We start from the raw sequence: 129,321 nt of genomic DNA on the forward strand, positions 1-129,321 counted from the left end.
GTAGCGACGCAAGCAATTTGAGACAAACTCAAGGGAGGTGGATGGCAGCGGCTGCCGCGCGTTTCTTTCCGGGAAAAGGTGTCGCCGCCCGCGTTGATGCGCGGGCTCCGCGCTCGCCCCGCGCCGGCCGAGCAGCGCTGGGGACCGCGCGGAGCCGCCGGCCCCGTCGCGGCCGCGCACACAAACCCGGAGCGCTCTGAATCCCCGGAATTCTCTTCTAATACCTTAAGATAATAATAATAATAATACAAACCCGGCCGATTCCTCCACAAGCGAATTTTCATAGACTTCTGTACGGTGATTGCCTTGCGTGAAATCGTGTTTGGGTAATAATATTGAAAATCAGTGCGGTGTTTACTTTATTCCATACCTAACAGCTTGTTCTGCCCGGTGCCGTACTCCTCTTTAGATCCCTCTCTCAACCCATGCTGTGAGTACCCTCCAGTAACAAACAATCGCTTAGCAACACTATGCAGCACAATTTGCTTGTGTTTCGTTTGTTATTGCAATTTTATCCCGGCCTCGTGTGACGGCTGATGGTTTGTTTAGCGCAATATAACGGGTGCAAAGTTAGCGAGGAGCGGATGCCAAATAGGAAACTCCTAGAGCAGGCTTCACAAAGTGAGTATCAAGACAGGCGCTTCCACGGGAAGACTTCTAAGATTAAAGAAAAAAAAAAAAAAAAAGAAATGAATAAAAATGAAAGGAATAAAAAAGAAAGGAATAAAAAAAAGTTATTTTTTAAAGGTAAGAAGTTATTTGAAAATGATGTCTATGCAGTAATTAGGAATAAGTGGGGAGCATTGCAGCGTGCTTGAGCGTACGCTTTTTCTCACAGCCTTCCAGACCGAAAGCCGCACGGCGAAGGCGAACGAGGGCCCAGTAAAGGCGGGATGGATCTCACCGGGTAGGACATTGAGCCGGGTGACGGCGCGGAGCCCCCGCGGTGCCTAATTTCGTCCCGCGGTCCCTGCTCCCACCTGCAGGACTCCCCTCGGAGCCGAGACGAAGCCGCGGGCGAGCGGTGAGAAGCGCGGAGAAGCCGCGGGACCCGCGTGCGGGGCGGCCGCGCTGCGCCCCAGACAAACAACCTCACCAGCAAACCCGGCCAAAACGCGGCTCTCTGGCGAATAGTTTCACTACGCATCAAATTAACAAAATCCGCACGAAGATTGAATCCAAAAGCCGGGGGCGGGGGAGCGTATGACATTGATCGCCAAATAAACTGAAGCAAAGGAAGCGATGAGAATAATTAGTGACATTGCCGATGCACGTAAAAAGTGAAACTAACCCAAGTTTTCCTGCTTATTTCATTAAAGCTCATACGAATCTTTTACTAGAAATTGGTTTTAGCTTTCGATCGCTTTCGGATGCAGTTATAAATCCCCGAATAGCCAGCGAGAGAAAGACTCTGACAAACTGAGAGTACGCGCTAACGAGGATATTCTTTGTTGAGGAAAAAAAAATAGTGTGTTCCTCGTGAACGGACCTTAATGGCTTGTTTTCATTTCATGCGTACAATTTCCTACCTTCTTTGATGGAGAGTTGATGGGGTAAATAGTCTAATCTTATTCAGTTCACCTCCTGCGGATTCCCAGTGACAGTCGTGACAGACGAAGTATTCTGCAAATCACAAGAGCCAGCTACCAAGAGAGCCAAACGTGTTAATAGAAAGAGTTTTAAGGACTTGAAACCACTCCACTGTAAATGCAAGGAACATGCAGAATATAAAGTTGCCCGTATCATCACAACTCTATAGTCTTTGTTGCCTAAGCTAGAAAATGATGAACACAAGAAAAGAAAAGAAAAGAAAAGAAAAGAAAAGAAAAGAAAAGAAAAGAAAAGAAAAGAAAAGAATAGAAAAGAAAAGAAAAGAATAGAAAAGAAAAGAAAAGAAAAGAAAAGGGCATCAAAATCAAGTCAGAACACCTACCAGTCTCGGGAATTTGAGATGGCACTTGTCATTAACCTCACGGCTTGTTTAAAAACAAAAAGTGAGACCTGTCCGGATCTGAACGTTTGAAAAAAAAAAAAAAAAAAAAAAAAAAAAAAGGCATCCTAGTTCCACCAGGTGATCTGGGAAAAGACAAAGAGGAATAAAAATGTTCATTTTCTCACTCAGTAAGAGCAGACATTGTCACTTCACCATTTAAAATTTTAATCGGAAAAAAAAAAAAGTATAAGCGTATTCTTAAATGCTGCTTCACGTATCCGAGCCCGAGGATGCAAGATTCAAACCGTACCACAAACACATTTTTTTCTTTTCTTCTTTTTGGGGGGGCGGGAGGGGAATTCACACTTGTATTGAGTTTATTTTTTAAAAAGTGCTTCCTAACCACTTCGAAGCAGTAATAATGAATCTGAGCCGCAGACAGAGGAAATCGCACCCACTAATGTGAACTAACAGCAGCAAAGTAGGTGCATAATAGACAAGGCTAGGAGCTGCTAACCACTTCTGCACAATGGCATTAATAAGATTAACCTGGGCAATTAGCCGGTGCAGCGGAGATCAAGCCTAAAACTGGGGCCTTTCAAAAAAAGCCCACTAATGTAAAGGATTAGGTTAATTTCATTAATTCTCAATACACAGACCCAAGCTCCTTTCACTCCTTTGTGTAACCCTCACCAAAAGGGGGGGGGGGGGAGAATCAAATCTGGTTTTGTTTGTCATCTGCATATTACCAGGAACTAAATCCAGGATGACGTCGCCTGGGTATAAAAAAGGGAAGAGGTTCGCATGGATTATACTCCATGCAGCCCTCCGGCTTGAGATCAGTAAACAGGCGAGAGTTGAGGGGGGAAAGTTGCAGGGGAGGGTCCTGCGCACACGCACACACCCGCACTCGCGCTCGCACACTCTGCCCGCAAGCCACCCTCGGAATAAGCTCCGCTCCTCGCGCTCCGCTCCCCTTTTAATTTTTTTCTCCGAAAAGTTTCGATTTCGCCGCTCGGCAGCCTTCTTCCCCCCCCGCCCGCCCCCCCTCGCTGCTCCACGGCTCCACCACCGCCACCTCCCCCGCGTGCCCTCCCTCGGCCGGTGCCCGCTGCCCTGCCCGGCCCGGCTCGCTTGGGGCATGCCCGTGAGCATGTTCAGCATCGACAACATCCTGGCGGCCAGACCTCGCTGCAAGGACTCGCTCCTGCTGCCCCCGAGCGCCGCCGCGCCCGTCGTCTTCCCCGGCCTCCACGGGGACTCGCTCTACGGCAGCGCCTCCGACTACGGCGGATTTTACTCGCGGGCCGTGGCCCCCGCCTCCAGCCTGCCGGCCGTCGGCGGATCTAGGCTCGGCTACAACAACTACTACTACGGGCAGCTGCATGTGCAGGCGGCCCCCGTGGGCCCGTCGTGCTGCGGCGCCGTGCCGCCCCTCGGCGCACAGCAGTGCTCCTGCGTGCCCGCCGCAGGTAAGGCGGCCCCGCCGACCGCACCGGGCCGGGTCGGGCCGGGTTGGATACGGCGGGAGACTCCGCGGAGCGCGGCGGTGCCCGGGGGCCTCTGCGGGACGGGACAACGGGGGCGACCGCGCTTTCTTTGTCCCGGAGCTGCGGGGTCCGCGGAGTGCGCAGCCCTCGGGGAGCTCCGTGGGTCTGTTCGGAGAGCCCTCCCTGCCGCAGCCTTATGCAAAGCGTGTCCTCCTCTTGTCTGTCCGCCTGCAGGTTACGAGGGCACCGGCTCGGTCCTGATGTCCCCTGTCCCCCACCAGATGCTGCCCTACATGAACGTGGGCACTTTGTCCCGCACGGAGCTGCAGTTGCTCAACCAGCTGCACTGCCGGCGGAAAAGACGGCACCGGACCATCTTCACGGACGAGCAGCTGGAGGCTTTGGAAAACCTCTTCCAGGAAACGAAATACCCAGACGTAGGCACCAGGGAGCAGCTGGCCAGGAGAGTGCACCTAAGAGAGGAGAAAGTGGAGGTATTTCTGCTTCCCTTCGCCGCCTCCGACCCTCTCCCCTTCGCGTTTGAACGCGAGCGGAGCCGCGGCTGCAGGCTCGGCTCGGCCCGGCCGCGGCGGGGGCAGCCGGTTTTGGGGAGGGGGACAAATCTCCGCGGTTCCGTTCCGGGCCGGGACACCGTCCTGAGCGTGCTCCTGCTGACGCGGCTCCGTTTCTCACAGGTTTGGTTCAAAAACCGCCGGGCGAAATGGAGACGGCAGAAGCGATCGTCCTCGGAGGAGTCGGAAAACGCCCAGAAATGGAGTAAAGCGTCCAAAACGTCCCCGGAGAAGCGGCAGGAGGACGGGAAAAGTGACTTGGACTCGGACAGCTGATGGCCGCGCCGGGGAGGACGTCTCCCGTGGACTGTAGGACTTGCTCCCGAGGATGCTACTGTCTTGCACAAACTCTGCCTTGTCGGAGAGGGGGAAACAGCAACAACAACAAAAAATCTATCTTATCTATCTATCTGTATATAGCGTACGTGGGCCGCGCCGATCTCGTGTAAATAAACGTGTTGCCGAGGTGTTGCACATGCGGGCGGCGGCGCCCTGCTCTGTCCGGCCTTCCGCGCCTCGCGGGGGCGAACACGCGCCCAGCGGAGCGGGACCGGGCGGACACGCGGCGGCTCCTTCCCCACCGCGGGCGCGGGGGGCGGCGGGGGGCAGCAGGGAGCCCCGGGGCCGGCCCGCCCGGCTCTTTCGCCCCCGAGGGGGCGGCAGGTGCCAAATTGCAGCGGCCGTGGGCCGGGCTGGGGCTGGCCGAACCTCTGCCCCCTTCCGAGCCTCTCACCCGAGCCGCCTGCAATAATGTTGATCGTTTAATTTATTTTCTTTCCTTTCTCCTAACGGAATGCCTGTGGAGAGTCCCCCCTCCCCACCCCCGTCGCTCTTTGGTCAGCGCTTCTGCGCTCCTGCCGCGCAAGCCTGAGTAGAGCGGGAAGGGACACGCTTAGGAAATACCTGCTTGTGATTTTGTTTGGTTTCTTTGTGCTTTTCTTGCTCGTTGTCTGGAGTTATGCACCCCGTCGAGTTTCCAAAGAGTTTGTCTTTGACCCCTGCTTAGAAAGGCTGTCTTGATACATCAGTGTATTACAATTGCTGCTAATAATTTTCAGTGATTATCAGGTGAGCTGCGCATAAGAGGAGGTACAAGCCCGTGCATACTGCTCATGGGGATGCTTACTAGGAAGCTGCTAACGGGTATTTTCTGCCCTTGGAGACAGCGCCTTGGTGTTTTGGAAAGTAGGGATAGCCTCATGTCATCTTTCTCTCTACAAGGACCTCCTAATAAAGATATCTATTCTCCCTACAAAATTCACATGAATTTCGCTCTTTTTTTTTTTTTTTTTTTTTTTTTTTTTTTTTTTTCTCTCTGATGCCCATACTCTTCACACTTGTCATCCTTCCAGAGCTGAACTACATGTGAACCACCACTCCACGGTAATTGTTCACTTGTATCGTGATTTCCTTGCTCTCTAGAACGGCTCTCTAGAAAGTCAAAGCAATTGCTTGAAGGTGTGAAGTCGGTGCAGATAACCTGGTGCTGAAAATCTTCATATTGTGGCCTGCTTTCAGAAATGCAATGCAGAAATGCAACTGAGCTGATTCATTTTCACTATAGCCAATGCCTGAACTGATCCATATCAGTTCAGCTCTCCTAGGTTAGACAAAACATTGGTTTATACAGATGCTCACACCGTTGCTTCAAGCGATATCAACAGCAGTCAACTTCTGTGTTGAGTGTGCTCGGACTTTTTCTTCTCTTTCTGATATATCCAGTTTTATATAGGCATTGTAGCATGGTGTGTATTCCGGGTGTTAGTACAGTAGACAGGATCTCAGCAGTTGTCGGTAGAGATGACATTTCCTAATGTCACTGTGTTTCCTTAAAGATGTGGTCACTTTCTCAGAGCAATTGCTCCCTGGTAGGAATAGCTGCAGGGGAGCAAGTTAGGTGTAGGTTTTGTACGAGTCAATCCTTTAGGGGCTTACAGTTTCATAGCTACTGCTCTCTAGAAGAGAAGAAATTTAGCCTCTTTTTTTCCTTAGCACAGCAAAGAAGGAAGGAGGGAAGTAACTTCTCACAGGATTCTTCTTCGAGATAGAGCATAATTCGTCTCTGCAGATCTATTGCGTTTTGGAGACACTGCTCTATTGCTGCAGATGCGTATCTGATCTCTGTAAATGGTATTGAATTACAGTTCAGCAGCACTGAAAACTGGTTTTCAAGTGTAAGAAGTGTTTTGTTATGTTACATGCAGGAAGTCTTCCTGAGTGGATTTTTAATCTGTCATCTCCTATGTATTTAGTCATTGTTAAATTTTAAAGTGAATACTCAATTTGCAAATAAAAGTCAGGTCTAAGGATAGCATTGCCCAGGATTTTGCACATGCTGATATATATTCTTTACTTTGCATACATAAATAGCCTTATGACCACTTTGGGAAATAAGTGGTATTTTTTTCCTTTGTGTGTGTGTGCATGAATGCAGTGGGGCAGTAATTTTAGAAGTCACTATAAGGATTTTAGCCTCCGTAGCTTAATGTGTCCGTTAAGCTGGAGTGGGCTTTACCTATGTTCTTGCTAAACAATAGCAGTTACATAGGATTGTAATTCACAGCTTTGGAGATGTTTAGACTTTTCTAGTGTGAGTAAAGTGCTCAAGGACTATGGAAGTTCAAGGTCCCAGAACTTTTCTCTGTAAGAATGCATTGTTACATAAAAATTAAAATTTTGTGTTACAAAACAAGTTTCCATGCATAGTATTGTGATAAAGTCATCACTGATTGCTTTAACTTCATGTTGCATCTTAATTAGAGTTAATTTTAAAGTTTTTGCTAAATTCTTGATAACCATGAACTTGATCTTGCGATCATTGGTGTCTCTTTTATTAAAAAATACCTATACTAAACTACATATACCATGTATATGTACTAACTACATATAGATATATGTCTCCTGGAGTTAATAGCATTTTAAAATCTATTTGAAAACATTTTTAATGTTCACTTAAAAGATTTACATTATTTACTAAACATTATTTGTGCCATTAGAGAGTAGGATTATCTATCTGACTTATTCTCAATTTTGTGTGGAGAAAACATAAAAGGCTTCTTTTTTTTGCACTACAAATCAGATTCTATCATGTCTGAAAGGCCCTAATAACTAAAGAGAAGGAAGAATGTGGCAGCAAAAGAATCAAGAAAGTAGAAAACTAAGTGATTGAAAGTGAGCAGAAGTTGATAGTAAGATCACTCTCTCGTTCTTGTTTGGTTGTCTTGGCTGTAGGCCTTTTTTAAATTTATTTATTTTTTATTTTAGGATAATCCCTACAGACTGAAATGCAAGTGGCATAAAGCTACTTTCATCATTTTCTTTTGGTGTAGTAGGAGAAAGACAAGGCAAGAATCCACGCATTTTCTAAGATTCAACAGGTTCAGTTCTAACAAGGGAGCTCTGAAAGTGTTATTTGTGGTGGTCGATGTTAGTACTTGCATAAGAAGGAGAGAAAAAAAAATTTTTTTGGCCATGTCTCTGACCATGTAATTAGCAGATTTGCATCTTACTAGAAACCGAACTTCAGAGACTTAATGTGACAGAAAACTTTGAAATACTCCATTGTTCAAATATTTAAGGGGATTCTGCAATAAACTGGTGTTTTTGAGAGCATGTTAAAAAAAAATCTAGTATTGAAAAGACGCTGCTGGGCTGAATCCTAGATTTTCCAGCATTTTTTTTTTAATAGATATTTTTATGATTGTTAGTAAAATGAACCCAATCTCAGATCATCTCCATTATTTTATGGGCCATAGTGGCAAGACCATTTTTCCTTTCTGACCTGTAGAGAATGAAGTACTTTTATTCTAAAACAGCACTAATAAGAACATAGTTAATTTTTGATTTATTATTTAAAAATAGAGATGTAATACTGCTTTCTTTGTCTTTCTTCTGCTACTAACCTGGTTGAAAAGGGCTGAAGTTGAATAGTTGCAGCTCGAGAGAGTGAAGAGTTACTACAGATGATAGTTACAGGGGTAATAATCAAATATTTAAGGGTTAATAATCAAATAATTATATTAAAGGAACATATACCAAGTTAAGATAGTAAGTTGTTTTAGGATACAAAATTCTTGGCAAGGCAAGTGGTAGAAAGTCATAACCTGAGACACTGAAAGTTAGAGCAAATTCTTGCAGAGAAGGTTTCTGCCTCATAGAGAGTAATTGAAAAATCTGAGGTGTATCTTCATCTGTACCTTGTGTATTTAGACGGCACAAATATATGTTTGTTTTTAGTGTCTTATTTATCATATTCCTTCTTGTAGTCTTGTAATAAGTAACATCGGAAAACACAGATTTTGGCTGACACGAAGTGATTTAATACCAGTTGAAAATCTTAACCCTATTTTTTTCCAGTTTTACTAGTACTTGAGTGAACTGAGCTTGAGCTTTTATCGTAATGGGATCCTGGGAATATAAACCATGCAAACTGTCTTGCACATGACTTGTGAAACAAACATTTGGATTAGTGGAAATTATAAAAAGAATTGCAACATTAAGGTGAGTTCATAGTTTTTGTGGTCCATCTGCATTTATTGGTTCTCTGAGGTTATACACCATGGTGCATAAATGAACAAAAAGAAAACCCAAAGACTTTTTGTTTTGTATTCTCACCCTTAGGGTTTCATTCTATTTATACTTTATGTTTTCCTACTTTGGAGACCTGGTGAGTCTTGACTACATCTAGACAGAGAAGTTTAGTCAAATTACTCTGTTTCTCTGGGGTTACCACTTGCCCTGATTTGATATACAGAGTCTATTATACAAAACTAAGAGGTGTAGCTGCAATATGTTAGATTGTGTGCAATTAATACAAAGTTTAAGTGACTTATATCTGTAAAATGTGACAACTATAAATGTAGGAACCAATGTTATTAAAGTATTCTGGTTTGTACCAAACCTACCTAAATCTGTAGAGTGCAGATGGAAAAATAGAAAAAGAAATCAGACTTCTTTCACTTTTTTTTTTTTTTTTCAGGCTAGACCAGGTGTTTACAGAAAAACAGAAACTATATTTCATAGGATAAATGGCAAAACTTAAAATACAACTTGATGGAATAATATAGAAGTGCAGGAGAATAAAGGACAGGAAAGCATGCTACATTTTAAATATAAAATTGAATGCTGAAAGTTACTTTACACTTGTCTTTCTAATTTTTTTCTGATACTGATGTCAGTGTATGTTTGCATGTGTGTATTTATGTAAGTACAAGGAGTGTAATGCATCTTTATATTTCTCTTTCTTTACGGGGATGTTTTTCAGTGTTTGCTGTCCACTGCCTGCAGATTGCTTTGCTAACATCATGCATTGTGTCTTCACCTTGACTGTGGTCTAGCTAAAGAGATAAGGGAGACATAAGGACCCCCCCACACTTTTTACTCCCTTGAGCAGAACAGGTCTTTAAGGGAGCAGCTTCCAGCAGGGCTTCTTATTCCCTTCCTGAGCATGTGGGAGGCTATGTCAGACTTACTGCATCCTTTTCCCAGAAGAAATGAGAGAACTGGAAGCCGGATTGTTACTCTGAGAGTATTATTTCAGTGCTCTGGTTTGCAGCATACTGCCACAAACCCTTGAATTTACATGACTGATGGGTGGCCAGCTCCAGCTGCTGAGAGAAAGGATGGGAAATTCTGAAGCTGACTTTGCTCTTAAATACCAAGTATTACAAATGTACAACCTACATATAAGTTTATTTGTTTATTTGTTTTTACACCTAAGAATTTAGGTGTAAAGTTTCAGAGTGATCCTGAGAGGGGAAGTTACTGCTACTCCGTCTTATAGCTGTAGAAGCTGAAGTACCTCTTCTTCAAGGGGACACCCGTGAACTTTCCGTCACAAAGCGGAAAAGTGGAAGCAAGACCACATTTTCCATGCTGGATTTTAATCCAAACATCACGATAGCCTGTTATTCTGGTGGAATTTTGGCTTTTATTGTGTAAAGACAGCCTTCAGGATTATGATTTATGTGATTTTTTTTTTCTTTTTTTTTCAAGTTACGTATTTTTTGCCAGCTCATTGAGCTCAAGCTGAAGATTAAATTAACAAAAGATAAATGAATATAAAGGCAATATGTTTGGGTGTTTAAAAAATGCAATTTTTAGAAGACACAAAATGAAAGCCCTCACTTGCTTTGCTTGAACACCCAAAAATTCAGCAAGTGTTTGATGTGCAAGGAATACAGAACCAATAGAGTGTAACTTTCTATTAAGAGCAGAAAATGGAAAAGTATTCTTTTAATGCCAAAGTTTACCCCATAGTGGATAATTATAGCCACATTCTAAACCCCTTAAAGGTTGTAAGGCACCAGTATAATGAAACACATAACTGAAATTTACTGTATGCGTGTAGATTGCAAGCTCACTCTTGAATATTTAGTCTTCAACTTCTTAAATTTGTAGTTTCCACGGAGGACTTATAAGTGCTAGAATTTTGATTAACTGTCTCAAATAAACTGCTGGTATTGTTATCACTATAAATCTCCCTAACCTAAAAGCTTTATGGAGGTTGATACTTTCTGTGGAAACTGTAATGACTTAGAAGGGCATGAACCCAGTACCTTTATTAGGAGCTTCCTGTCATTATATAGAAATTCTCAAACTATATTTATGTCAGTTATTAGGTTATATTTGTTTAATATCACTTTTTTTTTTAATGCTGCTTATCATTCACATTTTTAGAACATACTGTATTTTCCCGTTTGTTGGGGCTAATGCTCTGCAGGCTGCTCTTCACAATGAAGCTCATTCACTGTTGTCTCCGGGAGCCAGGTTGAAATGCCCGATCCAAAGTCTTTCCGAATTAATGACAAACTTCCTTCTGTAGCTGGTAACATTTCCCACTTACATTAATAGATGGGATTATTTTGCAATGTATTCAGTGGAGATAGATAGAACATTAATCCTTGATCAAAAGGCATAATGATTATGGGAAAAAGCCAAACAATAAGAGATTGTTAGTAGTTTTATGAGGGCTTTTTTTTCCATAGAATTCTCTAGGTGGGCCACTTGGATTTGTGCAGCTAAAGAGGTCCAGCCTTCTGTGGGTGTAGTTTTATTGCTAGAAATTGATTTGTATAGCTACATTCTCTGCATTTAGTATTATTGTTAATGGTATAAGCTTTAAGGATGTAATTATGCTCATATTAATAGTTATAGTGGTATGCATTTTGAGATAAAAGTTGCACATAAACTTGCAAAAACACTTGCAAAAAACAGTGTTTGAATGAGTAAATTGTTGCTGCTTTTCAGATGCAGCACTGCTGCTTGTGCTGCTTGCACTGCAGCACTGCTGCTTGCAGGTGGTATTCTTGATGCAGAAGCAGACATTTCCAAGCAATGCGGCTTCAATAGGGACAGCTTTGGACCCTCAAAACTTGTGAGAAGCTTACCTCTACCTGTGTAAAGGCAAGATAAAATTTTATTGATAGCCATCATGTTTGGCCTTAAAGGAACATCTGATTTACCAGATGTTTAAGAAAGTCCAGAGTTGGACTTTCATGAATTGCAAAGCAGCTGTGTTTTACTCTGCTCACATAGCCATTGGCACAGCTGCTTCGGATATCCAGGCATCTAAATTATTCTGGCATCAGAAAAAAACATTGAAACAGGGACTGATTATGGCCATATTGCTTATGATAGTTTAATGGTTTAGCTGACAGATCACTGGGAAAAGTGTTATCAGACACATTGCAGTTAAAGAGTAAGTAAAAATAATACTTAGGTAGGACATTAGGTGCCCTACAATTATTCTTTCTAATTTCAGACTCTTTGAAATAGGTGTTGTAGGAATAGAAACAGTCCCCATTTAAGCTTTGTCATCTTTTACACAATAGAAATTTTGGTCTTAGCTAGATAAATTTCAGATGATTACAAAATTAAAAAGGAAAAAAATCTATAATAGATTGTATATAAAAATAGCCTTTATTCATTTTTCTTGCAAATTTCTGAAAGGTTTTGCTGTTCTTTTTTCAGTCTCATGTCCAAACCCATTAAAGACCATTGGACATTCAAATAAAGACTAGTTATGAGTTTAGAATCAGTTTCTTCTGGTCAGAATCACCTGCTGGTCAGCACAAAGGAAAAAAGAGTGGTCCAAGGAAAATATCTCAAGACATTTTTGGAAGAAGGAGGTTTGGGGATTATAGAATCTGATTTTCTTTATCTCTGGAGAAGAGTATGTGAACTGCAAGCAGATGTGAGTGGTCTTGACTTGTGCCCACAGATAGAGCCAATACAGTTGTCAAGGGCTCAGAGGGAAGATTAGAATAATTTAGGATTTAACAGAGACTATGTTTGTACAACTGATGCTTTAAGAATTTTTAAAGTGTATGAGATACATTTCATGCTCATTTTTGGAAAATTGAAGTATTAAAGCAAATGCAGTTTTGTTTGTATGATATCATGTGTTTTAGTTTTGTTTTATTTATTTTTACTTTGCCTCACTGGAAAACCTTCTGTTGTTGTTGTGGCATAAGTTATGAAAATAGGAATTTACATTTGCATATGACTGAATCCTTGTAACTTATCTTAGAAATTCTAATTCTTTCTGACAACTCACAGTCACTTAAATCTATGTGAAAATCAGCGGATGGTGTTCTGCACAGATCAGGCATTTGTCAGGTTGCTCATAAAGCACAGAAGATATGGGATGATACTTAGATAAAATTAAAACTTCAGAAATCTTTCTATATATATGAGTTGAAGGGTCTTTTCTGCAGAAAAAAATCACTATTTTCCTATATTCGTTGCAGGTAGTTGCATAGAATAAGAGTGGCATAGAAGAGAATTCCTCTATTCATTGCATATTTAGAACCATGTTTTAGCTTGGAAATTAAAATATATATGGATGAATTTGTAATATAACTCAAGAGAGATTCTCCAAAATCAAAAGATTACAAAACCTGACTCACCTCAGTAGAATCACCAGCAATAGGCTAATAAGTTTGTAAACTAAAGCTTTCCTTCTGAAGTCTTATTTAAAATTAAACCTGAACCAGGGATAAAAAGATTTTAGAATTCATCCAGGTGTTAGGACAAGTGTGATATGCCTAGGAAAGAGTATTGTATCAGTTGGCCCTCTGCCACGTTCTGTAGAAGTGCAGTGCATTGGGTGTGAAAGAGGTTGAAAGAGTAAGGAGAAAATATAAGCATATAAATCCATGGGATTGTCAGACTGAGAGCTTGCTTTCCTTTTCTGAACTGTTTCAAATCCACCGTTAAAGAGAAAGATGTGACCGAGAGGTTAATCATTTGGAATGAGGGCACAAAATTGGGAAGTAACTGCATTCATCTTCCTTAGTCAGCCAATGCAGAAAAAATGGTTAAGGAACTTGTAACATTCTTGATCTGGATGTAGGAGCGATTATTTTTACTGATTCTTGCCTTGTGTATCTCTATATTCGCATATGTAGCCAGGATATAGCATTTCTTTCACCTTGTCAACATCCCTTTGAGAGGTCTTACAGTACACAATTGTCAAATGTGCTTGTAATCACTAATGGTGAGATAAATATGATTGCTGATCAGGAGTAGTCACCACGTATTCACCAAGGGGAAGTCATGTTTGATGAACCTGATAGCCTTCTGCAATGGGATGACCGGCCGGCTGGACGAGGGGAGAGCCGTGAATGTTGTCTACCTTGACTTCATCAAGGCTTTCAACACCATCTCCCATAATATCCTCATAGGAAAGCTCCGGGAGTGTGGTCTGGACACACAGTGAGGTGGATCGAGAACTGGCTGGATGGCAGAGCTCAGAGGGCAGGGGTAAATGGGGCCAAGTCCGGTTGGAAGCCTGTGGTCAGTGGTGTCCCCGAGCAGTCAGTACTGGTCCCGGTGCTGTTCAACTTGTTCATCAATGACCTGGACGAGGGCACGGAGTGCACCCTGACCAAGTTTGTGGATGATACCAAGCTGGGTGGAGTGGCCAACACTCCAGAGGGCTGTGCTGCCATTCAGACCTGGACAGGCTGGAGAGTTGGGCAGAGAGGAACCTCATGAAGTTCAACAAGGACAAGTGCAGGGTCCTGCACCTGGGGAGGAATAACCCCAGTCATCAGTACAGATTAGGGGTTGGAGAGTAGCTCCACGGAGAGGGACCTGGGAGTCTTAGTTGACACCAAGCTAACCATGAGTCAGCAGTGCCTTGTGGCCAAGAAGGCCAATGGGATCCTGGCTGCATCAGGAGGAGTGTTGCCAGCAGGTCAAGGGAGGGGATCCTGCCCCTCTACTCAGCTCTGGTGAGGCTGCACCTGGTGCATTTCTGGGCTCCCCAGTATATGAGGGACGTGGAGCTTCTAGGGAGGGTCCAGCAGAGAGCAACAGATGATTAAGGGACTGGTGCATCTCTTGTTGAGTGAGTTGGGCCTGTTTAGCCTGGAGAAGAGAAGGTTGAGAGGGGATCTGATCAATATGTATAAATACCTAACAGGTGAATGTAGGGAGGATGAGGGGGCCAACCTCTTCTTGGTGCTGGCCAGTGATAGACAAGGGGCAATGGGTACAAGCTGAAATACACGCAGTTCCATCTCCAGGTGAGGAAGAACTTCTTCACTGTGAGGGTGACAGAGCCCTGGAACAGGCTGCCCAGGGAGGTTGTGGAGTCTCTTTCCCTGGAGATCTTCACAACCCACCTGGATACCACCCTGTGCCCCATGCTCTGGGGGTCCCTGCCGGAGCAGGGGAGTTGGACTAAGTGATCTCTAGAGGTGCCTTCCAACCTTAACCATTCTGTGATTCTGTGTGATTCTGTTCTACTCATGGCAATTTCATTAATGTGATGGAATCTTTTCTGACTTGCCACTTGCTTCCTGTGAAAATAAACTACAAGGCTATCATACTGCACTGTGGTAAAGTCCATAACCACTGCATGGTATGTTTGAGATGAGCTGAAAATTTTACAGCCTCAAAGCAACCATTTGAAACATCTACTTTGCCCCCAAGTCAGTAGTGTATTTTATCCAAGTAAGGTGTTACTGTATCCTTTGCAGTAACAGCAGGAGATCAACTTCATTCCATATGGGAATTTACACAAGCCAGATAAATCCCCAAGGAAGTAACTAAACTACAGTAGGCTTAATAGTTATATTTTAGTTTGAAATCTATATTTATAGGACGCAATTTAAAAATAAGTAGAATTTCCTCCATTTGCTATTGAGATTTTTCCTAGGTGCAAAGAAGATAATAATTATATAAATATTGTTTTTGTAAATATATGCAAATATATGCAAATATTTCAGCTACTGAAAATAGTTGTTTTTGTTATATAAGTTTATGAGGTTTATGAATTTATGAGTTATGATTTTCTATATTTATATAGAAATTATATATATTTAATAATATATAATTAGAAATTATATTATATATACATTATATTATATAGAAATTAGAAAATAGAAATATATATTTTTATACATAATTTATATATAAATTATTTATATATATTTATATGAATTTCTATATTTATAAATTATGAATTTATGAGTTTATGAATTTCTTTATAGACTGAACACAATGAAGAATTTTCATCCAGAAGTGTTACTCTTCCTGTTCCTTAGGAACTATATGGCCTGCAGAACTGTGTGTGTTACCACTGGATACTCAGGTGTATCACGTAAAATTGCAGGATTGCTTAAATATGACTTTTTTTTCCCAGAGCATCATGTATAAATGATTACATGAGTAGGAAGAACTTATTCTGTGCATGTGCATGTCTGATGATGACCAAAAGGATTTTTTCAAATGACAAAATATATGTTTATACATTTATAGAATATAGATGGTAGGTGAATTTGATCTAAATGTATCTCCTGCCTATAGAAGATTTTTTTTTCAGTTCTGCTTCCAGCAGTTATATACAATAGGAAAGTGTTTTTCTTTCCCACCAGTGGGAGTGGTTGGAGGATGTATATGACAAACATTCTTAGTATTTCCATGGTAGGTGATATTTCCTGGTGGGAAATAGTCCGTCTATATAATCTGTCCTCAAGTGAGGGAAAACGGGAATGCCCAGAGTGCTTTGAGCTTTCATTATCAGTACTGTGTAAGGGCAGTTGAATGTTAGGGTGGCATCTTGCTTCAGTTCACTTCTGATTCGCAACGTTTTACTCTTTTTACATTTCCAATATCATCACAGGCTTGTTGAGTGTCCTAATTTTTTGCTGCCTAGAGAGCTTTATTGTGCTTTGTTTGTTTGTTTTGCAGCTGTACCTGTTTAAATTAGCTTGTAAACTTCTGTTGTTTGTGTGAGCCCCAGAAGAGAGGAGAACATTCACGTAGTTAGTTACATATTAGTACATAGCATGTATACGTCTGATAAGATCAACTACTGCTTAAGCTTTCTTATATCCAGGCCCTGGATTTTTGATTTTACCTTCTTTGAATATGTGCTCAGATGGTTGTCTCTGTATAATTTATATGCATGGCTTTCTACAACTTCAGTTTATTGTTCCATGTACATGTGTTGCAAATCTAGTATTGGCTCTAGATGAGTATGAATTCTCTTAATGGGACATTCTAGTTACATCTCCAATAGCTACTCCTGAAAAGAAGCTTAAAGGATGTTGGTTGTGGTCACAGAATCCAACTTACGTTCTGAGGGATTCTTGCAAATTCTGGTATTCTCCAAATCCACATCTTTCTAATCTCAGTGCTAGAGATTCAGAAATGGGTACGATTTGGCCTGCAAGGGCATATTTGTTGCCATTGTTGGTTCATTTAATTTCTTCTATCCCAAACCACTTCAATGAGTGGTTCAGTTTACCCATGTGAGATATTCTATCCCTGTGGTGGATAAATTCATTCATTTCTGATGTGGAACAGATAGAGAAATCCAACTGCCAACATGTGTTTGTATAAATAGGGTAGTGATCCCTTTGTAAACATCTGTATTCAGAACTTCCATGAATTTTGATAGATCCCTGGAGCGCCATGGGAAGGTTCTTTAATAGGATATCTCTAGCATGTGAGACAAATGGCCCAATCACAGGTATTTTGCAAGGGAAATTACACTGTTTATCTGAACCTAGTATTTTGTGTGAGAAAATCAATTCAATAATGTCATCTCAATAATAATCAAACAGCAGTATACATATTATTGAAGCTAGTCTTTTGTACAAAACATTTTTTTAAAAAAATTTTTGCTATATTTTAAAATTCTGTTATCTTACGATTAACATCTTCCCCCTCAGGGTGAAGACTATCTAATGGTGAATATAATGTCCATATATGACAATATGAAAATGTGCTCATGAAGTGGGCTACTTGAGCTTTCTGAGAGTGTATTCCAACACCTAAGAGCACATGTTTTAAAGGAGTTGTGATGGGAATATATATACATATATGTATATACATACATGTATATACATATACACACACAGATAGATAGTATATATAGTATGAACAAGAATATTTCCACTTGTAGATTACAGGCACAGGGCATAAATTGCAAACTATTTCCAGTACTCACAGTTTTGTGCTCATGTATTGGTAAGGGCCCATGTTAGTCCTTGCTGGTTTGTAATTTGGGGTTCTCTGGTGTCTGCGATAAGAACCTGAAAGGCAAAAATCTAACAAAAGAAATTACAGCATATTATTTCAGCAGGAGGAAAACTGAAATAATGAATTTCTAAAAGAAAACTGTATGTACTTGTAGAAGCTTACATACTCAGAGTTTCATACTAAAAAAAGTATGAAAGTCCTCTTGAAAATTCCCTAGTATCTCCAGTGTTAATGTGCTTGTTTTACAGATGGAAAAACAAAGTCAAGGGTACCTTTTCTTGTTAATTATATTCTCAAATATAATACCAGTCTAAATGTTGGTGTAATTATCTGAGAGAAAATAGGAAAGAAAACAAAAGGAGTGTGTGTGTGTGTGTGTGTGTGTGTGTGTGTGTGTGTGAGAGAGATACTCATTTGGATGTGAGAAAAACATCCTAGCAGCACAGACTGCAGACTTTATACAGGTAATTTTCTGAGATTCCTCCTCCCAGCTCCAATACAGAGCTTGGGAGAGAGTTGTCAGAGCCTTGTTCAGCAAATGATGCCAAGAGGGAGTTGGGGTCATGAAGTTGCTTGGAAGGGCTCCTACATCTACTTGTATTACTTCTGTTTCTGAAGAATGGTTAGAATAGCCCAGGAAGAAGAGGAGAAAATGGCATCTGTCTTCTTGTAGGCTCTGGGATTTATGTTACGCTCTTCTGGGTTTAGCACAGTTCTAAACACTGCTGTGTTGGGGTTGTTTTTCTGTATACTTGGTTTTAGACACAAACTTCATTCATAATCCTCTGTAGATAAAGCCAGTCACTTGCTCTATTTGCACCCACAGTTTGTAATGGATGACATAAGCCCCTTATAAAATGTGCAGAAATCTCCATCTGTCCGTACCACGAGGCAGGACAGAAAACTGGTTTTTGTCTCCTGTGTGATGCTTAAAACATAGATTCTAAGTACATATTTTTGAGGGACCTGATCCAAAGCCTATTATAAATGAATGAAAGACCTGCATCATCTTCAGTAGGGTTTGGATCAAGCCTTATGTGTCTGTTCTGCTCTTAGTGCAGTCTCTGGGAGTTTTGCCAGAGATTCACTGGGAATCATTCGACTTCACTGTGACCAGGACTGAGTCCAAGATGAGCAGACACAAGGGGAATGAACTGATTACTTGACCTTTTCTAATTTTCTCTTCAGGCTTCACAATAATGTGAAATCATGTAAAGCAGCATAAATAAGTATATGTCCTAGGAACAGTGCTGAGAATTCTAAACACATGCAGTTTTATTGAATATTATTGAGATTTCCTAGTAGTTCTAGGGGCACTATTAATGCTTTTTCTTTAAATGTGATTTACAAAGTGCTTTCATATGAAGACTTTCCAAAGACTATTGGATGTCAAAGCAGAGCTATTAATCTTTAAATTATCATTTTGAAAAACAGTGTGAGTTTTCTGATTAGCTGGTATATGTTTCCATTCTTTTCTCAGATGATTGTCACTTTGACCATTTTAGTATACTGTGGCTCCTTTACATAGGAATAGAATCTTTTCATGCTTGTATGCTGAAGTTAATTTAACTTTTCACTGGTGTAAGTAGGAGTTGAAGTCCACAAAGACTATTAAGAAACTTCAAATATGAATTTTAATAATCTTTATCTCATGAAACACATTATTTATCTAGCTAACACACCATAAGTATGACCATAAGTGTGACAAGGCACAGTGAGGCCACCTTTACCCCATTCTTGTCCATACTGATTGTCTCACTGATTAGATACGATGGATCATGTGAATTGAAGGCTTTCTGTATGCTGCCTTTGCTAGCAAGAAATTCTTATTAGTTCAGAGAGTAAAACATACAGGATTGGCTGTTAGTGCAGATGTCAGGGTTTGCTTTGCAATGGAGAAGATACACTTCACGGTTTTTAAGAATTTTGAACTCTATCTAAAAGAAAAAGAAGTGATAGAAACTTGTTATTTTATATCCTTTGTGCTACTGAAGCTCCTTCTCTATCACAGTGTTTCTAGTATAGCTTGGGAGTGTATTCATTATTAATATTTTCTGTTTTTTTGTGTGTGTTCGTGATTAGAAAATCCTATAAACTTGCACTGCTGCAAACTGATGATGCTTCCAGTTGTTTGGAACAGGTAGTGCAGCTGGAAACTGTGAACAATAGATGCACTGTGTGCTACAAAGCAGAAGTGAAAAGGAGTCAAATAAAGATTCGTAAAGAAAATAAAAAAAAGGGAAGATTTGATGATACTTTAGCAGTTGTCACAAATATTTAGCAAAGTCACAAATATTACCAGTGAGGTTGGAGTCCAGAGTTTCAGCATATTCATTTGTTGTAAAACATACAGGCATAACCAGCCTGAACAAAGTTAGAATTGTTGGTTTTCTGCTGTGCAATGCTATTGTTGGTGTTATTTATTTGGCCCTAAATTGCCAGGCGAGAATACCTGTTACCCTTTGCTGTAGATTGCCTCATAATATATGTAAATATTTCTGCTAGGGAAAAAAAGGAAAATAAGAAAAGGAAAAGAGAACCACCTAAAGTTAGACCTCAGGAATCTGCTGTCCATTATAATTCTGACACTGGGTGAAGGAAGATCATTCACAGATACTGACCATTATTATGGTCATTTATTTATTAATTGTTTGTTAATATTGTAGATTTTAGAGATTTCAAACATGAATGTTGCCTCAGTATATAGGTTTTATGTTTGTTTGCAGTTGAGCACCACATCCATTGCTGCCCATAGAAGACTATCTCAAGATCATCAGAGCTACAGCTGATGACAATGAGAATCTTTGCAGCAGAGATAGGAGAGTGGGACCAGGTGAGGCCTTGGCAAAGAGCTACACAATGAATGAGATACCTGCTTTTAGAGTAAGTGAAAATCTGCTTTGTTTTTTTTTTTTTTTACAAAGATACTTTGCCTACCCCCTTCCCTTTTCTATGATGATGTTGCTGGATTGTACTTCAGATTTTCATCTATGTAAGTCTTCAGCACTTGTGGTTATCACCATGTGATTATTTGATTATGGTACTGTTTACTCAAATGCTTATTCCTCTGCTTGTCTGCTCTTACAAATTTCTGCTTTCTTGACATTGCAGCCTTGTCCACTATTTTAACTTTGTATTTTGTATGTCTAATCCATAATAGTTTTAGGGTGAGGGTTAGGGTTGAGAGAAAGGCAAGAGGTGCCACTGTAGTGGCTGTGGTAAGGAGCTGCCAAGGGAAAGTGTTTACTGTTAAGAGAGCTGTACTCTGAGGACTTTGTGGTTTGGGACTGGAATATGAGTCTTAGTGCTAGCCTTAGCTTAAAAATACTCCTAGAGTTAGGGTTGAGAGAAAAGGAAGAGCCATTGTAGTGAGGAAGCAAAGGGTTTGCCAAGAGAAGATTTCTGCTTCCAAGAGAGCTGTCCTGTGAGGAGTTTATAGTGTGAGACAGAAATTTGGGCCTTAGTGCCAGCCGTGGTTTGAAAATCCTCTTACAGTTAGGGTTGAGAGAAAAAAGAAAGATGAGAAGTGCTGTTGTGGTTGATATGGTAATGGCTTGCCAAGGGAAGGTGCTTGCTGCCAGGAGAGCTGTCCTTTGAGGACTTTGCAGTCTGATCCAAGAAGGGGAATACCAGTGCCATCCCCGTCCTGAAAAATCCCCCTAGGGTTATGGTTAGGGTTGAGGGGAAGAGCAAGGCGAGAGGTACCATTTTAGTGGCTGGGGTTGTCAAGTGGAGATGTTTGCTTCCAAGAGGGTTGTGCTATGAGGACACTGAGGTCTCAAACTGGAATAGAGGTCTTAGTGCCAGCCTTGGCTTGAAAATCCTCCTAGGGCTAGGGTTGGAAGAAAGAAATAGGAAAGAGGTGTTGTTCTAGTGGGTGAGGAAAGGGGTTGCCAAAGGATGGTGTTGGCTTCCAGGAGAGCTGTGCTGTGAGGACATTGTGGTCTGGACTGTGTGGCTAGGCAGCTAGTACCAGCCTCAGCCTGAAAAATACTGCTAGTTTTATGGTTACGGTTAGGGTTGAAAGAGAAAGGCAAGAGGTGCCATTGTAGTGGCTGTGGGATGGGCCTGGCAAGGGAAGGTGTTTGCTGCCAGGAGAGCTCTCCTGTGAGGACTTTGTGAGGCCCTAACCACACCCACCACAACAGCACTTCACAGCTTTCTATTTCTCTCAGCCCTAAGTCTAAAAGGCTTTTCAAGCCATGGTTGGCACTAAGACCCAAATTTCTGTCTCACACTATAAACCCCTCACAGGGCCACTTTCCTGGCAGCACACACCTTCTCTTGGCAGATTCTGCCCTCAGCCACTTCAAAGGCACCTCTCACCTTTCTCTCAACCCTTACCCTTCCCATAGCTGGACTTTTCATACCAGTTGTGGCACTAAGCCCATATTTTCCATTGCAGACCACAATCTCAAACACCTATCTTGAGATATTCATGGGCCAACTTGTGTAGGTAACCCTGTTTGGACTTGTGATTTTTGCTAGATGGTCTCCGTAGGTTTCTTAAAATCTCCACCTCTCTGATTTCTGATTTTGAGAAATTAAACCCACTTTTTGATCAGCCTTTTTTAAATTTACATTTTCTTCTGCATCATCTCCTTCAACTGTGTATTATAATCAAGAAATGTTATTTTCTTCACTCTTTATAAATTCTTATCAAATTTTGTCAAACCTTTTCTGTCTTGTCAGGGAGATTTCTCTTCTCCTCTCTTCTTCCATACAGCTAAGGAAAGAACTGATCACAAAGAAATTAAATTTTACTTCCTGTTCCTGTTTCAGTTTTCAAAGATAATACAGAATTAGTGTATTTTTTGCACTGAATGTTGAGTACGCAGGCAACTGCTCTTCCTTTATACTGTTGGAAATAGTCAAGTATATAATTAGTAACATTCAAACCACACTCTAAAATGCCAGAGGTTGCCTGGGTCTCAGATTGTCAAGGTTTACTGCAGGCAGTCCAAGACCAGAGAGTTCAATTAGAAAATTAACTTCTATGTTATTTTACCGTATTAGAGACTTGATTTCCTTCCAATTTGAAACAGATGATACATTGTTATAAAGGGTTGGGGTTGCATTTAATATTCTCATATAAAAGAGGTAAAGACATACAAGACTTTTCTGCTACATTGGGTTAAGGCTTTTAAAATAATATGCTTTTTACAAGCCTAGCTGCAGTTTTTATTCCTCTGAGTCACGTGTGTTTGGTGGAAACCATGTACTTTCAGTGTTTCTCAAAGCATAAAATATGCAATAAAAAAATTTTTTTTAAGACTTTATACTATGCTTTGTTTTGCAAAGAAGAAATCCGGTAAGTTTAGCCTAATGTCATTAAATGTTGTGGTTTTCAGCTAATTTGTAATCCAGAAACATTTAGCATTGGGGGCTAAATGACAACAGAAAATTAAAGCAATAAGGAACACTGAAAAATTACTAGGATTATATTTCCTGAAGCAAAATACTGAGTATTAAAATGTTTGCACTTTCAATGAAGTGGTGTGACTGTTGGCTCACCAAAAGATCTAAACTGGACCCGTACTTTTATAAATGTTTGAATAATAAATTAAATGGACCTCCCAAATAGGTGACCTTGTTCCTAAAGATGGCACCGTGAAGGCAGACAGAGCGCAAAAGGAAGGGAAAGAACTTTTGGGCAGAAACTACTGCAAATGAAAATGCAGTATGAGCTGCTTAAGATGTGACACTATCCAGAAACCGTTCTGTAGAGCAGCACCAGTACAGCCTAGCAGTCCTAAATAGCTTCTAGATTGCAATGTGTTTGCCCATATGGCTCCACTTTTCAGAAGCAAGTCACTATTTTTATTTGGGCTTATGCAGCAGACATGCATGGATATAATATAAGCCTTATTTTTATTTTTCTTATTATTTTTTGCACTGGCTTTTTCTGAGTGGCACTTCAGCCGGTGCAAGCAATTTGAGGATTCACAAGATGTAAATTCACTGATTGTTGAGAGTTTATTGCAGGAGGCAGTTGCACCAGTAGGGAAGCAGGTGGATGCCTAGAGGATATGATGAGAAAAGACAGAATACCCTCTTTCTCCAGGCACCAATATATATAAGGCTAGTTGTTCATATAAAATAGCTGAGTGGATGAGCTATTTGATGGACTCTGTCAGTAGTGTTAGCTTTTGTAGATGGAATAAGAAAATATTACAAATAAGAGACAGGTGAACAGACTACTGAATCTCTGTGGAACTAGCTCAGAATAGCTCCTTTGAGTCTTCAGAATTTTTCGTCTTTACTTCTGAAGGCTGAATTCAGTAACAGAGCACACCATGCAACAAAACATACAGCACCTGGTAGTGTATTATGAAAACTGATATAATATACCTAAACCACTCTCCTGACTATCTTGCATGACAACAATATGTCTGCATTTTTTATTTCACTTGAGTTCAGATTACCAACTTCCTAGAACTTTTTACCAGTACTATCTTAAAACAATCCTGCTTTTTTATGAAATTATAAAAAGGATATACTATATTTCATAAGGGACTCTGAGAGGACACACACACACACACACACACACACACACGAACAAACACAAAAATCAAAGGGGGAAAAGGAGAACAGGAAAAAATATCCGGGTGTTGAATGCATTCCCAGTAAAGAAATGAATCTTAATGTCTGGAATTTGCCTTTTGGACAAGCAGTCACAATCCTGTAGAGGGATTATTCACATTCAGTTTGGTGCTTTCTGCTTCTGATACATGTCAGAAGCAGACAGTTTTAAATAACTTGAAACACACATACTAACAGTTACACTGCACATCAAAACAAAGAAAAATAGATCAGTTACCACAGCTTTCCATCCACGGGGGAAAAATGAAATATTTTTATAGGATGTTAGAATGGCATAACTGAAAGGGGGAGGGGAAAAAAAAATAAAGGAAAATATGTATGGGACTTAAATAGGGAATGGGGCTTTTCTTAGTGCTCATACAGCTGTTCTGTTGTGTGTGTTTTCTTTTCTTTTTTTTCTTTGCTCTCTCATGTAGCTTGCAATTTGAATTAAGAAAGCAACAATGTATAGTGATAAGTCATATAATCAGAGTATGTATATTACACATTGACAACAGAAACATCTCACTGGATAGTCTGATAGTCCTCAATATACCAATTCAGAAAAGATAAATCTTAATCTGTTTTTAAAATCTGATTAATAAAAATCTTGATTTTTTTTAAGACCCCTGTTTGTAGCCTGAGAACAGAAGTTGCTGCCCTCTAAACTAGGAAAAGTGACTGAGGAGACTTGGACTTGGCTTTATTTGACAGTGAGATGAGTAGAAATGTCATCTGAGAACTTTAGTGCCTCTTGCAGCTAGCTGGCAGTTTCCATATAGAGACAGTGCTGTTCCTGCAATGTAAGGAGCTAATGTCTTAATCTTTTTGAAGGTATAGAAGCATTACAGAGAAAACCTTTTTGTGTTTTTTGTTGATCAACAGATATTATTGTCCTGGCTAGTATGCAAAGCATGGGTTTTGGTTTTTGTACACTGCATCATTTTATATCAACTTGTGGAAAGTTTGGTACTCTGGCCAGACTCTGAACTCTGCTATACCATCATGCTTCTAGAGAAGCAGCTCCACCTAAACTTTTCCTGGTGTCACCTGGAGTAGATCACTGGTTCCAAAATGACTTATGCTATGAAATAGACCATAAAGCGGTTATCGCTTCTTTGCATTCCTATTCATCCAAAATAATGTTTCCACTAGTATTTAACACATCCCCTCTGCTATGTTCTTAACACAACAAAATGATACAAATTGGTTTAGCTCTGTTCTTGCATCACTATTTGAAAGAGATTTCCTCCTGGTCATCATTATTTTTTTAGATAGAGAAGTGATCAGGGTAAAACACCTTCCTCACAGTACAGAGTTCATTTATCTCTACAGGTATGTGAAGGATTAAACATTACACTGTTTAAGCAAGAGATAGCTAATGAGAGAGCAAAATTTCCATTCAAATCTTAATGTAGTGTGCCTCGCCAGTAAGAGAGATTAAAAACATTATAATAGTCTTTTATTGCTTTCTGTGTTTCTAGGAGGTGGAAACTGGGATTTCTGTTTTAATAAATGTTTTAGATGGAGAACTATACGCACATCAAGTAAATTAGGGGTATGTTTTTAGTAAGTGTGGGAGTTAGCTGGTTAAGTGTAAGCTACTGAAAAGAAAAAACTTTAGTACGGACTTGTTGCATTTTCTTTGTAGGCCAACAAGTAAAGTGAATATTTCTTTGGAGAATACTTCCTAGTATTTCATGAACTAAATGTTGAACAGATGTACTCAAAGTGTGGAAAAAATAAATGAAAGGCACATTTAGGATTTGCAAAGCTGAAAACCAAGAAACCAATGGAAATTAGAACTTTGATGAGCAGAAACTATGCTGTTAATGCAGAAAATTTTACTGTGACTTAAAAAAAAGATTGGCTTCCAAATTACCACATTGTAATATAGAATCATAGAAGTTATGGTTAAGAAATGATGCAAAATTTGTTCTGAAAAAAAGAATATATGTAGAAAATGTGTAGATATTCAATTTAAATTAACAGCGACTAGCAGAGCTCTATAAAATTGTGCTTCTTCCCAGAATCATGGAAATCCACAGAAGCCTGGGAGCTAAAAATAATATAGTTTTTTCCAATTCTGAAATCATGTAATCAAGACAAGAGATGACATAAGAATGCCAAAGATTCTTAATCCACTAAGAATCCCATGTCACAATTCCTTAGTGCTGGAGAAAGCACAGTGGGGGAAGCTTCACTGCTGAAGTGTAGTTGCTTCTCACAGCGATGGAAGCATTGGCTCTAACAGTGTGTCATTTATATCAGTAAGACAGGCACGTACTTTTAAAATGAGCTATGGCTTTCATTCAGGAAAAAAAAAACACCCTCTGTTCGGGAAAGCAATCTCTTTAGACAGTCACAGCTACAACAACTCTATGGCAGAAGGCATTTGAGCTGAGACTCTGGGAATTAAATACATGCTTAAGTACTTTTCCTTAATAGGTAGACATTTAGACATGTGAACTGAGTCTTGCATGGACCAGCAAACATAAGAATTTTCAAATAATTATCAGCCATCTGTATTAGTTAATTCACATAATGAATGGAGTTTTGGTGATTTATATCAAATGATGCTGTGTCCTGTACTGGAAAAGAGCTTAGGAAATGAAGTTCTTTGTTGTATTTCAAGATTGTTTTAATAATGTCCAATATGCTGTGGCGAAACACTACTAATATAACTAAAATTTTGTTTTTCTAACCCATGCCGTTCAGACAATTGTATTAAGAGGGCATGCGGTTTCAGTGGTGGGAGCTGGAACACACTTTGGTAAAGACTTTGGCTGTGGATTATTCTTTTATCTTTAGGACATTAAACAAGTGATTTTTGAGAAATTCAAATTTAGACACTCAAGAGATATTCTCTTTTTTTTTTTTTTTTTGTTTTCAAAGTGCTGAGGAACTTTGTACAGCTGCTATTGTTTTGATGGGTTCACTTATGATTACGAATCACTCAGGATTACACTCATAATTAGTTCAAGTTGTTAATAAGAATTTACAGATTTAAGCCTTTTTTTTTTTTTCCCCTCTGTAATTTAGGTTTGGTTAGGTCCCTAACAGATAGGATAGAAGTTGAATTTTCTTCCGCATTCAGGGTCTGTTACTTTGGAGCCCTTAACATACAAGAGGCTTGAATTTATATCTCTAACTGTCGAAAGACTTTCTTGCTTAAGCAGGTAGGACAATATCAGAAATATGGGCTCTGGGAAAGTGAGCTTGAGAGAAGATATCGTTTGTGTAGTGACATTATGCTCATCACAGTTTTGATGCTGCTGGCAAAAATAGCATAACTCCATAGATCAGACCACTGCAGAAGCAGGAAAGATGGATTTAGCTCTGTTTATTCCTTAGTTCCTGGCATTCTTCTTCAGTAATCGCAACTATATTCTTGTATGTCACCAATTCTGTTCTTTTTTTTTTTTTCTAGCTTTCATCTCTTTCCTGGTCTCTGTTTTCCATTTGCCTTATAGAGGGCCTTGGCTTTCCCCATGTGCCAACAGTGCAACTAGCCAATATATGTGTAAATCAGAGATTATGGATTATACCTCTTTAAATCCTTTTGTAACTGAAACTGCCCACTGTTAACACAATAAACAAACAAGCTAATAAGATGCTATTTAAGTACATAAGTCAGACCATCTAATAAAATCAAAAGTAGATCATCACATCAGGAGTCCTTGTTAAAACTGAATGAATATATTTTGTTAGAAGCCTGATTAGAGGCAGGCCATGGTCAAATTTCAAGATCAGATTTTTTGGAACTGAAGTCCCATGAGCATTTTTTTTTTTTTTTTTTTAAGATTTGCCAAGATTTTGAATAATAGAGTTTTATAAATTTAGCAGTTCTTCAGAGATTAGTTTTCAATTAGCCAAAAGAAAGAATTGTCGTGATAGGCCTTTTCTGCTTGGTTGATGATCTTTCTCTAATTACAATCATAAAAGTAGATTTGCACTTGGAGACTAGTCTATTTTTAAAGTACTCAAAGGTTCAGTATGAGTTCAACAGGTTATTCCTCTCACAAAAAATGGAGAACAAGAAAATAGCAATTATAGCAGATGACTGAATAAATCTACAGAAATGGATGACTTGCATTAGTCATTAGTTCAGCATTAAAAGTGGTTGTAGCTATTTCTAGTTTCCATAATAATGATATTGGTCTGCAGACAATATTACAGGCATTGATCTTAGCTGATCATGTTTCTAAGTTGTGTTAATTCACTCAAAAAATCTTACATGCATAAGTCAATAACTAAAGCCTTCTAGCAAAAAAAAAATTGAGAAATCAGTATAGTTTCAGTAAAAAGTATAATGGAAAATTAGGATTTACTACTTTGTAAGTCCAGTCCTTCAACAAAACAAAAAGGTTCAGAGTATAAGACACTCCCCTGCTGCCATCACAGCAATAAGATTTTACATTAAATTTGCATAATTTAGAACTTTTCTTAAGTAGTGTTAAAATGATTCTAAATTTGGATTTGTATGTTCCATTTATTTTTTTAAAGCATAAATACTTAATAACCAATCCTTATTTAAAGAAGCTATTACTGTATCCAGTTGAAAAGCAATAGACTAGCATGGGACATAAGATGATAATTTGTAATATTTTATACTGAAATGTTGTCCTACCAGTGGCACATTCTGTAGCCTTGGACAAGTTACTGCCATATATAAGACATTTTCCCTATAAAATAGGATGAGAAATTCAGAGACTGACTGTGAGTTTCAGTAACTAATTCACAGTGGTTTTGGATGAAATGTGCTCTGTGAGGAGAAGAATAAATTCATAGGAAATGCAGCAGAACTGGGAAGAAGCTGATGCACTGGAATCATATTCCTCTTCAACTTTCTCCATCTGTAGTTTTCTTTCATCTATTTCATTCCTAAGTCATTTATTTGGCGTAGGGATCATTGTCTTGTGAAAGAAATAGACATTAAAACATTCCAGTACTGGAAGTCACAGTATAAGTCCTCAGTCTTTTGCTGCCTTTTCGCAGGAAGAACTGGCAGTCCTCTTCAAAGAGCCACCATACCAGGCAATTTCTAGTGCCATTGGGGCAGTAAAAATGGAATATGGATTTAGATGTTGCATGGAAAAAATTAATCAGGGCAATAAATGAAAAATCACGTGTTGAAAATCAATTAGCTAGTCTATGCCATTTTGAAAAGTGTGCTAAAATCTTTTCTGAACCTGCAGAGTGAGTCTTACCTCATTGTAAGTATCTCATATTCCTTTTCTTCTGTTCTGTGTTAGCTGAGCATTGCCATCAGTACTGTCTGCTGGATGGATATCACCACTACTCTTTTATTGCCTTTCTGTATATGACAGCACTGCCAGGCACTAGAGTAGAGAATAATCACAAGGAGATCTGCCAAACAAATCAGAGAGATGCAATTATTTCTTAAATTTTGATTTAATTCCTTTTTGTACCTAGGTTGGTTAGCTTAGTCTGCGTGTGTCTTCAGTGCATACTTCCTATTATTTCATGTGCCAAATGTTGAACAGATGTACTTCTAGTCTGGATAAAATAAATAAGACACAGATTTAGGATACAGAGCTGAAAATTCAGAAAACAACAGATAATTGAGCTTTGACGTACTGGAGCCTTAAACCGACAACAGTTTTCTGCTGTAATAGAATGTGCATTAAAATTGTGATATCAGTGTATTGTAAATATTGAGAGTACAGATTTCCTGCAATTTAAAAACAATTCTGCTGGCTCATGCATTTGTCCAGACTGAAAGTGCAAGTTCTGCATTCAGAGAATATAAAGTATCACCAATATCCTTTAAGGCTCATTTGGCCAAGAATCAGAAGGGTACAACACTTGGAACAAAAACTCACATTGGGTATTTTCAATCTTATTCTCCATTGACACTCCTGGAATGTCTTCCACTCTCAAGTTATGTGCCTCTAGAATCTTACAGCTCTAGCAGAAAAGTTTCTCATGGAGGAGGAAATAGAGTTGAATGGTTCTAGTTTTCCATACCAGGAAAGGCCCAATAAAGGCTCCATCTCCAAGATTTTTTGATCTCTCCAAGATTTTTTCATTATAGGACTTTGAATTCTACTGTAATCAGTATGACTTTCCAAAGATTAGGTTTCGAAATCTCCAGAATCCACTGCTACATAACATCTTTGTTGGAAGAAGCACTGAAACTGTAATAGTGTTGTACAAAAGATTTGAATAACATTGAGAAGGGGAGAGTACATGACTTCCTGAACCCATCCATGTCATCTCTCTCTCTCAGAGTTAAATTTATTAAGGGAGCAGACCTCCTGCATTTCCTGTGCCTTAATGGATGCATCTCTGAGGGTCATATGATGGGAGGAACACACATAATTGAGACATGAACAGCAGGACAGACCATGGTGCTAATGTGTTGCAGGGTTTTTTTCCAGTAGCACGCCCAGCATAAGCAGCTCAGGTTGTCTGAAACTTTCACTGAATTTAATTCAAGTTGAATGAATCTGAGTATTTCAGATTGGAAGGGAAATCAGGAGGCCATCTAGGTAAAAGGCAGTGTCATAAAGTATACAGGTGTCAACTTGAAATGCAGAAGTGCAAATTCAGAGTATAGTTAAAGCATGATTTGGAGCTGGGAGGCGTGTTCAGCTGACAGTGTTCTGTTAAGAGAATGGTTTGAGGTAGGACTCCTTTCCCTGTGAGACTTGCGACCTGGTACGTAATGCTGTGCGCCAAATGCAGTTTGTCATATGTGATACCAGACCTACTAGCAATATTCTGCTGCATGGTGTGTCATTCTGGAGGTGGAAAGCTATGGGGCAGATGTGTAAGGGATCAGTAACTCGGCAGGTTTTGAAGATAAAGCACAGTATCTTAGAAAATGATAGCATTGATAAAATAATACTTCAGGCACTTGAATGTTATTTTACTACAATAAATGGAATTGCTTCCTGATACTAAACAAATAATACAATGTTTTGATGGACTATCTGACTGTTTAATGTGCACAGAAATGTGATTTTTGTATGATTAGTGAAAGAAAAAAAACATTTGAGAAAGCCATTTAATCCTGCTTCCTCCTTTTAACTCTGGAGACGCAGAGAAACAGTAGCATTTGAAACTGTGATTTCCTCTGACGTCTAATTATTATGGGAGCAGAAATGATTAACAAAACAGAAAAGAAGCCCTTAACAGACACATAAAAGCTGTTAAATAGACACAAGAAAACACTTACGCTCTGTATCTGTTCTACTGTTGGTGGTTCAGTTTCAGAGAGACTACCTCAGTGTTATTATTTAACACATGAGTTTTAAAGATTCGAACAAGAGCAGGCATGTTTCATTAACATAGGTGGTCCCTGAAGAAATAAATATTTAATAAACTTTCAGTAATGTAAAAAAAGTGGGTTTTTTTTTCTTTCATTTTTTTAACCACTCTTCAAGTGTTGGTGCGCTGCCTGCCAAATGCGTACCTTGTGAGCAACTTAGGGACCTCCTGCTCTACATGCTAATTAACAGTCTATGAATTTTAACTTATATCAGAGTCACGTAGCTGAAATGCATTTGAGAAGAGGCCTGCATTTGCCATTCAAAGGCATTGCCAAGGTTTGAAAGCCTCCCTAGGAAGTAAATTTCACATCTTGAAGAACTTGTTCACTGATAACAATTGGGTCAAAATCAGAAGGAACCCTGGTGCATCAAGTAACCCAAGGTGCATTAGACTGACTACATTTGAACTTAGTTCCATACTGGAATATTTAATATAAACCCATCTGAATCCTTATGTTAATTGTGATCTTGGATTCATACCGTTACCTCAGAACTAGTTTAGCTTTAATTTGGAATGAGATTAGTTGTGTAAGTAGCAGCACACTTGGGTAGAAACGCTCATCTTCAGTCACTGGATCTGGGTAGATTTATTGGGGAAAGGGACCTAAGAGGGCTGTGGACTATTCCCTCATCAGTGCAACATGGACAGCGTCATAAACAGAATAGGAGTACAGCAGCAAAGGCCCTTTTTTTTTTTTTTTCTATCAGTGCTGCATCTTGCAAATGATAGCTTCTTGATATGCTACTTTCTCCATTAGCTTGACAGGATAAAATATTTTAACTGCTAGTTATCTAGTAACATCTGATTTCTAAGCATTTGTTTCTTTATTTTCTTCTGCTCAGATAGAATTAGCTCTGGAATAATTCTTTATTGTATTGTAGCTATCTAACAATTTAACATTTTAGTGTTCAAATTCTTTGCCTACATATATGTATTTTAGTGTCTATGACAACAATATCATAATCATTTAATGAAGATATTACTTCATGCTTTTATTTGGAAAATGAAATGTGATTTGGAAAATGAGATAACTTTACTGAAGATTTTTGTCCTTTTTTTTTTTTTTTTTTTATAATTTTCCTATTTTTTTTAGCTACAATCTTGGTTGCTTTCTGTCATAGGTGCCGTAAAGCAGGATGCTTAACTTTGAGAAACTGCTTGCTTAGATGTCTAGGAACAAGGCCAGTGAGACACATGTAGATGATAGGGCTTTTATCTTGGTAGTCCAGATGCCTGTTGGCTGAATGTTAAATCTGCTAAGTCAAATGACTTAGAATCAGAAATAGAAGCAAAATGAGTAATGATACCTCAGAGATTCAAGGTTAGGTGAAGCTTGGGGTAACTCCAGTCGAAGCAAAGAGAGAAGGCGGTGAAGGAAGTCAATTTGGGATACAGAGCACTATTGGGAATGTTGAGATTTGCTTTCCTTGCAACCCTAGGCAAGTAGAAGCAGGGAGGAGAAGAAAGGTGGAAAAGGATAAGGGAGGTGTGGCAATGGTAGCTGCTGGGAGCTGCTAGCCTTTGTTCCAAAAGTTCTTGCACCTCACATCTATGACTACTTTCTTGGAAGGAGTACCCATAACAATAATAATTTTTTCAAGGCCTTCTTGCTATAAAATTGGCAAGGCTGTTGTCTGTTTGCCTCTCTGCCTGTTGCCTATGGAAACTACTTATTTCACTTTGATATAGAGAAGTTCTTGACAAGAAAGTCTCTTTAAGGTTTAGAGTGAAGCGTTTGGTACTGGGGATCACTTCTGTAACATGATGTGAAATTCTGGTATCCACAAATCACAGAAACATCAGAAATTGGACAGGATTCAAAGAGAATGATCATAAGGCTTGGAAAATATTTTCTTCTTAGAAGCTGAGCTCAGTCTACTTTGGTCATTAAATAAGAAATTAGATCTTTAGAGTTAAACTGACTCCATACACAAGAAAATCTAAATGGCAGTATGAACTAGTTCTTCTGTGTAGCAATCTAAGGAGATTTAAATATTTAGAACCAGTTAAACATTGGAAAAGCCTACCAAGTTCCTATCTATTGAAAATGTTAAAATCAAATTTTAATTCTTTTGTTAAAGTCGTGTTGGAGACCAGTCATAGAATTGGAGTTTGATGAATGAGTCAATTCAGGAAAGCTCATTTCTCTGTTTTATATGAGAGATTATATTGACTGATCATTGTAGCCTTTTCTGGTCTTCAGATCAATTAATTGCATACCCCAGGGCTTTATATCCCATAAAATACCGTTGGTTTCTAATATGCATTAACTCTCTTCCTTCCAAATTCTGCACATGGAGAATGTGTTGCATTAACAATGATTATTATGTTAGCTGAATTTGTGTGGTCATCAGATGTTTAGATTCTCTGGCATTTAATAGGATGCTTCCATTCATTCTGCATCCATTTCCCTCAGTAGAGGAATGAACAAGATGCCTCTATCCTGACATTAGTCATCACAAAACTTTCAGGAATTTCTGAGTTTTCTATCCTACCACCAAATTTGGATTGTGTTGGCTCTTAGGTTCAGAAGTTATGGAAGCCCGGATTGAAGGCTAGAAAGAGTGCAATCACACAAGCAATGCTTGGTTAGGAAAACAGGTTGAAAAAATAAGTAGTTCACCCGTCCATTAGGGTTCGTCATACAGCATGACTAGCTGTTTTTTCAAGATTTAGTGTGCAATTAGTGAGCCGATTTTTTTTTTTTTTTTCTGAATTTTCAGTGACTATGCTAAAATATGCTACTTAAACACTAGTGTAACATCTGGATTTGCAAGGGTTCAGCCAAGAAGTCACAGAATCACAGAATGGATGAGGTTGGAAGGGACCCCTAGAGATCATCTAGTCCAACCCCCCTGCTCCAGCAGGGACACCAAATCTTTTAGAAGTCTTCACTTTCAAACAGTTAGGCTGTCGCTAAAGAGCAAATTACAGTTTGGAATTCAAACTACATAAATGGGTAAAATCTAAAAAGTGCAAGGAGCCTATAAAAAGCTGATAAAAGGAAATTTTCTTTAAGTAGCAGGGCAAGCAGAATGTGTAATTGTGAGTTTTGGGAAGTAAAAACTTCAGCTTTTAATTTAGGCCTCAAAATATGAAGGAAAAAAAAAAGTTCAAATGACTGTATTGAGGTCAATGTTTGAGTGCTTTCCTAAGCCCTTGACTGGGTGTCTGGGTTTTCACCCATGCTGGCTCAGGAATCTGATACAGGGATATGGACCAGTGCATCGTATCACTATCGGTGTATACAAATGATAGCATGTCACTATCATTTGCAATCATTAATTGACAGGATTTGTATGCAGTACAAATGCTGTTTTGTTTAACACAACCACATTTAAGGACAGTTTTCTTCGGTCACACAAGGAATCTGTTTAGGCCACGACCGTATCTTTGATACTTACAGAAATAATTAAAAGTGAGACATGTTTAGAGTAATCCTTCTGTAGTATGTTCTCTGCATCTGGTAATTAGTGATTTTTAAACTTCATGAGATGGAGGTTGCATCTGTGCCAAAAAGTCATGACTGAACTGGTCTTCCATTAAGTTGTCTAATCCTTTTTTAAATCCTTTTGTACTTTCTGTCTCCACAACAATTTATGGCCAAGAATTCTACACTGTAGCTGCATATTGTGTGAAAAAGTATTTCCTTTTGTTCATTTTAAACCTGAAACTCAACAATTACACCGATGTCTGCTAATTCTAAGACAGTAGAAATGGAGAATAATCAATATCTGTTCATATTCTCCATATCATTCATTATTTTAAAGATGTTTATCACGTCTTATCTCGGTTATCTCCTTTCCAAACCTTAGAGTCATAGTCTACTTAATCTCGCCTCAGACAAGAAAACTTTCACATATTAGGTCTTCTTTGTTTAATTTGTACACTTCCTTATTTTGCTGCATCTTTGAGATGAGGACTAATGCTTCGCTAGACTGAAGTTCCACTATGGATTGGTTATGAAGGTATTTTTGTATTTTTTGTATTCTTTTCCCCTTCTTATTCTGCTCCTGTTTGTGTTTTGACTCTTGTTGAGTGAGGCTTTAATGTTTCTAGAGAATATTTTGCAATAGCTTTGCGTCCATCCTTATGAGTGTATAAATAGTTTTCTATCCCCTCTCTAACTTATGTGGCACATACTAACAACTACACTTGTTGCTCAGACATCCACTTTGATAAGACTTTTCTGCGGTCAGTTCCTGCTCTGTGACCCTCTACAACACCAAGTCAACAATCTTGAAGAGATGTCAGCAGAATTTCTTTTGTTGATCTGAATGCCAGTCAAAAATGTGTGTGTGGGCTAGGGGTGTGCATGCGTGTGTACGTATTTACTTGTGGGTGCCCGTGCTGTCTACAGAGGATGAGGCTGAAGTTTCAGGGTTGATATCAAAAGAATTATCTTAGATCAGTGCCAGTACTAATCATGGCTTGCTCTTAATTGTCAATTTTGTAAATACTCACTAGCTTCTTTCCATTCTCTTAGTATTATCCTGTGTATTGAACAACTTCCTCTGGTAAAGGTAGAATGGATAAAACTCTAGATATCTTGTGGTGCTTGGAGCAGATGTTATACGGAGGACAAACAGTCTATAAAAAAGAATGATGTGCCCCGTGTAGACTTCAGAACTTCGTAGCTGGACACAGTGTGGCTATGTTGTTTGGTGAAGAGACAGGCTATAAACTATTTTCTTAGAAGTAGGGAAAAGATCCTTTTTTCCTTCATTTTGTATTTTTACATCATTCATTTTCTCTTTTTAATATGATTTAAGAATATTATTTTGATTTTAAAATGACTATTTTCCAACAACTAAATTGGTGGAAGAAATAGTATTTGCTGTGCTGCCATCTAGTGTTTAAATGTGCTTCTTCAATTTTGAGTTCATTAAGATTTTTTTTCTTTCTATTTTATTTTTATTTATCTTGAAAGGACATTGGATATGCTCAACAGCCTTCCTCCTTTCAGAGCAATTTATTTTGAGTCTTTCTTCACTATCTCTTTCTTTTCTTTCTTTATTGAGCAAAACTTGACTTGTTCATGTACTTAAACAAGGGCTTGATACAGCAAGATAAGTAAGTTACTGCTGCAAGACAGGTTGGAATGTAGCAGAGAGCCTCTGTGTTAGTGCTGTCACCATTGCTCCCTAGAAGTGGGTGTTTCTGGTAAATCCTTAGAAAGACATGACTACAGTCACGGCCATGGTTCCAGTGGCATGGAATGGATGTTCTGACTTGCTGAATTTGATGATGGTGTTATTTTGTGCAAATATTTTCATAACCCTGTGTTCTATTTTAAAAGTAGTTGCATTTTTTTATCTCTATTCTTCAAGTGTTATTTTTCCTGGATAGTCACTTCTGTGTGATGCTCTGAAGCTTCTTCTAGAATCTGACCAACTTTAACTTATAATAAGATTTCATCTGTTTCTTCCTTTGTTAACATTGTTCATTAGCAAAAATAGTTCTTCTGAATTTCTGATATTTTCAAAAAACTATTACAAATATCTCTTATTATTACAACTTCTCTCAGGCTTTTATAGCCCCCCTCTTCAGTTCACTTCAGCCTCTGTTTCGGTTTCATCCAGGTCTTCAGAAATTCTGCTGCAACTTTACTGAATTATAGTACATCACTTACTCCTAGTCTGCTTAATTCACTTTTCAAAATTGGAAATTTCAAAATTGAAACTTTCTTTCATTAGTAAGTTTCTCCTAGGTAAGTTGTAAGTACCCCAATTTTGGTTTGCTGTGCATAACAATAAAACGCACCTATGTCTTGTAATTTTTCTGATAGATGTTGCTGTGCAATGACTTATACTGTGACTGCTGCCTGAGTTAGTGCAAAATTTCTTCAGTAAGAAGAAATAGCTGATCTTTCAGTGGGTTGAGCATCTCCCTGCCACCTAGAGTTGGACTACACAGTAATCTAAAGATAGTCTGGCTCGGCCTGAGTATTCTGGAGGACCTCTGGAGGAGAAGCTTTGCTTGCATGTACTTAGAGGTTCTGTCACACCATCAGGAGGTGGTCCACAGGTAGGAAGAAGCTCAAAGACACTCTTCACAACTGAGAGTGTAGGTAGGTAGCTGGTAGGTAGCGGTAGGTAGCACTCTTTGCAGTCCTAACGGGTTGCTATTTGGAAGAGGCAGTTTTGGTCTGCCATATACTTTTCCCTGTTGTGTGTTTAGGTGTCTACTGACATCCTTTAGTGGGCAAGGAGAGATTCTAAATACGAAAAGAAGTAAGCACAGACATGCCTGATGACATTTTAGAGTATAGCATGTATCATACAATCCACAGTTCAAAATATACACAGTTTCTGAGGTTAAATGGAGTTGCACAGAAGAAATTACAAGACAGATGTATGGCACGTATCATACAGCAGAGTGCAGTGTTAATACAGTTTCCGTTGTGATCTGTTCTGTTTCCAGGCTTTAAATTGTTAGGGTTAAGGATAGGCAAATAGAGTAAGAAAAAAACGAAAAGCAGCCTGATCTGTTTCTTCTCTGTTGAGCCAAACCTCTTGTGATGCCTGTAAATGTGGTACGTAGGCATTTGTGAGCCCCAGCAAATCCTGCTGATCTTTCTCTTTAAAATAGATAATATGTAAGGGTTTAACTGCAGGTTACACCCCTTTGGTCCCCTTTAGAATTGTAAAATCTCAGACTGTGTAGGATTTTTTTTTTCTGTCTCCTTTCTGAGAGGTTGGCAATTTTTGCAGGAAGGAAAGGCAGGATCCTTATGTGTTGCAGGGTTTTATAGTCCCATTGCATTTTTGGGGTTGGCACAGGTTTGGGCATTGCTTTGGAGTGCTGCTGAACTTTCATTGAAGGGCTGTGGAACTAATGAATGAACTGGCGGCTACTAATGGACATCTGTACGTTTTGCTGAAATGAGAAATTGGGCTCGCCGAACACTGTAACATCTTTGGAGGGAGTCAGATTTGACTGCTTTCTTACTCGGAGGTCGTAAAAAGCAGGGGAAAATGCTTCATTTCTAGTGAAAGCTTCAGTCACTTTCTTGCCTTGTCCACTGGTTCGTTCTGATTTGTCTGCTGTACAAGCAGCACACTCCTCCAGGCTTTACTTTGGTGTATGTGCTCCTTATTCATGTAATTATTTGCCCCTAGTAGATGGGATTTCACATTCTTTTTACATGGAAATCTCAAGTGTTCTACGTGGAAATAAAGACTAATTGACAAGATTTGCATCTCTACAATATCTTAAATTTCTCTGCTTACAGGAAAAAATACATTCAGAGGAAGAAGTATCTTTGATATTTTAAAGTAGGAAAAATGAGAAGAGGGAAGTAAAGCACAGAACCATGATCAAACTCTCATCAGTTTCTCTGAGCAGTTGTGCCTTCTGCTTAAGGGATGGACATGGAAAAGTATGACTTAAGTAGAGAATGAATTATATGACTTTAACAGTTTAATAAATGTCATTATTTGCGCATTTAAATTTAAACGGTTAAGCCCTACCTGTACCCTCAGGCTATGACTTTTACTTCAAGTGAAGTTTTCAAATCTAAAGGAAAGGAAACATCTGGGGTATCATCTGGCCAAAAGGTCATATGAGTTGCAATGTAGTAAGTCATGACAATACATCCGATTGTTTTATTACATGTATGAATAATATATATTGCTTTGTCTATGTATTTGCCATTATATTTTTCAAGGTATAATTAAACCACGAATCATGCTGCAGAAATATAAGGATGACTGATTAGTCAGGTAGTCCATATAAAACTGAAAGATACCTGTATTATACCTTAATAATTGTTAGTATATCAAGTAAGATAAATATGAATGTGTCCCTTAATGTCTTTTGCATATTATCTATATTCTGTACTAGGGTTCTATGTAACTGTCATGCCATGGCATAACATTAAAACTGCCTCATCCAATGATGAGGAAATATTCTTTGCAAGGCAGAGGCAGGTTTGCCCATCATCATCTTGGGGAGAGTGAGTGGTATTGAAAGTTAGGACAAGGTTCCTTCTTTTTATTTTATTTTTTTTTCTTATTTAGTGTGTATGTCCACATATCTCATAGATGTCCACACATATTGGTACAGAAGACTGATACTTGTGAATAAGGGCTGATTTTTTATGTATTAGTCAAATTTGTTTCCAACTTTGAGACATGATAGAGTGCAAGATGCCGATGTGAATGAATTTCTGTTGCTGTGGCTTATTCCTGTATGGGGATTTGAAGTAAGCTTGGGAAGTATAAGGCACAGTTTTAGTGTGTGGAGTGTGTGTTACAGAATAGGCCAAAGGAAGCATTTATGGGTGGCTTTTTTTTTTTTTTTTTTTTTTTTTTNTTTTTTTTTTTTTTTTTTTTTTTTTTTGTTCGTTTGTTTTAGGAAAGGACAGTCCCACTGAAGATGTTTATAGCAGTACAAAAAAGACTTGAGGTCTAGACTGTTGGGTACCTGCCCTCCTTTTGAATTGCCTGCTCACTTATCTAGATACATGGCTCTTTGTGAAAGCAGTCAATGCTTCTTGGCCAGTAAAACACATTCTTTGTGGCCAAAAGGCCCACAAAGCTAATTTTATAATTAATGACGATCTGGGTGCTAGAACATCAAAGTGGCAGCGAAACCTTGAAGCAATTACTACTAACACAGCCAGATGAAGACAAGGCTTCCATATTTGAAGACATAATTCATCTTTAAAGCAGTACCATTTCATTATTTTAACTATTATTATTATTATTATTTTTACTATTTGCCTTGAAAGAGAAATGAGGCATTTGGTGCATTTTTGCACTTTTGACAGGAATCTCAGAAAACAACCACATTCAGCCTCTATTTACAAGTTTTGTATAAGTTTGTCAGATCAAGACAGCTAAAGTAAACATGACAAATGTCATTCTGTAGTGCTTAATACCTTTAATCCTTAAAGCAGAAACCAGGAAACCCTCACTCGTGCTGGTATTTGAAACCTGTAAGCAATCTCATGTTTCTAATGCTGATTTTCTTTTTATTCCACAAAGAAAACAGTATCAAGGCCTTTTTCCTGGGATATTACTTGAGGCTATTCAGGGGAAAAAAAAAAAAAAAAAAAACCAGGAAATTTGTCTCTTTACCCTAATAACAGTTCATTTATTGAAAGGAGACTTGTTTTTTTTGTTAAACAGATTTTCTTATGAAAGGGTTAGAAGTGAATAAATGTCAAGTTCAAGCTCATCTGATTTCTTTTGATTTATGTTGACCTTGAAAAAGAAAAGGTCATACTGTTGGCAGGCAATAAGAACTAATCTATTACTAAAGAAGTAATTAAAAGTGAGGCCTTATGTATTTTTGTAATTAGTTGACAGCAATTCCATCCCCATATCATAGAGTTGCTCTAATGAACCTGGTCATTGCATTTAGTTCCAAATGAGAAGTTTACAAGAAGTCAGATGAGAAACCCTGAAATGTGCTCTACTTTCAGATGTGCAGATGAATAGACTGACTGTATTGTAAAGGAAGAAAAACTTGCATAAAAACATGTCAAGATAGTGTGTGCAATTAGGAACATTAAATTCTTTTAATGAATTGGAGTCAATGCTTATTAGTACGTTCAACTGAAAAATGAAGAGATATAATCAGTTAAAAAGTACAACACTTTTGTCAACTGCAACCTTGTGAACTTAACTAGCATGACTTAGGACTGCTCTGATACAAGACATGACAATGTCGACTTCCATGTCACCAAATATTAAAATTAGATTACATTAGATTGCATTACATTAGATCCATTTTTCAAGACATGTGAAGAAGTCTGGATTTTGAATTCAGAGTAATTTTCTGAGTAGATTCAAGGTATGAATATTCCTGTAAGTACTGATTGCTTTGGCTTCAGTCCAGCAAATGCAGTGGCTTCAATGTCTTTAAGAGCAACCTGAAAGGCTGCACTTGAAGCCTTCATCCATACTGTTTACTGATAGGAATCCATGGAATTCAGGCTTCGATAGAATGGGGAAGAGAACACAAAGTTTGTTCTTCTTGAATCCCATATGGTCTTGAGATGACATTAAAAAAGCGACATTGGGAAGGCCAGATGCCCCTGGAACAGGGGAAAAGAAAATCACAGGTGATATATCCCACAGAATGATTCCACCATTGCCTGTCACGAAGAATAGCAGGATTTGTAAGCTGCTGAGCTTGCCTTAAGAACAAAACAGACCGGTGAGACTGGGTCGCAGGAGTCTCTGACCTAGGGTCATCTAGAGTCTCTGACCACCGCCTAGAATTACCTATCAGAGTGTAGCTACAACCTTAAACCATTGCTTAAGTATTTTTATTTTTCTAAGTAAGGGGCTTCTTACATAATGTGCTCTGAAGTTTAAGGCATATGTCAAATATTTTTCCAAATTTGAGAAAAAAATGGCAGGATTGAGTCTTTAGAAGTATTATTTTCTGTAAAAAGAGGCAGTTGGTAGGTGCTACAAGCAGATCATGAAAGTACTCAGCAGTAGGGCTGAAAGATTGCCTATTTTTTTCCAGTGCTACCAGTTGGTCTAATTGACCAACTATTGTGTCTATCAGTCATACACTGTAACAAGGGCATGAATGTAACTGTGAGGACTTTTTTAGCATCACTGTCAAAGCTGGAGTTACCCCTGCAGGTGTTTCAAAGAGCTGACGAGTACTCATGTTGACAGGTTTTCTGCCAAGTTTGAATAAAATACAATTGTAGCTCATTGTCAATTCTGTTCATTATGTTTTTTTTTGTTGTGTGTGATAAAATCTACAGATATATGTGAGATCAGTGTCATTTGCACTGTCATGCAAAAGATATTTCCTGCAAGCTACAAGAGCACAATTCCCTGTCTCAGCATTTGCTTGGGTCTGAAACTACACTGGAACTATTTGTGAATGGTGATTCTGCCTAACAGATGGTAGTATATAAAGGCGGCTGAGAGACCATGTATAAGCATCATGTGTTTGTGGGAGCATGAGTTGTAGCCAGAAATGTCTATAAAGAATCTGCCCTAAGCTTTCTGGTCTAAGATTAAGCAGACATGTCATTTCTAATCTAGTTTTGGGATAAATTTCTAAAGAATTAAAAAAAGAATGTTTCTGCAGCTGTTTGAGAGGGGGAAAAAAAAAGCTAAAGAATAATTCAGCAGTGTGGATCAGGGAACTTGAATAGGTTTTTCTTTTTTTTTCCTCCCCTAAAACTACATATTTGTATTTCCTAGTCAGACCTCTGGACCCCAGCCAGCTTTCTGCTGAGCTGGTTGGCAGGACACAGGAGTTGGATATGCAAGAGTCTGAACAATCTGCTGCTTTCCATGGCCTCCCCCAGGTATGGTGTTTCTGATGCACAAAGCCATTAGTGACCAGTTTACAGAAAACATAGCGTTTTGTTTCATAGTTTTTATTTGTTGTTCCATTTCCTGTCTCATTCCTAGTTAACCTCTGCTCTTGCTAGTTCAGACATAGTATCAAAGTGGATTTGGAAATGAACTTCATATGGATGAGAATGAATTGTAAATTTTACATGCTATATCCAATATCACATAAAAAAATCTTATAATTATTTTTTAACAAGCAGAATGTTCTTATTAATCTACTAAGTTTTAATAACAGAACATTTTCCCCCTCCCTCTTCCAATATATTTTTCCATAGGAATCATCCTCAGAAATAATCACGAGCTCAATGTTTAGTCACATAGTCTTCTAGGCACTGTCTTTTCATAGCAAGGATAAAGCCTGTAATGGATTAGGGAACTCATGTTTTGTTCCTTACTTGAAGTGCTTTCCTGAGATAAATACATGTCAGCAGCTGGATGACTATTTGCAGTGCCAGAAAATCATCTTGAGTTAGATGGAAGGGAACGTTTTGAGAGGTGCCACGATGGGAGGAGATATGCAGAGGGAAGCTCTCAGAATATGACCGGAAGCTAGAGCAACTACACTTAACAAGTAGAATTGTCTTCAGGTATTCCTTTTTTGTAGTGATGAAGGAAGTTTGTTTGTAAGTTGGTGTTACAGCTTTATGAATCTCTGTTTACTTTAGAGATTGCTTAAGGCCTGAAGCAGGTTGTGTAATGTTCTGTCCACACAGTTTTGTTAGTGTTATGCTACAGAATTGTTACTAGCTGCAGAAACACCTAACTGCTTTTTCATCAGACTAATTTCAATTTCATCATCCTTCTACAGGAAACAGTTCCCAAATGTCATTAGTCATTGCATGAAGAAGTATTTCTTTTTGTGGTGTTTGAATTACTGAGATTTCAAGGATTATTTAAAATATTTGTATATTTTATTGAAATATTTTTTCTTATGTTACAAAACATGATACAAAATCCCTGGGAATATTTTGTTTTATCATGTTTTCTCTTATTCTGCTTTCAAAGACAGAAATTCCTAATCTTTTCTAACTCTTTTTGTAGCAATTTTTTTCTAGGCCTGTGCTCATATTCTTTACCTTTTGAATTTGTGATTTCTTATTTCTTTTAAAAGTCTGTGCCTCTTTGTCCCTTTCTTTCACTGTTTGTTATTGTGCAGGACCCATTGAGACAGAAACTCAATATATTTTAGATGAGACTTTGCTTCATTTTCCTATCAAGATTGTGTATTTGTCTCATTTCATCTACATCCTAGTTACTGATCTGCAATGTCTTACGAGAACTGTGTGCAGTGAACCAAAGCCCCTTTCTCAAAGAGTTACTTTGAATTTAGAACTTTGTATGTACAAAATAATCAAATGTGAAGAATTTATATTTTTCTTTCAGAGAATATTACATGTACACATTAAAATAGAAATAGTTTTATTTCATATTGTCAGACAGTTGAGCATTTTCAAGGTAAAAGAAAAGGACCTTGAATTTTGCCATCGACCAACAAAATTGGAGAGAGGAGAGGATGGATGTGATGTTTTATAGTGGCTTATGAAGTTCATAAAATATATTGTAACACTTTGTATAGTTAGAGCTTAAAAAAAAATAGTGTCGTACTAAATATACAGGACAGGAAAGAAAGTGAGCTTATGTGACTTTCAAAGCGTGGGCTGTAATGGTGAGCTCGTTGCTTGTCACTATTTATTGCTGGATGTCTTCTATTAGAAGACTATTCATTTTAAGATTACCTGAGCTACTGTAGTCTTTCTTGGATGAGGCAGTAGTATATTGCATTAAGCTGTACAGAAGCCTTTGTACTTTTATAGGAAAAGATGACTGTAAGGATGATGGAGCACTGGAACAGGTTGCCTGGAGAGGTTGTGGAGTCTCCTTCTTTGGAGATATTCAAAACTTGCCTGGACACGATCCTGTGCAATATGATCTAGGTGACCCTGCCTGTGCAGGGATATTGGACTAGATAATTGCCAACGGTCCCTTCCAACTTCACTCATTCTGTGCTTCTGAGATCTTCCTTACCACTAAAATAGCATTTACTGTAATTGATCTTTAAACCAGTTTGTTTTCTGTCTAGGATGTAATTCAATTAGATGAGTCTGGAGGTGGTCTAGAACTAACTTTCTTAAGGTTTGGGCTACTGTATCACGGGATGTATTTTTGGTGTATTGCTTTGACTGCTGTATGTTTGAAGGCTGAAGGAAGATATGACTAACACTACTTATTCTTGGCTCTGCTTTTTTAAATGAGAAAAGACATGGATTAGATTCATGGTTCTTGCATCACAACAGCTTTATAGTGCTATATGCAACTGTATAGGAAGCTGTGGCTCTTTAGATTCATTAGATTCATGTCTGGTCAGTGCCATGGACAGAATACTTAACAACTTCACTAGAGTCTACTGAGAAATTTTCTTTGGCTTGTGATACAGAACAAATTAAACACATTGAAAAATGCATTTTATTTTATTGCATCCATTTTGGCTCTCATTTTCTGTCATTAGCATTTGAATATATACCTTTGTCTTCTGCTGTCATGCATGTATATGTGTGATGAAGAAGAAGGGAACATTTATTAGCCAGTTTGTCATGGCTAATATACAATACTAATGATTTACCAAATCACTGAATCCTTTTTCAGAGTCCAAATTTAAAATAGGACCTCCTGTGGCTTCTTCTCACCTAATATTTACATAGTTTGATGGTCTCCATTTTAATGTTTAAAGGCCTGAGAAAGACTAAGAAGTAGCTGTGGCAAAATAAATCAGATTTGAAAGGCTTCAAGGGTTGGACTAGAAATGACTTATGAATGTAAGAGGGGGAAAATCCACTTTGGGCTTTGGTATCTGGCTTTTATAATACATGTGTTAAATCCTCTCAGAATGAGAGATACCTAAGGAATATCCCCATTAAACTACCATTATCTCATCTCTAGATTTTTTTATTATTATTATTTTATGGTTGTCTGTAATTTAATGTGAGTTTATGTTAAATTTGTTTTTGACTAAATTAATAAAATATTGTTTATCTTATGGAAGGGGCCTGTCTTTTTAAATGTGATTTTTGTGGAGAAGAGAGAGAGTCTGTTGGGAGATGTCTTGTCCTGCCTGTGTGGGATGGGGAATAGACTGGTTAGTACGAGGCTTGAATTGTCATCTAGCTGGATCTCAGGGATGCAAGTTACAGTAGGTGATTAGTTGCTAATGAGTCAAATGTTGTTTGCTGGTGGAAGATCTTCCATTGATCATCATCAATTTTATTTCATATCTGTTTCTCTTTTGAACTTGTTTCCCTTTCTAATCTTCCTTTTCTGACTTATTCATGAAGTAAATTATCTCAATTTTTCTGGGCTTTCTATCTAACTCAATTTGCTAATACCTTGTCTTTGGCATAGCATTTATCCCTTTAGATGTTATCTCACCGTTTACTGTTGACTGTAAATAAACTATCATCTCTTCTAGTTAATGGCTGAGATCTTCTATTGCCTTTAAGTAGCACATATGAAATAACTCAACAAAAGTGCACCTGCTTGAAACTATTTGTTTCAAATTGCAATTGCTTCATCTCAGAAGTGAGAGCATTTCTCACTAGAAGGCGGTTGGTTATTGTTGTGAATGTCTCATTAGAAATTAATTCCTGCTTCACCCTAAATAACTAGTACTTTATAATGATTTTGCAAGACTATGTGAAGAAATGAGAGTCAGGGCAGGTAGACTGGGGAGGTGCCTAATTGGAAATACATCAGTGGGACTTCAAGGAGCTTGCTGTTGTGTAAAGGAACCATATGTTTGAATACTTTGGCTCAGTTCCAAAACTATTACAATACAGCAATGGACAAACATTGAAATTTCAGTATCATGCAATATATTTGCTTGGAAGCTGTTAAGATAAATTAAAACTGATTTTGAATCATTCTTGATTGCACGTGTATCTATCTTCTCATTGTAACCACTCTTTGGTGAAGTTGTGGACAAGTTACTTCTCTGACTGAAAATTAAGAAGTGTTTTCAACCAGATCAGCTAACCTGATGTTCAGCAAAGTGGAATGAGTTGAAGTGAGGTATCTGACAGAGCTGCTACAGAAACTACAGAAAGGGATGGACCTGTCTCTTTTTCAATTTGCATAACACACTTGCTAAGCGAAAAGAAACACCCGTTTGATTGTCTGTTTTATGAGGGTGATTTAATTGTAGAGTTTCTCTGAAGGATTTAGGATGTTTTGATAACATTAATATTGCAATTTTTAAATCATCCTCTTTGTTTTCATGAGAGGTGCATTTCTTACCATATTTGTTCTGCTACAGGTAATTACTTACATGTCTCCTTTCATAAATCTCAATTCTTTACATTTGTAGTAAAACATAAAAAAGTAAATTCCATTACTTTTGTTTAATAAAGCTGTTTCCTGGGGTAGCATTGTTATTTCAAGTAACAGTGAGACTGAGAGTTTTTGTGAGATACTGCCTCAAATCATCACGTAACAATTGGGAGCCAGCCCGTCACTGTTTCTTACTTTTCCTATTGTGCCAAGATTAAATTGTTACCTGTCCCAGACAGAAAATGTATGCCAGTTTATGTCAGTTAAAGTGTCCCACTGCTGGAATCAGTTGTACTGCAAACAAGCATTTAACCAAAGGGGCCTAAGTGTTAAGTATGGTATGGAGTGTCAGAGTATGGAGTATGGAGTATTATGTTATAATACTGTTATGTTATAATACTGTTTTTTCATCTTTCAATGACAAAACTGTGAGCTCTATGGGATGCTTTAAAGATGAAGAATGTAGTTGTCACCAGTCACCTTTCCTATTTTAAAGATTTAAGGAATGTAATGATTTTTTTTTCCTCTAAGCTTCATTCTTGTGCTTTAAAATTTTTCTAGCTTGGACAAAGGGAAAGGCATAAGCAGAAAGTTAAGCCCTATTAGTATGAATAGCTTTAAAGCAGGGATGTAAATGTAGTGCCAAGAGGTGTCTTTCCTTGATTTTTGTAATTCAGCCATAGGAGTGCTTATGGAAAATCCCCTGGGTTGGGTCTGGAAAACGTTACTCTCTATTCTTCAGCCAGGCAATTAAGTCACCCTAGAAACCCCCAGATGACAGCAGTGTGCTTAACAGAATGCAAAATGCATTTCATAGACCTGGTTATTTTAATCCAGAGCAAGGTCATCAATGTGAATCTTTCCCCCTCATACAAAGATGATCATAAGTCATTGCACTGCAAAAAGCCTTTGCCATTTGTAGTTTTATTCAAATTCAGTTTCTTGTACATCTGTCCTCCTTCATACCAAACACTACAACAAAAATATTTTATTGGTAATATCTGCTCAGTTAGAAAAAGAAAAGCCTAGAAAAAATATGAGCCTGTTTTCATATCTGTTTTCTGACCCTCAGCAAGGTTAGCAAAGCATGTGAATTATTAGGCACTTGCTAGAACTAAAGCATCTTCTGGTATCCATTTAGCATCTCAATTCATGATAATCATTTGAAATAACTGGTAATAGAAATCAGCTGGAATGAAACTAGTAATTAATGATGTCTAAGTTTAAAGCTAAGAACTCCCTTAATCATGATTATTTTGATGATCTTTAAGTGAGAACACCAGTAAAGATGAATTACAATAATTTCATTATGTGGAAATATTGCAATATACTTGGATGTGTGCTTTTGTATAGTTCCTGGAATTTTTGCTAGGAGTCTCTTTTTTAAGAGTGTCCAATTTCTGACTGAGGCCACAGCATTCTTTGTGCATATAGTCAAGGGAACTAGTAAAGAACATTCAGAACTCTTTTGAGATGATTTCCAGTACCTTTAAATCTATTCTAAAGCTTTTCTTTTTTTTCTTTTTTTTTTTTTTTTTCCTTCTTTTCAAAAGGTAAAAGAAACTTCAGCTTTTTCCAACAGGAAGAGGGTAGCTGAGATCTGGAAGTCATGTCTGGAACATTCTGCAAGGAAAATAGGTACTACTAATTGAATGTCATGAATGAATAATTTGTTTTGGAGAAGGGTTTTGGAGATTGATGTTCTTAAGATGTGAACCTGAAACGACTGTTTCCTCTTAGTAATAGTGGAAGTTGTTCTGTCTAGGCAGAGAAATTACACAATTCTAGTCATCTCGTGTGGAAAAGATCATGACAAGTGTACAAAATGGAGTATCCTGTTATATTTTTAATTTGCTTTGCTTATGGGGCAGGCCAAAAAATTTTTCCTGTAAAATTAATTCAGAAATGTTACATATAGATCCCATATAGGTGATCTTTGTTCCATATTTTTTCCCAGTCATCTACTTTTCAGTCTTGTGTTCTTCAGTTTACATGATCTTTTTCACTTCATGTATCTTAATGTGCCCTTGTGGCCAAGAAGGCCAATGGGATCCTGGCCTGCATCAGAAATGTTGCCAGCAGGGGATCCTGCCCCTCTACTCGGCTCTAGTGAGGCTCCACCTGGAGTATTGGGTGTAGTTCTGGGCTCCCCAGTATAAGAGGGACATAGAACTTCTAGAGAGGGTGCAGCGGAGAGCGACAAAGATGATGAAGGGAATGGAGCATCTATTTTCTGAGGAAAGACCAAATGAGCTAGGCCTGTTTAGCCTGGAGACTAAGAGGAGATCTGATCAATATATTTAAAAACTGAGGGGAGAATGTAGTGAGGATGGGGCCAAATTCTTCTTGGTGGTGGCCAGCAATAGGACAAGGGGTAATGAGAGAAAATTGAAACACAGAAAGTTCTATCTGCATCTGAGGAAGAACTTCTTTACAGTGAGGGTGACAGAGCCCTGAAACGGACTGCTCAGAGAGGCTGTGGAATCTCCTTCTCTGGAGGTCTTCACAACCCACCTGGATTCCACATTGTGCCACATACTCTAGGCATCCCTGCCTGAGCAGGGGGATTGCACTAAATGATCTCTAGAGGTCTCTTCCAACCTCAACCATTTTGTGATCTTAAGGATTTTAGGACTATAGGACTAAGTTACAGGTTTTCTTCATTTTTTAAGTCAAATTTTTGTGCTGTATCTTTGGAAAGTATTTGAACTATGCTGATTTCCACACGTATTAGGAAATATGAAGAGAGCAGTTGATATAGGAACATGAAACATGCTACATCAACTTTGGAGACAGTTCTCTCACATACTAATAAATGACTATTTGATATTGTCTTGGTATTGGTTATCTCAAACTATTGTACAGCTCAGGAGCTTATAGATCAGTGAAAGAGCGAGCTTAAAGCTGTCTAGAATTATTTTTGTATCTTAATCTCAAAGAATTAACAGAAATAACATTTCTCAGCCCATGGTCCCATGGTTGGAACCTGCCTTGTCATCTACCCTTTGGCATCTATTTTGCTAAGAATGAGTCTTTGGTCTCAGAATATTGACTGTACCCACATCTCAAAGCAAGTTTATGCGTGTGAAAGCCTACAATGACCAGAGTTTCCAAGATATCAGTTGATGTCCTTTCCAGGTACTGATAGAGAGGATGCCCTGATCGTGTGTAAGAATAATTGCATGTCCTTATCACTATTTGGGCATTCCGGTTGAAACATATACTGTAGTTTTCCAAGAAGGAGGAGGATTGGGACTTAGGTATTGCTATGTCAGCTACAGTAGGTATTGCTATGTCAGCTTCAGTTCTTTACGTTCGTTGTGTATTTCTCAGCTTCCTTGGGTGTTACCCTGGCAGTGGTTAAGCACAGACAAGGTGTGTGTAGGTGAAATGCGGTACTGCTCCTAGTTTGAATACACTCACCATTAGAAGTGTGAGTGCAAACTGACTGCACTCAACGAGGGATGTGCAGTATAGCTAGTGTCTTGCTCCCTGGGTGTCACTTTCAAACTGATATACCAACATCAGTTGTGCAAGATTTTTTTTCAGTGACAGTATGTGGTGCTCTGGCAAATTCCCACTAATGATCTTGTTGGCAGCTACTAAGTAGTCTCTGGCTCTCTAATTCAGGAAAGCTTCTGATGGTCTTCTGATCTATATATTTCTCTGGAAGCAATTTCTTTTTATCTATCATTTGGTTCTGCAAATACACAATTGCTTTGTATTTATCTATTTGGTTCCAAATTCTGTATAAGTCTCTGAGTGCACACAGGTCCATTTTGCAGATGAAAAAAAAAATCATATGCCACAATTCCATGCTGTTACTTCTTTGATCTTCTATCATCCACTCATATAACATCTTTTATTTTTTGTTCATCCAAATATGAGAGCTCTGTATTCTCTGGAATCAATCTCTCTATGCTCCTTTCTTCCTCATTTAGGACATTTGAAAATGTTGAGCTACATTCTGGCTACTTTGGGGTACTGGTTTAAAGCCTCACTATTGTCCTTCCCCTTTTCCTGTGCTTCCAAAATATCAAACTAGATGTTCCTGTGATTTATAGGGCTAGGAGGAGTGGATCAGGGCATGCCAAGAGATACTCTTTCTCTCTGGAGAGTGGTAACAGGATCAAGCCTTGTAGTATGCACCTGTTTAGCAAGATGTGAGTTGCTGCATTTGGATATCCTTTTTCAGGAGACAATGTGTCCTCCCCTTCTTGGCACAGGCAGTGCAAACACAAAACTAACTGCCCTTCTCTCAAGTGCTGATATTTATACAGATCTGTTGGCAGCCACTGCTCCGCATGGTGCTTATATCTGCCATTACAAAAACAATTTCTGTGTGGCCATCTGCTCCTTAAGAACACATGTGATTAAACCCCCAAAACTTGTAACTGAATGGAAATAATTTTAAGTTATATGTAGGGAAAGATGGGAATGTCATGAAGGCCTAAAATCTGTATTAGGCATAAGTTTCTGATTGCTGGAATAAATTTATCTTGGTCCAGAACACAGTTCCCTCTCTTTTCCAGTATTTGACTTTTAGGAATGAAGTGAATGAAGAGAAATTTTACATAGTCTGTATTTACCATTGCATATTGACAAACACTGTCATCAAAAACCTTCTATATTGTTATATTTTCTGTTCTGGATATTTTCTATTCCAATTCTGCAGCCATTGTACCAAAAAGTCTCCCACAAAGCATAAAGAGGTCTTAAGTGCTGAGAAGGGAACTCCCTCCAAATACAGTTTCAGGGCTAACCTTTGGACCAGAGTCGGTTGAGTTATTCTTCCCTAAGTTCTCTGAAGTGGCTGTGGCCACTTCTGAAGTGCCAAGTGGCTTCTTGGTTGAAGCTGAGAGTGGAATTTGGACTCAGATTCCCGCTGAGTGTTGTCAGATTTAGCATGTCAATAGCAAGAGATGGAATTCCTTCTATATTTTCTCTGTTTTGTCTACAGAGGAAAAAGGGATCACGTGTTCTCAAATTGGGAGAACATACAGGAGAAAATGGATATAAAACCAGAACTTTCTTTGAAATCTAGTGTTTAGTAGAAATTACTGCATATCTCAGACTTCATATTTAGTGAAGTCATGCAATGCCATCCCAACGTTTTTACAGTTCATATATTCCTGCTGTTGACTTTCCACCTGCACATAACAGAAATAGTGATGTCCATCAGCTTTTTTGAATTTCAGACATGCTACAGCCAAAAAGCAGATCTTTCATCAATCACTGAATAACTACAGTCCTTAGCAAGTCACTGGGTAAAGTGATACAGTTTAATGTGATGCTGTCATTAAAATCCCTGTATTTATAGCAGTTGGTCTCCCAAAGAAAATTTAGGTTGTCATTTTCTTTCTCCCTCTGCTACCTCCTTTTTCCTTCCCTGCATCACGTTATCAGTATTAGCACTCAAGTAGGTTTATTCAAATTGAGTGTACTTTGGTGAAATCCTGGGCTTCTTATGAGGCAGCAGAAGCGTAGGCTATTAAGATTTGTCCCGTGGTGAAATAAGCTGAAGAGAATCTAGTCATCAAGCTTCCAGCTGTATCTGCTTTTGCAGCCTGTCTAGACAAGAGTGCTGTGTGTGCTTGTGTGCTTTGAACTGGTGATTGCAAACACTGTGCAGATCCTGTGGCTGCAGCTCAGCACACCACTCTAAATAGCACACTGCGGGACAAATGCCTTATACTTTGGTGCTGACTGAACATTATGTAAATCTGCAGTCATTGCATAAAAAAAACCCAGCACTTTCTCTAGGTAATTAGGAATCTTTTTAACAATTTTCTTCCCCCACCAAACTGATGCTTTTCATATATTTGGCTGGATATCAGCAATGCCTGCCAAGACAGATTACTGGAAATTAATTATTTGGAGTTTGATCCTAAAATTTTGACACACTTATTCAGTAATTCTGTTGAAACCAATGGGATTGATTGACTCAGTATAATTTGAAGTGAGGTCCTTGCTTTGTAAACTTCTGTTGTTCCATGTGATGAAGAGCTTCATCACTTCTTCAAACTTTAGATTTAAATCATGGCCTGAGAACATTCAAGGGCATAGAATTTCATACTCTCAGGTCCATATTAAAAAACAGTAATGAACAGCAAGAAAACCTCTTATTGACTTAATCTTTTGATTTCTAGTCACATACAATTGCTGTTTCACATATGCACAGACCAGCTGCTTTTGTGTACTTCGAAGTACAGATAGTACCAGTTAATTGGAATGAGTACAAGGAAATTTTAACACATATCTGTGGAGCTGTTATGTACAGCGGATTTACCCCTCTCCATGAAGGAAGCTTCTGATTCAGACTAGCTTAAGTAACTGTTTACACGTGAAGCTATCTCCAAAATACCTTGTTTCCATTAAGAGCAATAACATTTGGTAATAGATGTTTTGGGAATCCCTAAATGCAATTCTATGTACACTGCACTCAGTCACAGCACCATTTGTTTTTCTGAAGCAATAAGAATGTGTATGTACTCTACTACTAACATGGCAAGCTGTAAAGTGAGAATCAAATGTTCCTGTGATCATAGTGTGGGAGTGCAACTAATGGTTTAAGTATATATTAATTAGTAGTTATCTTGGCTTAAATTAAAATTTTTATCTTCAAAATGTAATGAAGTCACAGCTCTGTGTTTCTTTTATTGATCTTGCTAACAGAAACTGCACATATCCAAGCATCCCTAGCACAACCCATTTTGGAAAAGGCGATCCTCATTACTGTAAGAGTAAAGACAATCACCTGATGTCAGCAACCTCTAAGAGGCTAAAGAAAAATGAAATGAAATTGACAGTAGTAGGATAGTGTTGCACATTAATCTTACAAAATCCAATATGAAAATTATAGCGGAATGCTAGAAATATTTTTCAGATTTTCATTCCAAAATGTGTATTTACTAAAAAGAATGGTATACAATTTCTGAAGTATGCAAAAGCGGAGAATCTGTGATGAGGCGAGTGTGAAAAGATTCAGAATTTAATGGTGGAAATCAGACATCTTATTCCTGAAATTCTGCATGTGTTTAAGGAAGTAGCATAAATCCTATAACTCATATGAGAAAGGCCAGAATCTTAACCGTATGGCCTACTAGGCTCTTGTGTAGACATATTCATGTGCGTTAAACTTTGCCCAGGCTGCAATTTTCCCTGACTTTCTCCAGCATTTTTATTCTGTTTGGGGGGATGAAGATAGAAACCTAAATGAAGGTGGAGTGGTCTTGTTTTTGTTTTAAGATTCTGTACATTCTTTACAGAAGCATGTCTCTCTGATAGCATTTAAAAAATATCTACGATTCATATTAGTACCATCTAAAGTAGTAGTCAGTCATCCAAACAGGTAATATTAGGCCATGATTTCCTGAGGAGACATCTGAAGAAACAGTCCTATAGTAGAATTTTTTACCTGTAGATTCATGTAGACATGTAGATAATAGTATATCCTAATGTGGAAAGCTTACATCTTACAGCCTGCTTCAGAACATATTGTATATATTCAACAGCTATATGTAATGATCTGTTGTACATCTGCATTAATGGAGGAGAATAGGCAGAGTTACAGAACTTTTTTGAAAACCTGTTCAGGAGTACTCTTACAACCTGGTTGTTGCTGATGTTCTGCTTCCCAAGGGTACCTCTTTTGCAGAATCTGAAGGGCTCGTAGTAAAAATGCAGCAAGAAGGAATGCTGAAGTTTTAAAGTTTTTGCATTTCATGGAATGGAGGGAGGAATTAGCTGATCAGAAAGATGCATCTGTGCTGTTTCTTAGAAGTGTTATAGCTCAAATTCTCTAGTAGTTTCCCACTGAGCTCAATGAGACTCTGTGGTGCTACTTAGAGTCATGTGGTCCTACTCAGATAAGCAGTAAGTCCACCTACTTATATGACAGAAAATTATTGGCAGAGGACCTCCTCATGAGCCCTTTTTATATAACCCTTCCTGGTTCCCAAGTTATTCCATTCTCTATGGAATAGACACACTAGGAGAACATTTTTTTTGAGACGCCTGATAGATTGTTCTTCAAATATTTTCTGGTTGTCAAATAGGATCCAGCCAGGCAAAGTGATTCCAAAGAGCAAATCTTTCCAGAAAGGGGAGGATCAGCTAACTAAGGTCCTGACTTTTTTTCTATGTTTTCAGAACTAAATACATTTCACTTAGATATCTGACTAAAATAGTTAAAGAACTTTGACGTTTTCCTACGTCAGAAAAGCAAAATGAAACGCTTCTCAGAGGATCCTCATAAAACCCCTTTGCAATGTACTTAATCCTAAGCAGCAGGAAGTGCAGAATTCCAACAAGGTGCCTGGGAAGTTACACACATTGTGTTTTCTCTGCTCTTTATACACTTGTTCACAGGCATGCACGTTTTCACATTGCTTCCTGAGCACTACATTTTATTTTGCTCATACTGTCTCTGCAGCTGCTGGACAAGATGAAATGACAATCAGAGAAAGAAATGCAGAGAACTGTTCTTAACAGTATAAGCTGATAATATTTACTTTACAAATTAATTGTCATTGGGGACTTAGATGCTGAGTGCTCACTTTAGGACACTTACGTAGGAGTTTTTGTGCTTTTAGGGCTTAATAAGGTAGAGAGCTTAGCGAAAGTAGATTATATAGTATAGCATGGTGCTCGGAAGATCTCGCGATGCCCTAAGCTCTATGCCCTATGCTATACTATATCATCTACTTTCGCTAAGCTCTCTACCTTATTAAGCCCTAAAAGCACAAAAACTCCTACACACTTAGGTCTTTTTTTTTTTTTTTCTTGGTATTATTTGCAGGCTCTGCATTTTTAAAGAGCAACCCATTGGTGCTTAACAGCAGCTACCAACCTCTGTAGATACTGGGTCATATCTTTCATTCATTAGCCATTTTAATGTCTCATATGTCCCAAATTAAAGACAGCATAAGGACCTTTAGAAAAAAATTATTTTCTTTTACTAAGTTACTGACATTTCAAATTATAGTGACTTCCCCAACCCCATTTTTTATGTTGTGGTGATTTTGCTAAACATGACAAATGATTACATCGTGGTTGATCCTTTGGCTACTGTGCTTAAAAATGGTTGGTTTTGCTTAATTCACCTTTAATTCACCAGTTGCCTGCAGCCTACAAATATGCAAGCTGTGTTCAAAAGCTTTAGAACGCAGATCTGACGAATGCAACCTAGGATTTAGAGACAAAGGGCAATTGGCCGCTCCTACAAAATCATATCCCAACTAATGAGAGGGTTTGGGATCGACAGAAATCTTTGGTATTCTGTAGCCTCTTGGCAGGGAGCTAAATCAACCGCTGCCAGAAATTGGGCACCATGTTGAAGCTGAACAGTGGAACATTTTGGGAAATGTGGGAACAGAGTGCTAGAAGGGACTGCCTGGGTCATCAAGTCCAGTTTCCTACTGCTGTAGACATCCATGTTTCATAATCCCTTTCATTAAGTTACCAAGCTCTGTCTTAACACTAGTTAGATAGCTTGCCCCACTGCTTCCCTTGGCTGGCTGTCACAGAACCTCTTTCTTCTGATGGTTAGAAACCATCTAATTTCCAACCTAAATATATTCATGGCCAGCTGACGCCCATTCTTCGGGTGCCAACACTATCCTGAAGTTGAAATACTCATCTTTTTCTCTCACTTCAGTCCCTTGGTGCGGGAGATAATGTGTGCCTTATACGCTTAGCTGCACTAGACAAGCCAGGTCCTTGGGGATTTTCTCTTGGAAGACATATCTCCGTTTTCTAGAGATGCCCTTTTCCGAGCAAGCTTGTCACAGTTTTGAGTTCAGTCTTTCTGAATGTGGATAGCCAATGTTGACCACAGTGTTCCAGTGTGCACCAGTGCCATGTATGAAGAGATCAGCACACCCTTAATTCTTCTATAAACACCTCAGTCCAGAATAGTGATTCCATATTAAGCTGGTATCTCAGATATGAAACGGCATATCTGCAATTGTCACAATATGAACTTTCTAGTTCATAAACAGAAAGATAATGCAAGCTAAGAAAGGAATTTTACCTACTATCCATGCTTGCTTTTTGAATTGTCTTAGTTTGAAGTTCCTTTGAGATTAGCAGTAGAATCATGTTAAAATCCTTCACTATAATTAAAGATGTTTATGGATGAATTTGTCCTACATGATGCTGCTGATTGTCCTTAGACAATATGAATGTAGTTTTCTTTCTCAGGGCATATCATAAGACTGCTTGCAATGAACTTCTGTATTTTGTGTAGGATGAATACTAACCCGAGACAGATTTAAAATAAACTGTTGCTCTGTAGTAAATTCTAAGTACTTAGGATTTGGAAAGCCTTGCTTTACCAGTAGATGGCACAAATCATCTTGATTTTGTTTAAGAAAAATGTGTAAAGAAAGTACTGTGTAAATAATGAATTGAAATTGAATTGAAGTCTTGTATTTATGACTACTGAATGACAGGTCAAGAATATAAATAGGAAAATGATTTTCATGGTTTGCATTATTTTACCGTGGTGTGCTTTTTGGTCAAATGTTTTATTTGTCAGTGCACTAAATTCTGCTTCTTCAGGGTGCTTTGCCTTGATTTTTTTTCTGGTTCAAATCTAAGCAGAAATGCCAAGGCCATCATTGGGTTTGAACATGTCTTGATTTGATGAGCATAAACCATCTTCATTTCTCTAAATATTTTGTCTGCACAAAGAGGGAATTAAGTTTTGATTTTTTTTTCTTTATTTGTAGTTTGTTTTTTTCTTCTGAGAGAGAAGACTCTAAATATTCTCACACTAAATATTTCATTCTTGCTGTTTGGATTCCAGTTGGTGAAGAATTTCATCCATCAAATTGCACGTTCTTAATTGGGCTTATTTTAGCTCAGGGCATTTGCTACTTCAGAAGAGAGCTCTGAATCTTGGAAGGCTTGTGGCATGCTCTGAGATGTGGAGGAGTGATTCTGACAAAACTCTTGCCTCATTCCCCACCCCTCCCTTGCCACCCATGTGGACAGGTTTTTCACAGGGAATCCCAGCCCTGGTGACTGGATCTGTTCCTTACTCCACTGTGACACTGTGGCAGTCACTGATCTGTCAGCTACCTCCCTCTCTCACACTTGTCTCCATCCCGCTGGTACTCAGTGGCATCATAGCCTGGTTTCACTCCATCTCTCTCTTTTTGTCTTTCCAGTCTGATATCCACTTCCTCTTCAATGCAAATTCCTCCCTGGCTGCCTCACAGCACTTTTGCTTCTGGCTTTGTAAGGATGGTAGATATTTTCCCTTCAAGAGTATGGAGTTTTTATGACTTAGTTACTGATGTTTTTGCAAAAGGAGAGAGTGCAAGAAAAGACAGGAAAAATGAAATTAGTGTGCTAATTGGCCCTGTTTGAAAATCTCTTTTGTCATTTGTTTGACTCTGTCATCCAGCACAAAAGAGATTCCAAGTCAACTTAAGTATTCTGTAAAAGATCATCAGTCATTTGATGGGGAAAAAAGGCCTGCTTTGGTGGTAAGACTTGAAACAAATACACAGTATCTTGAAACAATTTTATTTTTTATTAACTGAAGAGCTGATCAATACCTAACTTTTCTTGTGATAAAAGAAAAGCAATTACTTTCCTCATAAACAAAATTGCAAAAAAGTACTCTTTGAACTGTAGTGAGTCAATATTACTTCAACAGACGTTTACCCAGTTATGAGCTGTTAAGAAAAGAGTTTTCCTTACCAAGGAAATGGCATATGATGTATAATAGGGGAAAAAAATGCAAAAGAACCATCTTTCTCCTATTTCCTCTATTTTCTTTGTGTGTAATGAATGCATTGCACCTCAGCCAGTCAGAAAGTGACTCAGTTTCACTGACTCAGAAAGCCAAAGGGGAAAGCAGGATTTGTGCCACAGAATGTGAAACAGGTTTTAAGATTTGGGAGCTGTTTTTATTCCCAAGTACCAGAGGGAGCTGTGTGCGGATCTCTGCCTTTTATGTGTCCCTGCATAATGCTGTCCCACCATGCTGGGGCAGCATGTTGGGACTAGGAGTGCGCGTAAAAGGAAGGGTGCTCAGGGGCTGCGTTTGTCCTGGACTGACTCCGAAGTCCCCAGGGAGCAAACACAGATGGTAGAACGCTACCAGAAACAACAGCCACATCAGCACGGGGGGGTTCCATGGTTCTTGGAAGATCACTCGGATATGTCTCAGATGTGAAGGATGGGGTATTAAATTAAAAAGTGTTCTGAAATGAAAGAACATATTTATGGAGCTGCCAAAACAGGCAAAAGAGGCTTATTTTTGGTGGTGTGGATATCTTGGGTGGCTGCTAGATGGCACTAGAACACACTTGTGTTGCCGAAGTATTATGAGTCAGCCTAGGCAAATGTCTTGTGGGCCTTCTTTCTGCCTTGCTCTTAAGTACAACGAAACAGTGGTTGCATGGATACCTTAAAAAGCCCTCCTCTTCATTTGCATTTCTGTAACTGGCTTCTAAAGGTAAGAAAGCAATGTTGCTTCCATGAAATCTGGAGGATGTATTACAATATTTTTAAGCTTGTCAAGCATTTTGTGATTCTTAGAGCTGAGGAACGTTGTGTAGATTTCAGGCACTATGGTGACATTGTATGCAGTCTACATCTGCAATATTTAAAACCTTTATAGACAAGACTGGATTTAAATAAGGGAATAACACTTCTGTACTCCTCTTCAGACATTTTTATTGAGGACACTATCTTTTAATTACTGATACCAAGCAGAGAAAATTATGTTCAATCTACTGAGACTTACTATGTAAATGGAGAGGAAAAAAGATACATACAAGAATTGTCCTGAATGATCATTGAAGCTTGGTAATTATTAGTGGTGTAGCACCATTTCTGATTGCATTGGCAGTCTCAGTAAAAGGCGGTGCGTGTTTTAGTAGGGATTAAAGTGAAAACAGGGTGTTTGCCTTTCTCTATCCATGAGACAGAAGGAGTTTCGTATATAAGGAACAGCTCTAAGTGGAAGCAGTGATGCCAGAGGCAAGAGCCTGATAATGGAAATGAAGAATAAGAGGAATTAAGAGCAGGGATTTAGGCATGGACTTGTGCAGGGTCTTGAAGATTCCATCTAGTCTCTACGGGTTTCCAACAAAGGCATGTTCACTTAATCTTTGCTAGGGAACGTGAACATCAGTTTTAAGAACTGCCTTTGTTCTCATTCCATATTACCAAAAATACAGATCAGTTTACCCAGACTAGATACTTTTACAAGTAGCTGAGCATTTTTGCATGTACCATGTGAACACAAAAACACACAAAATGGGAACTTGTGATAGGTGTGGCACCCTTCGTTCTGATGTTAGACTCATAGCATCTTTTCTGCAGCATTCATGGAGCACATCCAGAGATTAAGACTCTCACATCTAAGAAGATGTTTATAGGAGTGGATGGAGTCACATCAATGAACTTAATTCTGATCTTTTGCAGACAATGATATGGCTACCTGTTCAAGGGGTCGTAGGAGATGTGTTCTTAAACACTAAGATATTATTTTGGGAGGTCTCATATTTCACACTAGTCAAAAGGATTAGATGTGGAACACCCTAAGAACCCAAGTAACACTTAGAAAACTCTCAGAAGCAACTCATGAGATTGCTTCTCAAGGTAATACTGTCTCAACTGTACTTTAACATCTCCGAATATTTGCTTTTCAGGCTTCTGCCCCGTGGCACATCTGAAACAGAGTAACTTATGGTAATGATAGTCATTGCTTAGGGCTGCCTGCATGTTTTGGGATCGGGTCTATGCTAGTTGTAAATAACAGTCTCGGTATACATACCTTATGATTCAGGGTGCTGGTTATCTGATGATGATAAGATGGATTTTTGTGCTTTTACAGTTTTATTTGCAGTTGTTCCTAATGCAGAACTACTCTGGGATATCTTTAATTATGTAATTTTGTTGCTTTTTTAAAAATATGTTACACAGAATGCATACCATTTTCTTCATCTCAGGTGGAATATCTGGTCTGAAATTCTCTGTTCCCAAGTAGTAAGCCAGAACTGAGAAACTCCACTAGAACTCTTCCTAGAAAGGGACAGGCAGAGCTAGACTTCCCAGGATCTCCCGACAATAGCATACTGGATCATCTTCATTTATTTTAAACTCAGTCTGCACCAGGTTCCTCTAAACTATTCTTTTCTACACGTGCTTTATCTCTCTCACCTCTCTCACGTCTTGTCAAAATGAGATTTATAAGTAATCACTCAGTTGTAGCAAAGAGTAATCTCCATTCACCTTGTATGAAGAGATAGAAACCAAAGAACACAGAGAAGTTTGAGATATCAGCAGGTGGTATTTATTTATACATAAAAAGTGATCAAAACATTAGACAGGAAGAACAAATACAAGTTTAGAAGATGCCTCTTTTTTTAAGCTCACTGATTACCCTTATAAATTTATTTTGCCCAGTATTTTTCCAAATACTTGAATTTTCTACATTTTTTAGTTTGAATTCCTCCACGTTTTCCTTTCTCATATATGTAATAAGATAAATCTTTATAAAAGTTTGTGAGTTTCTTCTCTCCCCTTCTTCCCCTTCTCCCCTTTCTCTTCCTTTCTCTTTCTCTTCCTTTTCCTTTTTTTTTCTTTTTTCTTTTTGTTTATTCTTTTTTTTGTTCTTCCTATTGTTTTTCTAGAATTTGAAAAAATTGTTTAAGAACATTTTAAAAGCTTTTCTGATGTAAGAAAAGCTACAAAATATTCTGAGGAAGGATCTTTGCAACAGTCATTCTGCAATTTTTTATGATTCTTACAACTTTTAGAACCTTGAGAGGGGTAGAATCTTTTTCTCTTTTCCTTAACCTTTTTTTTTTATTGTTATTATTTGAAAGGCTTTAAGTGTTCAAATCGGGACTAAAAAAGAGGGAAAGGGAAGGATTAATATGCAATTGTGTCACTAAGCGAAAGGAAAAGTGGTGGGATGAGAAAGAATCAAAAGATCACACTTTCTGAAAAAAAGACTTTTGTAAAAATTAATTGATTTCATAAAATACTTCATTAAAAAAAAAAAAAAAACAGTTATCTGATTTGTTTATTTGTATGCTGTCTATCACTCCCAGCAGGTATAAGGCCTAATCTGTACAAAATACTTTTACAGCTATGCCAGATATAAGTATAATATTAAATAAATAATAATGATAATTACAATGACAGAATTTGTGCTAGTAGAATTCCAAATCAGAATTTGCTTCAGGAGTAAAAAAAAATGAAATTCATCTGTTCATTTTCTTCCATATTTGTGACCAGTGAGTACACTGAATAACTTTACTGGTATGGTTAAAATTGCCTCACTTTATATGTGAAACAAATTTTGTGTTAGACATGCTCTAACTCTTTCCATAGAGTAAGCATATGAAATCCTTCTACAGAGTTTAGCTGTTAGGTCCCTGCCTGATCTGTTATCAATGTTTAATCTACCTTAACAATTTTGTCTACCTAATTATGATCTAATCTTAATCTATCTATACTTAAATTGTTGTACTTTTTAAAAAAGTCTTTTTTTTTTTTTAAATTAAATTGCGTTCTTTCTTTGGAATATCTACAGATTAAATAGGGTGGAAAATTTCTATGAATATTGCAGTGATTATGATTAAAAATGCTAAGGGTTGATACTTAAATTTTGTTACACTTAATTTCTTTTTCAATGTACAGAATGTTTTAACTAATGCATATACATGTTTTTATGTAATATATCATCCTTTTAAAAACATTTTCTACTAGACCAAAATAGGTGCAAAAACTAAGCAGCCAAGGTAATCTGCCTAACAGCAGCACAACCAATTCATTGACAGGTTGTATTGCTGCTTGGTTATTTGACTTCTCCTGTCCTATATTTGTTTTCTCTTCTCCATCTCTCTTCTGCTATGTGCCCATTTTTAACCCTTTTTGATACAGGCTACTGGATTTTGTTTCTTGTGTTCGGTATAGAAACCCTCCCAGGTGTTACTGCAATGGTAATACAATACTAATACAATACTAAGTTGTCTACTTTATTCCTTTGAAACAATATCAATATTATTTCCCAACATTCATTAAAAACTAGTCATTTATGTGCTTCCAGTGCTAGTTATAATTTATGGAGATAGATTTTTTGTAATGTGACATTGTAATGCCACTCTTCTGGAGAGGACACTGATACAGGCATAGCTACTCTCATCCTCAGTTCTGCAACAGCTGAGAAGTCAGCTGTATTTGTTACAGCCTTTAGTTTCTTTCATCATTATCTACTTATTTGTTTATTAAAACCAATAAGAACATTAAACATACAGAGGAAAAGAGAAAGAAATTGTTCATATGAAAAAGTTTGTAAGTCTGATTTCATTTCTGGTGGTTCTTACTAACAATTCTATAGGATGTTTGTAGTAACATCATGTGAATTCTCTTGGCCTAGTATCAAGAAAAGAATACTGGAAATCAGTATTTGTTGTTGTATTTGAAATCCTTGTGTCCAATGGATGAGATGGTATATGAAGTCCTTCAAGAAGGATGACAGTTGTTGCATTAGGTACTAATGCCAGAATTTGCCCTTAGGAAAGGATCGAATAGGCTCAAATACAAGACAAGAGACAAACCATAGAAGGGGTGAGTGGAACAGTACAGGAGAGAAAAGAATAGGCAAGCATGAGGATGGAAGGAGAGCTTACTGAAGGCAACTGAGATACAGAGAATATCAGGCAGGGAATGGAAGCAAGCTAACCAGCAGTCCTGAAGAGACAGAACATGCAATGTAAGAAATGCAGAAAGCATTTTTAGGGTATTCTGACCAGCTCAGTTTCTTGACACCTGCAAAAATCATGCCTGTGATTTGCCTGTCAGATTGAGAGTTTATCTGTCTTCGTTGCTAGTTCCTCCCTGGCATTATTCTTTTTCCAGCTCAAATCCAGAGAACAAGGGAGCTATACATTCATTCCTGGTGCTCCTGAAGTAGTGAGGTAGGGTCAAACAGTGCTCAATTTTCTGGTTAGAAGGATTGTGCTGCAGGACACTGAGGAGCCAGTAGCTGCACACGGGCAAGTCATCTGGTCATATACATGAGCAATCCCAGAGTTCAGAAATAGCAGTGACAAAAGCCTTGTAGATAACCAGAGATGGGACTACGCCTAAGGGAGGAGGGAAAACAGGAGGTAATACTGCCTACAGTATTGCTCCACCAGAAGGTTCCAGTCGAACAGGATATGTGTAAGTCTATCCTATGTTGTATACAATAGAAGAGCTTTCAGAAGGGATTAGTTAGGAGAGTACCACACGGATACTTAGCAGAGCTCTCTCGAAGTGCAGTATGAAGTATAAATATATGTATATATATATTTGTACATGTGTACATATACACACACATACCCGTACAGTACAGCGGTTGGCAGATATCAAGAGATCTTATGCCAAACTGAGCAACAGTGGGCAATACATGAGTGCTTGTGTGCTGGAGTTTGTGGCAAGAGCCAAGGCAACATACAGTGATGAGGTGTTGTACCGTGCTCTGTGTGTCTCCTCTATTGAACTTCAAACAGTAGATTTACAGCTATTGGGCAGTGGTACCACATATTATTCATGAATAGGCCCTTAGGGACAGGCTGAAGGGACCTCTTGGTAACACACCAGATTCCCCATGTACAATCCAGCTCTGATTAGCTCATACATGCTGCAGTGCTGTGGTTATCCATATGGCAATCAGACTATGCATGCCATCATCATCTTCAGTATTGTCTCTGCATTTGTGCTGTGGTCTAAACTCTCTTGCCAATCAGATATAAATTTCACAAAGAACTACGTATCACACTTGGAATAAGTTGCAAGAGAGGTGCCTGTTCCTTGTCCTCTTCCTTTTCAAGATCTACTTTTTGATGGGATTGCTTGCTGAACTTCTGTTTAAGGACAGCTTATTATTAGATTGCTACAGTATTGAGAAGAACAAAAACAAAAAAAAAAAAAAAAAAAAAAAAAAAAAGAAAAAAGTCAAATGCTTCCATTGGAATTGTGTTGCAGACCATCTTGCTACTTGATTTCTCCCAGCATAGTGCTCTCTTAGTCCATAGAAAATGTGGGCCACCAAGGTGGATGTCTTCTATCTCTGTAGCCAGGGAAGAGTTGAAGCAGCATGATAAACAGGGAGGGCCAGAACAGAATGGGGAGAGCACATCACAAAAGCACAAATAAACCTCTGGTGTTTGGTGTTGATCTTTGGTCAGTTCATTTTCCTTGGTAGACATGAGCTATTGAGTAGATAAGTTTTTTTCAGCAGGGCTCATACAAAGTACATAGCTTAATTTTCTGCAAGGTGATTAGCTCTGAAGATTGGTTTACTTAAGTAGTTTTGGTGTGCTCAGGATAAGCATCAGTTGGCGATGGCAGGGACTTGGTGTCCCTTTATAACTGTAGGCTGGTTGGCTAGTGACAGGCATAACTATAATCACCAAATGAGGCTTATTTCATGGCTTTTTGATGATAATATCAGCTGAGAAGTGCAGGCCTTTCTAAATGCCTTTACATGACACATTTTATTTCAGACTTCAATCTACAAGAAAATGCCTTATTTTCCTTACCATATCATGACACACTTCAGCCCATCTGTAAAGAAGCCAGTGTCAGCATAGTTTTGACTATTTAAATCTCTGAATATTAGACTGAAATTTGAAAGATGTGAAAGATCAAATCACAGAACTATAGATGATACTCGGGTATCCTGAAAAATTGCATCCACAGGTAGATTTATTCATGCTAGGTGCAGCCTGGAGATGATGCGCATTGATGCTTGCAGCTTTGAACCCTGACATTCTCTGGAATATAAGAGTGAAGATCAGGTGACAGCTAAGCTGAAGTACTTAGTTTTCAGTGAGACCACAGAAATGAAGAAAATCTTTTTCTTATTCCCTTAACTCTATACTAGACATAGTACAGAACTTAGCCCAGTGTTTATGACGATGATGATGTCTTCTGGGATTTAACAAGTTTGTATGTGTACACCTATGATGGATGAATTAGGAAATATCACATGCCAGCTCCTTGTGCACATGAATACCTTCAAATATTTTTCAGACTCTGTTTCTGTAGATCATACATCTCCTTGCCATCTGCTTGCCGGGCTGAGTGAATCTGCAAGCTGCTTCTCTTCATTTGCTATTTTTTGTACTATTCTACAAAGTCTTGGTGTTGTCTTAAGTCTCTTATTGTTTTATGCATAGAAAATATATTAATTGCATAGACCGGAATGACAACGGATACATTCTTGGAATCGTGGATACTCATACAGTAGTGATATCCCCATGGTGGGGGTATGTATGGTAGTATCCCCATCACTATTAACAGCAACCTGTGTTTGACTAATTATGGCATTGTTATTCAGTTGCAATTAACTAATGTATTTGCATTTGAGTGGAGGGAAGTTCAGAATAAATCCTGACTGTTACTATCAGTGCATAGCTTCTGGAGCAGCTTTTGATATGTGTTTATTAGTATTATGATGATGATTGATATTTACCATCTAAAAATGCACAAAGCACTTTGAAAAATCAGTGCAAAATATCTGACCTAGTCAATTTGCAATCTGATTTTAGTGAGGTGCCACACTGAACCAGGAAAAAAAAAAAGGTAGAAAGAATACAAAGATTCATACGAATACAAATATGCATTATACATGCTTTGGCATGTATATTTCTTGCTCCTTCTCACAGTTTAGCTTGCTTTCTTTAATAGCATGGGGAAAAAAAGAGGTCTGTAGGGAGGGAATAGCATTGTTCTGGACAAGGGTTATGATGACATTCCATATACATGCACAGTGTGGAAAACAATAAAAATGCAATGTAGGAAACAACAAAGTAATTAATAAGCCACATAGGAGGAAAACCTGCACAAGAATAAGGGTCATTGCGGTGGCTGGTGCAGCAGCGTAAGAACTTGTTATGTTCATGTTTCATTTGTGTGTCTGGCCCTTGCTGTCATGTCTTGGTGAAGGTGAAATTCTTACAGATGTTTGGTGGAGAAGGTGATAATCACAGTAACTACCTGTAATATTCTCTATATATCAACAAACAGGTAGGAATGAATCACAAAGTTGCTTGCTCATCAGGATGTTCTTGCTGCTTTCGAGTGTTTGAGGATGCCATGTTGCAGTGTTGGTATCAGTAATTTCCCTTTCTGTCTTTAGTGAATCAGGCATAGTTCTTGTGCCATATGTGTTTAACATACTCGCACAAATTAGTTGCTCCTAGTACTTCACAATTTAAACTGTAAATAATATCTCATCACTCTTGTGGTTTGGACAGTGCTAATCACAAGTACACATGCACAAAAGACTATGTGCCTAAGAACTTTCAGTTTAATTAGGCAAGAGAGGAAAGGTGAATGTAGACTGGCTGATGAGTATCAGTTTCAGCAATGAGACCCTACTGACTAGTATGTTATGTAGTGTTATGCAATGAACGAAGTTCATAACCATATGAAGAGCATGAAAACTCTATTTTTGAAGCATCGTAACAAAAGAGGACTTAATAGTAAGATATTATGTGTTCTCTTTTATAAAACAGTGAAGATTGTGAAGGAAAAGAGAAAAAAATATTTATATTTGATAGAGAAGTAAGAATGTGTAAAGAGATGCACTGAGAAGAACAGTGGGACACTTTGAAAAACTGATCCTTGTGGGAGTGCATTTGTTTCATGAACAGAGGAAAGACCTTTGTGGTATAGTTGTATAAAATTTTAGCTAGATGCATGGCTAGCAAAGGCAATATATGAAGATGCTATGTAAATAGAATCTGCAGGACTTAAACTAGACTGCTTGTGAAAACCTTGTGGAGATCTGAGGAAATTAAACGGGTTATGAATCTTACTAGCAAACTAATAGGTGTCCCAGCATATATTTTCTGAAAGGTGAGACTCCAGCAGTTTTATTCTCACTAGCTTTCATTGGCATGGTGTGTGCTCCCATGTCTCCCAGTGGAGTAATGAGTTCATTGCTGTGTGGAGATTTCAGTCAGACTGCAGCTACATCTGTCCTTGGTACATACATGGTAGGCAGTAGTGAAAGCTTCTGAGTATCTGGGGGTTTAATTCTTCTCTATTGAGCTTGATGCGAAGTCTAGACAACAGTGAGGAGATGTTAAAAAGGAGATGTAAGACTAGGATTGCAGACTGGTCAAAAAATGTCAGACATGAGATTTAGTAATAATGTAGTTGCATTTTTTTCTGGATAAAATAGCCCTGGAATAAAGTATAGAGGAGATGGAAAACCAAAGACAACATTCTATGAAATCCTTACAGAGAAGTTGGAAGGTTGATAATATGAGGTCACAGACAGGCTTTCCTGATATTGTACTTTCTTACTGCCCTGAACTTTTTATCTGAGATTCCAAGCTTCATTTTTAGCTTAGTCATGATCTTTCTGTTGCTTTCCTGATTTCCTGTGTGGCATGAAGACAGTAACAGTAGATGACTGCACAGAGTTTTTAACACTTATATTCCAGTATTCTATGCAGTGAAATTTATCGTATGAAGGATAATTTTTTTTCAAATGATTAGTCTGCTTGCAAATGAATTTAATTAAAAATACAGCAGGGAAAGATTTCAGAACACAACAGGGAGATATTTTGGAACAAAAGACAGAAGGAAGCAGCACCACACCTTCCTCCAACACTTCAAAAGAATCTTAAGGAATGGTCAAGTTGCTAAGTGTAATATCTAATCTGTCATGAGACATGGCCTTGATCATAGAGTAATGAAAAGTGTCAAACGTGATACTAGTCTTTTTGAAAGGGCTGGGGATGATCCAAGTGCATATCACAAAATACAAATATTATACCTATGTGTATATATATACATACACCAATATATATACACCAATATCTATATTGAGTCACAAGTGAAAAGCAATGTTAGCAATGAGATAAGGAGCACGCAGAAAATCAGCTGCAGTTTTTATCACACAAGGAAGAAATATTTGAGTAACTCAAGATAGTTTTCTGACAATGTCAGTTGCTGTGTCAACTCTCATCTTCCTGTCTGTACAAATAAAATTCAGTTAAATGGTGGCTGCAGAATCTTTTGAGGCGGAGAAAGTCTGTGTAGATGTTGGTGAGAGGAAGGCAGGGCAAGCACGAGCATAGCTTAAGAGTCATGTCCAATCTCTCAACTAACATTCAGAATCTCTTTCCCATTGTATCATCTTCCCTACTGCAAGAACTGAGTGGAAGCCCATTAAGTTACTGGGTGTTCAGTTTACAATAAACATAATGAAATGTTTTATTGTACAGAACAAAGTTGAATTGTGAAACTCCTTGTTATGTGAAGCTAAAGGTGTTAATGGGCTAAAAAGCATTTGAAAAATTTCTTCTGTCAAGCTCTAGTTAACTCTGGAGGCACCCTCTCACCCAAGAAATTGCTAAAATACTGATTGCCAAAAGTCGTGAGAATAAACAATAAGTGTTAGTGTGTAGTTAACTTCATTCTTTATTTCATCTCTCTAGAAATAGTTTCAATGATTGTTAGAGATATAGTGGTGAGTTACCTTTGAACTTATATTGACAAAGAATAGGTAATCAGTAAAATTATAGCATAAAACTATATGCCAGTCACATTCTCAAGAGCAAGCCAATTCAAGGATGATATGAAGAAAAAGGAAAAGAGATGGAATTGTTTGCTTTCTTTGGAGCTTTTTTGTCCATTTTTTTTTTGGTTTTTGTTTCCAATGCAGATGAAGGAAACAAGGAAACAGCTTTCTGGGTTTCCCAAAGAAAGAGAAACAAAATTTTAAAAAGATTAACAAAAGAAATTTTAAGAACTTAAAAGTTTACTTAGCATTTGTAATCTCTGGGTTTTTCCTATTAAGCAAAATATTGACATGTAAAAGCTTTATAAAATGCCTGTGCTTTCTTTTGAGTTAAACTATGAGGATAGGATTCTAGAAAACAGTATCCATAAGCTGCAGCATAATTTTAAAGGTGTCAACATGCACCTTTGGGCAGACTAATGAACTCTTGGGAGGACCAGCATTACACAAGTTTGTCTGAAAACTGAAGGGTGATATATTGACTAGTTATTTTAAGTTTTTGTTCATCCAAAGATCTAGTGTTTCTAACTCCAACTAACAACTTCGTGAGAAGCCAAAAGCAGATATTCAGATAGATGTTTGTTGCAGGCTGTTGTCTTTCAAGGACATATTGAAAGAGTGATTAGGGAGGGTAGGAAAGCATCCAGAGAAAGTCATGGAAATCTGAAGAAAACAAAACTATCTTTTGTCCTTAGCCTTCTGGATATTCTGTCCCTCACAATATTGTTTAGTTACTTTTGGCTTAACTAAATTCTCACAGCTATACAGAACTCCTGTACAAATTCCTGTACTTGTACTTGTCTATACTCTCTCCTGTACAAGTTTCCTGCACATTACTATCAATCTATTCAGCCTCTGAGACTCATTTCCTTCCTTGAAGGCCTGATTTCCTTGTTCTCCTGCTGGGAATTTTCCACTGCACATTTCAAGCACAATAGTTACTGAGATGGTTTCTTTACATTTCATCCAACTAATTGTCCCAGGACTATTTGAATAGGTAATCATTAAAGTTATAGCAACCAATCATGGTACTTTGTCTGGGAGGGATGTGATATAGCCTTTGTCAACAAATGGTGGATTCCCCATATAATGAGGTCTTCTATGATTCAAGAGTTTCATAACAGCTTTATAACACAAAGAGAGGAACCCCATAACCTATGTTACGTTCAAAGAGCTTCAAAATGAGAATAAGATGGAGTGATATTGATGAAACATGTTTGCTCAAGGTGACATGTTTTTATTATGGGAGTGATCAAAGCAAGCTCATGTGAAGCAATAACCTTAAGAAGAGAGGAAACTTAAGCATGGTAAAGAGAAGCAATGAGAAAGGATGTGATGGAGATCTGGAGACTGAAAGACTATATCATAAAACCAGGTAGAGATGGGAGCATAAAGCAAGAGGAAGCACTGATTCCTCAGACACTTGCGTATTGCAAACTGACGTGAGCAGCCTTGATTATTTTTTTCTGCTTTCAGGGCATTACTCTGTATTTCCAGATGTGCACTAATCTTCACCTCTGCCCTGTTGATCTGGTGTTATCACTTATGAGGAACCTACAGTCCCGTGTTCTTCTGTGTTAGTGATCAGTTTTGTCTTGTTACCATAATGTCAACAGCAAAGTTATGAACATGAGATCTATGGGCCTGATGTTGTTTGGGCCTTATGTTGCTTTATCTCCTTTGAAGTTGATACTGTCTTGTATTTCTGCCATTTCTGCCACAGAATTTATCTTGTGGCTTGACCTCTTTTCATTCTCCTTGGGCTGTGCCTTAAACCATGACAAGGGTGTGGGCAGACCTGTTAACTTGTGCCATAAACACATTCCTCCTTCAGGGTGGTACTGAGGATGAAGCAAGAGTTTAATAGGAATGTCTTCAAATAGCTATGGAGTTTAGTCTGGCGGGATGCATACTGTACTCTTGCACTTATCCTGCTGTACTGGCCCTGCATGCCTCACTTAAGTAAATCTCTCTCCAGCTATTGAGGTAGGTGTGTCTCTGTCCCTCCTCCATCAGGTGGGAATTACAGCTGAACCCTACATGTATATGTAGGGATTGCCTGCCTAACTGAAGAGCTTGAACCTGCCTCTGTGTTGCTTTGCATGTCCTTGTATGGATGAAAACCGATGACTGTAGCTATGTTGAGATCACGTCATATTTTGTTGTCTTTTGCCTTCCATACTACAAAAGTTAAAGTGGTTAAAGTAGTTCATCACTGTGATACCATGAAGTTTTCTGGGTTTCACGAATTTATTTACTTCTCAAGCAACAAAATTTCAGTTCAAGGAGAGAGGTCTTAGGCCACATAAAAATAATCTACACAAGGAAAAGTCAAGTTAGCAAGTGAATGCAGTGATGTAGTTAGTCAGCCCGGTTAAGACTGTGTGGACCGGAAGATTCATGCATTCAGATACTCTTTTAATTTTCTGTTAATCCCTCTCTGCTCCCTCTTACTTTTTTTTTTTTTTTTTTCTCTGACTTCTTTCTCTTGTTAGCTACTAATTGGTGTAATACTATGCCAGATACGACTTTCATCTCAGATATTGAGTGACTAGATAAAACACAGTTAGACACCATTCCAAACATTTTTCTTTCTGAGATTTTGCTGTTTTCTGTCTAACCATTTTCATTAAAATTTAGGACAATTCTTGTAACTTTTACTTAACTAAGCTAGCTATTATCTCAAGAGTAAAAGCTTTCTAAACAGGAACTACAAACGTGAATGACTTTGATCTTCCATGGGAAAAAGACTGATGTTTATAAAACCAAATTTTGACTTAATAAAAGCTGAGTTAGATGTGTCAATAAAACACATCCACAAGTAATTTTCTACTATAAAAGAAATATTTATATAAAAAGTAGACTTAATACACAGACAAATTAATATATCTGCTGCTAAACATACCCATTTTATGCATGCCATAGAGTTTTTTTTTTTTTGAAAAAAATAACAAAACAAACAAAAAATATCCTGCCAACTGTTTGCCTTTGGCTTATGTATGTGATAAAGTACAAATTATAAGAGAATAGAAAAATATTACAGTTTACCTAGTTAAATTAAGAGAGATCTGGAATTCTAAAGAGTTGTTAGATGTCAATCATGCCAAGACTTTGTTCCACCTTCTTTGGGGTTCATACCGTGGCCCTCCGCATGTCATTTTCTTTAAACCAGGATTTCAAACTCGAATCTTTATTTTTGAAAATCAAACTGTGAACCTCTTAGAAGAATTTTAAATCACTCCAATAATAACAGAGCTAAACCTAGTTTACTATTTCAACTCTCTGTGTAGAGCTGAACTTTCAGATATGGCTTTGAATTGCTCATTTATTTGCAGCAGTGAAATATCTTGTTCCTTCTATAACTATTTCATTTTGTCTTTAATTATATAGTTTCCCTGTTTTCTTTAAAAAAAGAGGACTCTTCATCTCTAGAAAAGCTTGAGACCAGTTGGAGTCTGAACTCACAGCATGTTAGCACCCAATGGCTTCTCTCTGTACTTTATGGTACATGCACTTTATGGTACATGTGGTCTTTGCCACACATCTACTGAAGTACACGCTCAGTGGGCGAAAGATCATATGTGCATGCAGGCAGTCATTGATAATGTACAGTAATTTCTCAATCTGTTTTCTCTCTTAGCAACTTGTTTGTGTAGCATACATTTACCATAGCAAAAGGCTGTACACAAACAGAAAGGGAGCTTAGAAGCCATTACTTACTACTCAATACTCAGTATTATCTTAATAAGAGGCAAATTAAAGTGTATTTGTTGTTGTGAAACTCTTTTGTGGGATAAGATGTCCACCAGTAGTATTTGGGGGAGAAGTTTATAGTCAGATAGTATTTTGAGTGTATAAGCATAACAGTGTAGTTATTGTTATGCTTTATGCATTAGTGAGAGTTTTAAAGGAGTCCTGCAGCAAAAACAGAAGGTGATCATCTGCTTCTTGTTTGCCAGTCCTAACAAATGGAGTTCTATATTGGATTTTTTTTTAAGGAGATAACATGACTATGAATAGTTTGATGTTGTTTTGTATAATTAGGTAATTGATTGTATGAAATGAATTTAACCTTTTAAACTTCATTTTAAAAAGTGTATTATCCTTTCTTCGTCCCCATTATTTTCAACTTATTTCTTATTTTTCCATTCTCCATCTGACTGCTGTCACCCAACTTTGAACAGTGGTTCTGTTTTGTTTTTATTTGAAATGCATGTATACCACTTGCCTAATGCTATTTTGTTCATCAAGCAGAAGAACTAAATCATGAGATAGCAAAAGAAATTCAATTAAATCCATGCCTATAATTATGAGTGCTGAAATATTTGTATCTATGACTTTTCAATTACTAAACCCTGTAGATCGTGGATATCTAGCTGCTTAAACTCTATTTTCTATTTTCCCTTTCATATTTGTGACTTCAGATTTGCTTTTTCTTTTATTTCTATAGTCTGCTTTACATTTGTGACTTCAGATTTCATTTTTGTTTTAGGCAGTTAAATCTTAATACAAATATTTTGATATTCCAGAATCTAATTCTTTATAGTACTGGAAGTGCAATTTTCCAGACAGATTTTTTGAAAGTATTCACACACTTAAAAATAACTGCCCTCTGGAAATTTCAATAACTCTTAAATAGGTTAGATGTTGAAAACTCTACTCAGTGCCTTTGTACCGTTTGGTGTCTAAATATATTTGAAAATCTGTCTCCTTAAAACTCCATTGAGTTCTGAAAATGGGACATATGCTCTGGAAATACTCTGTCATTTCTGAAATATTACCTTCTGCCTTCCTATCAATGTTGAGTATATTGAGCCAAGTAAAAACAAATTACATTGAAAGGACTGCTGGAAGTGTGGTAGTTCTATCTGGAAAAATGTGTACTCTGGCAAGCACAGATTTTGTTTTAGAAAAGTGCAAAAATTAGAATGGCATTTTTTAGAAGAACTATGAAGGGAATCCCATAAAGTTTCCAAACTCATCGGTTGTACTGTAAAACTGGCAGGAGCAAGGAACAAAATGTATCTTTTAAAGCTTGTAGGAATTTAGAAATGTGAATTAATTATGACTTGAGGTGAAAAATGATACTGCCATACCTTGTTACGTGTAATGTACAGCCTGTTTTCTTAAAGAGCCAATAAAAGCTAAACCAGTAATCCCAGAACTGATCCTAAAACAAAAGCAAGGAGCTACTGTCTGTGCTTTCTCTGAGTTGTACTGTTTGTATTGGAGTTTAAAAGCTGTCTTGGTGGACACCATCCAATATATATTTACCTGAGTGCCCATTATTATTCTGCAGTAAACAAAAGGTAATTGCTCTGCCATGGGAGACAGATAAGTTAATGCAAATTTAGTGTAGCATTGGAGCAGGCACGGAGGCACTTATCACAGAGTATCTGGCACCTATATTTTCATGTGCTTGCTTCTTTGCAGTAATATATGCTTATTCCTACAGGTTCAGGAAACCACTTTAATGGGCAAAATTGTAAACAAAGTCTGTGATACATAAAGGAAACTCCAAGAGATTGAAACTTGATTCCCTTGAAAAGCCTTGAAAAAGAAATAACAAACTGTGTTTCTCTGCTGACTTCAGTTGAGCTTGGATTAGAACACATTTTTTTTTGTCCACAAGAAGGAAAAATAGGCTGTCACAATCTTGCAGGATCAAAGTTAATGTCTCTTAGGAGTGCCAAAGCTAGGACAAAATGAGAAATTAGAGCACCCTCCACATCATTTTGATACTGTATGAACTGTTTGTGAATCCACCGTTTGAGACTCAGACCGTTAGGAACCCAGGTGAAATGCCATGCTCACTACTGCTGGGAGCTGCTCCAGATTCTGCTGAAATCATGGAGAAAGGCTCCTGCTGTCATTACTCTGCTTGAATGAGACCCTTTTCAAGAAGCAGCAGCCTCCGCTAAGCCACTCCAAAATGTGAGTTACTTAATGTTTTTCTCTAATCAGAGGTTTGCCAAAGCTCCACCTTAGCTGAGTTTTAGTAGCTGTTAAAAAGACTCTCTTCACCTAACACTCTTGAGCAAATGCTGCTTTTTTTTTTCTTTCATGCCACAGCCCGTTATTAAGCAACTTCTAAAATGCATATATCCATACATATAAGTACATATATATATATATATACACACACACACACACAGAGTATGTATCCAGTGACTGGCTGGTATGTTGAGACTGAAGAAGGGACATGTGTCTCTATGCGATTTCAGCCTTGTTATGGCCTGAGGAAAACAAAGTTACTTGATGTTTTGTTTTCTTTCTCTAGAACATATGTCTCTCTCCTTATCATGCTTTCAAATTTTCCTATCAAATTAATGCGTGCCCAAAGTAAGGGTATTAAAGCGTCATTCCAAGAGTGAAGTGAAAAGCACAGCATGTTTACTGTGCCACGGATCATGCTTTAACAGAATGCCTTAAGCCAGGCAGCTCTCTCATGCCCAGTGCAGTTGTGAACACAACCGTTCTCCTTCCAAATAGGTTTAAAGGCATATTTAGCTTTTTGAAGATTTTCATAGATTGCTGCCAAAAAACCACCATGTAGGTAACAATTGACATGAGTCATTTGGGGTATATATCACCTAGTGTGCATTGCACGGCAATTATGTTGGAAGAAATGCCTTTTTTTTTCTAGTGCCATGGTTCTAACTTGTACTGCATCTTCAGAGATACAACCCACATTTTTTGTATCTACCAAACTAAGCAACTATGGTACAATTTACAGTAGCACACCTTTTCTCCCTGCATCAAACATATTAGTAATCCAATGGTATTGCACAAAATTTCAGTGTCCCAGGACCAGTTTGCTAATTAAACTGATTAGCCAATTTCTGTAAATCTCTTGGTTGTTTTCCCTCCTGCACTGGACCTGTAGATTTTTCTTCTAGTAATAATGATATTGGTTCTGCTCAATTACTGATTATTGTTTTATTGAGTGTTTATTGAGTACATTTCTCTTGAACTCAGTAGTTTAAGAGAATTTGAACAACAGCCTTTTCTGGAAAAGCAGCAAATCTTAGGTCCTCTCTCTGTTTTCCTTTCAGAATTTGGAGGTGGTGCTTAAATCTCAAGACAGATATCCCTCTATGGATGATTATCTCCTCAGACCACCAAACTTACTTGTTATGATCATTGACTTCTTTTGTAAGACTGTTTTTCGTTAGGCTCATGAAGTGATGGATACATCTGAAATACTAACTCAGCAGTATTGTTTCTTTATAGGTGTGCAGACTTACAGTTCTTTTGGCAGTAGCTTAGAGAATTTAAAAACATTCTAGCTTTCTGATAAATTAAATATCTACAAGTGACAAATCATGCCACATTGTTCACTTGTTTGCTTTTTTACTGTTTGCTAAACAGTAAAAAAAAAAAGATAAAATTGAATTTTTGCATCTATTAGAATGGAGAAAATGGAATTTAACCTTTTGAATTCAACTGCAACTAGTTTAAGTTCACACCTACTGAAACTGCTGGCCAGTGAAATGGACCATATGTAGAACTCTAGTATTTCACTTAAAGGCTGATGTGCTGGAGTGAAAAATAGTAATTTGAAAAAAAAATCATTTTATTTTTCCAACCTATGTAAATAAATCTTCACCTGAAGCTTTCTAGGAGGGAAAAAAATTGCTTCTTCCTGAATTATGAATTATGTCCTGTTAAGTTTGAAGAGTGTTTTTTGAGAGGTTGCCTCTTATTTCTGTTCTGTATTTCAGCGACAGTTTTGCTCTTGGAGACATGTTTAAGCTTTTTCTGAGTTGCCTTGGTCCATTTCATTTTCCAGGGAGTTCACTGCCCTGATGAGATCAAGGGTATGATACATATTTACAGCCTTTTCTTCCAGACAGAAGTATGGTATTTTTTCCTCCAGTGTATTTATCCATATTTATAAATCACACATTTCCTCAGTGTGCATCAGATCGTTGCTGTAAACTTTGAACTTTGCCACTACGCAAAGTTTTTCTGCAGTTGCAATTCCAAAGTTTTAATCACCACTTGAGTCTGTGCACATGGTGAGGAGGAAAGGAACTAGTTTCATGGAAGGAGAGATGTGCTGGATTTTAAGAGAAGCCTTGAGATGTAAACAGATTTCTTCCAAGTGATAGTTCTTTAGGTCTCCTGAGGCAAACTGCATCCTACTTCTTGACCTCATCTTGCCCTCTTCCCAGGACCCTTTGCACAATACTGAGGAGATGAAGTGGAAATGAGGGCAAGCTGTGCTAGTAGTACTGAAGGGGACTTGGCTGTGATAGTTATATGAGGACACGATAGGATACTTGGAAGGCTTGTAGTACTGTCTGAGGAATTTGAAGGGACATGAGAAGGGAAGGCCTAGAATGACATTGAATTTTAGGGGTGGGACGTATGTAGGAGAGTGAAACTCCTATGTAGCCTTTTTCACTCTTTCTGCCTTGTTTCCTGACTCTCTTTTGTCTAGGAAGCAAGAACAGCCAAAAGGGTAGAGAAGTCTCAGAGGTACAATATGGATCCTCTGCAGAAGAAAGGTTGTCAGCAGAATGGCTGGGAGACTTCCCTATTACCATACCAACAAGTGGGGAGATATTACCTTACCAAGAGGTGGGGAGCTGGGTAGGAGGGAAAAGACCTGCCAAGACATACATTTCTGCCCTTTGCCTGAAAGCTCTTCTCCTCTCACCTCTGAAAGGAAGTGGTAGGCAGAACGCTACTGTGCTTCCAGACAGTGACCTAATTCAAGAAATGCTCAGCGGTGTTGTAAAAGGGTTATTTATTTTTATGTACATCTGTGCATTTCCACTGATAGGTAAGATAATACCTTAACTGTATGTAGGAAATGTTGAAGAATGTTCATTCTCTTGTTAAAAATGAATGTGTGTGAAGAGTAAATGTAATTACTAGAACTGTAAATTTGAGGGCTCTAGAGAAGAAACACATTGAAAGTTGAGAGATTGTTTGACAGGAATCCTGGGACCATGAGATATGTCCATGAAGTGATGAGAGAAAGGTTAAGGAAACTCTTCAGAAACATAACTGAGATGTTGAGGAAAGAGAATATTTCAGTCTCAGAGTATCTCTTTTTCACTTTTTCTCTTTTTTCCTTTGGAGCTAATATATGCAAATATATTTAACTGGTCTCAGACACTGTCAACTAGTCAGACTTTCAGGGCTGCATGGCCGCTATGGTTTTCTGACATTTTGAGACACTTGGGATGAAATGCTTTCTTCCAAGTGCAGAAATGCTTCAGAAAGTTCTAGAAACAGAAACAGTAAAGTTGTTTGCTTTCTGGGATGTCAACCCACTCCAAGCTATCTCGGACACCAAGCTTGGTGACTTCTTTACCCTGTTTGTTGTGTAAGCGCAAGAGATTTGTTAATAGGAGATCCTGGCACTAAAGGAATTGTTCAAAACTCAGTAACTAAATAGAGGAGTCATCTTCATCTCTGTAGGTCATCTCTTAACAATTGTGTGTGCTACTGTGCAATATTTTTTGACAAATTACTCAAGCTCTGAGTCATTTTTAAAAGTCATATTTTGGTTATAGCAGGGAATCAGGGGTCCAAAGTCAAATACACGCAAACCTTGCAGACTACACAGACTGAATACTCTCTTCTATTATATTTCCAGGAGAAAGTAGGGGCCACTCCAGAAATGTGCAACTTACTACAAATTTATTTGTCAGTCCCTGTTACCTCCCTTTTTAATTACGATTATAAGGAGGTGCTTCAGTTTCAATGGGACAGCAAATTAAGAGATTCTTCCATCCCTTTGAAAGTAGATACACACCTGGTATCTGTGGTTTAGCTAAGGAAAGGCTTTGGGGCCTTGTTTGTGAAGTAGAGTTCCCTACTCTTGCTACCAGTGGTACTGGGTATAACAACGAGCAGAACTTTGCAGAAATAAACCTTTCCATACAACTCATTCAGAGCAAATGTAGATGGAACATTAAATGTTGCTTCCTAGGGATTAGTCGCACAGGAAAAATTCCATCAGTGCTAGCAGTGTTAGAGGATGTGAAAACTTTTCTAAAAGCTTCTGGTATGGGGAAATTTCTCGTTTCACTGTCAATATCACGTCTACAACACATGCAAAAACATTATTCTGGAATATCCACATTTTCAAAATTAAACAAAAAGTCTGAGTTGCTATTCTGTTTGTAGTTCATAAAACTTATCATTTATAATTGTAGTTTTTTCATTAAAAAAAAAAAAAAAGCAAATATACAGCTGATTTAGGAACTATTGCCTTTTCCTTTATATCAAATCCTCAGATGACAGTAGGGAGATATGAAAGACAAATTTGGACATTCTGTAACACCGGTGTAAGGAGATTCATATTCTTCATGTAAATTAATCCTATATTAGTTTTCTTTGCTTTCTTTCCAATGGCAGGCAGGCTTTTCTGTGTTCAGTTGCAGCCTTTCTCCTGCAAGGTCCTGAGGTGTGGTCTAGGTGTGTTCAAATGTAGGTTAGTCATTCATCTATCACCTTGTCATTAGCATGGCGTCTGTATTTAATTGGGCTTCCTGTCTTCTTCCTTCATCAGAAATCAGTTTTTATACACTATGAAAACTATAGCCCATTATTACAAAGGGGTTCTAGGTGAGATTCCTGATATTTATATATAAGAGAAGCAGAGAAAATAACTCTTTTAGACAAATTCTATGCTTAAAGAGCATAGTGTGCAAGTACAGGATTCTGTCACAAAGTCTTCTGTTTCCCAACCTTTTATTTATAAACAATCAGTTGCATCTTCGTCTCCTAAAAAATGTTACTGAGTTATTGCTATAGTTAGTATTTTGCTTAGAAAAATACTATAGTGCTTAGGAAAAAAACATGTAGATGAGTACTTTATCTATTTTGTGCATATTAAAGATTGGTCTCTACCCTAAAATGCTTGCATTTTGAAAGGAAGATGAGAAAAAAAATATAGCAGCTTTAGAAATGAAGACTAGTTGCAAATACCTGATTGAAATGGGAAGAGTATAAAGGCAAAGCTAGACTCTTCACAGTGATATCCAGTCACAGGACAAGAGGCAACAGGCACAAATGAAATTAGAAGAAGTGTGATTTAACCATAAGAAAAAAATATTCTTTTTTTAATAAATTAATTTTTTTTTTTTAATAGTGAGAGAGGCCAGGTACTGGAACCCAGTTTAGATTCCCCAAAGAGACTGTGGACTGCCCAAAGAGCTTGCAGAGTTTCCATTCTTTGCCAAAACCCAAATAGATGCTGTCCTGAACAGCCTGCTGGAGTCAAATGTGCTTTGAGCTGGCGGTGAACTAGATGAACTTCAGAGGTTTCTTCCAGCCTCAAAGATGTTCTAATTCTGTGCTTGCCAGCTTACCATAGCTGTCACCGGAGTTTATTGTAGTGACTAGAGCTGAGCTCAGGACACCAAGCACTCTGTTCTGACCCAGCTAAACTTGGCACATGATCAGAGGGGCCTGCTCCCCACATGCCAGATCACAAGATAGCAAGCTGGGATAAAGGCTGCTCTATTTTACTCCCACGTTCCAAGGCTTCCACCCCTGTCCCCAGGCCATTCTTGTCACTGGGATCACCTGCATACAATGGCATCCTGGCCACATTCCTTTTACCTGGCTGCACTGTCAGGCAAGTGGCCCAGGAGTCGTGATAGCTGCTTGTGCTGCCAGTGGATTCTTCTTACAGAAATAGATAATCAGGTACTTTTATGTAAAAAAATAAATTTATTTTATTTTGCTAATATAAGTGTTAGCAAATACAGTATTTTAAGCCCTTCTCTTATTAGAATCATCACTGACTTCACCTGGAGATGATCGTGCCCCGACATGGATATGCAGGAGACAAACATGCAGACTAGATCACAAAAAAAAAAAAAAAAAAATCACATTGTCCCACTGCATCAAGACTAGTCCTCCTACCTTAATGGCAACAATGCATTAGTCATTTAAAATTATGTTCAAGATCTTTGGCTGTAATTACTGTTGTTAATGAGCCTATTGTTCATAATACAGTAGATTTCAGCAACTGAGATGTGGATAAAAGTTTGATAGCAACAAGCAATAAGTTAATTTTAAGTAAAATCAGTTTGAGTCTAACTGGGACAATCACTCATGAATAAAAAAAAAAAAAAACCATGTAAGACATATATCCAGCCAAGTCTGGTGTCCAGTAAAACTAGTTTCAACATTGTTTGCTCTACTTAATCTCTTAAATTATAATGTGTGAGTCATGGCCCTTAGATGATCTTAACCTTTACTAGAGGATACCCTGCTTTCTGTTCAGCAGCATAAACAACTGAGCAAGGACTTGTGCGGACTTGGTGAACACAGCAGGACCCTTTTGATTTTACAGTAAGTAATACATCCTTTTCTGTGAAAAACCATTAAACAATATATACGAAATGATAATTTCTGAATATTTAAATTGAGAAATTCAAGTATTCTCATTCAAGTTGCATTTCAGAGCTTTTTTGTTTGTTTTATTGTGTTCTAAAGTTAAAAAGATAAATCCTCTGTGATATAGGGCATGTTTGTATGAAATAAGTCTCTTCAAGAAAACAACAAAAATGTAGTACATGAAATGAAGTAGAAGTGGGGACCAAAGGATTATCTCAAAACCTTCTAGAGAATTTAGGAAAAGGAAAGCTGGAAATGGAGCTAAAGGCTAAAAGAATTAAAATAAGTATGACCAGAGCAGTCCATAGACAGATCAACACGGTTTTAGTGTATTCTAGACATGAACTGTCTGTAGGTGGCTTGGGATGGAGCGCAGGCTGAAACTGATAGCCTTCTTAGCAACAGTAGTATTGTGGTGTCCGTAGTTTTCAAAAAATATAATAGAAGAAAGATTTGTAGTAATTGCAAAAGTGGAGCAAAGCGTTCCGATCTGCTGAATTTTGGGAGAGCCAAGTCTTTGGAATGCAATAATAGTAAAAGGTCATGGTGAGAGCTGTTGATTCAATGAGGCACTGAAATTTTACAAAGGCACAAGGGTTTGAATCTTGCTTCTTATTACGAGTCAGACAACTAGCTTATTTTTCCTCTTTGAGAATCCTTACGTTATTCTTGATAGTAACTTCTTTGAGAGTACTTAATTTTAGAAACGATCACGTAGGTAAAGTGGTGATGTGCTGCAGGGGATGTTTTGGTTTTCCACATACTCTGCAGAGTTTTACTGATTTGTCTTAACGTTTTGTCATTTCTGCTTTTTCTACCAAAATCACCCTTGGCTGTCTTTCTGATAAACACTCAGATTTTTCTCAAACTTCCTCAGATTTCTTTGATTTTTGTTTTATTCCCTCCAAATGAACTAGAGCAGATTTGGTACATTCACTGCCCTGGCCCTTTGTATGCTAGCAAGCATGCTTATTTCCATTTGCTATTCTGCAGGCATACTCATTTTCCCTTTCTTAATAAGCAACATTGTATTTCCAGGGTCTTGACAGTTTCCTAATTGCTCTAAGTAGTTTTATCTCTTTGGGTAATTATGCAGATTTTTTTTTCTAATGGTGCTCAATTGTTGAAGCTCTATGAAATGACGGTAACTGTTCATCTCTCCATCATTATCTAGTGTATTTATTTTATTTGTGGTGTTTGTATCTTTACCCTTAGCCCACTTAAAAATATGTCGAATACTTTAATACACAGTGAAGGAATATTGTGGCTTTCTTCTGCTTTGATCTTTCATCTTGCCCCAAATCTAACTTACTAGCCTTTATTGGCTCCCTTCTCTCAGTTCTATATACTTGTACCTTTCATTTTTTTCTCATTTAAAGCCACATTAAAATTAGAACACTGGAAACAAACAGATTCAAAGCAATTGTTTCTTAACCTTAATGCTGTTGTCTTTGGTATTATTTCATTTGTCTTTGATCTTAATTTTCCTTCTTTCACAACTTCTTCAAGAGATTGAGCAATTTTTCTAAGTCTGCTTCCTTGAAATAGAAAGCTGGTATGTCCAAACACATTCTGTCTCTACTGAAGTCAGGTTGCTTGGAGTCACTGGTACCAAGACAATTCTATGCTGGGAAGGGTTTGACTTATTGGTAAGCATTAAGTAAAAAGATTTGTAAGATTTTTCTTTTCTTCTTTTACAGAGTTATAGAAACATGAAGCTGTTGTTTTACCTGTGTCTTTTAATTATTGGGATTCATTCTGAAAGTTATTACTATGAGCGTTATCAACAAGGTGCAAGGAACCAGAATCAAAGAGGCCCAGGAAACCAAAATATGCTACAGCAACCTATAGGGAAGAGTGTTTGTCGTTTTGCCTGTTGTTTCTACAAAGAGATTTCTTCTCGTGAAAAAAATGGGAATATTTTCTTTTCTCCTTTGAGCATCTCCACTGCTCTTGCGATGCTGACTCTGGGTGCTAGGTCAGACACTCTGACACAGCTTCTCAGGGTCCTTAACCTTAATCCACGTGATATTTCTGAAAACAACGTACAGGAAGGTTTTCGTCAAGTCATGCAAATGCTAAACAGAAGAAATAAAGAGTTACAGGTGAATATGGGAAATGTGCTGTTTGTACTTGAGCAACTGAAACCACAAAATCGATTTTTAAATAATCTCAGAAACTTTTATGAAGGAGAAGTTTATCCTATGAACTTCAAGAAGGCTGATCAAGCCCAGGTGAAGATCAATGAATATGTAGCAGAAAGAACCAATGGGAAAATCAAGGACCTCATAAGTAACCTTGATCCACTTACTGAACTTCTCCTCATTAGCTATATTTATTTTAACGGTAAGATATATATGTATTGTATTATCCTACTTCATACATTACTTCCCTGGATCAATCCTGGGTTTCACTAATGTTTTTTAATAATACAGTTTCTAAGAGGGTATCATAACTTGTCTTCCTTTTGATCCTCACTTACACTTAATTATAAAAAGAGAGCTAAAAGTTATTTACTGATTAGAACTGCTGATAATAACTCAACAAAATTTAAGGCAAATTTTCCTGATATAAGGCAATTATTCCCTTTGGTATTTCTTTTTTTTTTTTTCTGCTGAGTAGAGAGTATCTAGACCTATATAGTTTATTAGGATGTAAGTACTTCCTTAAATATTTTAATGAATTGGAATGAATTTAATCTCTACTTCAGTGGGAGAGTTTAACAAGTTCGGGGTTCAATTCAAACAGTCTTGTTAAGATACAGCTTAACATTATTCATTCCTAAAATAAGTCTTGTACTTGGTAGTTCTACTGTTACTAGCTATGCTTATGCATCCAAAGATAATTATATAACAATAGTTTTAGCTTCACACTGATGTCCTCTTCCTTTTTTAATACATTTTAATACTAGTGTGGCTGTCTTGATGTTTATAAGGCATAGATTTTCAACCTTCTTGTTTTGATTTGCAGATCCTAGTATTTTCCAGTGAAGAGATGGACTCCCTTTAGTAAATACAAGCCTACTGACAATAAGTTTTTCTTATTACTTAACTCATGCAGTCTGCAGATTTTTATAGAGATCTGCAGACTGCTGTTCTAATGAGAAAAAGAGAAGCAAGTGTTGTAAGGCTAATAGAAGATTAGATTTTTCTTGTTATTATCATAGAATCATAGAATGCTTAAGGTTGGAAGGGACCTCAGAGGTCATCTAGTCCAACCCCCCTGCTCATGCAGGGTCTCCTAGAGCACGTGGCACAGGGCTGCATCCAAGTGTTTTAAAGATCTCCAAAGAAGGAGACTCTATTACTATTAAGCTTTTTATTTGAGACAAAGAAGGCATTTGTTAGAAATACTTTCTTCTTTTAATCTGGATGCTTCTACTCCAAGTTTTCAAATACTAGATTTTCTCCAAAAGTAATGCAAAACAAGATTTTTGTGGTACTTTACTTTCCAACTGCATCTCTCCTCCTTTTGTTACTCTGAAGGTTTGCATGCAACTAAGTGGAGATTTTCAGAGTCAAACTGAGTTATATTTATTAATTCTCTTGATGAAATAAATAATAGTCTACAATAATGTTTTCAAGATAGAGTTTTAATTATTAGGCATCAGGAATTTAATTCAAAATAGGTTAAAAACCTTGCTGATTTTTCTTTCTTCAAAAGTGGTTTAAGGAGAAGGAACAACACATTTGGTAGACCATCCTACACTGTTAAGAGGGAAATTTTGATGCACTATAGTAACAAGAGCCTGAAAGACTTGATATTGTATTGTATTACAGATAATTTTCACATATTCTAAAAATGGAGTTTTATTTAAGATAAGTGTTCGTTCTTTTACCTGAGGTTATTTCCCAGATTCTTCAAAGCTAGTGGAAATTCAGCTTGAGCTTTTCAATTTTTAAAAATGGACAAATTAAGGAAGAGTATTAATAGCAGCAATATGGATTTTTGTCTTGAAGTTGAGAATTAAACTTAATCTGGAGAGTCTTTGTAAAATTCAGGTGCCTCTGTAATCAGTCAGTGCTTCAAGAGTCTTGTCTACTTTCTCTGCTGTACAATTCTTATTACAGAGTTGTGGTGACTCTCTCCCCTCCTTCTTATGGTATAGTTTAGTTTAGAAGCTCTTTCCTGATGACTGAATTCTGCCAATATTTGCCTGTCTCTTGACCAGACGACATATTCCTCCACTGCAATGCACCTGTCCCTTACCATTCCCCAGCTCACAAAGTATCATACTCTGAGGTTCATTAGATTTGTTTTCTCTCATGAACACAAGTTCCACTGAGGATAAGAACCTTTCAGACTTTCAATGTATACTGTTTATTTCACTATGACTAAGCGAGAAGCCTGTGGAAATTTAATGTTTTGAGTGTAACAGCACAAAGAGTTGTTCTTTGTTTTGTTTTACTCAACAGCCTCATAGAATTAACATCTTCGTGAGCCATCAACTAAAGAAGCACATTAAACCCTTCTTCTCTGGAAGTAATCTGAATTCTTTCCTCATTTTTATAGGAGATTCACCCCTCACTTCATCCCTCATAAATCTGTTTTGACGTGGAAAAAAAGTGAAGGAGAGAATCTTTCTTACTGCTCATTTAAGAGCTGTAACATATTTGGTCTTTATAGGCACCTTAAAATTACTGTCACACAGAAAAAAAATTAATACATAATCTTTGCACATAAAAATACTTGATAACTCATCTAAATAAAGTATCTTGTGTCTTGCTGTAATAACCAGAGGTTTTCTTGGAAATTACACTCTTCCTATTGTGAGTTACTATTGAATTATTCTGAATATGCAGTAAGATTAAGTGCTCATTGCAAACTGGTTTTTGTCTAAAACTTATCCAGTTGTACCAGTTTTTATCATCTATGAATATGTCATATTGTTTCTTGTCCTAAAAATACCCTATAATTCTGTCTCTTATGTTTAAAGCTGAGTGGGAAAAACCCTTTGATCCAAAATACACTAAAAAGGAGAAATTCTTTATGGATGGGAATAAGGTTATTCAAGTCCCGATGATGTTTGGAATGGGCCTGTTCAAGCATGGCTATGATGAACAACTGTCTTCCACTGTGTTACAAATGGATTATAAAGGAGGTGCTACAGCCTTTTTTATTCTGCCTGATCAAGGAAAAATGAAGAAATTGGAAAAAAGATTGTCCTGTGCACGTATGTCAAGATGGAAGACATTAGTCTCAAAAAGGTAAAATTCTGCAGTTTCTTGTGCAGAACTGGTTTAACTGGTGATTCCTGGGTCAGAATACACAATCAGAATACTACTTTTATGTTAATCTGCAGCAGAATTCCCACTGACCAAACCTAGAATTTCTTGTGTGTTCCCTGTGTTTTCACAAAAAACATTGCCCAAAGAAAAACCCTGACAACTCCAAAGCCACTCCTCTTTCTGTGTTTTGTTTCCTATCTCTGTCTGTAGTCCTCCATTTCTCTCTTCTCTCTTTTTTTTTTCTGTTTCTTACCTTCTCCTATTTACAATCAAATTTCCACCACATTCCTTCAGCCCCTTTTTCTCAGCCGTTGCTTCCTTTGTACCTTTCAATCAGTAATTGCACCTGTAATGTTGGAATAGCAGCTTTCATTTGAGAACTGTAGGGACAAAGCTCAATGGTAAGGGTATAGAGGAATTAGCACATTGCAGAGACACTGTTTTAATATTGTTTGCACACTGAGGAAAACAATATTGCCTTAAGCTACACTTACTTTAAATTAACTTTGAGACTACAGAGCAGAAAAAGAATATATTTTCAAATCATTTTAGATTCCTGTTTGCACTTACTGCAAGTGTACTAGGAGCCTTTGGTGAGGAGAGGAAAAAAGGAGAACACAGGAACATGCTTAATTATTAAATTTAATTTAATTTTAATTATTAAATTAATGTATGCATTACATAAAAGAACTTTACAGATATGTGCCTTACAAGGGATGATCAGTTCTCAACTGAAGATCAAAATGACATTGTAATACATCCCCTTTACTTTGAACCACTTTCAGAACTTTTCAAAACAATATAAAGCTTTTTTTCCATAAGAAATTGTCAGAAAAAAAATATAGTTTTCAGTGCAGATTCATGGTTTGGAAACTTGTAGGTGCAGTTATTGTTCATGAAAATCAATATAGGATGAATTAAAATAACTTTAACATTTTTTCTAAAGAAACATGAATTGCCTCCTCCTCTCCTACCCTGACATCCCAAACCTGGAATAGCTTATCCAGGAGTTACCAATGTTAGATATGATACTACCAATATAAAAAGATACCCCTGCCAGAGATCATCAGCTTGTCTGATACAGCTCCCCTTTTTCATCATGCTCTTTCTGTCTCCTGCAAACTTGACACCATCTCCTCATTTTTAACTCTAGCTTTCAAAATGACTTTGCCCCTGAGAGATTGAAGATAGATTTGATGTAGGAAATGAATTGACTGAAGGGTCTTGGGCAAGCCATTTTTTTTCCCACATTTCTCTATCTGCAGCCTGAAGTTGATCCCAGTTGCAGTATTGGAAGGAGTGTATTGATTGCCATTGGCTGTAGGAAGGGGGATAGTGCCAAAGTATTGCCTGTACAGGGGTCTGGGCTGAATTGTGGAGAAAACATCCTGCTCACTTCCAGAAAGTGTATCCTAGTGCTTCCTGCTCAATCACATTGTTACTTTGTGCTTATCGCTTTCCCTTTCCCGTCTATTGGCAGTAAGTGTGTGAATAGGTCTATTCACATAATAGTGAGACAGATGATGCAATGATAGTAGCATCCTCACTTAAGGTAGCAATCAGCACCATCAGAAATTAGGTAGAAGTGATAGATCAGCAAGCTGTTATCAATTTAGTAGCACTCTTATCTTTGGGTACCAGCCAGACTTGGCGTTGGATTCATGGAGGTGCTCTGTTAAGGTGGAGGTATGGGCCTTTCCCTTCTCTCTTGTACATTGGATGACTTGCTCTTTGACCAGCTTCATTAAGTGCTCCACAATCTGCCTGTACTGGAATCCTGCTGCTCAATTGTCTTGGTTTCTCACCAGAAAACTCTACCTATTATCACTAGTCTCTAACTCAAGATACACTGTTTCTGATTGCAAATGTTCTAACCTTAAGAAAGAAATACTTAGATCTTTCCTGTGAGAGCAAGGAAGAAATGAGTCAGAAATATAGAGCTTTGCTTAATTTATAGAAAGCACCAGACCTTCCTGCAAAAATTTGAATAAATCAGACATTAGGCTGGACATAGAAGAGAATTATCTCACAATATACCTCCCATGTAGGCTAGAGATAACATGTAAGCAGAGTATGCTTTAGGGGATAAAAGCAAACTGGGTTGTCTCTTGGGTGTGATACCTGATAAAAAATGTCATCATACTCTTGCACTTCTTTTCTGGCAGCTCAGCAAATGTGTATCTTCCAAAATTCACTATTTATGGGAAGTATAATCTAAAAAATGTGTTATATAAAATGGGCGTTGTGGATGTATTCACTGATAAGGCTGACCTCTCTGGCATCACTGGACAGCCACAGCACAGAGTTTCCCAGGTAAGTCATACTGGATCTAACATAACTGACACACCACTTTCCTTACAAATGGTTATGATGCAAATCTCATGTAGAAGGCTTTGCTACACATGAAAAGGCAGTTTCTGACATGCAGAAAAAGCTTTCACCAAATTTACTTAGGCTGACAACACAGTTGAGCTTCAGCAGATTACAAGTCTAATTTTTCTAAATCTGTAGGACCTCTTTGATGTGTGTGTGCCACTTTATAAAATAAACATAGCCAAATCAGTGCATCTCTTCACTCTGGTGTCTTCCTGCAGTGTGCTGTTACATTCGTCTTGTGGCTGCTTGCATTTGTGTCCAGCCTCTATTGCCGGTCTGTGAGCAAGCAGACAGCAGTAGAATTTATCACTGCTATTGCCTTGCGGAGGGGAGAGAAACAATATTTGCTTTTAAGGTGTTTGAGAGAAAGGAAAATGCAATTTTAATAAACATTTGCCTTGAATCCCATTAGCACCAGCCGTTAGCAAAAGATACAGTTAAGTCATACTTCAACAGAGTATAATTCAAGAGCGCTCATGATCACAGCCACTCTGCAACACAAATTTCTTTGTCTGATACAGAGCAAAGTAACTGCCTCACAACATCAAGTGGCATTTAGTGAATTAGGCTGAGCAGATGCCTTGATTTTGCAAGATAAACTTTGTCTTCTCTGGCCTAGCACTATATTTTCAGTATTCCTCTGTTCCCATGTTTCAAGACATTAAGGAACATGAAAAAGGATTCAGTGTACTATTCACTGTACTAATATATCTGTTATTTCTTGATCTATGTGAGTTTGTCAAAGACAGTTAAACATAGTGCCTTGTAAGTTTTATTTTAATTCCACTAATCTGCGCTAGTGTGAACAGGGAATCAGATAAGAAATAAAACAAATATTTTCTTCTAGCAAGGAAATATTCCCTATGCCAGGGATGAACATCTCCTCTCTAAGGCTAAGGAAACCATTCTTCATGGAGTTTGCTATTTCATTTTTCCAAGTTTTCTGTCTTTGTGAACTCACAAAATTCACAAAGAAAAAAAGACTTGCAATGAACTCACACTTCTCCGCCTGCTGATTTTTCCTTACCGATAACTTATTCAGGCACTTTTATCTCAAGTCTTTATTTAGGTAACTAATTTTCTACCTCCTTGATTTGTAACATATCTGTTTCTTCACAGGCTATTCATAAGGCTGTGGTAAAGGTGGATGAGACTGGCACCGAAGCCGCAGCTGCCACAGGCATGGAAATAGTGCCCATGTCCGTTCCTGCTACCATTACATTCAACAGGCCCTTCCTAACGATCATAACTATGGATAACTCTATATTGTTCATGGGAAAAATTGTGAATCCCCTGAAAAAAGATTAAGTTGATATACTTGTTAGGTATGCAGCGATCACCACTTTTAAACACAGTTCGACCTAATGAGTATAGCATGACTACAGAGGGCTCTCCATCTGTTAATCTATGATATTCAGTGTTTTATTTTTTAAAAATGAGACTCTTCATCAATTGCATGTTTTTGGGGGCCTTCTATTTTTATTTTTTAAAGAGGTTTGCATTCAGGCAAAATTGTCATTAAATCTAGGACAAAATAGATATATATGCGTAATACTGACAGCATAGACGCATCTTCTAGCAGGAAAGATGGGGAGCATGTGGGTGGAGAGAATTTTGTAAACCTGTTTCTTCCTTCACCTCTCTTTGTATTGACTGACAAATGGGTACAAGTTATGGCACTGTGCTACTTGTCTCCATTTTCCTACCATCATGAAGTTCAAATCTAGCACAGTGCTTAACACACGTAATGCTTACTGCCTGGTATATACCATCGCTGTCCAGTGAGTCTGATATATCCCTGCCTTTCAGCTGTTGCACTATCCAGGCTGCTGCAAAAGGATTTAAAGAAGGTGCATTTTTTCCCCCCTATAGATATATACTGGCCTCTACATTACAGTCCAAAAGCTTTTCAGGGCAGACATGTCAGAATTGGATCTAAGAAAGGAAGAAGTAGATCAGATCTTTGCAATTCAGATCTCTGAAATAGGCCTCTGTAAATCAGATACACAGCTTAGAGCAGCCAAAGGATGACCCTTAGCCTATGCCAATCCCTGAAGCAGCTTCTAGAAGATGCCAAGCAGCAGAAAACATCAACCATCTTCTCTTTGTGATAGTGCTTGTACATTACCTCTCAGCGCTGGGAGAGCACTTGCAGCAGCAGTAAGCACCAATCCAGTATTTTTATGGGATTTTTGTGTACTTATATCCCATCTCTGACATTTACTGTGTCTCTTGCCATAACCCCTTCTGTTCTCAGACTGTCCAATAACATGACACTGGTACTTCATTTCTCATCCGCTTCATGGTTAGTATAGTCATAATATTATAGGATCTGTTTTCACTGTTAGGATACACAGTACGAAAAGTCATATTCATAATGCATTTTTTTCCTCAAGTTTACTTTCCTCTCATTTTTTTTGCCCCCTTTCATTTCTAAATATCTATCAGTATTTTCTTTCCATGCTCATGTTCATGGTATATATCTGATACCTGGTTGCAGGAGGGGTAAATTACTGCCTAAAATGGGTTAGTCTGTTAAAGGGTATTAAGCATTAACAGCAGTCTTTTTTTGGCCTTGAAATATGCAGACAAATGTACTACATTAGAAAACTGAAAATTAATAAACATGACATTTAAAAGTTTCTAATTTTGCTATTTTATTTTTGTGACTGAGAGTTACCAAGATATGCAATTCAAGTAAGTTTTTCATCAGTGTCAAGTTTTCCACATATACTAGACCAACATGGTCTAGTCAACCATCAACACTAATAACCTTCCGATAGCCTTCTACTGTCTCCTGCTTTGACATAAGCAGTAAATCTCTGTTCAGAGCATAGTAGGTTATTTCTGTTTGGAGGAGAAGTTATTGGGAACTCTGGGCATTTCTTTAATGCTATTGTGCTTATTTCAAAGGCTATACCCAACATCCTGTTTTCTACTGTATCAGAGGTACAGTTCCATGTCTCTCATCAGTTCTTTTCTCTCTTGACTCCCTCTAATAGCTGTATTACCAGCCTTGTATTTTGAGCTGTAGTTCCATTTTCTTATACTGCCTAATTCCATAAACAAAATCTGGTTGCTTCTTGCATTTATATTAAGCTATGTTAAGTAGTATTCAGCCCACCATTTAGATAATACTTTTTCTAAATAATAGTTTCTAAGAGGCTATGACAGCAAAACAAGAAAAGTGCATAGAGGTTGTTAGCTTTTTGTAGTGGTGCCCATCTCCAAATAAAGTCACAGTGTTAAAACAAAGAAAATAAAGTAGATAACATATTCAAAATAGACATTAATACCTAGAATAAGCTTACTAGCCAAATTAAAATAGATAATGCACTCAATTTGCTTTCATTTCTCTTTTACTACATCACTAGGTCATTCCATAGCAAACTTTGACAGAGAGTACTTTTTTAATCATTCTTACAGAACTTTGTAGATTTCATTGATTATTAATCTATAACAACTGCAGGTTCCTGCTAGGTAACAGTGTGCTGACATAACCAGATCTTAACACTATGGCTCTGAAGAATTATTTGCAGATTGCTTTCCTAAGAAAAAATCCAAAAACTTAGACGTAAATACAATGGAACTAAAAAAAAATAGCAAGTTTACACTATAAAGGAAGGTACTAAAAGTAGGAAGAGAAAAAATCAGAAAATTGAAGTGTTGATGGAATTAGGGGGAAAGTCCCACAATAATGTTAAGTATAAAAACGTAGTAATACAGGACAAAGATGACTTTGAGAAACGACTTACAAATCTTTATAGCAGCTAATAATGTTAAACTTTTCACTGTGATATATCACCTGGCCTGATCTCTGTACCACAGCATTGCGAAGTGACAACTGTGATGCAATTTTTTTTTCTTTATTTTTCTTTTTTTTTAAGGGATAAACTATGTGTTGAAATGCAGATCATTTAGTTCAACATTTATATTTTGAAAACTGTAGGATTTGTACATACATGGACAAATATGACCAAATAGGGAAAAGCTAACCTTTTTTGAAGAATTATTTGAAAGAGTTGATATGTCAGCGGATCATAGGAGTTTGATTGATACATGGTACACAGTTTAGAAAAAAAAAGATTGCCAAGGATTCTATTAAAATTAAGCTGAAGGAAGGCACTTGAATGATTAATGACCTATAAACTGAGGCATATCTTACTCAGAAAATTCAGAAATCATGTGGAAATATAATGAATTATGAGGTGACACATTTTGCTGGTTATCAATGAACTGTATGACTGTATTGAGTTGCTAGCTGATAAAATGACAGAAAGAAATGGAAATTTACTGTCAATAAATGTATATCAGAGTATGTGAGGACAGAAGTTCTAAGATGCTGATATCCAAAGTTGAGACAAGAAGTTGCAATCTTATTTTTTTCTCTGAAAATAATTTTAAAATTTTCTTTTTCAGTGTTATTGAAAACTGGAAGAAAAATATAGTTTGTCATTTAAAAAACAGAATTCAATATGAAATATTTTAATCATTTCTGTTTGAAAATTCTGACAAAAGCTGTCCCTGACAAAAATATGTCCCTGAAAATGTTTTGATTTCTCTTATTCTCTTAAATGGAAGTTGCTCCCTCAACTAACTTCTGAGAAGTTTTTCTGTGGAGACTGTAAGGTACTACAGAGACACTTAAGAATTTCTTGGTATAACCTGTATGATCTTGGAAAATCTCTCAGGTACAGAAAAGGTTTATGAGCATTGTCAAGTAGCTGGTAACAAGTGAGTTTCCAGATGCTGAAGCTGCAACTCACAAGCCTGTCGACATGGAAGATGAAGCAAAGAGTGGATCCCCCAGCTCAACGTGTTGCTAAACTTGTTAGCTTTGGTTCTGTACTGAGTTCACACAATAAAAGTATTAGAAATAATTGGTTTTATGGTAAGCTATAAAGGGAAGTGTGTTCAGACCATGCCTCTAAAATTTTACCACCTTTAAGTCAAAGGGGCAGTGAATACTGACAGACTTTGTTCTGGCTTGTGGGATTCTGTTTCTGATGAGGTGATCCTAGCCATTGTGCTTCACAGATTACTTCAGGAAGGCTGTATCTAAATATTTCAGAGATATTAGAAGAGCAGGGGATGTTAAATATCATCTGTGCTATAGTATTTGGGTGTAGGGTTTGAAGTTATAGTAATTAAGAGTGCGGAGGCGAATTAGAAAAACAAATGTGTTTGTTAAGAGATTAATTCAATCATCATTAGTAGGAAAGCTGGAGCACTCACAGAGGTTGAAGACCAGTTCAAACTGGTTTTTGTAATCCCCACCCACCTAAGCTCTACCAAAAGCATTAGTTAAGAGCATTGCATCATCATGGAGAAGAAAAAAAAAAAAAAAAAAAAAGAACTCTCACTGGTCCATTAATGAACCTGAGAGCAGGACATTGTCACCTAGATGTTCGTGTGACCTATTTAAGCTTTCTGCAGAGTCACATGCTCAGAAGGCAGCTCCATTGCCGGGACCCATTCTTGCTGGTTCTGCTCAGTGGGAGAAGACAAGTATTTTGTAAAAATGAGTTTAAAGAATATAAAAACCTGTTCGACTTTTCTTGGCCTCCTAAGGCTGGCATTTGCTAGAGTCTAGATTTATTCATTATTCCCTTCCATTGACTCCTAACCCAAGCCTTCCTTCATTGCTCTTCAAAAAGCTCTACTGCTATTGCTCGCCAAGCTGACAGAGGTTGGTGTGGTGAGAGGCATGGTGTGCCAAGGGAATGAGAGTGATGTGACTGTGGATGATGTGAGGAATGACAGAGAAAAGTTATCTCCGAACAGGTCTCTGTACATAGGAGTCAGCACCAGGCATGGTACTGCCTAGCTCAGTGTAGGGGAATTTTGATCTATATCGAAAAAGTCAGGAATCTGACCGATTTCTGTTAAAATTAGCTAACTTGAGATACTTTTGTGAAGTCTCATTATATGGAAAAATGTCTCTCTTTATTTGTTTGTGTAGAGATTCAGAGTAGAATTTTTTGAAGTCACTCAGTGTTGACCTAAATATTCTTCTTACATAGTTAAAAGTAGTGGTCAAAAGAACACTTAATGAAGATTGCATATATTAAAAATAAAACTGAAATAAGCTTGCTTTCTTTCTGTATTTGTTACTTGGTGGACTTGTGTGTGCACCCACATTTTCAGCAAAGCTGTTCTATAGGAGTGGAGAGGCATTCAGGGAAAAATTATGGTGTTTGCTTTTGTGACTTGCAAGACAGCCTTCTGGGTCCTTTCTTTGAGCTTGTCAAAATTCACAGTGTGCTTGTGCAGTAGAGCTTCTCAGTCATGGAATTGTTATTTGAAACCACTTTGATTAGCCTTACTTGATCATCTGCTTGGTTAAATGTAGGCTCATCACTCAGCAGGATAAAGGAGGTAAGGGAAGCTGTTCAAATGAAATGGTCCCAACCGGCAACCAAGAACCATATGGGAAGGTGAAAAACAACTTTTTAATGAAGGCTTTCAAATTTATGCATGTTGCTTAAGTCTTGAATTACTCACTGGGATGGTTCTTGTTACCTATATTTTCATGTAGTATAGGTATATGCTTATTACAATTTTAAATACTATAATACTGCTTGAAACCCACAATTAATTGATTAATTTCTTTCTTTACTGCAAGAACATTAATAGGAAAGGATTGGCCTGTGGTTACAGTACTGGGTTGGGGCTTGACAGTTTCTGATTCCCCTCCCAGCTCAGTCACACATTCAGTGGTATAAACTTAGCTTTTCTGTCTGCTTTATACCTGCAGCTGAGGGTGATGGTCCTTATTTTCTTTGTTTAGACAGCCAGAGCAGGATTCAGGTTCCTTATCAGAGATAACTAGTATGATTTTAAAACACAAAGCTACACAGAAGTGGAGCTTGGTTTCAGATGAGACAATCCCAGCTGGCAAGGTGAAAAAGTGAATACAACAATCATATCCATCTCCATTTCCACATACAGCATTCTTATTCTTGTTCTGGCAATATATTTGCCAGTACCAATATGTTTGTTTTTTAAAGATATCTGTTTCTTTCTGTTGTGAAAGATTCCAGTAAAAGAACTGGTTCAGACAATGTCATGTAATGCATGCAAATTTTTCGTACTTGCAATTTATTTGTGATTGATGATCTTACATGCCACACTGGAATTATTATAGCTGTATAGCACCTCTTGAATACAATTATTAAACACCTCAGGAAAAAAAAATCTCTTTTTTAAAGTTTGGAAGAAGGAAGGAAATTTTCCAATTTCACTCTTTGAAGCTGTGCATAGGTGCATCCTACAGATCATAGTTTTTCAAACTATGCATCACAGACACCAAGAGGGGGGCCATGATATCAAACCTGTCTTTGTTAAATTTAATAAAGAAGGTAAATGGCCTCAAGGCTATTAGAAGTAATGTATTTTCACAATATATTTCATCTTGAATAAAAGAGCCAAGTAAATACATCATTTTTATTCAACAGATGAGAAGAGCCCAAAAGACAGTGCTAGTAATGTTCCTAAAGTCAGAGCTGCTCAACAGAATTGGCAATAGATCTCAAATTCTTTATCTATTGCTTCAGTTATAAGGTTGCACGTCCCATCCTGAAGCCATTCAACACTGAACATTATCTAGTCAATGGAAAAGATTCCTGGAAATCTTTATGCAGTAGGATTGCAAAATGATTATTTCGTCAGCTATTTTTGATTGAGAAAAGAAAAAGGAAACAGTATGTTTACTGTTCTTACACAAAACCCTCTCTTGGAACATGTTCTCATACAAAATAAAAAATTTCAGAATATGATTTTGTTATTAACATTCATGTTATAGAAACACTCAGGCCTAAAATGAAGCTCCATGTTGCAAGCTGTTACACACAGAAGTAGGGAGAAACAAGTCCTCTTTGAAAGCTTTTGCAAAATGACTTGGCAGGTGAATAAAGTTTTCTAATCTTAGACATTCCTGGCTGCTCTTCTGCTGCTTCTTCAGAAGGGCTTAGATTTACTGAAAGTCCTGTCATACATTTGCCAACCTGCACTCTTCTGAAACAGCAGTAGGAGATTTAGTAATTTTTGTTGCTACACTACAGAGTGCAAATAAGGCCTTTTTTTTTTTTTAACTTCATATATCTCATCCAGGCTGTTCATCAAAGAGACATTTGATCTTTTCTCTTGACAAATCTCCCTTCACTCCTACCGAGTGATCCTGCCCAAAATTTAGTAATATAATTAGAAGAAGAAGAAGAAGAGAGGAAGTCAGTTTCTCTTTTTAACTTCATACTTACGTTGCTGCAGTGCCAAAGTGTTTGTGGTCTCGGTACTTTGCAGTTACAAATCTTTACAGAGCCTAATAAAATGATATAATAGGCCCATAGAGATATAAAACTTTTTGATATTTAAATAACTTGTATGTCTATGAGCCATAATTTCAGGATAGTTATTGTTGATAGATTGACACCAAAGGTAAATTTCTGAATTTAGATGAAGAAAAACACCGGACAAGATGAATGATTCTGTTGTTGCCCAGTAAGCATTTACACAAGTCATTGGTTAGTTAGAATGTTTTTAAACCTGCTCACTTTTTGGAATGATTTGCTCAAAATTAAAGAAACAAGTTGTTCACGATATGGTGCTAAATGCATGAAATAGGTCAAATATAAGTTGAGGAGTGGATACTGATTGCCATGAAGTTCAAGCTAGCCACACCAGTGAGCTGTTAACATAGTCTGTAGTAGAATTTTTCACTGAGTGATTGAGTGCAGTTTTAATTGTCAGAAGTAATAAACTACATGAGTTTGGTTATTTTGGTATTATTTCTCCTATTACAAATAACTAATAGAGCAACAGGATCCAGTCACTAAATAAATGACATGTATAAGTCTGGTTAATGCAGTGCCATGGAGTGATTTTTTTGAAAATTATGGTCAGTGAATAGGTGGAATTCTGATTGGCTCATGGCTGTGTGTGGATACCTGGCACAAGTGCAGTTGTTCTTTGGTTTAGTTTAAACAAAAGTTGCCACAGCACTGTATTCCTGCAACCATAATGAAATGTCAGGGAAATGTCTTGTTAAAGCGTAGCTTAATGTTGTTAAAAATGTTGTTAAAAACAAAACAGTAATTACAAGGCAAATGAAAAAGAAAACAAGAAACATAACCTAACTGTAACACAGTTTGTCATTGACCACCATGACCTTCCACTCATTTAAGATGTGATGTGTAAAATAATCTCCATGCTGTTTTCACAACATTTTCCAGCTAGAATTTTTTCAACTAGAATTGGAAGGAATGACTGCAAAGAAGTGGAAAAAAAGAGGAATAGAGGAAGGCAAAAAGTCACAGTATTGAGGCAAGGTTTGTCTATGTTCTCTCTCTACATTTATATATGCTTGTAATGACAAACAAGTCATTAACATAAACAAGTATGGGAGCAAAATAGTGGTCACAAACAGATGTATTCATTGCTAACTTGAGTGAATTCGATCAGCATAGTACTCTAGCAATTTGTTCTTACTAAGTAAAGTTAATAGGAGTAAAGATAATAACAAGAATTACTTTTTTTCTCTCTCTCTCTCTTCAAAAACTCTAACAACTTCAGTTTGTAGGGAGAGGAGCCAGGAGAAAAAGAAGCAAATGTGCACATGATTGCACATGTGGGAATAATGAAAAAAGCTTGCTGCTACTGCTCCCTGCACCTGCTGGAGGTACTAACTGAGGTGCAGACAGAATAGAAGTACGAGGGGCCCATGTTAGCCTCCTTACTAAGACATACAGTCAGAAATTCAAGAAGAAAGCATAGCTGCCCTATAGGCACAGGCAATAACTTGAAGTGCATATTCATGTTGAGGATCAGGAAGAAGACTTGGCTCTGATTTAGAACTTGGAAGACAGTTGAGCGTCCATGTACGGCTGTCAGCATTCCGTGTGCTTTAGCTCAGCACAGAAAATCTGACTTTTAGCACCAAGTGTCAATATCAGTTTCCAGTGGTTCCAGACACTCCAAATTTCCAGTAGGGTTCTGATTGCGTAATGTTTGTGTTAAGATCCTCCAAACGGTTGGGTGCAACAAACATAACATCACCTCTACTGTTCAAATGGCACACAATTGTTATCTCCATTGGTTGAACTATGAACTTGGAAACCCTATTTTAACAATATTTGCTCTGTTCCTTCCATTTTTTTGTATGTGTGGCTCTAATTTTTTTCTATTCTGTTTAATATTTAACAGTGGACAGAAACTAAGCAGATGATTTAGCAGTATAAGTATCAATGTGGAGAGCAGCTTGGTGAGTTGTACACAGCAGGATACTTCAGGTTTTGTAAGTAATGAATTCATTTTTCATAGAGAATTCAACTTGATGGTGTGAGGAGTTTTCATGTTCAGTTTGTATCATTTGCATGTTTGTTACTTTGTTCTGTGCAACTTTTGCCATGAAATAACAAATAAACATCCAGGGACCAATGGAACCTGCTCTTTCTAGGAGAAATATTCTCAAAATAATCTTTTTTAAGTTGTGGGGAAGTAATAATTAGGAATGTGGAATGTTGATGAAATCATCTTTTTGCTTATAATCTCTCCTGGTGACCTGATTCCTGGTGAGTATATACAATAACAATGGAACCATTGCCAAGGCCAAGGGCTTTAATTGGGACTGGGGTGAGTGTAAGGAATGAATGGAAGACCACAATTTCTGAATGTAATTTCCCCTTTTATTTTCATAGACAGACCAATACGTGGATTTGGCAGAGATATAATTTCTGAATTGCTTATTGGGGTGTTAAAAACACATCCCACATTTAGCAAAATCTTTCCAGTCATCTTTGACATGAAAATTATAAAATTTTGCTGTCTAAAATTTTCAAGTTTCAAAATGTTAAAATTATTTTAATATCTTTAGTGAGAAAAAAAAACATGTGGGGGAAATGTTCAGTGTTTTCCAGCTTTTATTCGAAGTTCTTCTTTCATATTTCTACTACTAGGCTGTAGTACTAAGAGAAGTTTTGAACTGATCTATTACTAGCAGAAATTAAGAGTGGAATTCTGAGCCATTCCATATGAATTAGCTATAGGCAGATCATATTCTGTGCTTCAGAAATTATTTGAAATTTCAGTTTAAGCTCTGTTTGGGAACAGGAAGTGATCATGTAGCAGGGTTTGCCTAAGACAGATAAAAATCTTCCTGTTTTTATTTCATCAAGGATGTGATATATGTGGTTGCTTGATTTACAGCATTACTTAAGGATTTTTTTTTAACCTGGGGAGAAGGAGACTTATACTTAAAATATATGCAAGTAGTTGTATCTCTATCCAGGGCTATCCTCCATCTTTTGAGGTAAGCAGATTAAAATCTAGCATCAGCCCCTCTCACGAACAGTCAGTAGAGTAATCACTACCTGGACTCATGAAGGCATACTCAGTACTCAAATTCGGAAAAATACAAGAATATACAGCTAGTATAAACAAGTCCACTACATAAACAAGCTGTATAAAAAAGAAAGATCAGCTATAAAAACAGGAAAACTCACTATATCATTAAATAAATAAAGCAGTTGGCTAATCACCAAGAATTCTAGAATTTGTGCTGCCATCAGAAACATTACCTGGATCTTGTTTACATGGAAGACATAGTGGTTCTCTTACACCTGGGAATGAATAACAAGTTCACCTCAGCGAGACTGAAGTTGTGGGATAATAATTGTGCTTGCTCTAAGCAACCTGTGGAAATACACTCCAGGAAGAAAAGGAGTGAGTTCAATTAGGCTATAAATGCTCACCAGCTGGAAAATGGCAGAAAGAGTAAGCATAAAAGTAGAAAAATTCTAGAAAAATATTTATGTGGAAGATGTAGGAACAAAACACTTAATAGATAGCTTGTTAAGTATTGATAAAACTTTTATATGTTGTGCTTCCTCAAATAACAGGGAACTGAGTTCAATAAATTAGAGACTTGTTCCATCTCCTATGAACTGCAGGAGGTTTGTGTGAAGCACCTCCTGTCAACATTAAGAGAAATCATAGCGAAAAAATCCATCATTTTTAACAGGAATATTCTAGAGGGTCAGAACTAGAACTGTGTCCCACTTTTCTTGTTGGACCCAGCTAACGTAGCATATTGTGTGCACTAGCAGCAAGGTTCAGTTGTCTCCATGGTTGTTTCCCATTTATAATGGGCTTTGTATTACAGGATACATATTTTGGAACCCTGGGAAGCTCTAGGTTGCACTGATAGGTCATTCTGTGGAATTTCTGACACGTATACCTCATATTTCCTGCAGAAAAGGAGTCTATCTCTTTCTGCCTGGGCAGCCAGAACATGACATACGCACATATGAGGTAGGGCCTGTGCTAGAATGTGTCCTTCCGCCGCTCTGGAGAGGGACCCCTCACACAGCAGTGGCTGTGTCACCAGGTTAACAAGTGGTGAAGAGCTCGGCCCCACTTAACCAGTCACAGAGACCTGCTGCAGTCCCCAGTGGGAGGTCCCGATGTTCCCAACATGTCTCTCCACCAGGAGAAACTGGTCGCTTCCCACATGCTCTGAGTACACGGCTGCCATGCCAGAGACTGCTTCAGGCTTGGGCCTCAAATTTTGCCTCAAGATTTTGCAAATGGCTTTCCTCCCTAAATTATCAGTTGTGGCCAATGACTCAGTAACTGGGAAGTAAAAAAGGATGTGCATTTAAAGTGTACCCGACAGTCCCTGTGTATTTCGATCCCAACGAAAGTGTGGGAGTTTATCCCACTTCCAGTGAAGAGTGAGTTACCTTAAGTTACCTCACATTTACCACAGAGCATACGGACAGGTACAGCAGAGTAGCTGATGCTTCTGACATCCACACCCTGTCTTTCTTCATGGCAACTTGTTTGTTTAGCTGTACTCTGTAGGAGAAAATGATACAAGAAGATAGGATCGCTGCTAATAGAGACTGTTATGCTCTTTGGCTCTACACTTTCACAGCCAACAGAGAAGAGTTTTTCTAAGCAGGTACAGTGGAGAATTGTGGTTTTATTGCAGTTGATATTTTAATAAATGATTTCTTTGAATTTATTAATGCCACTTGAAATCGTGTACATAGCTACTTGAAATACTGTATGCATATTAGGTCTTTATAGTTGCTTGGTATATTTATGATAACAAACTGTTCGTTATTACTGACTTACAAAAGTCATCATTACCTTCTGCTCATCTAATGATTGTTTATTTTGTGACAGAATAATTTGAAAAGACAATGAAGGATCTCCTGTGCCTGTATTTATTCCTTGCTGGTCTTTGTGCAGTAACCCATTGCCACGAGGAAGACGTCTGCCATGAAGTCAATAATACGAATCTGCATGATGGAGCAGAACATTTATTAAAGCATCACTGTGGAAAGCAAGGCTCTGCCTATGCAGATTTTGCATTTAGATTTTACAAGCAGGTTATAGCAAAAGAAGCTGACAAAAATGTTTTCTTTTCTCCCATGAGTATTTCCACTGCCTTTGCACTGCTGGCTCTTGGTGCTAAGTCAAGCACACTGTCTCAGATTTTGGAAGGACTGGGCTTCGGCAGTGTTGATGAGGCTCATGTAGAAGATATACATGAAAGTTTTCATGAAGTTCTAGCAGTACTGAATTGTACTGATGCTAATATCACACTAAATATAGGAAATGCCCTTTTCACAGCTATTGGGTATGAACCACAGGAGGCATTTTTAAAAAATACCAAACAATTCTATGATGCAGATTTTTTTCCTATCAATTTTCATAAAGAAATTGAAGCCAAGACGCAAATCAATAATTATGTAAAGGAGAAAACCAAGGAAAAAATTCCTGAATTAGTTGATCAGCTTGGTAGAAATACTATAATGGTTATTGTTAACTACATTTATTTTAAAGGTAAGAAAAACTCTGTAAGGAACCAATGATTTTTTATTAGAATGACAGTATGGGAAGGAGCTAAATTGCATAGAATCTTGGAAGTAAGGATTAGGCTTGACCAAAAACAGAGTGGTATTGAGAAATACTGATTGCTTGATTTTTGTACAACTTTCCTGAAAGCTGTGGACAAAATAATCCCCCTGCATGGATCTGCTGTGAGCAGTCTCTATGGCCTGGGGTGTCATAGCCAAAGATGTTTCTAAGATCTCCATAGTGAGCATATGTGCCAGTCAGACCTTTAGGAGACTGACGTCCTTATGTTTCCAGAGTTTCCAGTATTATGGCAGACCTATGAAGTACCCTGCCTGAAAATCTGCGACCTAGCAATTTGAAGGCTTGTGTTTCTACAGACCTACTTCAATTTTAGGGTTCTTTATGCTATTGATGAATTCCTAACCAGACTGAGTCCAGTCAGCTTGTATCTGACATGACCTAACATGGGAATATGGAAAGGCAGAAAAGTCACAATGAGATTGTTTGGCCACATATTTAAACCTGCCAATTTCAACGAAATAAAAGGAATGAGAGAGTGATAGGAACATATGGCAACAATAGAAGCAGGAGTATTTGTTTCTCCCAATCAACATTTGGTTGTTTCTCAGCAAGATAGGGTTTAGTCAAACTCAAACTGCTGAGCTCACTGCACAGGTAAAATACTTCACTGTGTGTTATGCAGAAGGCTGAAGTGATGTAGTGATCCCCTTCTCCCAGACACATCTCCTCAAACTCTAACATTGAAGTTGGTTTTATTTTTATCAGCCATTTTTATGATGCACATATTGACGTGCAACATCTTCTCTTTTCCCCCATTAGCTGCATGGGAAAAAGCTTTTGATCCTGAGTTTACCTATGAGGATGATTTCTTGGTGAAGCCAAATGTATCTGTTAGAGTCAATATGATGCGACGTGAAGATAACTATAACATTTACTATGACCAAGATCTCTCTTGCACGGTGGTGGAGTTGCCTTACCATGGCACCGCAAGAGCATTGCTCATTCTGCCTGATGATGGAAAGATGGAACAAGTGGAAGATGCTCTCTCAAAAGAAACTATTTGTAAATGGGATAACAAACTTGAAAACAGGTAACTCTTGATAGCCTAATTATTGTATTTTAGGAAATAATGTTAATTTTTAAAAGAAAGCATTCATTTCAGATCTCCTCCTGGATTTAATACAATGATTTTTAAATGATTCCCAAGATTAGTCCTAAGACTAGAGCATAACTGATTTTCTACTGCCAGCTTTCTGACTTGACATAAATGGACATAGCACTCCAAGAAGTAACTCAGACTTGCCTGTCAGGCTTTTGGCTCCCATGCCTCATTCATGCTGTTAATGTAGCTTGTTTTCTTCACTGTGTCTTGGATTTTATCATTCTTTTCCCTTTTAGGCTTCCTCTCTCTGTTATACCTCCAATCTCTGTGCTCTGTTATTCTCACAAACATGTTGGATATGAGTATCCTGGCACTGGAGAAAAACAGTTACAATGAAGAAATCAGTCTTTTTCAAGAGTAACTACAGAAACAAGAAAATAATACATCTTTCTCTGGATATCCAGATTGCTCAAGGCATACAAATGCCACCATCAAATGTCTTAGAAATCAAAAGAATACTTTCAAGTATCACTCCATTACATACTATTCAGCCTGATGGCTGAAAAAAAAGGTTGCTGTGCTTCATTGCTGTTTTGTTTTTTCTATTCAACAGAAGAGTAAATCTTCATTTACCAAAGACTTCTATCAGTGGGTCTTACGATATTAAAGAACTGTTGGAGGAAATGGGCATTACTGATGTATTCTCTAGTAACGCTGATTTGTCTGGAATTACTGGCAGTCGTGATCTCCAGGTTTCACAAGTAAGTTACTAGAGAGAGATGGTGTTAGTGAGTTTGTTGGTACAGTTATATCTAGGACTTTTAAAGATGTCTTTACCATTACTGTCTTCAAGGTATAAGCAAAACTCAGTGACATCCACTGGCTTGCTTAGTAATTATACCTTTATATGGAGAGGTTCTACTGTCCCACCTTTGATTCTTTTTGAATATTAAAAGGCTGGATATTAATACATAGGAGAGGAGTACAAGAATTCCTATGATTTCTTGGTACTGGAATACATTTCTTTACATACTGTTGAGCTAAGTGAGCCGTAAGTGAAGAATATGTCGTGGACTGTTATTGTTCCACTCAACTCACAGAATCACAGAATAACTGAAGTTGGAAGGGACGTCTATAGATCATCTAGTCCTACCCGCCTGCTCAGGCAGGATCACCTGGAACATGTTACACAGGGTTGCATTTAGGCAGGTTTTGAAGATCTCCAAAAGAGAGTCCGCAGTTTCACTGAGCAGCCTATTACAGTGCTCTGTCACCATAACAAAAATTTAGGGGCGACTCAGAGGCATTCAATCATAACTGATGAGACTGCATCTAGAGTACATTCATTTATAGGGTTCCCAGTTCAGTCTTGACATGAAAGGCACTCCTGTTGCAGGCTGTTGGAGATTTATTGTACAATTGGATCCATTGGGTTTTAATGATCCCTTCTTCTACTAAATATTCCTTAACAAGAGAGTTGTATTGCCTTCTTGCTTACTGTCCCATACATGCAACTGTAATTTTTGCTTCTTTTCCCTGTAGGCAATTCATAAGGCCCTGCTGGAAGTAGATGAGACTGGAACTGAGGCTGCAGGAGCCACAGCCATAGTCGTTACCAAAGTTCTTCTTCCATTTGTTACCATCAGTTTCAACAGGCCCTTCACTATTCTCATTTCTGATAAAGCAACCGGCATCACACTTTTCTTGGGCAAAGTTGTTGATCCTACTCAGAAGTAATAGATGGGTTATTCGCCATACTCTGCATATATTGAACATGATGAATTATAATGGGCTACAGTGTTTGCATATGTGACATAGTACTACTAACTACTGTCTGACCAAGGGGTAGGGTATTCTCAAGTAACTCAACAGTTTCTGTGTAAAATGAACAAACAAAGATTCTCCAAAAAAAAAGACAGTTTAAATATGCAAATGAGTAATTCAAGTTATTAATATATTTCCCAAATTTGGGAGAATTTTCTTGCAAAGTCTTCTGTTGTAAGAGAATTTTCTGTGTTGTATGACTTTAATCCTCTTTTGGTTCTGAGTTATTCACCAAGAACTATTCCAACAGCAAACAGCATTAAAATTTTTTTAGTGTTACAATATCACGTCTGCCAGTTGAATCGAGGGAATAGATGATTAGGTAGCCCTTCCACTTGAGTCATGGATTTCAGGTCAGATTGACCTTAGTCCCAGATCTGGTTAATGGCTTATGCCTAGGGGAATGTGAACAAGGGAGACCCTCCCACTGAGTCATGGGCTTCAGGTCAGATTGACCTTAGTCCTGGACCTGGGCAATAGTTTATTTCTAAAAGACTGCTAAACAGAATTTCCCACAGGAGACCCTCCTGTTGAGTCATGAGGTTCAGAGAGGACTCGCTTGTTTTCTAAACTCCCATGGAGAGGAGCCCAGTGCACCTAGATCCAGTCTCAGGCTATGTCAACTGTTTATGATTAAGGGGTCTGACACACAGTGGCTATGCTCTGGTAGATGATTTAAAATGCACTTTATTAGAACAAGGAAACAGAGAGGGAAAAATAATTTAGCATTTTGCATGTCAGTTTGAGAATTAGCTACAGTGCATGGACAGATTAGCCACAACCCCCAGCCAGAGGAGAGAGTTCTCAAAAACTTGGAAGGTCCTATGGGCATGTTTTATACCCAAGTTGGATTGAAATGTAGTCACTATATTTACCTTTGCTGGAAGCTTGGAATATGGTCAGCATGTTTGTCTGCTATATGTTTTTCATCCTACAACAGGTGTCTATGGTGACACAGTGTACATTTTGCAGTTAGATAATTGCATACACCGTTGTAGCCACCTTGCAGCTTCAGTAAGAACCACGGTCTCAAGGCCTTTCAGCTTCTCTGAGCTGCTTGCAGCCACTAGTTACACTTCTGCTAATTCCCAGCAAAAGTGCAGAGGTGTGTGTGGTGGGAATCAGAGTGCACCTACCACAGTTAGGTTTTCTCAGGCACTTGCTGATGGTCAGTATTCTCCTGGACCAGCACTGAGAATCCAGTTTGGTCTTCTTTCTCATGTATTCCAACTCTTTTCCTAGGATATTCAAGAACAACAACAAAAAAACAACAAAAAGTAGAAAATCTCTGAACCAATAGATTATTCTGACACAGCACTGTAAATTCCCTCTGAAGTTCACAGGTCAACCAAAAATTTCAAAAGACATTGACATTAGGCATAAATTGTCAAGGAATGCTCCTGCTATGTCATTCATGAGTTATTTCTATGGCTAATGAATAAACTAAGTTTAATGATTTAAATTCATCACTTAGGAATTGACACTGTCTCCAGTTTCTTGCTGTCAAACTATAAATCTTTTAAAATCAACAAAACTTTTAATCACTTATTAAAATATCAGGATATCTATAAAATATGTTTTGAAAAGCTGAGTCTCGTTAAGTTAAGTGAGTCTAGCTGTTCTCAGATGGAGATGAAGATTCTTCTTATCCTCTCCTTTGTGCCCATTAGTGTAAAATCTGTTTTCAAGGAATTTGCAAACAGTCTTGTTGCACACAGGTCTGCACATCACCTATTTCAGACAAGCACTAGGCTCAAAGTTTAGTTCTGCTAAACTCTATAGCAAACTATCGCCCAGCTGCTGTCTCAAGACTCCTGCTTTGGAAGTTGCTCTTGCAGTTGCTCCATACACTTTGATTCACACCATTGCATATTAACACAGGGTTGTTTTTCTTCTGTGACTGAAACTTGGTCCCTGTTTAGGGGGAAGAGTGTCTTGTGGTTCTGGCAGTAGGCTGTAAGTGCTGAGAAGCCAATGCCTGCCCCTAATTAGCAAATAAACCACCTCTGACCTCTCTCTGACCCTCTGAACTGTTGTCCCAGCTTAAGTCTGTCCTGCACAGAGGTCTCTTATTGGGACCTATCTCTTATCATGCCTATAGTAGTGGGCCTATGGTTCTGACATGGGGAACTGGAGACTGCTGTCTCACTCAGAAGCACTTTCAGGCACCTCACAGCATTGCCTATGTGGCAAGAATGCCATGGAAGCCCTGAGCTACTGCTTCCATTGAGGCAAGATACGATCCCTGGGACAGCTAGAACCATGCCTCTGCGCAAAACAGCGGCTCTTACAGAGCTGAGATCAGTAATAACTTGTGGCGTGAGGTAGTCTGAGATGACTGTATGAACTCAACAAGAGCTGGGATAACCTAGATTGAGATTCCACCCTGATAAACTAATGTACCAGTACTGATTAGAAAGTAGGATGGTGAGATTTTAATCAGAGTAGGGTGCCAGAAAAACAGGTTCTAGGCTTATTGCTAAAGGAAAGTGGTTAGGAAAAAATCTCACAGCTGCTAGGACAGAGCAAAGGCTTGAGAAAACAACAAATACGGCAACTTCCTGCTTTCCCTACCTCCCAAGTCTTTGCTTTTGAGAGTGGGAAGGAGAATGAAGGCAAGGAACCACAAAGGAGAGCTGTTATGGGAGTTTTCACACTGGAGTGCATTCCGGTGGGCCAACTCAAATAAGAAACACTCTTTTCAGAAAAACCTTCATTTCTGTAAGACTCTCGCTTGTAGGCACTCCGCTCCCCATTTTCTTTCAACAAATGGAACCTAAGTGGATAACATCTCCTGACAAGGCCAATGGGCATGGCTCTGGTGCTATATCATGAAGGAGCTGTGGCTTCCTACAGGGCTCCTTTGAATGCTAGATGTGCAGCACTGGGCTGTGGAGCATCAGCACAGTTGTTACTTAGTTCAGGTACTTCCCACTCTAGACCCAGGTTAACTTGAGCTGTGACAGGATCTTGGAGAGGAAAGAGAGAATGGAAATGGAGTGGAAAGAGAGATATAGAAATTCATAGGGCCAGGGTACCAAACCTATATGGCTGATACTACAGTCAGCATATTCCTGATTATTTTCTTTAAGAACTGGCCTAGTTCTGTAAATTTTTATGAAGAGAGAGAGTCTATTAGCTCCTAATTAGGATCTAATTTGGTCTTAATTGCAGTAAAGCTTAAATGTATTGGTCTGTCCTGTGTCATTTGCCCTCATATTTCTTTATATTTGATAGGGAATCTTTTACTTCTTGTTGTCTAGTTGCATTAATGGTAGAAGAGGAAAAGAATCACTCAGATAGAAATTTCTTTCAGGGACTATGTGTTAAGCTCATGTATTTCTATGTCTTTCATTTATCTTTAGATATTATGATTGTCAGCCTTCAGTCTTCCACTATAGCAAAACCAGACCTGATTAGGACAGCTTAAACATATACACATAGTCTCTGGGATAGCTGGATCCAAATTAAGCTTTCTCAAAATTAAAGCTCCTTTACAGCTCTCTGCTCAACTTGCTACAGGGACAGTTGGCAGACAGGGATGATACAGCTTACAGTGGGATACATAACCCTCTGCTGTAATATGTCACTTACCCAAGATAGGTGTACTCCGTGGGTCGGCTATCCCTGGCATTCTGGACTGACAGGAAACTTTGAGGAAAAGGGCTTAATTGAAGAGGATGCATCTTAGCTGATGGTTGCAAGAGAAATTGGACCTACTGGACAGGGTCTCTCCATGAAGAGAGAGAGAGAGAGGACAACTGAGTGTCAGACTTCTCCTGGCAGCCTCTGAGATGTGTGTGGGAGAGTAAGTTTGTTCTGTCTGACCTTGCTTACGGTCAACTGTACCTCTGTTTGCTAATGAGGCAATTTCTGTCAATAAATCTCTATTTGCTTTGCCCTCTGACAGAATCCATGTAATATATTGTCACAGATCATATATTGTCACAGATCATGAAGTGGTAGGATTTTAGACCTAATGTGGTATGTGTCCCATGCATGCCACCTTTCAGTAAGGAGAAGAACTAGCACAAAGTCAAAAATCACAGCAATCAGGTAGCACAGAAGCACTATTTGCTCATGTGAACCTTGCTGTGTAGATGCTACACATACTTTGGATTTTCCCTTTTTCATTCCCAGTTATGCTATATTTGAGCCTCAACCCACTTCTCAGCAGACTGGCCCTCTCCCTACATTTAGACATCAGCTCAGTCCTTGATAGCTGTTACTATTTTGAGAGAATGGAAATCACCCAGTCATGAGGCAACCCTGTTCTAAATCTTTCGGTAAATTCAGGACAACCAAAGGAGCAGCTGTTTCCCTATACTCACACTCATTTCAAGCAGAGAATCACTAAGCTCTTAAAAATCAATTACTTATGTTAGTTCCCGGGTATTTTTTGACTTCAGAATCTGAGGGTCAAGTAGAGTTGTACACAAGCTCCAGAGCAGGCTCGATGGCACACAGCACAGCTCTCCTGTGGCAGGAGTCTAGGCAGATTTTAAAAGTATTTTTTTAATGTGAATATTTCACTGAAAACTCTAAGTATTCGCTATAGTGAATTAGAGTTAGTCTGTGTGCAAATTCTCAAAAGGGAAAATAAGCAGGAATATCAACATAGCGTCTCCGGTGACACAGGCTCCAAATCCCACTCCTCCCTCAATCCTTCCTTGTGGGGAAGTGCACTTCTGCCATTGCCCCAACGAGACTGCTTTGAGCAGGTTTAAACTGATCACACACAGAGAACTGTGAAGTCATTTATTTACTGTCAGTCAGCAAAGACTGACCAGGAAATATCCTTTGAAAATTGCCAGTTCCAAGTTTAATAAAGAAATTATTTTTAAATAATGTGGTATTTGTGCTTTCCTCAGACTAGCAGAAAACAATATAGTTCATTCATTTCATGTATATGTCCTTGATCATGATTAATACTCTAGCTACACAAACTCCCTTCAGCACAGATGTTGGTGAAAAAGCCTGTGGCTTCTTGCAGAAGAGAATTTCCATGAGGAAAAGAGCTTTTCAGTTCAGTTTTACTGCAATAGATGAATTAATCACAAGTGAATTAACCTGAGTCTTATTTATTTCCCTTCGTGTTTAATTTCATTCATATCTTTTCCATAATCCATTTGGAAATAAAATGCTCATTAGCAATTACTTTACTAAATAAGAAGTTAGTCTCTGTGCTTGGAAAATCTTTGTTAGTATCAATATGTTACTCTCATGGAAAATTTGCTGAGCATTGCATTTGGCCTGGCTTGTGCAAATATCCTGTTAAGGAAAGTTTCTGTATTGTTTATTCTGTCTCATGTAGGAAACATGAACCAGGTGGAAGATACTTTGCTGAAGGAAAATGTGTGAAAGGAAAAAGCAACTTAGAAAAAGCTAATTTGTTAAGTGATGTAGCCATAGTAAGAACTTTGCTTGCAGGCAGGAAGGAATTTCAGAGCAAGAAAAAATATCTGTGCATGGAGAAGATGAAATATGTAATGAATGAAAAGCAGATCTTAAAATGTATATGAGTGCAAAAGAGAGCATCTAGCTTTGGATAATTATTTGTCTTGACAAATTTCGACATATTCAGAGCTGTAAAAAGGGTGGTTGAGAAGAGGCATCAAGTAGAGGTAGATTAGCTGCAGATAGAGTGGGAAACACCTTTGACAGCAAAGATTCCTCGAAGAGCGCAGGTGCAGTCTAGATGCCAGAGTCCTTCTAGTAAAATGTTAATATACCAGTGTATACTATTTTAGTATATCGGTGTAATGAAGTAGTCTTGAGACCTCTACAGAGGGACAAGATTTTAGTGTAATTCTACTCTGCTGCGTCCTTCAGCTAAAGCCATAGTTAAAGAGCTTTGAGTCCTGGGCAGTTTCGGAAAAAGAGCCCTGTGCCACCATCTCCTGGTAAAATCAAGAATAGATGTGACGGACTCTGTCTCATTTTGCAAGTCAGACAGAGCAGTAGTGTTCTGATTTGCTGCTGCTTTGTCAGCAGACATTTAATTTTTCTTGTTAAGTTTTAGGTAAAGAATTAATGAAATAATATACTTGAACTGACCATCCTCCATTAGAAGTATTTGGTACTATGGAAGGTGATGTAAAGTTCATCTTGGTAAGGGAGAAGGAGGCAAATGAAGCATTAGAAAAGAAAAGCTGATAACATTGAACCACAGTGTAAATCCCTGGCTTGCCCACATGCCCATTACAGTATTCAGTTCTGGTCCCTAATATAAGGGAGGAGGGGAATAAGGACTAATCATTTGACTAGTCCAGGAAAGATTTGAAGAGACCTATGTTTACTCATGTGTGATGCACAGTCCCTGCTAAATATTACAGAAAATAATGTGGTGTCCGTATCCTCTTACATATGTACTGCTCCTAGATAAATCCGACCTATGAACATATGCTTTCTGTCACCTGCAGAAACTTATTTATGCATGGCCAAAGTAAATGCCTAGTGAAACCCAATTATAAAAAGAATTTTCATACCAAAAATAAAACAGTGGAAAATTAGGTCTGCTACCCTTCTTTGGTAAGTGAACAACTTTCAGTCCAGGGTATACAATGAATGGCAGTTTAGACATGTATAATTCCATCGTTTTCCATTTCTGTAATTCACTTCTCATGTTAGAAAAAAACCACCTTGTCCAAATGCTTTTGCTCAAAGTTTCTCACTTCAAATCATGCAAATGTCTACACTGGAAGGACGACTGGTCCACTCCAATCTTGACTGACTATATTTGGAGCTATACCATGGCTGGTTTAGCAAGATAGGCTCTAGGTAACAATACTTACCAGTCATTTCACTTAGGTGAATAACTTTCCTGTTCTGTGCTTTTACCTAACCCTTCTGGATATGCTAGTTGAATATTCCCTCAAAGCAATTCTGTCATAGTTCTTCCATAGATTTTATCAGGTAGCTAGAGGAAAGCTGAATTTCAGGAGTGTAGGCTTGTATATATTTATTTTAAATTGTCTCCTAGTTCTAGCTATCAAACAAATAGTGTTACAGGAGCTTAATGTAAATGATTTTTTTAAGAAACAAAATGATCAGGAACATTTAGTCTGTTGGTAAAATATTATGAAACATTAACTGTTTCTTATATTGCTAAATCACTCCAACAAGCATTGGACTGTCTACCAGCTCTTCCTGCGAAAGGAAAGCTAATGATGCTAAAAATGGAGAGATGTCATATCTGGAAGGTAATATATATATATTGAGCTTTTTTAACTAAATATAAAGATGATGAAAACATTAATGACAGATAGTGATAAATGGAGTCAAATGAAGTGAACTGAAGGCAGGGAAATCTGAGCAAGCGTGACTCAAAACCTCAAAGCCTCAAACGCAAAGAAAATAAACTCCCCGGCCTTGGTTTCCAAAGGAAACGGGCTTGTGTTTTCATGTTTGTAGCCTCTTGCTTCCTCTTAGCTATCTTTCATAACATTTGAAATTGTTGGCAAATTTAGTCATGCTTAAGTGAGGTGGGAGTCTGGAAAATGGTTATGTTGCTGCTTGAAAATAAGTGACTGTCCAGGCGAGAGACCCAGTGGTCATCCAGCTGAGAAGCACAAGGCAGGAAATAATTAGATATCGGATTCAAAGATAATTTCTAGGCCCGTGTTTCTTCTTATATATATTAAACAACATACTTGAATGGTTTTTGAAGTGCTCCCAGGTTTGTATCTGCATCATTAGCCTAAAGCGTCATGCTTATACTAGTTGATCTTTCTCCAGTCCAATGAATATATATATATAGGCATGTGTATTTTTATACATAAATTTTGAACATTTGTTTCATAAGTGGAAGATTTGTATAAATATCTCTTTTTTATTATTTTTTTTTTTTCACAGAACTTTCACAGAAGGAATGAATGAAAATGTGTTTCCTTCCCTTTCTCTTAGCTTTTCACAGCCTAACACCAGAAGTAACTGATCCAGGAGCGGGTTGCTTGGGAGCCCAGCAGACCCAAGCTTCTGCTAATGCTCTTCCAAGTAGATGGTGAAATTCTACACAAAAGCACTGAGAAAAAAATACACTCATCGTTATTAATTGTTTACAATGTACTCCTTTTGAAGTTTTTATCTGACAGGAACAACTGCAAGATGGCATTCTTCTGCAGGTGGTTTATGACACAGTTTGAGCTAAAGTTTCCTGAAGTTTTGTATTTTTACACTGAGTTATCTGGATTTGTATACGAAGAATGAAATTCTTGGAGGCAGTGGAAACAAAACCTGCAGGAAGGAATAAGCACACCTGGGCTCCCTGTTGGAGAAATTTCTATTAAACTGGAGACTAGACTCAATGGAAATAAGAAGCAGCTTTTAGACTAGAAGAACTTGCTGTGAAAAGGACCAATTAGTGCCATTCTAGGAAACTGTATAAAGGATTGTCAGTATTAATAACTCAAAGTTTGAAATCTCTGAAAAAAGGAAGTGTGCTGTGTTTTCCAAGTCATTGAAATTTCTAACTAGTAGGGAAAAAACTCTCTCCCTCCAACATCTTGACAAGAAAGGAATACTTACATAAGATGAAATAAAATGTGTCACCGTAATAAATAAGATATCCTTAAAGCAGAAGACAACAAGGATTGGATCTCCTGGAAGTTAAGGAGGGACTATGTACATTATCTTTGATATATCTTTTTTTTTTTGGCATAGTGGAACCAGGAAAATTAAGTCCTCCCTCTAGCTGCATTAATTACTTGCTGGACATTGTGATTTCTTTGAATTGTTATTCCATGATGCAGACAATAGCCACAATGATGCATTAACATTTTAACCTATGTTAATATCAACACAAATGATGATATGTGCTAATCTGTTCCAGCCTCTCCCCAATGAGATAGCTTACTCAGTTCACCTTTAGTCTCTTCTGCTATGTATTTTACAGTTCAGATAAGGATTTTTTTCTCTGTCTAGGTTCCTTCCTGGATTCCTCCTCATGAGTTAAAGACATGAGTTCTTACTCAAATTCATTACCTGGAAATTCAGTTCTGACAGCTTCTTGTAGCATCATGGCTTAGGTGGTTATAGTTCTCCACAGTATGTTCTATGTGTATTACTATATATATATTCCTACCCATCAAGTGCTTTTTAAAACTTGTCTATATTGCAGGATGAAATTGTCAGTTTGTTGGCCTGGAATATTTAGTATTAATTTCCTCACTTTACACCTCCAGATATCCCATGTCTTTCGCAGAATAGCTCTAGTTGAAGTGAACTTTTTGCAAAGTTCCTTTTCCTTCCACACTTTTCTTCTCCTTGGGCTTCCCTACCCTTCACCTCTCTCCCTCAGCAAAAAACCAAACGTGTGGGAAGACTTCATCAACTCCCATAATAGCAAGTCACAAGTTCTGATGGCCAACCGAAATGAATCAACAGCTATATTGGATTGAAATTGCCTCTTAGGGTTCTACTGCCACGTTTTCAGTTGCTGTTATTCACTAAAGAAGCCTGGAAATTATTCACCAATGAAACACAATCTACTGTCCCTGAATAAAGAAAAACCCCACACCTTAAACATGATGTGAAAGGTCACAATTGTGAAATTTGGTATGGCAAGGTGGCTTTATAGATCAGGAGATGGCTTGCCATGTTTAAAACCCTGACTGAGAGGTTATGACTTTGGTAGTGTCTCTAACCTGTGTATCTGGAGCAGCAACAGTGGAAGGCTGGGCAGGGATGCTGCACTCCCTTACAGGTGAGTTCGAGGCTGTGTCCAGAAGCTTTGGATCCTGGAGTTGCACCTGGCAGCAGGTAGTCTTCACTTGGATTCACAGTGTTAGCTCTGGTCACACAGGATGCAGCTCTCCTGGCAGACAAGAACAGCAGGTGTTAATGTGAATAGAAGGTCTGTTGCACTGCTGTTGATTCAGCCCTCGAGCTGCTATTCCCCTGGCTTTGTGAAGGTGGGAAAAATACAGGTATTAGTCAGTCAATACCAATAATGTAGCTTTCAGCCCTGTCCCAGGAGGACACACTGAGAAGCAATGCTGCTTCAAGATGCAAATCCTCTAGTTCCACCTGAGTCCCAGTCACATCCTCTGGCATGTAGGAAAGTGTAAACATGGAAACTCCAAAAAACAGTCTTAGTTCTTCCCCACCATCCAGCAGTTTGCTTGGGCTGGACAAATTGTCCAGAAAATCTAGTGTCATTATTGTTTACTGTTCAACCTTTATCCAAACTCATTAATGATTAATGGGCACATGCTGCTTAATCCTGTTTAATGGTCCTGAGCAGAACAAGGAGCAGTCAACATCAGATGGACACTGCAGGCTACTTCTTGTTGCACTGTGAGTATCCTTCCCATTTTCTCTTGGATCATTTACGAGTTACATTTTGGGGAGTGATGTTATTGTCTGGGAAGAGTGCCTTTCAACATGCAAACAAAGTGAGGTATCTATTATGCAAAAAATCAGTGAATGCCCAGAACTGGCAAAAACTGGCTGCTAGTAAAGAATATATTTTGCATAGCTAAATAAAAATTATTTTGGAAACAAAGAGAACTGTACAGAGTTTGTTCCCACTGTGGCCAAATATTTTATTTTTGAGAAAATTGTACAAGTAAGTATTTGGTAATTTTGGTCCTAGACAACAAGATCTGTGTTTATATCACATTTTTGTTTAACAAATTTAACTCTCTAATCATTTGATCAAGTGGTGAAGGCTTACAGGACTGCAGTAGCTATCACATAGTGCCAAGTACAAGAACAATGTCCATCAGTTTCCCAACTTTTGCTGGGGAAAGGTCATAAGCTCCTAGTTATTTGAAAACTTAAAAAAAAAATCAGTCTAATGATATTTTTATATGCTAATGTGATCAAAATGAATTCTTTTGAGAGCAGCTATTATATAAATAATTTGTCATGAGACACTTTTACTGGCATCAGGAACATGAAATATAAAAGTGAAGTTTTTTGAGAACAGCATGTGTTCCGTGAATGTCATTTTACTTGGCTGGAGTACACATGGATGAAGAAATTAATTTCCATGCTATGTTCTCTGTGTCTTCCAGAAAGGATTTAACAGAAAATGAAGCATACTTTATGGTTTTTGCTGGCTGGACTGTGTACTGTTGCCCATTGTTATCGGCACCCATATCACCACGACAAGCAGGATGATCCAAAAAGGACATATTACCCAGGACATAGTTTTTGTAGTGAAGGAGTTTATCCAGAGAAAAATAAGACCCTTCTCAATCTAGCTCCCAGCAATGCTGATTTTGCATTTGCATTTTACAAATTGGTCACATCTGAGGCAAATAATCAAAATATTTTCTTTTCACCCATAAGTATCTCTACTTCCTTTGCAATGCTGGCACTTGGTGCCAAAGCAGCAACTCTGAGGCAGGTTCTGGAAGGACTTGCCTTTAACTTGAAAAAGACTGAAGAGCAGGAAATACATGAAGGTTTTTGTCAACTCCTCCACATGCTGAACTGTTCAGAGAGTGATCTCCAGCTGAGCCTGGGTAGTGCCCTTTTTATAGAAGAGATGCAAAAACCACTGCAGAAGTTCTTGAATGATGTCACACGCTTCTATGAATCCAAAGTCTTTTCTATTGACTTTAATAACTCTTCTGGTGCTGTGAATCAGATCAACAATTATATTAAGGAAAAAACAAATGGGAAAATTGTTAAGTTAGTGGAAGATCTTGATCCTCTCACTGCAATGGTTCTTGTTAACTATGTCTTCTTCAAAGGTAAGAAATGGAGTGTTAAGGTTGTAACTTAGATGCTCTCTGCTTGCAGGGAGTGCTCACAGGCAGGGAAAACCTAAGGGAAAAAAATTGCAGTTTGTATATTTCAAACAGAGCAAACTAAGTTCAGAATTTGCAAAATATTACTGTAAAAGATTCCCATCTCTATGTGCCAACATCAATGTCTATGTCTTCCCCTGTCCGAGAGAGACTGCTACTTCTAGTATTACCAAGAGAGACTTTTACAAATATCTTTGTTACAAATAGTTTTTTTAACATGATGATAGGCTCATGCTCAAGAAAAATATGATATTTTTGGATTTATCTCTTTGTGGAGGTCTCTAAGGACATGATCAAAAGAGCTACAATGCCAATAACAGCTGAGGATGGCATAACTTGAAGAGAAGTATTTGTTCTAACAAAGGGAAGGCTGTGGAACTAGACCTATCTTATTCACAATGACAATTACTCTTGGTATTTTAATAAAATGGATTTCTTTTTGTCATCAGCCCACTGGGAAAAACCCTTCAGTACTTTAAATACAGAACAAGAGAATTTTTATGTGGATAAGAATACATCTGTGAAAGTTGACATGATGTATCGGAAGGGTTACTACAGGAATTACTATGATGAAGAGCTGTCCTGTTGGTTAGTAGAGATACCTTACAATGGAAATGCTGCAGCATTATTTGTCTTGCCCAGCGAAGGGAAGATGAAAAAGGTGGAAGATGCTCTCTCAAAAAGAACTGTGTCTCGATGGGAAAAAATCCTCCGCAACAGGTAAGAGATTTTGGGAAGTGAGAGCTGGCTGTGTTATGAGCATGTGTCTCCTCAAGGTGAAACACATGAGGCAGGCAGAAGCCTATTCATTTACAGGTCTCTTTCCGTCCAGGCCTCTCTTTTTCTCATCCAGAAAATGTGATCTGTATTGAATTAAGTCCTTGGATCAGCCACCAGTCTCTTAGCACCAACCTGAAGTTAGTTTACCCTTTTCTCATATGGGCATTGTGAAACTAGAAGCGAGTAGCTATTTTTGAAGCATTGAGTATAAAGGTGGTTAAAGGTATTTACTGGAGATAACTGTACTGGTTAGACTTGCTGTTCAAACCCTGAGAGCAGACTCTTAGCGTTTAGGATGATAAATGAGAAGTGTCACTAGGTTGCAGTCAGTCAAGAGCATTACCTGGATGACAATTTCTCTGTATTTGTGTTATTTCTTTGTTACAGAAAAATACATCTGCACATTCCTAGATTTTCTATTTCTGGTACCTATGATGTGAAAAAGATAGTCAAACAAGTGGGTATGATTGATCTATTCACTCAAGAAGCTGATCTATCTGGAATTACTGGGAAGCCTGAACTGATGGTTTCAAAAGTAAGTCAGTACATGCAACACAGAGCTCACAGGATTTGTGTGATATATATATTTATATATGTATTTGTGTGATCTGGGAATATAACACTGATACCACATAAAAGTTTATCCAAGTCTCTCCAAAACAATATTCAAACATCCACAGCTCTCAGTCTGAAGGCTGAGCAACTCCTATTTTCCCTAAAGCTGAACCCAAGTGTACTTACCCACCACCACCCTTACAAGGGGTTACACACGCACACATGGTTTGAGGACAAGCAAGAAGACAAACATGTAATTAAATGTTCTTTTGACTACTAAACAAATTATCTGAAGGTAGCACATTAGCTTTGGTAAAATATCCTCTAATTCATCCTACTGAGGATAAAAGGATGTTATTCCTGACCTTCTAATGCCCTCAAAAAGTTTTGGGTTTTTTTTTACTTAGATGATAGGGTTGACCCATGATAATACACAAAGTTGCCAAAGGCAAAACTAAGTCTGGACTAAATGACCAGGTTTGTTTACTTCCAGAGTTTCTTTCTATCAATCATCCTGAATGTTCCTTGGCCGTGCGCTGTGAAGAGGGTTGCTCTACTGGTTGGTAGAGGTGACATGACAGCATGAGCGTGCCGTGGTGCGAAGAAGAGCAGCAGGCAATGGCCTTCCTGAGGCTCATGTTGCCACCTCCCACCAGGCACGCTGGTGAGACACGAGCTAAGAGGGGGCCAGTTTGCCCCCCTACCATTGCAGCCTCCAAGAGAGCACTTCCAGATCCTTATTGGTTTCCACAGGACTCAAGCTGAAGGAGAAGCAGCTACTTGTTTCTTGCCAGGATGTGAGATGGAGGCTATATCTCACTTTTTTTTTTTGTCTTTTTGCAGGTGATCCACAAAGCCATGTTAAATGTTCATGAGAATGGCACTGAAGCAACAGCAGTCACCGTGATGGAAATTGTGTGGAGATCTGGTGAAATTCCTGCTCCACGTCGAGTCAAATTCAACAGGCCCTTTCTCTTGATGATTCTGGATAAATCCACCCGCACCATACTCTTTATGGGGAAAATCATAAACCCTCTGAACTGATGGGCCAGAGGACATGCATATTAACAGTGCATATTAACAGTACTGACTCAGTTCCTGCAATCCAGCAAAACATTGACACCTACACAGCACTACTTACTAATGCATTTCTTTCAACTATTACCACTACATATATTTCTAACCCTTAAAGACACAAATACTCTTTTTCCTTGCCCCAAAGTTGCTGCTGTTTCCTCCCTGTCTACAGTTGTGAATATCTTGTAATGTTAAGAAAAACATGTAATTTATCTTGTTTTGTAAAAACCCTTTCTGCCACATTCCAGTGGGATATTTGAGGTGATTGAAGGTTCTGGGATGGTCTGCTGGATGCAAGATATTCACTGCATACAGGAATAGCAGGGAAAGGATATTAATCTGCTGACTTCTGACAACTCATCTGAAATGCGGATTCCCTTAATACTGGAGTGTATTCCCAACCTTTTCTTGTTTTTTCTTGTCAAGTGTAGTGTGAAAGTTCATTACTTGGGACTTTATAGAACACCCTAAGAATTCTTATCAGTACAGCTCTTCTAGCTTGCCTCTCTCTGTCCGAAGTTGTGGTTTTTTTTCCCTTGAAAAAGCTGTTTGTTTGTTTGTTTAAAAAAAAAAAAAAAAAAAAAAAAAAAAGGAAGCGAAAAGACTTTGGTTTGGTTTTGTTTTATTTGGCTAATATAGCTGTGTCAAAGCCAGGAGATTATACCAAGCTAAAAGTATGGTGAAGAAGTCTTTGTGATAGCACCACTTTATATGAATGGAAGGAAATAAAAACCATAAATATGCAATTTATTTTACTCTCTTTTCTTTATTCTGTAAATGAACATGCTGTACATAGCTTCATAAAAATATAGAAAGCCAATGAAAGCACTTTAATTAGATTGACTAAATCATTTTACAATAGAATAACTAGAATTTGTAAAAATTCACAAAATATAAATGGCAGTATTTTTAATTTTACGGTCTTAAAATGTTTGTGAAAAAAATATAATTTAATTTATCAAAGAAAATTAAGAACCTAACCAATGAAGATAATTATATTTTAGAAATAATCATTTTAATTATATTTTATTATATTACATTACATTATATTTATCATATAATTATATTTAATTTTATATAATTGCATATATTATATGTAATTATATTATGCTAGTAATATTACTGACTGTAGCTGTACGTATCCTAATATGGAATATATCTGCCAGCTCAATAGCACTAGACATTCCTTCTCAGCACTCTCTTTAAGGATATAAGCAACGACAAAACTTTCTTATTGATAACTGTATTGGGTCTGTTTAATGTTTAGCAGTGAATAGTTGGCTTCATATCATTAAATATCTAAGGGCCTGATCTTGGGGTAACACAGATAAAGTGATTTCTATAGAAGATCACATAAAAGGTAGGGGCAATCTTATGTCTACTTCAGAATAGTACATCAAAGTCCAGCTCTGCAATAACAAATGAGCAAATACCAGGAGACTTTGGCTGTTGTCCCTAAGGGACCCAGATCAATAGTCCTTGTTTGCTAGTAGGAAGAAAATAAATGATGTTTTCCAAACAGAACTCCCTTTGAGAGGTAGGCTTAGTGCTAAACTTATTTGTAAAAGGATGGGAAAAGTCAAGGTGCATGTAATAGCATGAGCCAGCCTGTTCATTGCCCTTAACATCTGAAAAAATAGTAGAATATGCTTTGTGAAACTGTAATAGTGTAGACCCCTTTCCTGTATGTTATCTTCACAAGCAAGGATACTTAATAAGAGAGATGCTTAATTTGAAATGGCATGTAACTGTGTGTTTCTATAAATAAACTAGGTATTTTATTGAATTCAGAAAGCTATGTCTCCCTCCTTCCCCAGCAAGTGTAATCTTGAAATATATGTAACCTGTTTTTCCTTATAAATTAGTTCTTAAGGACATGAGTCAGGTACTATGTTATCTCATTCATGAACTGTTTAAGTTTCACCATAAAATCAGGTTTGGGCTTGTTCTTTTTACCCTTGTTATTTTGATGGTTAGAAACCTTCCTCTAATCTGTAACTTCAGGTTGTTTCAACCTAATTTAAAACCTTTCATTTCTTACGCCTGTATAATCTGTTATCTGAAATAGTTCTTTTATTTTTCTGCTGTTTACCTCTCTATATATGCAAATTTCACCTTATCTTCCCTTAGCCTCTGCCGTTTCATACTTAACAGTCTCAGGTGCTTTTCCACTTCTCATTTTGTGCATATTCTGAATATCACTTTTTTATACTTGTTCCATCTTGAACATATTTTCCTTGAATATAGAAGAGCAGAGTATTCCAATCACTCCATATAATGTTTTTAATACATACGGTATGCCTTAACAGCAGATTTTCCCCTTCAAAATTTAATTATTTAATATTTAGGAACCATTTATTTCACTCTGAAAACCTTTACTTTTTTTAAAATGCCATCTGTTCACACATACTGGACTGGTCTTTTTGAGTTTGATGTCTGGCTTCCTAGAAATATTAGATCAGCTTTCAGGATTGAACACTAGCAAGCCAAAATCCAAATACTGGACAAATATATATCTTAATTATATTTCATTCTTGGAAAGCTTAGTCTCAGAAAACAAACAGATTTTTATAAAGATCTGGCTCTCTATCACTAGTATTGTCTTCAGTATTAAATTATTACTGAAGTAAGCCCTAACTGAAATTGTTGTTGTTAGGGAATCATCTTCAAACAGGAATAGGGGCCTTGGCTCTGTACCACTTCAACAAGTGTGCAAAGGAGTGAGTAATGAGAACTAATGAGCACGGGAGGTTTTCAGGGGAGAGAAGATATAGGTCAGCCTTGAGACTGTCATAGAGCCAGTGCTCTCACGGTTTGCTCAGGACACTGTCTCCTCTTTCAACTGGCTGTTTAATTCATTCTTTTTGCTGGGTTTTTGCTTACTTGCTGTTTTTTTTCTGGTGACAGTGAGTTTCATGAACAAGAAGGTCTCAATGCAGCAGGGCAAGGAGCTTGCTTTCAGTGGGTTTCTGCTGCAATGAAGAAGCTTGGTGGCAGGGCGATGCTGCTCAGACACATCCCATGGAACAGCCTGGCCAACCCCATGTGCACTCACTCACTGGCCAGAACCAAGGGACCACTCCTAGCCCATGTCAAACTTGTGTTCAGGTGGCCTTCAGACTACACATTTGCAAACACAGAGGAACCTGCCAGGCTGCAGATGGAAACTGTCTTCCCAAAGGGCTGTTTTGGAGGAACAGCTGTGGGAGATGAGCTGCCAGTCCACCAGAAGCAGCACAGACTGAACAGCTCTCTGAAATAAGAGAAGAGCTTTGCATTGCAGGAATAGCAGTACACTTTGTTGTCTTGGCATCACTAGGAAAGAATTATCCACAAAGGCATAAAGGCATGAGCAAGTTGCTCAGAAAGCAGGATTAATCCTGGATGGAGATGCGTATATCACTAGCTTACAGACTGCATGAACTTAGAAGGCACTGAACGAAAACCAACAGCTAATGTGAATAGTGCTAAAGATCATAAAAGAAGGGACAAGAAAAAAAGTAACAAAGCATATCTTGGTGTGAGAGTTCAGAGAAATAATGTATTTGAAGTAAATCAAGGAAAATAGTATATCAAACAGGCAGCAGTCAGTGCCAGTGTACTAAAGACGGGTAACATAGCCATATTCATATCTGCTGGAAAGACCTATTAATGACAGTGTTAAATGCAAGCACATGTAGGAGCCCATATTTCGAAAGTGAAGACACTGCCTGTTTAAAAGGGAAAATTCCTGACAAAGCTGAGTCGTATAATTCTGATGCTGGTTTGTCCTCATTAAACAAGAATTGTCATGGAATCTTAGCATAATTTAGGACCTTTACAAAATGATCACTTTTTTTTTTCTTTCTAAAATATAATAACTAGTCTTGTTATTATTATATTGCTAATGAATAACGTATTCTGTTCTTGCATGGTGTTATACTGTTCTTTCTGCATGTCACTGTTAGGAGGGAATGACAAAAAAAAAAAAAAATTGGCAAGGTTTATAAAGTACTGGTGAGGATCCCTGAAGGAAGAGTCCTCCTTTAATGCTGACATACCTTTGCTTTCATCTTTAAAGGTGCTCTTTAGTTTTTCACAAATCACCATTAGGCGAATGGAAGCATTACCAAGGTTCTTTGAATGTTTTACTATATGCCAACATACAGCAAAAAATATATAAATGAATATAAAAGGCAACCAGAACAGTAGATCAGGTTAGTTAGGTTTCCAGGTTAGTATCTATAGAGACCAAATAGTTTTCACTATGAAAAATAATCATGATGATCGACGTCAAGCCTATGCTCAGCTGAACCTCACTGTGGACAGTGACAAACGTGTGAATGATGCTGAAGCTATTTCTATTGACTCCCAAAAGTCAACTGCAGGTGAAAAGCAAATCAATGAATATATAAAGAGAAAAACTCATAGAAAATTTGCTGACTTGGTTACATGTTTTCACCTATGCACTATGATGTTTTTTGCCAACTGTGTGTTCTTTAAAGGTGAGATTGGGGATAATAAAATCACAGAATCAGAAAATTGTCGAGGTTGGAAGGAGCATCTAGAGATCATCTAGTCCAAGCCTCTTGCTCCAGCAGGAACACCCAGAGCATGTGACACAGGGTGTCATCCAGGCAGGTTTTGAAGACCTCCAGAGGAGACTCCACAGCCTCCCTGGGCAGCCTGTTCCAGGGTCCTGTCACCCTCACTGTAAAGAAGTTCTCCCTCACATGAAAATGGAACTTCCTGTGTTTCAATTTGCTCCTATTATCCCTTGTCCTGTCGCTGGCCACCACCAAGAAAAGTTTGTCTCCATCCTCCCTACATTCTCCCGAGCATTTCTTTTGTAAATATGAACGGGTGCTTGAAGATATAAAAACCCATCTCTGAAAGATTTTCTATGAGGATTTTCACAAAGTCTACTTCTGTTTTCCAGAAGTGTGCTTAGATGTCTAAATCAAAATTTTGAAAACAAAGGAAAAGTATGGGAATTGCTGTGAGCTATTACTGCTCTGCATCTCCTAAAATAGAATTACAGTTTTCTGCCTAAATATGCCTAAATATGAACCTTAGCATCCTTTGCTTCAAGGCTAAACCCCTCATCCTTCAAGAGGGCACATCTTCATTCTTGACCCTAGGGGAGTGTGGAAAGCAGTAGTTCTGGTCCTTTTAACTGATGCACCCAGGAAAACTCCTTTCCTTCCTGCTGAAGCTTAACAAGAATAGCACTGGGACAGCAATAGGCACCATTGATTAATTCTTCTTCCTTTCTTTCTTTTCTACCTACCATCAAATTCAACTCCTAGTGCTGATCGTTATCAACATAGCTTCTTCATGGGGAAAAAAGTAAACATGGCAGGAGAATAATTTATTGATGCTTTTCATGTCATGGACACATAATCTGGTGGGTTCTGGCTTCTCAAAATCAGATATCATACATTTCATTATGTAATCAGAAAATGATACAATTAATAATTAGCACACATAACTAATAGTTTGTGAATTGCTCAGGTCCCAGAGAACCAAGTGATTTTTAATTGCTGAAAATATTTCTTCCATTGCTGTGAGGAACTTGGCTCCTATGGAGATGTCACGTCTGAGATCCACATGGCACCCATCACCTGCTAATCACGCTAAAGCTCAGGAAGCCCTTACAAGTAATACATTGTTTAAGTCAATTCACTCTGGCAGACTTTACAGAGCCCTGGAACCCAAAATACCAAATACATCACTCTGACATATGTCAGAGCAACCAGACACATAGCTGCCTTATGTGAGGTATGGTTGGTGCACCACTAGCTCAGAATGAGGGGCCTGAATGCAGCAAGTTTCATTTTTGCAACGGACCTTGAAAGTGGTTTCTGAAGGGAACTGACTTTAATTGTACCACTGGCTGCTATAAGACTGAAAAAGTCAGAACAGAACTCAAATTTCCCTTCAACAGTACAAATGAATGTATTTCACACTAATTTTTCCAACTGCCTTTAATGTAAAGTCATAATGTTAACTCAGTAATTCTGTTATATATCAGATTCCTGGCTTACACTCTGTCATTTGGCTGCGAGAAAAAATATCTGCAGGGCAGGATGGAAGGCTTGTGGTTATTTGACTCCTGCAAACGGTTGGCAAAGAGTAGCGTTTCTCTTCTTCAAATACAACATGGTTTAGTCATTTTAATCTTACATGTAGCATGATATTTCTTCTCTATTAGGAAAATATGTATGGAGATGATAGTAGAATATAATGATAACTATGTGCTGAAGCTCACAAGCAGGTCAGGCATTGGAAATATGATTGCCTTTTTCTCCATTCCTCTGATTTGAAAGTTTCCTCTTGTGCATGCTGAAGTTTACCTGGTGCCAAGCTTCAGGTGCAATTTTATTCAGATAAGGATTCATGGGATGCTTTTCCTGAGAATCTGTTTGCTTTCTGAGAACTGCTTTGAGATTATGGACTTAGAGGCTGAAGTTACAGAGCTGCCACAATTTCTCACTAACCCTTCCCACTTCACATCTCCAGGGAAAGCAACATACTTCAACCTCTAGAAATCAAATGTAGCCATAAACCATAAGTCATAAACAACCCCAGTGAGAAACTATTTAAATCTGGGAAAAGGACCTGGCAAAGAATTTAGTTTACAGTATTTATCAGAAAGAGATAGCCCTATGAGCAAATCATTCTTTAGCTAGGACTGTTGTCTTTCCATCACACTCTTTACCTCTCTCATTCCTCCAGAAAGTAGCTGTTGTTGACATTTATGAGGTTTCTCCTGTAAAATTGGAATTGTGTTTGTTATAGATTGAGCAATGTCTACCAGACTTTTAGCACAGAATATCTGCCAGACTTTTAGCACAGTATCTGCAAAAGCATCTAAACTACTAGCAACTATCTGCACCCCCACTCAAAAAAAAAGCTTTCTCAGAAGGAGATTTAGAAAGTCTATGATAGCTTTTACCTTGCTATTTAATTGCCTTACATACATATAAGGAGGACAATTAATAGAATAAAGAGCAGAAGATAGCAGCTTGACTCAACAGGCTTCTTGAGACCACGGTGAGTATGAGCTAACTCTTGTGCTAGAGTCTTTTTTATCCATGTTAATTATGGTAAAGTTCCTTATTTGACCCGTGCAGAAGCATAGCTTTGACAGCAGAGGTAAAGAGAATCACCTGTAGGGAGTAGGAAAAATGCTATGGTAATATGGTCCCCAAAAGAGAATGTATTTGAAGTTTCTGTGACAAATCTTGTCAATGTCTGGAAGAGCAGAACTTTCCTAGCAAGAGGCAGAAGTCTATGAATTTACTTGCCTGGTCCAGGACAGTCCTGGGAAGTGTAGGGTGTACCAAGATGGCCAAAATGTCCTTGGCGCACTTCAATGGTCAGAGGCAGAGGCTGAAGTCTATCCTGAATCTGCCTCCACACAGCATGTTTCCACAGGGACAAGGAAAGCGAGATCAACCTGGCAGCTTGCCTAGGGTAATTAGCTCATCTGTCTGGGCCAGCCGTCATGCAGTGTAGACTGTTGGTCTTTCTAAGGCTTGATTGGAGCTTAATTAGTAGATCTTAAAGGTTTTGGCATAAGTAAGCCATAAAATGATGCCAACAGAAGGGGAATCAAATGAAATTTTGGCAGGGGAGAAGATTTAACACCATGCACTTTTCACCTCTGGATGTCAGTTAATTACAGGGTACAAGCTTAGACCAGTTAGTTTGATCTCAAAGTAGCAGAGCCCACCACAGTTGCACTAACTCGAGCTCCTGCCCTGAGATGATATAGTGGCAAGGAGAGAGCCATGAGAAGATGCTCATGCCAAAGTTCCCACTTGCACTTGCAATGGTAATATCACTTCTCCATGGCTGTGTGTTTGAAGGCTAAGCAGGGATTATCTTTCACAGACTGCCCACATAAGGTCCTTAAAGCCTTTTAAATTTACAAAACTTTAGGAATAAATATTCTGGCCCTTCCATTAGCTCTCTCAATTTGTACTCCTGTACCACTTTAATGACACTTTCATTCACAATATTTTTTGTTTACCTAATGTACTGCACATATAAAATCTTGACTGCAAGCTTTTGACTGTATTTTTTGTATATTCTTAAGTTTCTGAGAGAGACTTCCTGGAATTGTTTCTCCAAGACAAGCTTGAACATAGGATTTGGCAGATGATATGACATAATCACGGTTTGTTCTTTCTTCCTTACTTTGGAAGTACACGGAGCTCTCCCTGTATCAAGCTGTGCTGCATCTTTAATGCACAGCAGCAACTCCCTGTTCACTTCTGAGGCATTAATTACATCTGCCGTAATTGCTAGTAATCCCGTCTCAATATCTACCCTTAGAACTCTCTGCCAAGTTCCAAGAGGTGATGGCTACATCTTTCTTTTTGATGTTTGTAAATCTGGTACAGTGAAGTTAGATTCAATGTTTAATTCAGACCCACTTGCATCCAACTCATTCAATAAATTTCTATGAATCATAAATGAAACACAGAGCTGTTCCAATTTGAGATGACTCAAGGTTTGGCCAGTTTTTGGATAATATGTGGAGGGTGCTTAAAGCAATAACTCACTTTCTTCAGTAAAAGCAAATAAAGAAAAAGAGGAGGATGAAAAAGACAGTTGAGGCAAACATATATTTTTGATTCTTATGTCTCTTTCAGACAAAATAAATCTTTTTGTAGTTGTGTTGCTGTGCAAACTAAACTGTCACAGATGTACATCTTCATTTAGTTCAGCATAGAAAAATGAAAAGAGCAAAACAGCTTAGAGGCAGTAAGGAGTGTCTGGTGTGTCTC

At 38.0% G+C, this 129,321-nt stretch overlaps 4 protein-coding genes and 1 long non-coding RNA gene across 9 annotated transcripts; 4 read left to right on the forward strand and 1 right to left on the reverse strand.

The window, feature by feature from the left end:
• Positions 1 to 3,074: 3,074 nt before the first annotated feature.
• GSC (goosecoid homeobox) lies at positions 3,075 to 4,369 on the forward strand. Of its 2 annotated transcripts, none has more exons than XM_026046951.1 (3): positions 3,075 to 3,405; positions 3,658 to 3,917; positions 4,119 to 4,369. In XM_026046951.1, the coding sequence occupies exons 1-3, from the start codon at positions 3,075 to 3,077 to the stop codon at positions 4,269 to 4,271; spliced, it is 744 nt and encodes a 247-aa protein (XP_025902736.1). In that variant the 3' UTR covers positions 4,272 to 4,369. The 2 variants fall into 2 exon arrangements, with proteins under 2 accessions (XP_025902736.1, XP_025902727.1); XM_026046942.1 differs by having other exon boundaries at positions 3,075 to 3,432; positions 4,119 to 4,271.
• Positions 4,370 to 20,333: 15,964 nt separating this feature from the next.
• Positions 20,334 to 91,787, forward strand: LOC112953324 (alpha-1-antiproteinase F-like). Of its 4 annotated transcripts, XM_026046360.1 has the most exons (8): positions 20,334 to 20,375; positions 42,557 to 42,663; positions 48,586 to 48,670; positions 81,847 to 81,914; positions 83,660 to 84,305; positions 86,896 to 87,166; positions 89,353 to 89,500; positions 90,683 to 91,787. In XM_026046360.1, the coding sequence occupies exons 5-8, from the start codon at positions 83,672 to 83,674 to the stop codon at positions 90,869 to 90,871; spliced, it is 1,242 nt and encodes a 413-aa protein (XP_025902145.1). In that variant the 5' UTR covers positions 20,334 to 20,375; positions 42,557 to 42,663; positions 48,586 to 48,670; positions 81,847 to 81,914; positions 83,660 to 83,671; the 3' UTR covers positions 90,872 to 91,787. The 4 variants fall into 4 exon arrangements, with proteins under 4 accessions (XP_025902145.1, XP_025902162.1, XP_025902170.1 ...); XM_026046377.1 differs by lacking the exon at positions 81,847 to 81,914; XM_026046368.1 differs by lacking the exons at positions 20,334 to 20,375; positions 42,557 to 42,663; positions 48,586 to 48,670 and adding an exon at positions 76,725 to 76,745 and having other exon boundaries at positions 81,850 to 81,914.
• A 7,986-nt stretch (positions 91,788 to 99,773) lies between these two features.
• LOC112953433 (serine protease inhibitor 2.1-like) lies at positions 99,774 to 108,737 on the forward strand. The gene is made up of 5 exons (XM_026046485.1): positions 99,774 to 99,854; positions 102,749 to 103,411; positions 104,267 to 104,537; positions 105,163 to 105,310; positions 106,092 to 108,737. The coding sequence occupies exons 2-5, from the start codon at positions 102,766 to 102,768 to the stop codon at positions 106,284 to 106,286; spliced, it is 1,260 nt and encodes a 419-aa protein (XP_025902270.1). The 5' UTR covers positions 99,774 to 99,854; positions 102,749 to 102,765; the 3' UTR covers positions 106,287 to 108,737.
• A 7,338-nt stretch (positions 108,738 to 116,075) lies between these two features.
• On the reverse strand, positions 116,076 to 116,489 carry LOC112953870. Its single transcript, XR_003250629.1, has 2 exons — positions 116,318 to 116,489; positions 116,076 to 116,187 (listed from the first exon to the last, which is right to left on the reverse strand). It is a non-coding gene; the product is annotated as an uncharacterized LOC112953870 (long non-coding RNA).
• Positions 116,490 to 116,602: 113 nt separating this feature from the next.
• On the forward strand, positions 116,603 to 121,075 carry LOC112953562 (alpha-1-antitrypsin-like). Its single transcript, XM_026046645.1, has 5 exons — positions 116,603 to 116,669; positions 117,392 to 118,075; positions 118,582 to 118,852; positions 119,300 to 119,447; positions 120,311 to 121,075. Exons 2-5 carry the CDS (start codon positions 117,409 to 117,411, stop codon positions 120,509 to 120,511), a joined length of 1,287 nt encoding a protein of 428 aa, XP_025902430.1. The 5' UTR covers positions 116,603 to 116,669; positions 117,392 to 117,408; the 3' UTR covers positions 120,512 to 121,075.
• Positions 121,076 to 129,321: the final 8,246 nt, after the last annotated feature.

This window comes from Nothoprocta perdicaria, unplaced genomic scaffold (genome assembly GCF_003342845.1).
Source record: "Nothoprocta perdicaria isolate Ctin4 unplaced genomic scaffold, notPer1 scaffold_108, whole genome shotgun sequence".
Classification (NCBI taxonomy): Eukaryota; Metazoa; Chordata; class Aves; order Tinamiformes; family Tinamidae; genus Nothoprocta; species Nothoprocta perdicaria.

Coding starts and splice junctions, on each gene's coding strand:
- GSC (XM_026046942.1), top strand. CDS start 3,075: ATGCCCGTGAGCATGTTCAGCATCGACAACATCCTGGCGGCCAGACCT. Junction 3,433..3,657: donor GGCCCCGCCGACCGCACCGG/GCCGGGTCGGGC, acceptor GTCCGCCTGCAG/GTTACGAGGGCACCGGCTCG. Junction 3,918..4,118: donor TAAGAGAGGAGAAAGTGGAG/GTATTTCTGCTT, acceptor CGTTTCTCACAG/GTTTGGTTCAAAAACCGCCG.
- LOC112953324 (XM_026046360.1), top strand. CDS start 83,672: ATGAAGCTGTTGTTTTACCTGTGTCTTTTAATTATTGGGATTCATTCT. Junction 84,306..86,895: donor TAGCTATATTTATTTTAACG/GTAAGATATATA, acceptor TTATGTTTAAAG/CTGAGTGGGAAAAACCCTTT. Junction 87,167..89,352: donor AAGACATTAGTCTCAAAAAG/GTAAAATTCTGC, acceptor CTTTTCTGGCAG/CTCAGCAAATGTGTATCTTC.
- LOC112953433 (XM_026046485.1), top strand. CDS start 102,766: ATGAAGGATCTCCTGTGCCTGTATTTATTCCTTGCTGGTCTTTGTGCA. Junction 103,412..104,266: donor TAACTACATTTATTTTAAAG/GTAAGAAAAACT, acceptor TTCCCCCATTAG/CTGCATGGGAAAAAGCTTTT. Junction 105,311..106,091: donor GTGATCTCCAGGTTTCACAA/GTAAGTTACTAG, acceptor TTTTCCCTGTAG/GCAATTCATAAGGCCCTGCT.
- LOC112953562 (XM_026046645.1), top strand. CDS start 117,409: ATGAAGCATACTTTATGGTTTTTGCTGGCTGGACTGTGTACTGTTGCC. Junction 118,853..119,299: donor GAAAAAATCCTCCGCAACAG/GTAAGAGATTTT, acceptor TCTTTGTTACAG/AAAAATACATCTGCACATTC. Junction 119,448..120,310: donor CTGAACTGATGGTTTCAAAA/GTAAGTCAGTAC, acceptor GTCTTTTTGCAG/GTGATCCACAAAGCCATGTT.